This window comes from Protomyctophum bolini, assembly GCF_963924005.1.
Source record: "Protomyctophum bolini genome assembly, chromosome: 13".
NCBI lineage: Eukaryota > Metazoa > Chordata > Actinopteri > Myctophiformes > Myctophidae > Protomyctophum > Protomyctophum bolini.
The window spans coordinates 23,741,403-23,885,581 of NC_137874.1; the positions used below are offsets into that span (position 1 = coordinate 23,741,403).

At 41.5% G+C, this 144,179-nt stretch overlaps 5 protein-coding genes across 7 annotated transcripts; 4 read left to right on the forward strand and 1 right to left on the reverse strand.

Moving 5' to 3' along the window:
- Nucleotides 1-6,482: 6,482 nt before the first annotated feature.
- camkk1a (calcium/calmodulin-dependent protein kinase kinase 1, alpha a) lies at nucleotides 6,483-59,357 on the forward strand. Of its 2 annotated transcripts, XM_080780149.1 has the most exons (17): nucleotides 6,483-6,811; nucleotides 23,783-24,114; nucleotides 31,875-31,922; nucleotides 32,688-32,741; nucleotides 35,192-35,243; nucleotides 35,880-36,016; nucleotides 37,366-37,402; nucleotides 37,919-37,940; nucleotides 38,880-38,968; nucleotides 40,474-40,673; nucleotides 43,688-43,741; nucleotides 43,965-44,038; nucleotides 48,161-48,248; nucleotides 49,101-49,229; nucleotides 50,582-50,688; nucleotides 54,581-54,628; nucleotides 55,336-59,357. In XM_080780149.1, exons 2-17 carry the CDS (start codon nucleotides 23,851-23,853, stop codon nucleotides 55,403-55,405), a joined length of 1,473 nt encoding a protein of 490 aa, XP_080636275.1. In that variant the 5' UTR covers nucleotides 6,483-6,811; nucleotides 23,783-23,850; the 3' UTR covers nucleotides 55,406-59,357. The 2 variants fall into 2 exon arrangements, with proteins under 2 accessions (XP_080636275.1, XP_080636276.1); XM_080780150.1 differs by lacking the exon at nucleotides 54,581-54,628.
- A 646-nt stretch (nucleotides 59,358-60,003) lies between these two features.
- On the reverse strand, nucleotides 60,004-77,460 carry p2rx1 (purinergic receptor P2X, ligand-gated ion channel, 1). 2 transcript variants are annotated; one of them, XM_080780883.1, is made up of 13 exons: nucleotides 77,160-77,460; nucleotides 70,503-70,653; nucleotides 68,029-68,100; nucleotides 67,645-67,702; nucleotides 66,187-66,274; nucleotides 65,968-66,048; nucleotides 64,244-64,385; nucleotides 63,609-63,754; nucleotides 63,325-63,415; nucleotides 63,110-63,175; nucleotides 62,891-62,992; nucleotides 60,261-60,305; nucleotides 60,004-60,094 (listed from the first exon to the last, which is right to left on the reverse strand). In XM_080780883.1, exons 1-13 carry the CDS (start codon nucleotides 77,294-77,296, stop codon nucleotides 60,089-60,091), a joined length of 1,185 nt encoding a protein of 394 aa, XP_080637009.1. In that variant the 5' UTR covers nucleotides 77,297-77,460; the 3' UTR covers nucleotides 60,004-60,088. The 2 variants fall into 2 exon arrangements, with proteins under 2 accessions (XP_080637009.1, XP_080637008.1); XM_080780882.1 differs by having other exon boundaries at nucleotides 67,633-67,702.
- Nucleotides 77,461-82,112: 4,652 nt separating this feature from the next.
- dhx33 (DEAH (Asp-Glu-Ala-His) box polypeptide 33) lies at nucleotides 82,113-89,382 on the forward strand. Its single transcript, XM_080780008.1, has 12 exons — nucleotides 82,113-82,455; nucleotides 83,276-83,436; nucleotides 83,604-83,831; nucleotides 83,966-84,136; nucleotides 85,129-85,314; nucleotides 86,149-86,260; nucleotides 86,615-86,774; nucleotides 86,957-87,045; nucleotides 87,143-87,270; nucleotides 88,104-88,307; nucleotides 88,427-88,513; nucleotides 88,600-89,382. Exons 1-12 carry the CDS (start codon nucleotides 82,239-82,241, stop codon nucleotides 88,906-88,908), a joined length of 2,052 nt encoding a protein of 683 aa, XP_080636134.1. The 5' UTR covers nucleotides 82,113-82,238; the 3' UTR covers nucleotides 88,909-89,382.
- A 1,527-nt stretch (nucleotides 89,383-90,909) lies between these two features.
- Nucleotides 90,910-96,544, forward strand: c1qbp (complement component 1, q subcomponent binding protein). The gene is made up of 6 exons (XM_080779847.1): nucleotides 90,910-91,353; nucleotides 92,189-92,339; nucleotides 92,441-92,531; nucleotides 94,643-94,738; nucleotides 94,998-95,123; nucleotides 96,094-96,544. Exons 1-6 carry the CDS (start codon nucleotides 91,095-91,097, stop codon nucleotides 96,241-96,243), a joined length of 873 nt encoding a protein of 290 aa, XP_080635973.1. The 5' UTR covers nucleotides 90,910-91,094; the 3' UTR covers nucleotides 96,244-96,544.
- Nucleotides 96,545-97,456: 912 nt separating this feature from the next.
- Nucleotides 97,457-118,411, forward strand: mlxipl (MLX interacting protein like; the record flags this gene model as incomplete). Its single annotated transcript, XM_080780189.1, is given in 17 exon segments — nucleotides 97,457-97,821; nucleotides 99,229-99,335; nucleotides 100,747-100,829; nucleotides 101,068-101,157; nucleotides 101,474-101,491; nucleotides 101,494-101,541; nucleotides 107,382-107,547; nucleotides 108,777-108,857; nucleotides 111,165-111,313; nucleotides 111,768-112,389; nucleotides 113,069-113,236; nucleotides 113,700-113,821; nucleotides 114,676-114,798; nucleotides 115,602-115,729; nucleotides 115,967-116,090; nucleotides 117,577-117,706; nucleotides 118,242-118,411. Coding segments are annotated over 17 exon segments (2,694 nt in total).
- Nucleotides 118,412-144,179: the final 25,768 nt, after the last annotated feature.

The following is a 144,179-nucleotide window of genomic DNA, read 5'->3' on the forward strand; positions in this document are numbered from 1 at the left end:
ACTTTTATATTGATTTAACTGTAATAGAAAGTTCCCAAACTTCCCATCTCCCAGTCACGGAGCTGCAACAAAAAGCAACTGGTCGTTTCTGACCAGTGTTGCCAAATAAGCGATTAGTAAGTAATGTCATTTAATTTATCAGCGATTTTGGGATTATTTTTGTAGATTGAATAAATATTGGGCCTCCTTTGCTCTTGCCATGACAATGTTTGAGAACCACTGCTCTAAAACAATAGTAGACAAAGTTTGAGCCACAAACACATTGCTCTCTCTCTCTCTCTCTCTCTCTCTCTCTCTTCTCCTTTTGTATAAATTAAATAGGCCTATTCATGATTCTGCTTATAGAGAAGTAGCCTATGTTCGTTTGTTTTATGGACTTGAGAGCTACTTTCAAAACGACCAGCATACCCACCAAATAAAACTATCATCCCATTGCTGAAAATAGTGACAAAATGTAATTGAGGGGCCTTTCATTTAGGCTACATATAAGACAAACGCACATGGAATGGGAAATAGAGGGGGGAAAATGCAAATCGTAGGCTTTTATTTTTGTTGGTATTTGACTTTGCTACTGATGATTGTAAGCAACAACAAGTATTGCATTGTGTGTTTGAGCTGACAGGCCCTTTTTGATGTCAATCACTCAAGTCATCTCAGGTCATCTAAAGCGGAAGATGCAAAAATCGTTTATTATATTAAAATGATATATATTTTTACTGCCATGTCATGTGGTCTACCTGCAAAGCCTTTGGAGATCGTGATCTACCATTTGGGCACCACTTAACGTCACATCAGGGGTTTTTGTCGGCCAGCGCCAACAATGCTCCCCGAAAGCATAATCGCAGCAAATACCGGGCAGTGTGTATGAGCCTTAACATGTTGACTACACTACACTACACATAATAACTAATAACCCGTTTTCAGCTTAAAGCAATTATCTTTCATTGAAGCAACTCCTTAGCATTGTTTTCATACCATGGATGTGATAAGATAATGTATCAAACATAAGGGAAATATTAAATAGTATCGGGTGTACCAGTTTGGCCTTTTATTTTTTTTCAATGGGGCAATACATTGATTAAACAAACGTTTGATTGATTGCGTTGTACAATGTTATACAACCCTAAACTACTTTTAGAATACACTACACAATACAATACAATTTCAGAACATATAATATTGGCCAATATGTCAAATATGTAAATATTACATATCGCATTGAATGGAAGCGGACCATTTGTAACACATGTTACAAATGACCCGCTTTTGCAAGTTTTCTTTGCAGTTGCTTACAGACCAGAATGAACGTGAATTCCGTCTAAACACGATGCAAACTAATGAAGAACATAAGCATGAACACATCCATGTGGATTTTTATTCACCAACACCAAAGACAAAAATTGTAGCACACACAGGGCTGTATTTTGCGTGTCTTAAGTACCAGGTCTTATTCCCTAACTTGAGTAAACTAAAGACCTGGAGGCGTGATCAATACTCTTTGGCCACTCAGAATAGCCAAATGGCATTGATCACGCCTCCAGGTCTTTAGTTTACTCAAGTTAGGGAATAAGACCTGGTACTTAAGACACGCAAAATACAGGCCATATACTCCAGGTGTAAAATTATACGCATTTTGAAGGTAAACACTTCAAACTTCCTGGCCACGTAGAGTACGTTGCTGTACACATACTGACGCGATGGCGTCATGGTGGCGTTGACCAATCAAGATATAACGTCCATGTTACAACCGTGAAGCGTTACAACCTTGCCGGCTCTCCCCTACATTTGTTACTAACATTAGGTTGTGGCGAAGTAGAAACGTGGCCAGCAGATACTGTGTTTTGGACAAACAGGCTAGGTATTGGTGTTGATTTGGGTCAACTGGACAAACAGCGTGGTGTTGTTTTGTGTCTGTGTTTGTGTTGGAGCGCCTCAGTGTGGCCGTACAGGTCATGTGCAACCTCTTCCACAGAGAGATGGAGACACTAAATCTCAGCTGGACAAACATGTTTGCATGCATGCATCGCTGCCTTGCATGCTGTGTGCTACTGTTGAGTCTGTCACTTACTTTGACTGATTTATGGCATTGTCTTTCTGTTAAAATCCAACTATGTTAATTTAAGAACTCTGGGCATATAGGTCATTGTTTATTCACTGTGCACACGTGTAGCCTATTGTATGTCAGACTGTATGTCTGTCCCACAGTCACAATCCTTTAGTAATTAGGCTGTGGAAATATTCAGGACAAAACAATGGTACATTTCCAATAACCCATCCGTTACTACATGTGGAGTCAACTCCCGCCATTTATTTCTTCCCATAGTGCGTGGCGAAGTAGCTCTGGGATGAGTGCGCGCGAAGCGCGCACGAAATTCTAGTGATATACATGGAAATGGTTTAAATTAAGAGCTTTGATCAAGTCAGTAACTTAGTATAATGATGGATATCCACTGAGGATTGATGTCTATCAAATAATTGATATATAAAATAAATACAATTGTATTTTCACTAAAAAATAATAAATCGCTAATAAAGTATACGTAAGCTTGCAGACCTAAAATGAAAAACATCATAGCCTACTTGTCTATCTATATGAAACAGATTATGTGCCCTAACCTCTGTTAAAAATGTAAGGCTAATTTTGGTTATAGTATGTACATGCAGAGTTGGATACACACTGACTGAATGGATGATAGATTTATTTAATACTGTATTAAGCAGAAATGTAAACAGCACGATCGAGGTGCAGTCACATGAAATGATAACACAAAAAGTCTTGAGGGCTAAATAAACACCAATGATTAGTTTGCATCATGTGGGGTTACAATTAAATTCAACAGTTAAAGGATTTCTAGTTATAAAACAAAACGGACTCCCTGCCGTTTATTTAAAAAAATAAATCAGATAAACAAAGGCAAACAGCAGCCGCAGTAGCATTAGCATTGATACTTACAAGTTACACGCACATCCAAACAAGACATTTAAGGCAATTCAAAAATGGTAGTATAAGTAGTATAAAAGACGGATACCATTATCAAGACAAAAAGATGGTAAAACTGAAAACAGTATTAATGTTAACTTTACCTTTTGGAATGAAACGATATTGTCCTCTTAAAGTCTGTAAAATTGCATGTATCCCTATGGGCGAAATATGCCGCTCCCCTTCAAAGCCAAACCCGGACGTGAACCGGAAGTTGTGGAACGTCATCGTGAATAGGCTCTTATTGGTCTCATGAGCAAATTTAGAACTTCCTGTCTGAGAGCTAGCAGATTTAAGACATCCGGTTGCTTTCAGAATAAAATAAGGTTATTTAATTCGTTAAATAAATAATTTTTACATTACATTATTAGTATTATTATTACATTACAGTTATTGTAAAGACACACATTATGTTTCTGTGTAAAAATAAGTAATTAAATAACATAAAAAAGTTATCTAAATGGATAAATGCTATTCACTGGAGTGCATGGACTTTATAAAGTGGACACTGGACAAAAGACGGCTCCGCGAGGCAACTATCTGGACATACCCACACGTTCGGGGAGATGTCCTCTACCACACCCCAGTCTCCGCTAAGCGGGAGAGGAGTAAAATTCACAGCAGCAGAGCTTCTACTGGGGTCAATGCAAAGAAATGTACCGTTTCCGGACCCAGAATGGACACTGGACAAAAGACGGCTCCGCGAGGCAACTATCTGGACATACCCACGCGTTCGGGGAGATGTCCTCTACCACACCCCAGTCTCCGCTAAGCGGGAGAGGTGTAAAATTCACAGCAGCAGAGCTTCTACTGGGGTCAATGCAAAGAAATGTACCGTTTCCGGACCCAGAATGGACACTGGACAAAAGACGGCTCCGCGAGGCAACTATCTGGACATACCCACGCGTTCGGGGAGATGTCCTCTACCACACCCCAGTCTCCGCTAAGCGGGAGAGGTGTAAAATTCACAGCAGCAGAGCTTCTACTGGGGTCAATGCAAAGAAATGTACCGTTTCCGGACCCAGAATGGACACTGGACAAAAGACGGCTCCGCGAGGCAACTATCTGGACATACCCACGCGTTCGGGGAGATGTCCTCTACCACACCCCACTCTCCGCTAAGCGGGAGAGGTGTAAAATTCACAGCAGCAGCCCTTCTACTGGGGTCAATGCAAAAAAAATTACCGTTTCCGGACCCAGAATGGACACTGGACAAAAGACGGCTCCGCGAGGTAACTATCTGGACATACCCACGCGTTCGGGGAGATGTCCTCTACCACACCCCAGTCTCCGCTAAGCGGGAGAGGTGTAAAATTCACAGCAGCAGCCCTTCTACTGGGGTCAATGCAAAGAAATGTACCGTTTCCGGACCCAGAATGGACACTGGACAAAGAGGCCTCCGCGAGGCAACTATCTGGACATACCCACGTGTTCAGGGAGATGTCCTCTACCACACCCCACTCTCCGATAAGCGGGAGAGGTGTAAAATTCACAGCTGGAGCCCTTCTACTGGGGTCAATGCAAAAAAATGTACCGTTTCCGGACCCAGAATGGACACTGGACAAAGAGGCCTCCGCGAGGCAACTATCTGGACATACCCACGTGTTCAGGGAGATGTCCTCTACCACACCCACTCTCCGCTAAGCGGGAGAGGTGTAAAATTCACAGCTGGAGCCCTTCTACTGGGGTCAATGCAAAAAAAAATACCGTTTCCGGACCCAGAATGGACACTGGACAAAGAGGCCTCCGCGAGGCAACTATCTGGACATACCCACGTGTTCAGGGAGATGTCCTCTACCACACCCCACTCTCCGCTAAGCGGGAGAGGTGTAAAATTCACAGCTGGAGCCCTTCTACTGGGGTCAATGCAAAAAATTGCTCTGCATGCAATTGCAAAGTAATACTAATTATTTTGGTAATTACTGGTGTTTGAACACTAATGTCTGCATGAATGACAATGGTAATGTTAGATGGGCCATTAACACTAATAGTTTATTTTTACAGTGATGTGTTTATACATTCCTGTTCTGTTGTCCTGTCCTGTACTACTCCAAGCCATCTTTCTGGCTAGATATAGATGAGGTGACGATCGATCGTTATATATATAAAGTGGCCCTCTCCAAGCATTACATTTATAAAAGAATAAAAGAATACAGACAAGGCTTTGAAAGTTAGAAATGGCATACAATTTGTCTTAATGTGGACTGAGAAGCTACTTTAATAGTTTAGTAGTCACAGATTTGATCAATTTACTGCATGTGTGTGCGCATCTGTGTTAATACAGCAAACATTATTCAATCTCCCTGAACACGTGGGTATGTCCAGATAGTTGCCTCGCGGAGCCGTCTTTTGTCCAGTGTCCATTCTGGGTCCGGAAACGGTACATTTCTTTGCATTGACCCCAGTAGAAGGGCTCCAGCTGTGAATTTTACACCTCTCCCGCTTAGCGGAGACTGGGGTGTGGTACAGGACATCTCCCTGAACACGTGGGTATGTCCAGATAGTTGCCTCGCGGAGCCGTCTTTTGTCCAGTGTCCATTCTGGGTCCGGAAACGGTACATTTCTTTGCATTGACCCCAGTAGAAGGGCTGCTGCTGTGAATTTTACACCTCTCCCGCTTAGCGGAGAGTGGGGTGTGGTAGAGGACATCTCCCCGAACGCGTGGGTATGTCCAGATAGTTGCCTCGCGGAGCCGTCTTTTGCCCAGTGTCCACTTTATAAAGTCCATGCACTCCAGTGATGAGCATTTATCCATTTAGATAACTTTATTATTATTATTATTATTATTTAATTACTTATTTTTTACACAGAAACATAATGTGTGTCTTCTAGCATCATATAGCATCATTTAAATGCTTAATTTGTAGTTTTAATGTGCAAATGAAACTTTTTTTCATACTCTAGAGGGTAGTCTTATTTTGAAGAGATCGTCCACCGGAAGTCTTAAATCTGTTCATTAGATCTGTTCACTAGACGCTGCCGTGAATGGCTCTTATTGTTGTAACCGCGGCGCTAAGTACAAACAAGGAAAATTATGGTAATTTTCAAGCCATGTTCATAATATTGTGCAGTAGTAGGCTATAGCCGTAGCCTACTGTAAGTTAACGTTTTATAGTCGATATTATAGTCAATATTAAATATTTATTGATTGATTGATTGAAGTATGTATTAATAGATTGGAGAATTACAGTACATTTCAAGTACAACTCAATACAAAATTGCTGCCTCACTGTCGTTTACGTTTACCCTAGCCTGGCGGGGCCAGACTCATCAGTCAAAGCCATGCAGGCTACGTTTACCTGCCTGTGTGTGCGCCTGCCTGCCTGCTGCTGCATCGTAAAGGCTACACTGTGTAGCTGCAGTAGTACAGTACAGTTACAGTAGGCTACACTGTAGCGTCCCTGCGCTTCGTTGTCAATAGAAGAAAGGAAAGGGGAGTTAACCATAGGAGAGTGAACCAGTAAACTGCTTGTGCTGGCTGAGGCTGTGAGTCTGCTGTGTTTTCCGGAAGAGAGGGTGTGAAACATGGGACAATTTTCAACGTTGCAGCAGCCGAGACTGTGGGGAAGCGTGTCTGTCTGTGGATGATGCGAGTGTTTTAGAAACAGTTTACAAGCGCTGACTGTGTCCCACTCACCACATGTACTGTACTGTTTGAGTGTGCCGGTGTAGCACAGTGAGCTGGCTGGCCGAGCCCGTGTGCACTGCCAGTGTGTGTGTGTGTGTGTGTGTGCAGCTTTATTTATTTCTAAAACTGGACGCGCCTCGCGGATCCCGCTGTGGAAAGCGGTGGCTCAAAACCTCAAATAGTGTACGCAAGACCACTTTTTGGTGAGTAAAACTTTTATGTGATTATTTCAATGCCCGTTTTAATGTATAATGTATTTGTCATGCCAGTGTATATCTGTGTTGTGGGAAAACCACGCGCCTGTGGATTGCATTGCACTCCACAATGTGGCTTTGCTTTAATTAATTTATAGCAGGCGCACAATACCACTGCATACAATACTGCATTTCGGGGTGTGCGGGGCAAGCGCTCACAGCCTCACAGAGTTGTCTGCGTGGATTCGAACCACCATAGGGAACCACACTGAAATACAGTAGGCTATGTGCACTGAGCATATACTGTACATATGCAATGCACACAACAATGTGTAATTGACCTGCTTCGCACACCTGCCATAATGGTATTCGCCTCCCATTATCCATACGCAAAATATTGTAGTGTAATACACTTTTTTTTATAAAGATTTTGGAAAGATTTTTAAAAGACATTAGATTAGTCTTTTTTTAAATCTTGTGTGTGGGAAGCTTTAAACCACACACGGCTGACATTGTGTGTAACACACCTGTCAAGTGTCAATATCATATTGACAGATGTGTTGCGACCATATTGACTGGAGCTGGCTGCTGGTTTAAATTTGCATAATCTCATCCAGTAAAAGGAACTATTTAATTTGAGATTAATAGTGACCAGTATTACATATTACTCCTTAAAAAGTAATAATATTATATTACTTGGAATCAAGTACAACCCAATCTGTTTAGTCAGCTTCTTTTAGAACGGAATCAAATTGTTTTGAATAATAATAATAATAAGAGTCACCAATCAGCCAAAAAGGCTATAAAAGCAGCAATCTCTCTTGATGAATGAAATGTTTTCAAACAGTAGCCAACAAATCCTGAGTAATATGTAATAATGGTATATTTTCGGCAGAGTAATACCGTACACTACTCGTTGCTGGGTAAAGTATTAATATTACAGTGATACATATATTAATAGTAACTCATTACTAACACTGTCTCTCAATAATGATTCAAGATTATGTTGAATTCACTAAAAGCATATAGCTGTATTGTTACATTTTATTTAACCTTTATTTAAGAAGTAAAAACACATTGAGACAAAGTCTCTTTATCTTTTTTTCGTAGTAGAGATCATCTGAATGAGAATGCAATAAATGGTGTTTCAACAATAGTGTTGTCCAATCAAATATCCATCCATTTCCCAGGGATGTGCACAACCTATTGAGCAACCTTGAGTATAATGATTCCCACAATTCATTATTGGAACTGCAGTTTAATCACAGACCAATATTTGCAGTTTTTCAGTTCTAATATTTTAAATCTGTGCTATGATTTCTAAATGCACTAGCCAGAGTAAACAATATGATCAGATGAGATGGGCTCTGTAGAATACAAAGTAGGCTTACCAGTGGAGAAGCACACAGAATGAACCAAAGCTGTTTTGGCTTGGACTTGGAATGCATACCAATTATGCAAAATATAGCAGTTTTATGGCTATTGCCTAATGCAATAGGCAACATCTTATGATCTTTGCATGCTGAAAATATAGGATAGCAGCTCTGAATTGATTGATTGAATACTTTATTAACAGTTTGCAAAAAAAAGCATGTAAGAGTATTGGCTCTAAGTTAGCAAGGCATCACATCAGTAACATGTGAGCTTGTAGAGTAGCAGCTATGTTCGGCAACATTGTACCACAAAGTATAAATCAGGCAATCAAATATAAATGATCTGGCTGCACATTCCATTTCCTTCTGGCCGATATCTGAGTTCTATGACTCTTCTGTCTATGGCTTTCCTCTAGAAACGGGCCTGTTGGGGTCGTGCTCAATTTTGTTTGTTTGTTATTGAGTTTGCCGCAGTATTCTCTCAATACAAGGGAATAAAGCAGTTATTTACCCCTCCCTTGAGAGAAGAATACCAGTTCCTGTTAAAACGGGTCAATCATTTACATTTGTGCTCATGTTTATTTTCCACACACTATGGTTTCTTCAACAGGTAAAATGCATATCTTTTTGTTATCAGGCAGATATTTATTTTGTCTTCCTATTATGAAAAGGATGTACTACTGATACAGTAGAATACAACATACTATGCTCTACATAAAATATTCATAACACACAGGTATTTCTGTTTCATGGGATGCATATTGAGTGTTCCCAAAATAACTAAGTGTCATGCAGACTGGCACCACCATGGCCCGCCAGCGAGCGGTCCACGGACCCCCAGGTTGGAGAACCAGGCTACTCTAGCCAGGTACTCTTCTCCAGGTTGGAGAACCAGGCTACTCTAGCCGACTGTGGGGGAGATGACAAAACCTCCAAAGCACCGTTGTAGTGTAACAAATTGACAATTCTTCATTTGCACCATGAGCCGCTGTATGACCCAGCTATTCAAAAAGAGGACATGGCAACAGCTCCTGCCTCTTTGAGCCCTTGTGGGAAGGGATTAGAATTAGGTTATGGGCGCGTGTGTGTGTGTACGTGTGTGTGTGTACTGTGTACTGTGTACGTGTGTGTGTGTGTGTGTGTGTGTGTGTGTGTGTCATTCGACAAACCCACACTCATGCAGTGCAGTTCAACAGAAAGATAGTTTTGACTAAAGACAGACAGATGATCATTAGTTTTGAATTAACCAGTTCAAAACTCTATATACAGTACTGCGTTGACCCAGGTCCCACAGAGCTCTATACCTGATATCTCTCTTCTCTGAAACTAGCCAATCTGGGGCGACCGCTAGCCGCAAGGTTAGGCGCAAGGCGCACATGTGCGTGCGCATCTATCACATCAAAATCACTACAATGTAATTTAACAAACATAATAAAATGCCAACTTACAAATTTGCACTCAAAGACGTGGCGGGCGGATGTGGTGGCAGCACCTAGGCAGTCAGCTACCGTGTTTGCAGGAGAGGGATGGTGTTCTTTGTCACTGCACTAGTGACTCCAACAGGTTGGTCAAGGGCACCTGTCAGCAGGGGTATTGAACTATGAGGAACAGGATGTTCCTCTGCATGCACCACTACAGCATAGAGATGCTCTGATAATCGTCCAGCGATCGGTAGTGATAAGTGATTTAAGTGTGTCATGCAGTCTGCAAGCGTAAGACACAGTTTTAGGCTCTCTACCAGAAACAAAAGCAAGCTTGCCTTGCTTTTATTTGGTGTCCCACAGTCATTTAATGTTGCAGTGCCAAATGTGTGACTCAGCTAGTAGTCTATAATTTCCTGGAAAGTTGTAGCTATGTTTATGGAGTAACACAGACAGGCAAGGTTCAGCTGAGTCATCCTTAGTGTCTGTTAGCAGGATGTTGTGTGCACTATAGACAGGTTTGGTTTAAGTACAGTATGTGGTTATATGTACAGTACATGTCTTAGGTTAGAATCATACAAGTCACCCTGATGGCTCACAGCCGTCTTGCATCTTTGTCTTCCGTCTTTCCTGTCATTCTTTATTGTATCTATTTCACAGTTTAAAGGAGAATTGTTAACTCTGGTCTCTGCTGCTCACCAACTCCCAAATTATATTCCAGCTCTTACCTTCACTTATGCATTACATGTAGATATTATGGTCTCTCCATCTGTCCATGGTTTTCACCCTTTAAATTATGCATGGATATAATAAGGGAGATGGCTGCTACCAAGATGTGTGCATAGAGTGCACTTTAGGCATGCCATGCAAAAATCCAAGTCTTAAAATAAGATCAAACTTGCATTTGACAGTGTATAATAACAACATAGATTTCTTCCTGAAAGCATCATGCTACATTGGTAAGTGAAATTCTTCTCAGTAAAACAAGATTTGATGACATCAATTAATTACCAGCTGCTGCCTTATATCCCAAGGCTGAGAGGTTGGCTAGAGGCAAAAATCACACCCGTGTGACTGTGAAGTGAGTGGTGCAACTCCGTGTGGGGGTTTCCGGGAGGGGGGGGGGGGGCGGGGAGAGTTCCAGACTCCCAGGAACGCGGCCGGGCCGGTTCCGGTGTGCTGCCCCGCGTCCAAAATGGTTGAGAAATTGCGGTGGTCCCTCTACTGTACCCTCTACTGTACTGTACTGTCACTGTACTGGCACACCCGAAAGCATCATATATATACAGTTAATATGTGTGTGTTTCTGTGTGTGTTAGGTTGCGCACAGGTGGTGAAAAACAACCATGTTTTCGTGCTCATACCCAGCTACCCAGCCACCCACCCACACACATAGCTCCGTAAGGGAGTGGTTGCATCACTCAAAAAGTGTGTGGTTGCCAATCAGGACGATAGGTAGGTCAGTCACGGGCGACTGTGGCTCAGGAGGTAGAGCAGGTCGTCCAATGATCCATAGGTCAGCGGTTCGAATCCCGGCTCCTCCTGTCTACATGCTTTTTGTTCAAAACTTTGAAAGCCAATGTTAGCCAATTAGGATGGAATATGAAATAACGGACAGATCGGTCTTGAGCACATTTGCGGGATTTTTGGACAAAATCTGGAGGAGTAATATTAAAAATATGTTTTACAAAAGTCGGCCTCCTGATGGCGCTATAACAGGCCGTTCTGGAAAGTTTGAGGCAGAGGTTCATCGTTGGCATCTAGGGAGTGTGTGTGCAAAGTTTGGCATCAATCGGGTTAACGGTGCCGGAGATTAGCTGTACACAGACGGACAGACACACACGGACGGACGGAGTGCAAAACATACTCTCTCCCCATGCCTTCGGCCTGGTGGAGACTAAGGCCCAATCCCAATTCGTTTTTTTAACCCTAGCCCTCAGCCCTTGCCCCTTCCCCTTGTCCCTACATAATGAGTGTCAAGGGGTAGGGAGATAAATCATCCCCCTAGGAATTGGAACGTCCCTAAATATTGAACGTCCCTTGTAGATATTGATATACAACCTGTTCTCAGAAAATAGCTCATCTGCAAGCTCACTACAGGCCAGTGGTCCCCAAACTTTGATGGCATTTCTGTCTCTAGGACCCCCAATTTATATTGTAATATGAATGTTAATTAACTCTGAGTGTACAAACTATCATTTAGCCCATAACCCACTTTGGAAACTACTTTCCATTTGATTTAAGCTGTAGAGATGGAACGTAAATATAACATTGCTGTGGTTATGATGAAATAAATATATTGTAGTTTTGTCTCATGTTGGTAGCCCACCATGCAGGCATGCAGAATGTAATTCAGCTAGATATAGCTCATTCTGACACCTGCTCAACAGTTGTACCTGATTCATTGATTATTGTATTAGCAGTTTGTATAGCATGGGTACAGATATAGGGTTAGAAAAAGGAAACAATTTACAGTATAGAAAGAAGGGCCTGTGGTCACTGGTCATTGTTTTTAATATCATTAAGAACAGAGTAATTTTCTATCAATGAAAATGCCATCGTGATTCATCTCCATCCAATGTACAGTCTGCACAGCAGCTTGCAATCTGTTTCCATAGCTGGTTTGCCTGGGGAAAAAAACAACAAGATTGCTAATTAGTTATGTAAGTTTTGCAACTTGTGGGGATAACATTGGTCATGATAAAACCATAGCTATCACTGCAGCGAGTAGCCAACGTTATGCAGCGACAGCGTTATGTAGGTACAGTAGGCTATTTCACGGCTTTTAAGAGCTCCAAAACTGCAGAATGTTGACATATCGTGGTCAGGGAGGTCGGACTGATGCCTGCTAATAAGCTAGCTTGCTTCCGAGTTGTATCACCGGGGCACCGGCGATAAATAAAAAAGAATAAAGCGCCGATGCGGCGCCAAATTAATGGGTAACGTTGTATGAATGCAACGCCGTATCATATCGTTAGTTCACGTGAGGTAACGTTAACCTTTGCTAGAGATTGCGATATTTTTGGCGATGCAGATTGTTAATACATTCAAATAATATTGGTTATTATAATATTTTTCCATAATAAAGGACATAAAAGGCTTCTTACCTCGTCCGCCTTTCAGCCCTCAGTGATGTTGCTCCGTTTTAAGTCCCGTCGAGACATCCCTTCAAACGAAGGGGATTCTACCCCTCGCCCTCGCCCTCTGCCCTACCCCTAGCTCCACAGACAATTGAGATAACCCTTCCCCATCACGTGAACGCGCATAAGCAAGGGCAAGGGCTAAGGGCCAGGACGAAGGGAGGAATTGGGATTGGGTCTAAAAATGTAAAAGGACCCTAACTGTGTGGTGGAACCATCAGCAGGCCAGTGAGTTCATTCATTTGTGGTAGTGCTCTGGGTTCAGCTGTGAGATTAACTTTATGTTTAAGATAAGATAAAAACAAAGTTTAGTCTTCCTTGAAATGGAAATTGTGTCGTCTCAGCATAGTAAATAATAGATAAAATCTACAATAGTAAGATAATGTTATAATCTGACATTTAAGAATCTGGTAGTGGGTAATAATAAAACTAAAAGCACAATTTCTATCGACTCCCTGTGTTTCAGATAAGAGGTGGGCTGTGGAAAGTAGACAGTTAAGAATCCTGCCTTCCGATGACATTATCTGTGGCAATTTCATCATGCTAACTTTCCATTTCATTAGCTTGTTATCCCCACCGGTGATGTCATTGGTAGGAAAGACCAATTGCCTGAACTCTACATAGCCTACCTCTAAGATGCAGAGCGAGTAGACAGAAATGGTAAGTAAGTAAATAGCCATGTGACCCATATGTCAGGAGTCTTATCTCCTGACATTGTACAGTACAGAGTACATATCCCCCAGTCATGATGTACAAGTGAAGCCCAACACACACCGGCTCCGTCCGACGCGGCGCGACGCGTTGCCGCACGGCGCCGCCTGGAAAATAGAACTGGTTCTATCGGCGCGCCAGGCGACGCGGCGGACGGAGCCGGTGTGCGATAGGTTAATTGAAAATAATGGAGGCGCCTGTTTGACGCGCGGCGGTCGCAGATGGTGTGTGATGGGCTTAAGTACACTCCCTGGACATGACTAGTATGTCGCAGCCCCAATCTTTGATGCTGGGGAGGCACTATTATTATAGTCTTTGGTATGACTCCCGGGAATTGAACCCCGACCTCTCAATCACACGGTGCATTAGTGAGGACCAATTATATGAAGAGAAGGTTGAAAATGGGTGCTCTTGCATTCTTCCTCGAGTAGATGATTTTAGGCATTTGTAAGATGCTTGTATTTCTCAGAAATGTTATTTGGATTAGTCCCAAAGCACTTAAAGACAGAGTAATCAGGTTGCTGAGCATTTGTCAAACAAGTACTTAAGTGATCTGCCTTTGCTCTGCTCTGTTTATTGGACCGATAGTGTTATCAAACGATAAGAGCACTGGCCGGCAATGACTCCACTCAGAGGAAAACCACAGTTTGACTGAAGCAGTCGTAATAGTCCTTTCCATTTGAACCTATCCTAATTATCAACACACACAAACCCGGCATAGCAACTACTCCACAATGTTGTCCTGTTAAGAAACCATTATTATTATTATTACCAGTAAGACGCCTGAGGTCGCGGCCACGCATCTGCCTCGTTGACGGCAGATTGCTGGGCGAATGCTGGCGCTTTGACATGGGACCAACATGGAATGAAATGATGAGGTCAGATCAACATATGGATGTCAGAACAGGTCAGCTCCATACAGTATATGGAGATCTAAGGGTGGTAGCGCGGACATTATCTTGAGTGTACAGGGTTTGATGAGGGCCCAGGTAGGGCCGGGCCTTAAATTTCAAGCCTCTTTTCGACGGCTGCTGGGCACGGCTGCACTAATAACTTTGGGGCAGGCCCGTCTAGAGTTTGAAATTTGAATGGACAGGTATAAGTCAAAAGGGAGACATCGAAGAGGAAGGATGGATGGGGAAGGATCAACACATGGAATATGTCAGAACAGGTTCTGACATATATCCATATATGGAGATCTAAGGGATGACATCAGGGATCTCCATACAGTATATGGACTTAACTGCGTCAGCAGGTCGCATTTACTATGACATCAGGGACTCCACATCTCCATCCCTGATGATGTCACGAGACCTGGGCACCATATATGGTGCCTGACACACCAACTGACGGGAAATGCACGATTCCATAGATAACTGCGACCTTCGGTCGCTATTATTATTACAATTGTATTGTAGTATTTTTGTAAAATTGCTTGATGGATGGGGAAATGGCTACAATGTTTTGGATAATAATATTAACCCTTTAAATAATGGAGAAGAAATGATGGCAGGGTACAGCAGCTGACCCATTAAGTTGTTTAAATGAATTGCCAAGTTTCAGGATTACATAATTGCGAAACCTAAAATCACTATTTTCGATTACTGCTAAATTGTGCCAATGCATTGTCCAGCCCTACTGATCTGCACTCCCATTTGATTCCTGTTTTTGTGGCACAAGCTGTGCGTCCTCCACAGTATGTAAGCTCAACAGATGGCTGGCCAGTGGGTTTGTGGTATAATTCCATCATTCTGCTCTACAGTACCTGTCACTCTGTGCCGGTGGAGCTTGTCCATTTGTTGTCCAAACGAAAAACCCGGCTTAGACTGACATTCCTTTTGCGGTTTTCCATCTAAAAAACAGGATCTCAAGAGGCTCTCGGCCTCTCACATATGTTTTTGACAGTTGTTTGCGTGTAGGCGAGGAGCAGTGAAATGGTATTGACACCCTGAGCGGCAAGGACGGAGTTCTCCGTTCAATCAATTAGTAACGCCCAGCGCTCATGTTGTTCAGAAGACTTGTAGAATGCCACTTCCTGTTGGTGATGTCACTAAAGGGCCAGTTAATTATTGTTATGGAGAGGAGAATTACTTGTGTAACGGGGATGAGTGTGATTCTATTTATTCAAAAACTAAACATGACCAGCAATAAAGCACCGATAGATTTATGTGAATGGCATAATTTATGGAATTTGTAGATTTTTATATCTCATATCTCAAGTCCAATTTCATCGAAGGCCATTAGGGGACATGGAAAAATTGACAATAGGGGGTGTCCATTGAAAGAAAGCAAGATAATTTCTGATATGAAAATAAAATCTATGTAATTTTACACAATATTAAAGGGAACATTTAAATTGATGAAAAAACATACTGTGACTGTAGCCCACCACACACCGGCTGCGTCCCCCGCGCGGCGCCGCGCGGCGCGCACAGCCGCCTCCATTATTTTCAATGAACCTAACGCACACCGGCTCCGTCCGCCGCGCGGAGCCGCGCCGCGCCGCCCGGCGCGCCGATAGAACACAGTTCTATTTTCAGGCGGCGCCGCGCAGCAACGCGCCGCACACGGTGTGTGGTGGGCTTCAATCGATAAAATACACCTTAAAAGGTCAGAGGGACTGCAAATCCTACCGGTTTCGTGGAATGACTCAATTAAGTCTGTGTTGCAATGTGCCATATATATGTGGCCAACTCACAGATGTGCCAGCCGACTGTGTAAACACATGTCTGTTGTGATGCATACTGACAGATGGTGTTGATTTCTATGACAGATTCAAGAGCAGTCTTGTATCGGTATATGAGCAGTGTTTGATGTTGATGCCAAGGGGGACTGGTATGTGTTGCGGCACGTAGTGTAGATGCACATAAATGAAGATGCAGCATATTGTTTACTCATCTTATCCGATCCCAAATTATCCCAAATTAAAGTGCCTCTCGGGGCACAGGTCTCCACCAGACGCTCTTAATCTCGAGCGACCTACAGTAAGTGTTTAAGTTCAGCAGAAATTGGCCTCATATATGGACGAGCAAATCGACATTTTTGTCCTGCACAAATATTACATTCCCATTGACAATGAATGGAGAATTTACATCATATGTGGACGAGCAAATCTGCATTTTTGTCCTAGCACAAACATTAAATTCTCATTGACAATGAATGGAGACATGTTACGTCATGATGATGTACGATGATGAGAGCGCCCCTCACTTCACACTTTTTTTCCCCCTTTTTTTTAAACATATGTTTATTGATTTTCTTTACAGCACAATAAGTAATTTCAAAACAATTATTGACATATATGTTCCCCCCCACATCCCCATGGCAGCACAAATACAAACAAAATCTTATCAGGAAATGTTTTGACAACAATAAATACAGAACAAAAAATAATAATAATGACAAAAAAAAAAAAAAACACATTACATACAGTTAAACAAATGCACAATGTCAACACAGTAGAGTTAGTCACAACTGCACAATTTTACAACTGTAACGTTTAGAAGAGAGTCTATGTGAGATACATGAAGGCAAAGGGAAGCTATGGATGTCTCTACATTTGCAAGTCATTGCACGTAATAAGTATGTTAAATACTTAGGAAGTTCAATATCAGTAATGCTCTTGGCTTACTGGACTGAACATTGTGTCACTGTGAACATTGTGTCACTGTGTAAGTATGAATCACCTGCAGACTGCAGAGCCATGTCTAATGTGCTACTTACAGTAAGCATCACTTCCGGTCTATTCTACAGTATGGCTCTGGAGTGGACCACTAATTAACAGAAATGCCACACAGCATGCTTTATTAAACAGCAATGTGGCCTACAAGGGAAGTTCATTTGTGTACATAACTCCAGTTAGCTGCTGTAGGGCAGGCGGGTTCAGCTCAGTCCACACAGTCTGCATGATGTCTACTGGATCATCAAGAACAGAGAGGGGACTCTGCCTCTTCTTAACCTATTAAAAAACTAGGTAAGCAATAAGTGTGTGTGTGTGTGTGTGTGTGTGTGTGTGTGTGTGTGTGTGTGTGTGTGTGTGTGTGTGTGTGTGTGTGTGTGTGTCTGTGTGACTGTGTGACTGTGTGACTGTGTGACTGTGAATATAGGGCATATTTTCACATGCAGGTTATTTGTTAAAGTTGGGGTTTGGTTTTCATTTTAAGGTGCAGGCACTTGTAAAAAGAACCACCGCTCATCCGCTGAAAAAACTTAAGAGAGGTGCTGGTCTGCTGGAGCCACAAAGGGAACATGAGAAAAATAAATGGAAGCTCCGCACACTCAGATCTGCGCACAATCGATGTATTTATTTAGCAAGCTTTCGGTCTACTGACCTTCTTCAGGCACTTCAAAGCAGGGAAATGTTGCATTGATCGAAGCAGCAGCCAGGAAGTGTTGAGGTGCCACAGGCTGTCAGGCAAAAGACAAGTTTCAGTCAAGAGGGAAAAACATTCATGTGCATGCCGGAAGCACTGCCTTTAGTCTTTTTGATAAATTCCTAGAGGAGTGTGAAAAACAATAAGCTGGACTGGCACCAATTTGCACTAGTGAACTGTTTCAACTGAACATATTCTCAACAGACAGACAAGCTGCTTCCACAGAACACGATACAGCCAGGGGAATATCTTTGCTTAATGCACCAGTGCAAAGAGTGAGGTACTTTAATGCAGCTGAAAGCCTCCATTATCTAATATCTAACATAAGTGTTAAAGAAGTGGAATTACATAATTCAAATGTGGATTGAGTCTTTGTTTACATGGTAAAAAAACAGTTGCACACTATTTTTTTTTAAAGGGCAATAGACTGAGAGAGTCATGGCAAGCCCAATTATGTGTTCCATCTGTTCTACAAGGATTATGCCAACGGATACCCACACCCCCCACTCCCATAGCCCTCTACCTTTGCCTGACAAAGAACAACAGAATGTGCCCACCAGTAACATCACCCATTCTTTGGGACCGTTTTTACTACAGCCATTGATAGGACCATGTGCACAACTTTAAAGCAGTCATGGTAAGGTGTGTGCACTCTGTGCAGTGGTTTAGGGGGGTTAGCTGAGGGAAGGGGGTCAGGTCAAAAGGCCGGCTGTAGGGTTGTCCCGATCACGTGATCGTAAATTGGTGCCAATCATGTAATTTTCAAATGATTGGAATCTGATCGAGAGCAAAAAAATCGGGACATCCCTATATCAATATTATATCCATATCATGACAATAGGCTGGAATCTGGATATTGTCTGTGAATCGGTATCAGCAGACATCCCTACCTCACTAAAGCCACCAAACGGGGATAGAGATCCCTGGGCTTTTGTGCTAGTGAGAGGGACTTAACGGGCACAACAGATGTGCGTGTATGTGGAGGAGAGAGGCGTTGGGGGGAAAAACACCAGCCTCCTGCTTTCTTTTAGCAACAGATTAATCCTCCACAAACTCACTCACCTCTCTCCCTATCCCTGTTTCACTTCCTCCTGATCCCAGGGCTAACCCCTTCTAAAAATAGACTCAACTAGTCGCTCGAGCCGGTCATTCCGTTGGACAGTGTGAGTAGAGTTGGGTGGAGCGGTAATGCCCCATGCACCAGTTCCAACCATATCTCATCACATACATACAGTACAGAATGTCACTCTTCTATGAGGGAAAACTGGAGATGTGTTTACATCTTGGCTAGAGGGGGTGATTCTGGTACAGCCATGTCTCACTGGCTTCTTTGTCAGGGTGACATTTTTGGGATTCTTGCAAGGTCAGCTACTGTATGCTGAAGCGCCAGATGATTTCTTGTTGTGAGTAGAGCAAAAATTACTCTGGCTCTTCTAACTCGTCTGTTTATGCTCTTCTGGTCTGTGGTTATTATTGCCTGGGGCAACCAGTCTCGCAGAGGCTAGCTCTGGATTAGTCTTGGATTGATTGTCCCAGGGGCTGTTTCAGTTCAGTGGGACTGATGGCTGCAAAATTGTTGTTTTTCCCTGATCATCGCTAGATTGGTGTGTTTACGGGGAATGGATCTGTTTAACAGGTTTATTAGGATAGTCTTTGTATCTAGTCTCACAGTTACCAGGCTAATCTTGTTGATTCAGTTAAAGGGTTCCACTAGGGATTAGTCTGGGTCACTGACACTGTTGTTTACTGTCTAGCAGGTGAACCAATCGGAACGAGTCTGCCTCTACAAAGTCCTGCTATACTGTTTTTACTTTTCTAATTTAATCAGTCTTTAATGGTTTATTTTCTCCGCCAGAATGAAGGTGTGGCGAGATTATGCTTTCATCTGCTGGAGTGCAGTTAAAACTACCATTCACTTGCATTGAACTCATTTTCCCAGAAACCCTTGCAGCCCAGAGCACGGGTCGATTTCCGGTTTCGTCATCATAACGGGGAATGAATCTGTTTAACAGGTTTATTAGGATAGTTTTTGCAGAAGTGGCCCGTTTTGAAATCGCCTGATTGCCGTTACTTTGCACGTACATTCCCACTAGGCCAAGGAAGAAATGCCACTGCATTTTTTTAATCAGCCTGGTGGCTCTTGAATTGTAATCATTATTTTTCAATTATGGTTTTATTCAAATGCAATCAAAGGCCACAGCTTATAATGAAAGCATTGGGATTTGCGAGGCTGCAGCTGCCCCATGCGCAATCAGACCGGTGCAAAAATAAATAAAAGCCTACTGCAAGTAGCAGCCTGGTTCTTTTTTAATGCCAGGAGTACTACCGGTATTTGGAAAAATATGGTATTACATAATCAGCAGAGCTACATTTTAACTTGATTTGATGATTGAGATGGAGACTCACAGAAAATAAGAGGGATGGATTTCGCTTGACAGTGTAGGAGGAATGTTAGAGGTGGGGGTGGGCGATATGGAAAAATATAATATCTTATATTCTTATTCTTTTTCAAGCAGTAGCCTATCTTTTTCATGTTGGTTTTTATGGTTATTTTTCAAGTTACTTAACAGTACAACCACCTACAAGGTAACAAAAACTAAAAGAAAAAGGAGTAACAGACCATTTAGACCAAAATACTTATTACTTTTGGCGAACAAAACTGCCGTACTTCAACAGGAGCTGAATTCACACACACGTGCTCGTCCAATCATGCTCCTCAGTGATGATGATCATAGGCTGGATCTGGAATATTGCAGTCAATCACACCTGTCAGTCAGTCCGTCCGTCAGTCACGCCTCGTGACACGCTCCATATATGGCCAATACAGAATTCATTCCATATGTTGATCTGACCTCATCAAACACTGTACACTCAAGACACTGCCCCAGCGGTCACCCTTAGATCTCCATACAGTATGGGGAGCTGACCTGTTCTGACATTGGCATAGGGAAGACAATTTGAGGCAAAACTGGAGGTGAAAGTGATTCTCAAGTCTAATGGGTGCATCTGTATTCTGTTGACCCAATGCACCCTATTTTACTGTAATTGGCAGGCACTGCTTTCTGTCTAAATGGAGGAAAATATGGCATATGATTAGAATTATTTATGAAAGGAGCTCAGGCTTTCTTTCTTTCTTTCTTTCAGTTGGTTTCAGCAGGTTTCAGTTGTTGCCAAACTGTTGAACTGTTGTAGATGGCTCATTTTGAACCTTTACAGGTTTAATTCATAACTTAATTTATAACTCATTGCAAATGTGCAGGGACTCCATAGTTATTATAGAGATATATGGCTGTTACCGTGGCAAAAAAGGGGGTAGTGGGTCATTGTTTTAATAAAAAACTAAACGAAAAACAACGGTAAGTATACCTGAACCTGAAAATATGAGTTTTTCTGTTTTTTCTGCACTTAAAAAAAGGATAAAAGAAATCTCACACAGGTATTGCATCATGCTACAAAACAGCCTAACAGTTCTGGACAACCAGAGAGAATATGATTTGTCAACCTCATGGAAGCATATATTGAATTGCATAATTCTGCTTTGTGTGCGCGTCAAACCCACACACTCATTCAGTTTTTTTTCAGTTTCAGTTTTTTTTTGGAAGGAGGACATACATTCATACATTGCACACAGATTCCAACATTTTTCATTTTCATTTTCATTTTTTCTTTTCTTTTTATATGTTTTTTATAGTGTCCATAGGTCCTGTCCGTTCCGAAAAAGGGTTAGGGAGAAGCCATAGGCTTGTCGGGCCCTACCCCTGGAGTCCATTTGTGCACGTGTAGCAGACCGTGCCTGCTTACACAGTGCATACATACATTCATGTTGTCCTTATGTATGTACATTCATCTACACACATTCATATATACATATATATGTACATATATACATATTACATACACACATTTATATACTAATAACAACTGTAAATAATAATGACAGTAGCAACAATAACAACAATAATGGTATAATATATAACACACATGCAGCATATAATATTATATTATATATACATAATATGTGGTGTGGTTTACCAATAGTGGTCTACCAATAATATGTAATAACTTAATACTATAATATTAGTACTATAATACTAATAATATTAATAACTTATATATTTCATAATGTATGGTATACTATAGTAATAAGAATATATAAGTATATAGTACAGTCCGTCATAGTTCCCCTTTTGTAATGCCATTAGTGCTCTTCGCTTCTGTATTTATCGAAGATAGTTTTTTTTACTCTAGTTTTGAATTGGTTTATGTTTCCACAGTGCTTTAGTTCATCCTCCAGCTCATTCCACAGTGTGACTCCGTAAGAGGAGATGCTCCTTGTTTTTAAGTTTCAGCCAGTTCAACAAACATAGTTATGACTAAAGACAGACAGACAGATGATCACTACGGTAGTTTTCAATTTCCCAGTTAAAACGTACTGTACTGTGTTGACCTGGGTCTCATTGGGCTCTACTTGATCCTTTTTCCGCATGGTTTCCGCTATCGGTGTATGAATGTGTGTGAATGTAAAGTGCTTTGGATAAACGCGCTATATTAAGTGCTATATTAAGTGCTGCCTCTGTTACATTTCATTGGGCCTAAAGGGAGGCAAGCCAAACTGCCTTGTGCTTGTAGTACTTGTCTCTTTTGTGTTGTGTTAATGACATGTGTTGTGTGTATGTGGAGCTGTGGACATCACCTGTAATGTTTCTGTGTTGTGTAGTAGGTAATGAGACAATACATTAAAAGTTTTTAATTATTTTTGTGGAAAGACCTCCCACTGACTGAGAATGAGCCAGTGTAGTACATGGAACAAAATTAGTTTGACCCCCCTCCCTTCAACAAAGTGGAACGCACAATATTATTTTGGAATATAAAACATTGACTTTGTCTTAATAGAGGACTTCTTGCATGCATCCTGCCACATTTCAAGAATAGCATACGGTGGCCCATTTACTGGAACCCACCCCCCCCACCCCCCGACATTGTCCTCAAATGAATCGTACATTAATTTATAGTGCTTTTTATCCAAGGCGCTTTGCATAGATTGTGCATTACATTCACACACACATTCACACACTGATGGCGAAGTAAGCCACGCAAGGCACAAACCTGCACATCGAGAGCAATTAGGGCCGATTCATACTCCTCTACAGAGCCAAACCGACTTTTATTCGGCTCTAAAATAGGAGTATGAATCGGCCCTTAGGGGTTCGGAGTCTTGCTCAAGGACATTTCAACTTTAGTCTAGAGCCCGGGATCGAACTGGGAACCTCACGGTTCCCTTCCATCTGTTCTACCGCCAATGATATGGTTGTGTTCAAATGTGTTGTTTCTTTTGTATGTTGTCTTGGTGCAAGTTGGTGGATGTATTGACTAAAACCTCTATTCTCATCATCATTCTCATGTACTGTAAGTGGATATTTCAAACGCTGCTTTATGTCCATCTATTACATTACTACTACATCTGTTCTCTCATCTACAGCAGTGGTCAGGGGTAGGAAACTGGAGAGGCCGGGTATAGTTCCACACTCACTCCAGAGGGCCACATTCCAGATACTGTTGTTTGTTGTAGCAAAGATAGCAGAACTACATTGTAGATCTACTATTTTTTCTATATTAGATTTTTGTTTCTTTTTTTCTTTTCTTACAATTTAGGCATTTCGCAGATTGGGTCTGCAGTTCTGATTGCAATGGAAGTGCATTCCATAGTTTCTTGAATTGGAATCCTGAAAAGTAACATTACATTTTTTACTTATGTTAACTATGAATTTAATACTAGTCATTAAGCTACTAATATAGGCTGAAGTAATTTAAGTGAGTCGTGTTTGCGTGATTGGAATTGGATTGGAACAGCGGAAATAAGGTCACATGCAAATGTGAAATAGCATCGTACTGTACACATTTATGGGAGTGCAGATTCTTATTTATTTATTAGCTCACATCCACTCCTGTGTTGTCTTTTCAGCTGGGGGGGTGAGACGTTAGACATCGCTACCTCAAGCTGGCAAGTGCTTCTCCTCTCCCCCGTCCTCCATGGCTATGCACAGTGACCTTGGCTACAGGTCAGACCCTGATGCCTACGACCATGATGCAGACGAACAGGCCAATGTCCTCACGGACATTATGGCGGCCGTAACGACCAGGGAGACGGGGGACTCTGCCAATGGGGTGAAGAAGGCCCATCCGGCACGCCCCCAACACTCCGGGAGGAAGTTGTCATTGCAGGAGAAAGGCTCCCCTCGCGTGGCTCGCACGCCCACCGTGGAGTCCAAACGTGTATCCATATCAGATACTCAGGTGAGTTTTTTATTCCACAGTTTGGAATCTCAGTTAAGGAGAGAACCTCAAAGCTTGAATGCCATACCTGTGCCAGACTAGTACTCTGCAAACTCCTCTCAGCAGAATCTGTGTCTCCCCACATGAACAGGCAACTGTGATTCCTGCGTATTGAGTTATTCGTTCCTCTCATGTCTATCCATGTGTAGAAGTAAACCAAAATCGGCTTGCTGTAGTTGATAATTGGTTTTCCTTATCTTTCCGTATTTATCCTAATCCCAGCAGTACTAGTTATAACTAGAGGTCTCATGAATGGCTTTGCCTGGTCTGGTGAGCACTATTCCACTGGACAGAGAATAATGAAAATGAGGTGGGGGTCAGCCAAGGTGTGTGGGCAACGGTTCATGAATTGTGTCCTTCTCGCCTTTCAAACACAAGGTCATGGGTTCGACCCCGGCACCGCCAACTCAGCGTATGAGTAGCATGGCTTGGGTGCAGCAAGTCATGCGGCAATTACTGGGAGCTGATGGTAGGTGTTGCAGTCCACCTCAGCAATCCATCTCCCAGAAGTTTAGTGCATTGTGAAACGGTTATAGACTCATGCACTCTGCCTGATACCGCCATTAAGCCTCTCAGACCTACTTACTTAACAAAACAAAAAAAAACTTAATTTATTCACTTAGTCTGTGTTCACTGTTCACACACAGACTGAGTGAATCCATGACGATCTTTAAGATCAGCATTTTACAGTCTGCTGTTGGAGGCTTTCCACTGTCAATTCCTGCATGAAAGCTGATTTGCAGGTCTGTCCCTGATCTGTGGAGATAGAACTCATGACAGTTTCTTGTATTTTCCCACTCCCGCAGGGCAGTGGGGACACGGTTTGACAGACTGGGAGGGAGAACAGTATGCCATGTTGGCACAGACAAGACTTCTGAGTGAGATTTCAAGACGGTGAATACAGATAGGACATTTTCCCAGACAGAGTAATGAGGGAACGAGTGCAGTTGACAGTTTATCCCTTTTCCTTATTATTTAATCAAATGTGTCCTGCTCTGCATTCTGAACAGGTAAAACCTTGGAGGTAGCTTACAGGTGTCAGCTATGTAGGAATGAGAGAGAAGGATCTGACCTCCATCACTGTTGATATTTCAATAATATCATGACATGTTGAGAGGTTGCTATTGTAGGTTCTTTCCCTCGGTTTTTAATCACTCTTAAGGCAGCTCCAGACAGCACAAATAGTCGGCTGGCGGCCAGTTTGAAAGCACTGTGAGCTTGTCGGCAGGAGACTCCCGACGACAAGCTCCCGTCGCTTGCCGTCTATATCGCCTTCCCGATGCGTCGGAAGCCGTTGATGAAGAACCGAGCACATTTGGTCAGTACCGATCTCAGAAGCCGATGCTATCCATGTTGTAGTAATGAGGGGGTAATTACTCCACTGTAGAGTGGATCTCTAGTCTGCTTGTCATGTTTCAGTGCTGACTACTCGTGTAGTGTGAATTTACCATAATCTCAATCTCAACTCTCAATTCATATACCAATTGATCAACTCCAAAGCAAAGCTAGCTCATTTGTGTTTGGTTGTGGATGCAGAAACTCTGTGTTGCCTGATTCTGTGAGTGAAACAAGCGACCAGGTCTATGAAAACAAGCCCAAAAGAAGCAACCAGTTTCACCACTTGAGCCCTATTACATCAGCTTTTTTTTTAAAAGAATCGTGAAAGCCCAAATAAGCAACTACACTTCGGAAATAAGCCCAAACTAAAGCAACGTGCAACCATGAATATTAAGATATGTTACAGGATATGTTAACTAGCCCAAAGTCGCTTATAACAAGCAGAACTGGCAACACTAAAAAAGCTCCAGGCTAATTTGCATTGGGAAAAATAATGTTTCGTCGGCCGACTGGTTTGTGCTGATTGCGAATGCAATCAGCGATTACTATGTAACCCAGGCAGAACTGTCTCTGTGTCACGCTGTGACACTACCCGCCCGCCACCAGAGGGCGGAGCTGTATGTCACACAAAAAATACACACACACACACAGTAGAAAACTTGAAAAAAAGAAAAAAAGGAAACCTTAAAAAGAGAAGTACGTAATTAATTCTAATTGTTGTTATTGCAATTTACGAGCTGCGTTCAAAGTGTCCTTGAGCAAGACACAATACCCCTAACTACTCCTGATGAGTAGGTGCCTTACATGGTTGCCTCTGCAACCGATTTGGATAATGCAGGGTGCTATAGAAAGGCAGAACATTATCGTTGTTTGCATGCTATGTCCTTTTCTCTGAACTCATATTGGTCTAAGGTCACATCTAATCAATACCAATTACCTAAGTCTTAAGAGGTCGATGTATGCACAGCTAAATTGAATTACCCAAAATCGATATCTACAGGGTTTCTTAGTAAGGAATCAAAATGACAAATAAGACTTATATTTACCATATCGGTAGCCTGGAACAGACCTACCGGTATGCTTTCTAATGGCATAGGCAGCTCTCAGCAGGATCCGCCGGCAGAAACTAGACGCACCTGCAGCAGATGAGCATGATTAATTATAGAGACGGAGAGAGAGAGAGGTGTGTGCGGGCGGGCATGCGTGTGTGTGTCAATTGAATATTCCTGCAGACCATCAGTAATTGGCAGATAGAGAGAGACCCTTTCACGCTACTGTATCCCAGAGTAATCTAGTAAGATAGTTCCAATATTTGGAACTATAGCCCATAGGCACCTGCTTTGCGATGAGATCAAAGCGTGTCACCACTCTCTTACTATTCCACTCGGCTGTATCCCACAATTAAATGGGTTTTTGCCCAGACTTTTTTTCTTCTTCCTGGAAATAAAATCGTCTGGGTTTCCGAGGCTACCATATCAGCAACATAAAGAAGCCATGTAGGCTATAGCTCTTGTTAACATAGTTGGGAATTATGAAGGTATTAAGCAGTCAAGTGTTCAGCACTAGTTGACTACTTTGTTCACCGAGTCCTGTTTTAAATTATTTTATTTTATTCCACTATTTTGCAGAGACGGCACATAGGTACAGTTACCAGTAATGTTATGCCCCTGCTCCCTAAAACCCCAATTTCCACCCACAGAAACAAGAAAAAAGTCAAAGAAGGAAAAAAAAAGTTTTTCACTTCTGACATGCTGTATGTGCATACTATAGCATAAACACTAAAAGCTGACCTAGCATAACGCAGAACTCACAAATCCACCATGGAGCTATTATAAAGCCTGCACTATGGTGAGGTTGTTTTGAGGTCTCCAAGGAAGATTAAACAGTGTGTGCACCGATCGCTCAGTCACGCCTTTCCACCTCAGGCTGACAAAACAAAAACAAGTTAGAGAAATGATGTGTACTGTAGTGTGTACTGTCAGCTGCCTGCTTGGCTTAATCAGTAAATCCTAATGTATTTTGCTTTCCAGTGGAAATTCATTATTTCCCAGGGCAGTATAATGTCCAATTATAACAGCTAGTGTAAGGTATTATATAACAAATGTTTCACTGAGTGGATATTAGTCTCGTCCCTCTCAATGTTAGATTTTTTTCTGCAATGTCCCGCCCTATAACTAGAACTGTCCCTACTGTATACTAGAAAAGGAAAAATGTATAGCGCCGCACACTTGTAGCTGCCAATGCCAAAAGTGTATTGTGGACGGACAGAAATACTGCCTTCTTCAGTGTATACAAGAACAATGGTCTGAGACTCTGAGTGACATTAAATACCAGGATGACACCTATTGCCAATCGGCGGGAAGTGACAATCAATTTGCCCTGTGCTGGTGGAAAACTACTGGGTTGAACAGAACTTGAGATAACGCAGTGGTGAGCACTGAGAATGACGTCTCTTTTTATTCACTTTAGTCTGAGGAAGGGCGAGAGTCCGAAACGTCACACAGGTTGCACTCAGGTGCAATACAAAATCCTAAAACTGGAGCCTACAGTGTGCGAGCGTTCTCTTTTTAGTTCTCAGGGTGTTTACTTTTCATCACTGTTGGCATGATTTTGTACACTCTTGCAGTATATTGCACTCAAAAACCCATGTAGGATATTTCACAAGAGCATGACACGTTGTAGTTGCAGGAATGTCTTACTACTGTAAGACATACTACTACTACTGTAGGCTCAGGTTGGATTGTCACAGCACATTATTCTACTGCAAATAATTATTCTCAAACTTTTTCATGTCTTGACTTAGGCCATGGACACCATTTGAAAAGATGTTGTGCCAGGGACCCCCAGTAGAGAACGTTTTGTACAGATACTTACATACAGATACAGATGGCTCAAGGTCAAGTTTATTTGCATGTTACAGCAGGTAAAAAAAATCTCTATCTTCTAAAAACACCGTAAATATACAAAAAACAAGAACAGACCATTACATACATAGTCACATACTGGGCCCTGGCTGGTTATAGCCTGGTTCCAGACGAATCTGGTTGGCTCGTCACCACTTCGGCCGTGAAGTTCTCCCATAATTGAGAGGGGCCAAATTGAATCTGCCTGGGGCAATATGCATTGCAAAGGCAGATGAAGACTGGCTATGTGAGGCTAATGTTTTGCACCCCCTCCGTGTGCCTATTATTTATTTTTTATATTACTCCTTAAATTTCACATGATCTCATGTGATCTGTTAGATTTTTCATAAGATTGACAACTTGTTTGTAGGAGTGGCCCATTTTGAATAAAGGAACACTGAGGAACAAATACCACCCTTTTAGCATTGCCAACGACTCTTCATATTCCATCAACATTGCTGGCCCACAGTAACCTAACTGACCTGGCGGAGACCTGTGCTACGAGGAGCACTTTTTCTAGTTTTCTATATGCATGTGTGGCGACGTGCACGTCTGAGCGAGGATTTGTGAGCAAGCGTTGCAAGGACAAGTGTGATACATTTCTGCTTGTCCGTCCTTCATCCATTAACCTGACAGAGTATTGACTGCAGTGCAGAATTTAATGAGCATGTGCCAGCAGCCTCCCAATCCACACTTTCTCCTTCTGTTTTATCCCATAAGTGGTTACACATCTCATCATTTGACTTCATCTTAATCTTGAACTGGTTAAACATTTCCTCATTTAACTTAAGTTTTTCTTTCTTTGCTCAGTTTTCCTCCATTTTCTTTCTTCATTTTGCCAGCAAGGACAATCTAGCTCAATTCTACTGCTGTAGTGTCTCACCTGATTTACCCTTCTCCTTCCCCCTCTCTCCCTGTGCCACGCTTTCAGCCTACTTCACATGGGTCGGTGTGCATAATTCACCATTACACTGTGCTCAGACCTTCAGCAGCTCTACCAAAAGTACTGCACAAGCCCTGCCAAATGTTATGCAACCATACTGTATCACAGCGTATACGCTGTAATGGCTTTCCTGGTTTTGAATTGATTGCCTGGCATTTGGCCTCAGCACAGCAGCAATGCACGCCTCTTTTGATGCTTTTAGAGCAGCGCTTGGGCTCCTGTGTTCCTATAAACACATTCGCAGCTCCAGTAGAAAGCCCAAGGCACCGCTGTGGCTCCCCACACAGCCGGCTTCAGCCACTGTAATGAGGGAACCATCTTCCTATGCTTCAACTCTATTCCTTTTCTGTCTTGTTCGCTGTTTCTGTCCCTCAATGTCTCGTGTGACATCACGTGTGAATATATTACCTCCGACAAGCAGCTTGCGTTTTTGCCCCCATTTTTCCAAGATGTAGTGCGAGGGTTCTCCCCAACACAATTGCTGTACAAAATGTCGCTAACATGCTTTTACTCTTTTAAACAATCATTTTTACCAGCTGCTGGAAGCAGGCTGGGCTATTTTCTATCGGGTTGGTAGTGGCAACTTATCATTGAAGTGGCAACTTATCATTTCATTAGCTGCCGTAGTCACCCATCTTTCTGATTGGCTAACTGACACTCTCAGCCAATGGGATAGTATTGCAGCCAGCAAGTTAGGCAACCAGACGCCTTTTAAGGTGTTGGGTGAAAGCAACCCTCAACGGCTTCTGACAGACATATGGAAGGGGATGGGGGAGGGGCTTCCCTCCCCCATCACCCAACTTCTCCCCTACTGGGCGGGGTTTTTCCTTTTCTTTTACATGACTTGGGCGTGTTATAATGAAGTAGACCAGTGGTTCCCAAAGTGGGGTCCGGGGACCCCCAGGGGTACTTGAGGGAGTTCCAGGGGGGACCCAGCTAAATGATCATTTGGAACCAAATGGACCCTTATGGGTCTGTACCTCTCAGAGTTAAATTAGCATTGATTTTACAATATAAATTGTGGATCCCAGAGATATAAATGCTATTAAATGGGGGTCCATAGACTAATGCATGTCAAACTGGGGGGTCCTTGAAATTAAACGGGTTGAGAATCACTAGCCGTAAAAATCTTCTGTTATGGTGGTCCCTGGCATCTCTTTTCAAATGGGGGTCCGCGGGGCAAATTGGAGTCAATTTGGAGGTCCTTGACATGAAAAAGTTTGGGAACCACTGCAGAAATGTATCCCAGCAGCCAGCTTGTAGCATGCCTCGTTGCGCAATAGACTTTCAGACCATACGTGCTCACCCACGTGCACACTTTTAGCCTCTACCTCTCTGCCAGCAAGTTGCAACAACAACCCGCTAGTTATTTCACCAAGGGATTCTTACTGTTAGTCAACTTTCAAGTACAACACGTTGTGTGTGTGTGTGTGTGTGTGTGTGTGTGTGTGTGTGTGTGTGTGTGTGTGTGTGTGTGTGTGTGTGTGTGTGTGTGTGTGTGTGTGTGTGTGTGTGTGTGTGTGTGTGGCCGATCTACAAGCTCACAACGTGTTGCAGAGGCGAGTCAGGTGACACGTTCTGAGCTTGCAAAACAGCATGGCTCCTTGTTGCAATATAAACAGTAAGGGCCCATTCATACTGCTACTGTGTGTGTGTGTGTGTCGTTCAAACCACGATGCGCTGTTTTGTGTGTTTATAGAAGTTGTTGACGATTCTAGTGAGGAGATTGAAAATATAAAGACCTACAGTTATATGTTACCTTATATAGTAACAGACACATGGCCAACAACTCTTACATACATCTAGCCTACTAAAGATTACTAAAGAGATTTAGAGTTTCAACTGGACAGGGCTACGTGGATGAGTGAGCACACAACATCACAGCACGCACCACGGCAGAGACAGATTACATTAATTTGGTGGACTCAGGTTTACTATGCTTTTAGCAGTACTTTTGGCTTTGTGCAGTGCTTTAATTTGTTTCCACACACACACACAAATACACAGATATTTACATTTCATAGCTGGTAATTATTTGATCAATTATTGTTTTCTTTTGCTTTCTCTCAATGCGGAGGAGCTACCAAAATGCTTTTGTTCTGGCTTTACCATCTGCTCATATCTGTGAAATACTGTACCACCGCGCCCCCTCATATCCCCTCTCACCTTTCTGTTCTCTTGGGGTCCGCTCAGCTCTGCCATGCTGGCTGGCTGGGGTCTGCAGCAGTGGTTGCTATGGAGCTGCAAATCGTCCATTTAAACTGTAGCACTCTAATGGATTTGGAGACTGTTAACATCACAGGCTTCATCATTGCTTACATCTGATATAAGACTTGGCAAGAAATCTTCCCAGTGTTCACAGACACTGGGAACGTTTCTTTCCATTGGCCAAGGCAGCATATCTGGCTTTGTTTGAATGATGATTGATCATTATCGTAGTGATGTAGATGATGATGGTTATGATGATATAATGATTATGGTGGTGAGGATTGATGCTGCCATACTTTTGTTACAATATTCTCCTTTCTGTCTTATAGGATTGTATCCAGTTGAACCAGTACAAACTGAAATGTGAAATTGGAAAGGTGAGTCTCTTAAGTGGTCTTGTGTCACTAATCAACTTTGTAATACAAATTTGCAAACATTTGACTCAACATGGTCATAGATTTTTTTTAAATCTATATATTTTTATTTTATTTTTTCTCCATCCCTTAAATTGTTATTGGTGTACATTGACTGAGGTCAACCAATTCAATATTTCTATAGTCGTGTACCACTGTACCCTGCTTGCACTTTCTAGCTTGACGGCATGATATAAAGTTACTGTAATAAATCACAATTCATTCATGAACATTCAACCCAGAGTAATGTAGTAAGAGAGTGGCGACATGCTTTGATCTCGCCGCAAAGCAGGTGCCTATGGGCTATAGTTCCAAACATTGAAACTATCCCATTAAAATAGAATGAGCTCTTACGCATTCCATTGTTACAAAGTGAGTCAACGCTAGTGTCGCACTGTCGCCACTCTCTTACTAGATTACTCTGATTCAACCATCGTTTTTTGCAAATCTGTGTATCCATAGTGATGTCACTCAACATCAAAATCACGCTTGTAACATATTGTAGACACACTTCTTTAGCGCTTATTCTGGTGATGTCCAATGCGTCTAATGGTCTTTAACTATTCTTTTATTCTACAGAAAGAAATTGAAAATTATTGTATAGCTTCATCCTTAATTTCACACTTTTTATTTTATGTTGTGTTATAACATTATTAACATTATATTATGTTTAATTATACGATACATCCATGAGTCAATTGATTAAGCCGGGTCTCCAATTTGTTATAGGGCTCCTATGGTGTGGTCAAACTTGCCTACAATGAAGACGATGACCAACATTATGTAAGTTACTGTTTAGTGTTTTTGAGCGGTGCCTCTTTATGCAAAGAGCTTTCCATACTGTGTAAGACATAAAAAGTTTTTTTTTGAGGGGCACTAGAAACGGCTATAGTGTAGATTCTGTCTGAACACAAACATTAAATGCCATTGACAATGAATGGAGAATTTACGTCATCTGTGCCAATAAGGGACCACTATTATTGGTGCCGTAACTGGTGACATAACTAAAGTATGTTTCAAGGTCGGTATAAGGTTTTATTGGATGATGTACGATGATAAGAGCGCCCCTCACTTCACACAGGTGTGATTTTATTTATGTCTACAGGAAAAAAGCCATTCCACAGTGTGGCCTTAGTGGGCAGCACTGTGCCCTTTGACACGGATGGAAAATGTTCTTTCTCTCTCTGATTTGAGTCGCTCTTTTGTCTGGAAAATGGCCGTCCGTAAAGGCTGAGAAAGATTGCACAGCACTCCAGCCTGGCTTAAGTAGACACACAGGAAATAAGGAAAGATGGAATGAAAGACAGAGAGGAACAGGCATGATGAAATGAAACATGTGAGGATAATTCTATTTTGTGGCATTTGGAATTGGATTGACACAGTATTGATTGGATTTGGCATCTGTGTCTGCCGCATGAGGACAACCTGTGCATTCACCCAGTGCATAACACACACACTCACACACACACACACACACACACACACACACACACACACACACCAGAGCCGGCTGCAGGATGAAATGACTGAGGGGTCAATAGAGATTTTAGAGGGGGGAATTTTTTTTCTTCATAATGTGTCAAATCAAATCAAACAGGCAGTGCCAGTTCTAGGACTCTAGGATTTAAATTTGCAATGAAAATGCTTTAATCTGGTGCACTTTGAGATAAAAAATTAAGAGGCTAGATCAAGACAACAAGACAACATATTAGATTATCATCTTTACTGTGCTAATATTGCCAACATCAGCAGGGGAGAACAGTACAAAGTACAAAACAAAACATTGGATAGGGCATGGCTGGGCAACTTTGATGATGATAATGAGGGCCACTATATTTCACACTCACTCCAGAGGGCCACAATGCATATAGGTAGTCAAAAATTGCTTAAAAATGCATCACACTGCGACACATTTTGAACTTGTAGATCTGCTTTTTTTTGCTATTTTTGAATTGGAATCCTGAAAAGTAACATTTTTTATTTAATTTCAAATACATTTATATGTTATGTTAACTTTATAATGATTATGAACTTAAATGCAAATGTATACATTGGACATGAAAAAGACTAGTACTAGTCATTATTAAGCTACTAGTACTAGTCATTATTAAGCTACTAATTATTAGTAATTAAAGCAGGTCATGGGCCACACGCATTTTGCGTCTGTGCTCAGAGAATACATTCTTCAGCGTGTCCACAATATTCCACAGCCCACTTTGCCACTCTCTCTGACCCACTGCAGCAATAGCACCCCCCTCCCAATGGCAGAGGATTTCAGACACATACATTCAGTTACATGACAGTTGATCTGATGATGTGTTGAAATTCCTGTGCCTGGGGAATGTCGTATTTCCCGTTCTTTCCAGATGGGAGATGATGGGAAAATCGAGCGAACGTTTTTAACTCAAATCTTGGGGTTCTGCAGCCAGATACAGATAATTCTGGGGGTCCTTGACGTGAAAAAGGTTGAGCACCGCTGACATACTGTAGAAACATTTAGGATTTAGAAGACTTTTTTTTTTTTAATCGACCTGGTCTAAATGGGTAGGTACTTAGTTACTTTCCACCACTGTCGTTTCATTGGCAGCCATAGGAGGCTCAAGTCATTCTAATTTGTGATTTGGTTAGTTCAGCTCAGACCAAAGTACCATTGGAGCATGAGAATTGGTCACTTTCAGAAGGCCAATCATTGTACTCTCTTGCAGTCAAGTATTGAATTACTGCCTCTCCGAATCAGCTGTTGGAAAGTGACCAGAGAGGTTGGGTCAGGACATGGGCACGACTGGTCCTCGTCTGTGAAGCTGAACAGATGCATGCACTAGACTAGAGTATATGGATGAAAGCAGGAATAGCAACAATATTGCCTCTGTCACCTCTTGCTCTCTATGCACTGGTCGGTGCTGAGAAATGCGCTCTCTTGTGAGATCAAATGAATGAGTCATACAGTACTTATCACATTCTATAGCCGCATTTTAATATACAGTAAGCATATGCAATATAATGGTTTAAATACAAGCCTGGTCTGTAGTATGTCAATGCCAAATTATACTCAAACTAAACTCATTGGCTTAAATGGTTTTTTTTGTTTGTTTTTTTTTCAAACTTTTTGGAAAAGAGACACCTCTATTTACTTTGTTATGACTTTTTTTCAATGTTTTAAGCTGCTGTAGTAAGCAAACATAATATAAACACCTCCATGACTTACTAATAATCCCCCCCCCCCCCTTCCACAGGCCATGAAGCTGGTGTCCAAGAAGAGGTTAATGAAGCAATGTGGTTTCCCACGTATGTCTTTTCTATTCTATTATTTTGATGGTATGACTAATTACTTGGAGCAATATAAGAGGACAGGTGAGGTGACATGGTGCGGTTCTGTTAGTTACTGTATGACGTGGCCACGAGACCCTGATCTCATTGGCACAAGATCTGGTAGAGCCCTACATTAAAATGGGGTTCCTGCCAGTCCCGGTGCAATAGTTCACATGAGGAGAGGGCATTTAAAAAGAAAAATAATCTTTGGGTGGAAATAGGCGGTCAAAAGCACAATCAAATAAACCGGATGTAGTGGTGCGCTTTTGAAGCATGGAGGAACACAGCATGGAGTCAAAAAGAGTATCAAAACAGGAGATTACAAAGGAAAAAGAAAGCAAGGCAGGTCTGATATAAAGTTATGAACGCTTTTATCGTATGGTTAAATGTAGAGGAGAATGTAATTTTGAAATCCAACGGGAGCGGGACTAAAAAAACAGCAGGGCTCTACCATCAAGTTACTAGTGGCCACAAGATCAGGATTCCGCTGCCAGGTTTTTGTGTTGTGAGTGACCATGACGTAACTCACTGAACCATGCCAGGTCACCGCCCCTCTTCCACAATGACCAAAACAGGGACGTTATCATGTTGTTTCTGTGTGGTGCTTTTCAGGTCGCCCACCCCCGAGAGGACCCAAAGCAGCCCTGCAGGGAGAACAGCCCAAAGCCTTAGCACCGCTTGAAAGGATCTACCAAGAGATTGCCATTCTAAAAAAACTGGACCATCTAAACATAGTTAAACTTGTGGAGGTTGGTGTTTTTGTTTGTTTGTTCATTTGTTTCTGTCTTCAAGAGGAAACCCAGAAAATTAAACACTTTTTATTTTATTTATTTTTTGATTATATTTTTTAGAAATGATACCACTTATTATTTCTTGTATATGATTTCAAAAGCCAGCAAATCCACCATTAGATTATCCACTGTAGATGCAGTTGATTTACCCTTTCTTCAACATGACTCACATGTGTGACTCAAACAGACAATAGCACCCTCAGCATCTCACTGCACCCTTTTAACCACTTCAATCCTTCTATACTTCACTGACCAGTGTCTACTCTACAGGGTACTTTGCTCGCCCCATGTATCTTCACCGAAAATACAATATCTCCAAGGTCACAACGCGTCGCAAATGAATGTAGATGTATTGTAGATCAGCTATTTTTGCTGAATGTTTGCCTGTTTTTTGCAGAATATTCACCTAGTATGACATGCCCAGAATAGGGACTGTAGGGTTCATGTGGAGATGTGGCTGACAGGGTTGGCCTTACATGATCTGCTGGAGAAAATAGTAAAAGGTTTCTTGCTGAGCTGTGGCAATTCCCTGACCTGTTCAGGTTGGCTTAGCTACTGCAGATCTAAGCCTGATTCATGCTTCGGCGACACAGTGCAACAAAAACAACTTATTTTCAAATGTAAAAAAAGAGTTGACATGTCAGCTAAACCATGAATTAGGCTTCAGGTTTGTAAGATGAAAGCTGACCTGCAGTGCAGACAGACTTGGAGCCCACTGCTCCCCGGTGACAGCATCAAAGAGCTCCTCAGTCTTTCTTGGCCAGATGGCGGGGGCAGCAGCAGCTCAGCACAGGTAGGCAGTCAGTGGGAAGGCCTGGCTGGTTAACATGCTGAGTGAGCTAGGACAAATGGGTTTTAAGTAAGAGTGGAGTCGTTTTTCTGCTCCGCTGCACCCACCACACACACACACACACACACACACACACACACACCTTTTTGAACCCAGGCAATGGACAGATCTGCTCATGCTGGGATGAAAAGGATAAAGCATATGGGGATAATGTGTCACAGATATTTGGGAACCGACTTCTCCTCTTTTTTCAGTATTTGCCCCAAATTCAATAAAATACTCCTACACTCTTGAGTTCAGATGTTGAACCTATAAAACTATGACATGTCCTGATCTTCAGAAGATTTAATACACAGTAGTAGTCGTCGGTGGATTTGACAAGGTATAAACACAGAATTAACACCACCAGTAAAATAAATGAAGAGCCCTGTTAATGCTAAAGCAGATCCACACTAACATTTACTTGTAACCTGTAGGCTCTCTGTTGAAATGCCTTCATCGTTTTGACTTGTTGCAGGTGTTGGATGACCCTGCAGAGGACAACCTTCACATGGGTATGCACACCATTATGCTCTCTCTTTTATATTCTTTGTATATTATTCTTGTCTCTCCCTCTTGCTGTCTCTTTATCTCTCCGTCTATCTCTTTCGCCAAAGGCATACACTCATAACTCAGTAATGCAGATGATCTTTCAGCCTTGAGTCTACACCACCTCAAGGCTCATGCCGTATGCATACAGAATCCTTCCATCAGCAATGCCAGGTCAATGTTGACGGCACAGTTAACGCTAATTTACATTATGAAAGTAATTTACACTATGAATGTAGAAAAGTATCAACACTTTTTTTTCACTTTTAGGTTGTTTCATGTTTAGGTTTTTGTCGTGCGATGCAACCGTGGGACACCGCTGCTAGTGTGAGATGCCAAACATCTGCCTCAAGCTAATAGCTTTGTAGTATTTACCTAAGTCTCATCAAGTGGTTTGAATGTGCTGCTAATGTGTGCCAACAAATATATAAAGGACGTGGACTTATCTATTGCTCTCTCTCTCTCTCTCTCTCTCTACACAGTGTTCGAGCTAATGCACCACGGGTGCGTATAACTCATATCCTATTTCTTTCTTTCTTTTCTATAAATGCTTATCCCCGCCATCCTTTACCTACGACGCCACCAGTATGCCTACCACGCCCCCTGCTGTGGTCTCGATCGTTACTGGGAGCTGCGACATGGCTTCCTTTTCAGCTTCGTCTCAGACTCCCAATAGCTTCATTATGTGCTTATGTTTTCATTTACCGCCTTCACCTGTGGAACCGCTCCAAGTCACCAGGGAAACTCGCTGTGACGTGAGGGCTACCAGCTTACTAAGTACATTCAAGAGGATGAAAGCCAGAGCCGTTCTTCTCGTAAATTAGGGCTGCGACTATCAATTCATTAGCATTATTGTTCTAGCAATTATTTAACCATTTTTCTATCGATTTCTTTGTCCGTGAATTGAGAAGCACTTTTTTGATCTTTCGTTTTCAATGAAAAGATGCTAAAGACATTTGATTAGATTTTTGAGGGCCTATGCACAGCTTTGTGTGTATGAGCACGGAATGTGCTAATCTGATTGGCTGTGCACGGAATCTGATGTATGATGATAAGAGTGCCCCTCACTTCACATGAGTGTGTTTTTTTTTAAATAATCAACTTAATCGTTTTCTATGATTAAGTCCTGTTTTATACTTTGTCGTACAACACTAACTATGTTGGTTTCACTAAATACTTCAAATATATTTCAAGTAGATACCGGATAGAATGGATATTTGTTACTTTTGGGGGCAAAGAACAAGTGGCATCATTTCAGTTCACAGATTGGACACAGATGTTCTTTGGCATTAAATGGCCACTGTACTATATGTGAGGTGTGGGGGGGAACTGTATTTCAATTGAATTCTGGTTCGATAATGCCGGTGATGGTGATAAGCTCTTTATTTGGATATTATCTGTACTGTGCTTGGTTTTTATCAAATACATTTTATGTATTTTCAGCCCTGTGATGGAGGTACCCACAGACAGTCCTTTCTCAGAGGAGCAGTCCAGGCTCTACTTCAGAGACATCATACTTGGCATTGAATATTGTAAGTATAACATTTGGGTGCCATGCGCAGCATGTACAGTATCTATCAGAATCCATGTGCATAATAGAACACTAGTAAAATGGTTATTGTCTCTCCATGGCCATGCCCTAGAGGCCTGGCCTGTGTCATACATCTAATCAGTAAAAGGGCTTCTCTTTGGATCTGCCCTCATTTTACTGAAATAGATCCATTTCACACACAGGGCCATGAGTTCAGTCACTCACTAGTGTAGATCAATAACAACTCTCAGAGGTTTAGGATGCGCCCAATTGACCTTGGTCAGTTCAATTTATGAAAGTTTAACAATGTATAATTTAAACCAGTGCTTTTTTAGTTACCCCCGTAAGTCGGAGAGTGTACAAATGTGTACACTCTCCGACTTGCATCCTACGTTCAGACTGGCAGATACAAACGTTGCAAAGATACAAAGCACATTTGTAGCTTTGTGTCTTTGTAGCTGAAGTTGAAACCAGATCAATTTTTCTGTAGCTGTTCTTGTGGAGGAAAATCGAGATTCACATTTGAGCTATATGAGACATATATTTCCTATATATCTACACACAGTATACAGTATATGCACATACTGTATATGAACCTGAATATGGCATATTGTGTATGCAGTATGTATATCTGCATATACTTGCCATATATATTGGCCTATATGTTCATATATTTAAAATAACACCATAGCACCACCATTAGCCTTTTCATGTCACGCACCCCGTAGGACCTAGATGTCAGGCGATGCACGCGCCACAGGGGATGCACGCGCCACAGGGGATGCACGCGCCACAGGGGATGTACGCGCCACAGTTTGGGAATCCCTGCAGTGTACAAGGGCAATTTAGAATAGCTGCTGGTGTAGCCTATAGAGAGCCTCAGTCCCGCCCCCTCGATAGACCCGGAAAATAATTCCCCGTTCATTTTCCTCATAGACTTTTCAAAAAGTATTTATTTAAAGACGTTTACGCCGCGGACAAAGCCAACTCTTGTCGTGACAAATCATGACAATAAACACAATGTTTTGGGCCGAACAAATAATTAGAAAGAAGAAAAAAACAAAAATGTTGTTGTTTTTCTTCTTTGTAATTATTTTTGGTTTGGTTTGTCACGACTCGAGTTGGCTTCGTACGACGCTTAAAAGGTCTTTAAATGGCCCAGGCGGTGGCGTAACCGTCTGGGCACCTGACTGGTAATCCAGTCGCAGTGTGCCGCGGGTTCGACTCCCGAGCCTGACACGGCCTTTACTGCATGTCATCCCCCCATCTGTCTCCCGTTTCCTGTCAGCCTACTGTCTGTCCCTTCAAAAAACCAATAAAAGGCGTAAGCCGCAAAAAATATCTTAAAAAAAAAAGGGTCTTTAAATAAATGCTTTTTGAAATGTCTATGGGAAAAATGCATTGGGAATTATTTCCTGGACCTGGTGTCGTCATGAAAGGGGGCGGGACTGCGACACTATTCTAAGAAGTATATGACACTCTCTCTCTGTCTCATCTTTTTCTCAGTGCATTACCAGAAGATAGTGCACCGGGACATCAAGCCCTCTAACCTGTTACTGGCGGACGATGGCCACGTGAAGATCGCAGACTTTGGTGTTAGCAACATGTTTGAGGGCAGTGATGCCCTGCTCTCCAGTACTGCTGGCACTCCTGCATTCATGGCTCCAGAAGCCCTTTGTGACAAACGGCAAAGCTTCAGTGGGAAAGTGAGTTTTTCTTTTTAAATTATTATTATTTTTCTCCCCTTGAGCACAAAATATCCTGCCCTCAATGATTATTATTACTAATAATACATGTTAACAAAACCATGGCCATGGCCATGATCCACCAGTCTAGCAAACGACAGTAATATGCCAGCTGATTTGCGTGCATGTATATGTTTCTGTAATGGAGAGCTTTAGACCACATTGCTAAAATAAGCTACAGTACGTGCCGTTTTAGGAACAATTGTGCTTTGACCGCACCCACCTCCACATTTCTGTCATCCTCTGATCCTTTTTTTCTTTCTTTTTTCCTTTTTTAATTAATTCTGAAGTATTCGATGGTAATCACCATATAGGCTGATTGATTGATTTAGCATCCCTATCCTGGCGGTGAACATTCGCCGGAAATAGACGATCTTGTGAGCTTGTAGATGGGTTATTTTCCGCAAAGACAAGTCAGTGTAAAGAGAAAAAAGGAGGGGGCCTAGTATAGACCCCAGGGGTACTCCACTCCAGTCAATAACGTATAGGGTTAGTATGGATTTGGCCATGGAAAGCCCCTGCATGTCCAGACATTTCTGACCAGGTGTTTGATTTGTGGGCAGAACCCATCAGGACCTACTGTCTGTGAGTATGTTCAGGTTGAGGCAGTGGACCTCACAGTTGTTAAGGAGCTACTATTACACTGATTAGTAGTCTGTTCTTCACATGTTGCGAGCTTGTAGATCAACTGTAGATGGCACGAAGTATTTAGGACTTAAGTCACTATGGTACAGTACCATGTGTGTACAGTGTGAAACAAGGACAAATTATTATGTCATGTGTGTGACTGGGATACCGTGTTGTAATTTAATGCACAGACCCTTTCCGAAGCTCCTTTATTTGTAAATCTGTGTATATATATCCTCTATCGAATTGCTTAATTACACCAACAGAGCAGGCAGAGCCTGACAGAGTGGGCACAGCGAATGCTGTGAACGCGTGCACACACACACACACACACACACACACACACACACACAAAGACACAGATTATGTGACAAATCGCTTTGTCTTTTTTTGGTGGTGGGTGGTGCAAGCTGGTCCGTTGGACACCACAAAAACAAAGAGGCTGTATATTCAATATTAATCAATAACAACTACGTGATCTATTTATCGGCTACAATGAATAGTTTGTTTTAGAAACGAGTTGTGGCAGTCTTGTCTGTCTGTTCCCAGCACCGGCCAGCGAAATCCGCCTTTGTCCACTCTGAGGAGCGCTGTGGCTCGCTTACATGCCCGCTCTCAGCATGGGAATCATCGGCTGTCAATCAGCCCAATCATCAAAAGGTTGCCGGAATCCAGTGACCTCAAGACTTCTGAATGTAGGACTGGTATCCCAGTTAATAGGACAGGCTAGGCGTCTATGGCTCTTTTTTCCACTTATTTTTATATTAAAAAGAAAAAAAGGATTTCAAGGACAGTAAAAAGCATTCATGGGATCAGTCAAGTGGTAGACACAGTGGTGTCATGGTGGGTTTTTTTACTGGTACCACAGCGTTTTAATGATGTCACGTGCATGTGCGCATCACGGCATGCACACAGAACAGCTGATATAGCCTAAGCCTATATTGTTAAATAGTGTATGAGAGTTTTAGACGCAAACACAAAAGTAGACTTAAAATAGTCTTTACTGCACACTAGTGAAACTAAAAAGTTTGCTTTGGACGAATGAATCTGTTGGAGGAGGAGGCATTCTTCTTGTGTGCAGAACACCTCACAGCAGCAGTAGTAGCCTCCTGGTGCTATAGCCTACTGCTGTAAGTGTGTATGCTTACTGTATAGGGCTGTTTACCTGAGCACACATAGCCTATACTATAGGCTACGTGCGCTTAGGTAAACAGTTAAAGCTGTCCTGTTGTTATGCAAAGTAGTAGTCATTTGATTCGGCACAGTACTCGACAAGGTGTGAAAATAGGGGCTGCGTCTTGGAAAGTCTGGTGACGCGAGGTTGATTTGGTGCGTCTTCTCTTGAATCTAGGGGGACGCGTTCTAGCGTGCACGCACATGCACCATACCGTTCTGTCCCTGCGCGTGCACATCAAAACATTACTGGTACCACGGCGTGGTACTGCGTTGCAGTGCGTTCTACGAGCATGACACCACTGAGTAGACGGCAAATGGCACCACCTGTCCTGTTCCATTTACCGTCCTGCTCCTGTCCACTAAAATTACTTTGCTGTCTGCCTGAACCCATGTCAATGCAGCATACGAAAGAATAACTGTACAAAACACACAGAAAACAAAAGACAAAACATTACAAGGAAAAAGAAAACAAGGCTGCATTTTTCAGATATTACAGATTAATTGAAAGTTTACTATGAAAATCTGCATTTCCTGTCAGTCGTGCGTTCGGTCACAGCTCCATATATGGTCACGCCTTGTGACATCACGCCTCCATATATGATCATATATGATGGAGGGAGAGATCCCACTTTCTGTGTCTCTTTAGTAGATTGAACAGGTCCAAGCCACTGTCGTCAAGCCTTATCCATCACACCATAGAGACAGATTGCTTGCTACTGTGAGAGCGTGTGAGAGAGTGACAATGAGACTGATGGATGGCCTCAGCGGCAGCCTAGTATGGCTATCTGAAACCAAATCTATCTCTTATAGGGATTAGGAGAACTCCCCCAAAAACGACTAGGCAGTCCGAATTGATTTATGTGATGGGACACGTTTGTGTGTTTACGGAGTTGTGAAATTCCATCCGTGTATGGTCAGCTTCATCCTGTGATTACATTACATGCTGCTTCCACTGCATTGTGTCCTTATGTGCCCTGTCTATGTACTGTTGTTGTTGTTGTTGTTGCTTTTTTTTGTATTTCTTTGTGTACAGCACTTTGTTTCAACCTTGTTGTATAAAAATGTGCTTTATAAATAAAGTGGATTGGATTGGATTGGATGTCTATGGTTTGTGTCTGGAATCTGGATTTACAATTTATCTGTCATGTAACCTCCACTGGTATTTCTTTCAGGCGCTGGACATATGGGCAATGGGAGTGACGCTTTACTGCTTTGTCTTTGGAAAGGCAAGTCAGCACTTTCTCTGACTATCAATTTGTCCATCTTTTTTAGGTTGTCTTCAACTGATGGTTGTTGTTTTATAATAACACCATTTGTCAGCCTTGATAGAATATCAATAAGGCCACCCCTTTCTATGATTTATTTTTATGATTATAATGCTAAAGTCCTTACATAGTCAGTGTTAGACTTTTTGTAATATTCACTCTTTTTCCTTCTTCCTGCATGCAGTGTCCATTCATTGATGACTACATCCTAGCTTTGCACAACATGATAAGGAGCAATTGTGTGGAATTCCCAGAAGAGTAAGTCTAAAGCTTTATCATTTCTTTCCTTTGTTTAGATAGATGGGTAGAATCTTATTGATCCCAAGGGAAATTCATTCGCCCTATTCTTTCCTCCACTTCCCCCCTAGATGTACCCACAGTACCATCAAAGAAATCCTATCTGGTCTCAATGTCTCGCATTTGCTTAAGCTGCAAACTTCACCCATGTTGTGCTGCCATTAGAAGTACTTGGGACATGATTTTCTTTGTTTTTGTCCTGTTGTATACACCAGGCAGGTAAAACATACATAAAAATCACACTTGTGTGAAGTGATCGGTGCCTTTCACAATGATGATGACTGATGATGTTAACAACATGATGTCTATTGTCCAATCATATGAGCACATTCCGTGCTCAAATGACAGACAGACACACAAAGCTGTGCATAGGAGCGGCTGCACCACTCAAAAACTACACAAAAATCCAGTCAGATAATGTTAGGAGAACAAGAACTAATGAGTTGACAGAGAGAAGGGATCATGATGATGGTCCTCAGTTAAATTTATTTTGTACTGGCCAGTTTCAACTCCCCTCTAAGTAAGAGGAACAGACATAGTGAGAAGTTTAAATCAAGTTCTACAGTAAGAGAAAAACATGTTTTTGCATCCATAGAGAGAACTGAAGATATATTGAACATTATTTCCTAATCAAATCCAAAATGAGATTTTTACAATAGTAATAGTAGTATCGGTAGTAATAGTATTTTCACTTTCAACACACTAATTGACAACCAAATGAAGAAGCTCCTGTGTTGTTGACTTTTTTTTTTTTTAAAAGGAAAAATATAAGCATTTGGTTCAATTTACTGGTAAGTGTACTGTTAACACTTTCAGCACCACCTGCTGTTCATTTGAAATACTGCAGGGAGCCAGCTATGGACCGATTCAGTAACGGGTCTCATAGTCGCAGCCTACGTATTTCCTGTAGGCGGAGACGACACATCTGCGGTTTCCCCGCACCAAGCTTCTACTACAGTGAATGGAAAAGTGATGATGTTAGTCTGCCTCAAACATTACTCTTTTACCTGCTTTTTACTAACACTAACATTACAAAGATGCCCAGAACATCGGGATGAACCTGTGTAGTTTATGGCTGCTCCAACAGTAGTGGCAACATTAAAAAAAAGAAAAAACGGAATGTCAAAATATCTACCGCGGTGGCTGAGACCAGAGCCATTGATTAATGGTTGAGACAAAGCAGTGAAAGGTCCTGAAAGATACATAACGCCAGTCTTGCCCAATACCCAATCTTTCTGTTTTAGGAACACAAGACTGCTTATACCTCATACTTTAATGCTTAGTATTACTACTGTTGGAGCAGCCATAAACTACACGGGTTCATCCCGATGTTCTGGGCATCTTTGTAATGTTAGTGTTAGTAAAAAGCGGGTAAAAGAGTAACGTTTGAGGCAGACTAACATCAGTCACTTTTCCATTCACTGTAGTAGAAGCTTGGTCTTACTGTACTTTTACTACACTACGTTTATTTGAAAATTTTAGTTACTAGATTATTAATAGATTATTATTCAAAAACATACATTATCCACTTCGGCCAAATATATATTTTGGCCATTTGAAATGATCCGATCTACAAGCTCACAATGTGTCGCGATGCGACACATTGTGAGCTTGTAGATCTGCTATTTTCAAAAGATTTTGATACATTTTGAACTTGTGATATGGGACATTCTGCGTTATACTGCATAGTACTTTCTACTTTTAAGTATATTTTGATGCCAATACTGTAGTAGTTTTACCCAAGTACATTTTGATTAACGTACTTTTACTTCTAACGTATGTGCTGGGGTTGGTTGTCATGTTGCTAATGATGAAGTGTCTCGCCCTAGTCACAGTGTGATACTGGTAGTGAGAGAGCTGGCAGCACACTGCTTCCAGAGCAAAACCCCCTATTAGAACCTCTCTATTTACAAATCAATATAATGATCTATTACCTTTACCTTGTCCTCTATGGCCGTATTCACACATGCAAGACACTGTGTTCTGCCTCCCTCCCCCCCCCCCCCCCCCCCCCCCCATCAAACAAGACTGTCTTGTCAAACCCTATGTGACTTCCATTGGAAATGAATTGGAGCAGCCATTAAACACAAGACAAGACACCAGACAGACACAAAAAAAGACGGTATCAGCCCCAGTCCGATATTGACTTGTTTTACCGATATCCCGATATTGTCCAACTCCTAATTTTCGATACCGACATCAACCAATACCGATATATGCAGGCTTTTTCCAGTGTTGGAAAAAGTACTCAAAATATTTACTTGGGTAAAAGTATAAATACTGGAAATACTCCGTTATAAGTAAATGCAACATGTACTTGAGTAAAAGTACAAAAGTACTCATTATGCAGAATGTCTCATTTCAAGTTTTATGTTGCCAAAATTGGCACACACACTCCCTAGATGCCAAGATGAACCTTTGCCCCAAAATTTCCAAAATGGCCTGTTATAGCGCCACCAGGAGGCCAACTTAAAAAAAAATTATATTACTGCCAGATTCTGTCCAAAAATCCCGCAAATCGTTACACACTATCTCTATAGTCATGCGTTCAAGATGGATCTGTCCTATATTTCACATTCCATTCTAATTGGCTAACATTGGCATTGAAATCTTTCACAGACTTTCCTACTAGGCTGAGGAATATATCCCACCCTTTTCACATTGGCCTATTATAGCGCCACCAGGAGGCCACAACCTGACCTGGCCTGCTGGAGACAGTTTTTCTAGTTTCAAATGTGACTTGAGTCACATTCAGAGGTGGTTTCAAATCCGATTTAAATCCGATCTGAGGACATCTGTCTGAATGCAACGACCAGATGAAGTGACCTGAGTCACATATCAAACTATCCAAAACGTCACTTGCAGCACGACCCAATAGCTACTGACGTGAGGTCATTACAGAGCATGAGTATATTCAAGTAAACAAACGAGAGAGAGAGAAAAACAACCAAACGAGAGCAAAAGAAAGAAAACAACAGAAAAGATGGAAAACAATAGTGCAACACACGTTTGTTTTATAGGAATAATGTCACTTCATTATGTCAGCACAACAGCGGAGTGGACAGACAGTGAAATTGTTATTGGAATTCTGAAGGTGGGGAGACGGTTAAATGCAAACCGGGTAGGATGTGAAATTATGTCAGACTTTGGCACTCCTCCTGTCACTTTGGGGGATGCCTCCGTACAATCTAAACTTCTCGAAAATGTACAGAAACGAGGCCGTTTATGAGGATATTTCTCTCTGAATGGTAGAGAATGGCTACACGCGGTCCTATCTGCAATGTCAGATTGTTGTTGGTTACCACGGTAGTCGATGCAGGGCAGCTTTGGGTTGAGTTGTTAAAATCAGTCTGAATGCACAGATCGGATCTGGTCACTTTCAAACGACCGGGCCAAAAGATCGGATTTGAGAAAAAGAATCGGATTTGAATCGGATTTGACTTGATGTGACTGCAGTCTAAATCGGGCTTTAAGTTACTGCATGAAGGTTCAAGCTCATTTTTCTCCAAAAGCCCATATGGAATATTAAGGATTACTGTGATTATGGTATGCTCGCATTTCATACCACACACACCATACAGTAAGAACTCCTGTAACTTAAGAAAAAAAACGATACCGATATTTTATAATATAATATCGGACATCCCTAAGCCCTAGTGTGGGTCACAGTTGAAGCATCCGTTTAGATGGCTGCACAGCTGTTTATGCTACCGATATCATCACATTCAATGGGGATTTCTATACCGCTGCTGTTATGGCGCATAGTCATATTTTGTACCATGCCATGTCTTTGTCTGTGGACAATGCAACCATATTAATTTTAGTTATAACTATAAGCTCTAGAAAACTGTAACTTTAAGTGATTTCACATTCTCATATTCAGTGAATTCTTAACACTGTATTTGATACTTTAGCTCGCTATATTTCATAATATAACATGACTTGTTTTTGCTTTACAATCTCCATAAGATCAGATCTAAAAAAAAAAGAAAAAGGTGGGCATTCTTTGTTAACAATTGCAACAGGCCCATTTCCCCTCCACAGCTAAATCTGAACATTGCCAATGTGTTCCCCTCCTCCCAGACCAAAGATCAGCGAGGAGCTGAGCACTCTGATCTTACGGATGCTAGATAAGGACCCAGACACCAGGATCACTATCCCAGAGATAAAGGTATAGACACTCCCAGGCCCAAATACACAATGAGTATCAGTCATCAGAACTAGGGTTATCCCTAGTATCAATATTATATCCATAGGTAAGACTGGATATTGTCTGTGATTTTGGATATTGTACTATAAGTGTTCTAATAAAAATATAAATAACGGATTGGGAAAAATTGTTATCGGCAGATACACAAAATCAAATGTTCGGAATCGGATCGGGAGCAAAAAAATGACATCTTTAATAAGAGTGCATTAATTAGATGTTTGGTGTTGACATAAGTACTCTAGGTGGTTTACAGTGGAACTCATTAACAACGCTGTTTTGGCATGACTGAACTGTCCCTTTAGAGCAGAAAGCTAATCTGGTTCTCTGTTGGAGGACAAGTGAAGGATGCTCCCTAGTCTCTTTGTTGTTTCCATGACACGATGTGATCAGCGAATTTCCCTCTCTCCAAACACTGTTTATGAAGGAATGCTGTAATTAGGTTGTCAAGCGTGTGCACGCACGTGCGCACATACACACCGGGTGTTATGCACAATGCACGTATTGTGTCATTGGCCCCATTGATATACGGCATCGTGACCGACAATACAAAGCACATTATACTAGCAATTATATCAAGCAAGCATGCACATCAATTTCCACAAATGGCATCATGGAAAATGTGATCCAGTCAATAGTCATCGATACAGTTAGAGTTTACACGTTTACATCCAATGGCAATAATTATCCTTATGCTTAATTTATAGTTAGGAAAATATATCTACAAGCTTGGTGTCCCGAGAGCTTCATAGTCACGTGTGTGTGTGTGTGTGTGTGTGTGTGTGTGTGTGTGTGTGTGTGTGTGTGTGTGTATAGTTGGACCCGTGGGTGACCCTGGAAGGTACTGAACCGTTGCCTTTAGAGGAGGAACACTGTTCTATGGTGGAGGTGACTGAGGAGGAGGTGATGAACTCGGTCAAGTTCGTCCCCAGCCTCTCAGCAGTGGTAAGACCCCCTCAGGAGTCAGGACGTTCACAACCAACTGCCTGTTGGAATATCTAGCACAGTACAGTGGTTCTCAAACATTTAGCCCGTGACCCAAAACAGAAATTAGACATTCTCCCGTTACCCAAACAAATGAAAAAACTTTTCACTACTTATTTTCTTCTAATTTATGATTGATACATTTGATTAAATTAGATTGTTGATTAGATTGTTCTTTTGTGAAGTTATGATTACTGAACCCCTGGTCTAGCACACTCTCCCTCCCTGTGACCCCCATGAAGACTACATCACTTCGGTCTGTATATTTTTAAGCCATTCAAATTTATCTTTGTTTGACAAATGAAATTAGGAAAACAGCCTGTTTTCTAAATCCTGTTTAGAAATTGTTATGATGATGTCAGCGGATTAGGCTTGTAGATCCTCTGTTTTCTGCGTGTCATTTTAAAGCAAAATGATTTGCCGTGGTGGACTGTATTGCCCCTACTACTCGCCCCCATTTTGCAGCGTAATCTTAATTCTTTCTCTGCCGCTAGCTGTTAGCATAACACCATGACACCATCCGTGTTCACTTTAAGACAAGGAGTTTGCCTGCCCCCCCCCCCCGCCCCATACACACACTTTAGTATCATTACCATTAGCACACACTGTTTACCTCTCGCCAGAAACATTTACACGTCGGGAGCGACATGTAGTATACGTTGGGGTATACGTTGTGCTGTGTCCAAGCCAAGGCAGACCAACGGTAAGTCAAACCCTAACCCTATACGCTGGGGTATACGTTGTGCTGTGTCCAAGCCAAGGCAGACCAACGGTAAGTCAAACCCTAACCCATGTAGTATACGTTGTGCTGTGTCCAAGCCAAGGCAGACCAACGGTAAGTCAAACCCTAACCCTATACGTTGGGGTATACGTTGTGCTGTGTCCAAGCCAAGGCAGACCAACGGTAAGTCAAACCCTAACCCTATACGTTGGGGTATACGTTGTGCTGTGTCCAAGCCAAGGCAGACCAACGGTAAGTCAAAATTCCAAGACACACCTGTCCCGATGTGACGTGTTGTGATCTTGTAGATCAGCAATTTATTTTGAAATTTTGTTTAAAAAAGAAAATAATTGGAATACTCCTTTTCATCCCGTGGCCATTATTTTATCCTGACTTGTCAGTGTGTTTAATCTAAGCCTCTGGAATTTGCTTGTAGTGCTAGAAGTTTCCAATGTATATAATAATTTTGCCAGTATTTATGCATAAGCATTGAGCAATGCTGTCATTGCTCTCTAACTCTGTGTGTGCGTGCGCGTGCACATGAACACGCACTACTGGCAAGTGTCAACTGGTCCACATGATCATATTTCAGATCCTGGTTAAGGCGATGTTGAGGAAGCGCTCCTTCAGTAACCCGTTTGAGTGTCCCAGCAGGAGGGAGGAGAGGTCCATGTCAGCACCTGGCAACCTGCTCATACCGTGAGTACACAGTAAATACACACTAGTTAAACCTGGCAACCTGCTCATACCGTGAGTACACAGTAAATACACACTAGTTAAACAACCTGTGACGGACTCAATGTCTACACCCCCACTGTTTACCTCAATCCTGAAGACCGAAGTCACCTCCCAAATGCACACACACACACACACACACACGAACACAGAGTGTTATGTTGTCTTTTTCAATTGTGGTATTTTCATATTTTGCAGTCTGACGTTGGTGCTAGTTAACACATTGTCTGCTGCTGAATTTTTTTAATAGCCATCTATTGTCTGCTGGTGACATGTGTGTATATAAATACATTTCATATAGGCTACTGTAGCATAATATGTGTTGGATATGAAACGGTTTAGCAAAAAAAACTACGGCGCTACTACTACTTGTTAAAGGAGAATTACGGACTAGAAGGCTTTCTTACCTTTATTTGTAGTTGTTACGTCCCCACCAAAGAGGTCCAGGTGTTATTTTGTGCAAAAGCCCATTATTGGCTATTTCCCCTACGATAAGCCCTCAATGGCCTCAATTAAATTAAATTTAGTTGAATGGGGTGAATGGGGTGTTGTGCTAATTCACTTATTTCCATCGCTCAAAAATAAAATAAAATGTATATATCCTCTCTTCATAATTTAAATAGTATCCCAGCGGCACACTTTACTACTTATTTTGGGCTTTTGCACAAAATAACACATGGACCTCTTTGGTGGGGACGTAACAACTACAAATAAAGGCAAGAAAGCCGTCTAGTCTAGTTCATGTTTTAGGTTGTTATTAGAGAAAGTAAAAATGAATTTGCTGCTTTCTTTCGTTTTAGCGATTTTAGCTATTTTTGACAGGGGGCGGGGGCATTCTAACAAGTGGCTAAATATTGAGCCTACTATACAGTATATGGCACCCCCCTAGTATTCACATTCAGTACATCCCGTGATATTTTGTGGCCAGATGTAATTTCCTGGGGTCTAGTAGGACAATAAAGAAATCGCCATAACATCTTGTAAAAAAAAAACATAATTAGCCCTATGTTCGAATGCCCCCTGTCAAAAATAGCTAAAAAGAATTAACACTCATCTTTTACTTACTCTAATAACAACCTAACACATGAACCTTGGTTGAAAAAAAAGACTCTCCCCATTGCCCCTGGTAGCATCCATTTTTAAAGCAGGAACTGCTGCTGTCTGTTGCCATAGCACCATAACTCATAAGTCTCGTACCGTGTGCTGTAGCGCTTATAGGTCTTACATAAGTGTTTCTGTGTGGGCTTTCAAGGCTACTAGAATGAGACCGATGCACCGCAGTGCTTTTGCCACCAGCTTCTGTCGAGGGTTGACAGCTTTTACAGTTTGACTGTAAAAGCTGTCGGGATTAAATAATCGGGAGGAGGAACGCTACCGCACCGCACCACCACCGCCATTTCCCAGAACCCTTTGCATGCCAGTGCGGCGGATGTTTTTCCGATCACGTCATAAAAATGCGTCTTAAAACTTAATTAAAACGCGAATTAAACAATGAAATCATAACTCGTGTAACTCGTGTTGGGGAGGGAAAGTGTTTTAAAGGGCGAAGAGCATTGGTGGAAAAAGTAGCAATCCTGCAATATGGAAATACGGAATTCAATATATGCTTGAGTAAAAGCACAAAAGCATCAAATGCCATCAAAATGTACTTAAAGTACCAAAAGTAAAAGTACTCATTATGCAGAATGTCCTGTTTCAAGTTTTCAAATGTACAAAAATCTTTTGAAAATGGCAGATCTACAAGCTCACATCAGATCTACAAGCTCTATTGTAGATCTTCACTTGTAGATTTTCAAATGGCCAAAATATATAGGGCTGAAGTGGAAGTGTTTACAGTGTGTTAGCACAAGTGCTAATTGTCACCACCTGTCCACAGGAGACTTTTCTAAAAGTACAGTAACAATTACCCAATTACAATACCCATTACATTAACCTACAATACAATGTTTTGTAATAATAATCTAAATCTAATTAAATGTACTAATGTGGTGGAGTAGAAGTACAATGTTTGGATCCAAGATGTAGTGGACTAGAAGTAAGAGTATTGTAAATTTGAAATACTCAAGTAAAGGAAATTGTACAGCATCTCCCATGCCATTTATACCAATCCAACCCAGGGAAAATTGGAGCATGTACAATGCAGTGCAGTGTTATGACATTGGAAGATAATCTGTATTATGGCTGTCTCACTGCTTGTGTATTGTGGGGGCCGGTGGTAGTGGAGGGTACTGTACACATTACACGTGAATACACATATTTGCCCAGCGTCTACACACAAAGCATATACTAGCAACACATTCATATACAAAGTGTGTGTGTGTGTGTGTGTGTGTGTGTGTGTGTGTGTGTGTGTGTGTGTGTGTGTGTGTGTGTGTGTGCCTGCGTTGAGTGAGCATGCATGGATGGTCCACTTCAACAGATAACATTATTTTTTAGAGACAAATGATCAGAAATGGCTATTCATGAATAGACACGGCACCAGTGGTGGAAAGTACTCAAATGTTTTGCTTAATTAAAAGTATCAATACTGCAACGTAGAACTGGAAGTCCAGTATTCAAAATGTACTCAAGTAAAAGTACAAAAGTATCTATCAAAATGTACTAAAAAGTTAAAGTACTCATATTGCAGAAAGTCCCATTTTACAAGTTAAAAATATACATAAAATTCCCATACCCGAAGGCAGGGTTGGCGAAAGGGCCTTTCTGTGTGGAGTTTGCATGTTCTCCCCGTGTCCCCTAGGGTAGGTACCCTCACAAAAACATGCAGTAATCCTGGTCTCTAAACTGCCTCCCCCTGGCCAGCCGGGGCGCCTGATGGAGGGGAAAGGAACTGGTTGGAATAACGTGTTCCTTTCACGCGCTACGTCCAACCAGGGAAACTCCCCCCTGTCAGGTGTAAAGGAGCAACTTGGACACTCAAGCATGAAGGAAGCATGAGTTAAGTCCGTTGCTCTCCCCAGGTTGGCGGAGGGTGTGTAGAGCCCAGGATCACAGTAGATGATTGACACAGGGGTGAAAAATGGGTTACAAAATCGTGGGATAAAAAATATGTTAATAAAAAAAATATATATATATACATAAAAAATATTTTGAAAATAGCCAATCTACAAGTTTGTAGATTGGCTATTTTCAAATGGATGAAATGTATATAGCCTTGAAATGGTTAATGTATGTTTTGTAATGAAAATTAAAATCTCCAAAGTAACTAGTAACTTACATCAAAATTGTACTTAATTAAGTACAGTTCTTGAGTAAATGTACTTACCGGTAGTTACTTTCCACCACTGCACGGCACACATATTGATAAGCGCTTTACTTTTAGCCTATGATTTATTTCATCCTAACCTAAATATACAGGAAAATATTAATTGATATGTATGTATGTATCCCCTAAATTTCTTAAATGAGGCTTTCTGGGGAGCCTGTGTTGGAGCCAAGCTCCCTGTGGCAATCCTGTATTTCAAACCCTGGGTTTACTCCTTTGCCTCTGCCCCATGGCTTTCAGAGCTAGAGGACAATGGTTTCTGAGGTTTTGCTGTGGAGAACTACTGCCCCCTGCTGACAAAGGAAGGACTAAGCCAGAGATCAATTAATACTCTAGTCTAGCTTCTAGCAGTAAAGCACTCTGTGTAGTGTACAGGCATACAGTAGATAGAACCAGGAGCCATTTATAGACAGTACATTTCATACCTCAACGCAGTTCAACAAAGCCAATGAGCTGGTCACCGATCGGGGGTGCAGCTGTTCGGATGCGTGGCACACAAACCCCTCAAATCTCCTCTGGCCTCCGTAGGTGACCTTTGCCCTCTGACACCTGTGACATTTTCGGGTTGTTGTTTGTTTCATCCTGCTGCAGGGATTCGTGGCCCCTCCGTTCCTCTTTAAAACTTCACCCCTCACTAAGGTAACAAGTGCAATGTGGTCTGGCACACCGTCTGTCCAAATCTACCACCCCTTATACCCCTCAGCCACTGTTTGTCCCTCTCATGGGTAGTATGGGGAAGAGCCTGTTCTCCATCTACCATCCTGAGATCCTGGTCATCTCTGTGCTGCTGACATTTAACGTTGCGTTAAATGGGCCAAAGTGTTGTGGCGTTTTCCCACCATTCATTCATTCAGTACAACTCAGAGCTTACAGTATGTGAGGAAAACAAACGTTTGCTTGTGTGTTCCCTGTTGTTTTCTGCTGTGAATATGTACTTTCAGACCGGGCATCGATTAACGCAGACGTTGGCGCCTGGATCAGTGACATGTCTGCTCCAGGTCTGCTCATGGGGGGTGCGACAACGCAAGCGTAAAAAAAAGCTCAGAAGAAGCCTCTTGACTTCTCCGCTTGTACAGAAAAGAATGCAGGTCTCATTGAAAACGAATTACTAGGCGCGTTAATCGCTGCTCATCTGAAAGGACCTTTTGACTCAATAATGCTGATAACTTAATCCATGCAGGAAAAGCAATGGTGAATAATATATATATATATTTTTTACTTAACTTTCAGAGCGAGCAGCTTTCCAGCTCGAATCCATAATGCAGAAGCAATCATATACGGATCATATACTGTTCAAACAGCTTTTTTTACTGACTAATCTATCTCTCTTTCCTCCCATCTTTCAGGAAGGGAAGCTTTGGAGATGGAGGTAGAGAAGCAGAACTGGAGGACCTGCATGAAGATGAGCCCTCTTGAGTCCAATCCGACTGGCTTCTATTGACGCCCACTTCTTCTCCACATCCATTTGCTCAAAGACAGTATGGCTCAATAACAAAAAAAAACACCTTACATTCCATTCAACTTTGAAATGCACTTTGGGCTCATCTTTCTATGCGCTGCACAGACATTCAACTTTTAAAATCCTATATATTGCAGATGGTTGCCCTTCAGGCTTGCTATTCGCTTTCTCTGTCTTTTCCTATCTAAAGCAGATGATCCTTCCTTGACCAAGGACATTCCTCAATTCCTTACTTCTGTCTCTCAGGTCTCTTGGCACCTCAATGACCAATTTATATATCCGCTTCCTTAAATCAACCGCTGCACTATTTATTGGTGGGCCCGGCACCACTCAGTGCTAGAAGTGTACCAAACGTTGACATATCACATGCATGGTGAAGATCTGCCTCTACACACAGGCACACCTCACAGGGATCTTTTAGAGATCATTGCATGCATGAAAATGTAACTCTACCGCACCAGACTCATTGAAATAAGTCAAACCACAGGGCTTTTCTGTCTACACTGATGCATTGTTTTAATACTGTACATGTATACTGTAATAGTAGATGTGTTTGTGTGCTGTTGGGGGCTGATTATCTGCCTCTTATCTGTTTTCCTGTGTCTGTGCCATCTGTAACTTCTCTTTTTGGAACCAGCCAGTTAATATTGATGAAGTCGTCCCTGTGTTCTCGTTTGGTCATCCTAGGGAAAAACTAGGGTTTGATTCCTGCGTGGTTGCGGTGAACACAATTGGCCATGTTTGCGAGTGGGAAGCCAGCAGGCGAGTGATTTCTATGTCACTGCACTAGCGACACTTACAGGTTGGTAGGGGCCTCTGTTCAGTAGGTGTTGGCTGTTATTGGGGTAATACCGTCCCTGATGTACAGTATGTATGTGTGTATACTGTACATGATGTAATCCTGCCATTAATACATTCACCATCATCAAGCGGGTGCTTTCTGTCTTCATTAATAGACAATCTGTCCCGGTATCAGCCAATGACGCCGGGACAGATTGTCTATTAATGAAGAGAGGCTGAGCGGCACATTTCTTCTATGATGTTATGCACTGCAGTCAAAAAGGATCATTAAATGTGGTGATTATGAACACCACAAACTCTCTATTCACTTGAGCACCATCCCGTGTGGCTGGCTAGAATCGATGAGTTTGGTGCTTTGCTTTTCCACCATTCGTGTCATTGTCACTGCCCCTAAAGACTCATCTATACTTTGTCACACGACAGTTTGAAATGCATCATTGTTGTACTACACAATAGTATAAATGAGCCTTTATTCCTGGGTTTACTATTGCTGGATCAATTGAGAGAAAGGGACTGGTAATGTTTAAGAGGAAAGCATAATGCAGACTTATAAATTGTACTCTGTGGAATTTCCCTTTCACATAATAGTAAAGTCACTATACTGTATGTTCAAGTCATTCACTTAGTTTGTATTCAGTACAATATTAACTGGAACACCTGAATACTACATGTTTAAATGACTAAATGATTTGTTTTCTGTGCATGCTAAAAAAGGGAACCAATTTAAGACACATTTGTGCACAGTAAGAGATGGGGTGTGTGTGACTACTGCTTCTAGCTACCTACAGTAGTCATTACCTGCATGCATTATCTTAGCCAATTCAGCTTTTCCCAGAATATGCAATTTCTAAGTAGTTGGTCTTAGTTATGATTTACACAGTTCTTGACTTTGATGATCGAAGCTTGACTTTTGCATTCCTCCAGTCTTCTCTGGACTTGAGAGGGGAACTTTGTGTCAACTTGTCATAATTTGTCAGCTGACTCAGCTTGCAGGAAAACCTTTACCAAAGGGCTGCTTGAAGCACCTATGTCAAAGTATGTGTTCAGATATATACATTCTTCTCGCATAAGAAAAATTACTGAACACCTCACAGAGCATGTTAGAATCTTGTTAACGGTATGGTTTGTAGGCCTACTGCAAATGTTAATGTAAGAAGCGCAATATTGTTGTCAGATACATTAATACAGTACTTCAACCCTTATCATAGAGCACTCATATTTCTCATTTTCTTTGTTTTATTATTACTGTAAAGACACGTCTCAACATTAGATCTGGTTAATTCCTGAAGTAAGAACACAGTGTTGTTCACCTGTACAATATATATATAGCCTATGTATGCCATTCCAATCCCCAATGGTTGTGGTTTCATACAGTTTTGTTCTGTTATAATTTCATATGGCAGACTATTAATACTTGGTTTTAGATTAGTTTTATATTCCCGCATCAAACTTCAAAGCGCTGCAACAAAATTACACTGACTTCTATTTGACTGACTTATCGCCTCTTCCCAGAACTGTATCATTTTAAACGTCATACAATTGGGGCACATTTTCACTGCGGAAATTATTTCCTTCTTATTAAATTCAAGAAATATAGGCCAGTTACCATATCCCATACATTACAATTAGGAATTATCACTTAATTTGCACACTCCCTCCTGTCGTACACATGGCACACTGGCCCTGTGGCAAGGAATGTTCCAGTAACTTCCAAAAGAGCCACTGCCTTCTACAACACTGGTTCCCAAACTGGGGGGTTGGGACCCCCAGGAGGTTCGCCAAAATATTGTTTTCCCACTGAACAGTAATAGTCCGGCAGCCAACAGGCTTTAAAAAAAATCAAAGCGGGAAATGTGGTATATAGTTTTGCTACTTAATTATTTTTGCGCCGGGTCGCGTATGGTGGCACCTGTAACTGGGATTTATTTGAACAGCTAGCCGCAATAAAAGAGTTAAAGCATGATGAAAATTTGTAAATTTTACCTCATATAGGGTGTAAATGGTAAGGTCTCACATAACCCCCTATAAAAATTATAAAAATTAATTTATCAATGCTAACAGCCGATCAGCAGGTCATGAATGTATATAGACAATAATTTAAGGCCAATAAAAATAAATAAATAAACTATATACCAAATTTCCCACTCCACGCCCCCGTCTGCCGGACTATAAACAAACCAACAATAAACATGCAGAATAAGTGTATATACACATTTCTAAAGTCACAATTTAAAAACAATTCGCTTTTTAATACCAAATTGGCCAAATTGTCAGATATTACATAAGAAACTAGATAAAGTGCCCCTCGGGGCACAGGTATCCACCAGGCCAGAGTCATTTTGTTGGTGGCACTATAACAGGCCAATGTGAAAAGGGTGGGATATATTCCTCAGTCTAGTAGGACAGTCCGTGAAAGATTTCACCTACTACAGCTACTGCAGTGCTTAACCACATAAACCGTAGTGTTCTGGGCATGTTGAACTAGGCAAACATTCAGGCAGAAATAGTTTTGGTGTAGAGCGAATAAAGGAGGAGACAATTTATCGACCCCTGGCTGTGGGACCTTAGTCGACAAAGTGGTACGTACTTTGTCGGGGGGTGTGTGTGTGTGTATACAGTATATGTATATGTATATGTATATGTATATATATACACACACTCACTCATACTCACTCGCGCGCGCGCGCGCACACACACACACACACACACACACACGTAGGTGGTAAGTGATTAAAAACACTGAATCATTCATCAACACACAGTAGATACTTGTTTCCATGTATGCATTGAAAGAGGATTTATGTAAGGGAATGTGTGTACATAATGTTAAGCCATGCATTGCTGCTATGTGTTAATGTAACCAGATACCTGTGTTGAAGATGTCTTTTGTCACTGTGTTTTTGGATGTCTGTAATGTGTCATATGTCTCTGAATGTATACACTGTCCTAAGTTGACTCCTACATACAAAAGAAAGAAAAGCATGTCACCCCTACAGTATATGGAATGCATTTGTTACAATGTAAATATGTACTAAAGTGATAAAAATGCTATTTTTTGCATGCTTTTTGTACACGTAGACATAAAGACAATAAAACAAATATCAGTTACTTGATATTCAGTCACTGCTTTTGTCTACCCATTGTATGCTAAAGATGTCATGTGATTACAACCATCCGACATTGAAAGAAAGAAAATTACTGTACAATTTTTATTAATTTCACTTGTCAATCACAAACTGTAAAATGGGGAATGCATCAAATGATTTCATGATCTGCTCTGATTGTCGCCTAGTGCAGTGTGGTTATCAACCTGTCTGTCATGATTTTTTTGGGATGACAGTGAAGTGACAATTTAAGGACTTTTTAGACCTTTTTAATACCTTAAAAAAAGAACGAAAAGAGACCATTTCTGCATCAAAAAACAATATAAGCAGTCACAAGTAAAAAAGCGTGGAAGAGACGACAAAGGACACCGGCTACAGTTTCAAGAAAACAAAACACTACTTTGAGCTACCTACAAAAAAGGAACACACAACTGAGCTAAATAAAAACAAATCTGTGGCTCTACATACGATGACAATAGAGTCGGTCACCAAGGGTGACGTCGTGAATGTGATGACGGTCCTTTTTATTTGTTCTTGTACAAAGATGTAGATGGCGAGTGTTGAAGACTGAAGTCAAATCCTGTAAAATTGGCGGACATGATGTGAATGTATATTATTTTAACTTGTGTGTGTGTGTGTGTGTGTGTGTGTGTGTGTGTTAATCTATTAATGCTAATCCAGGTTCTCAGTGCAGAGTATAGTCACAGCAGCATGGCTCATGGGTCGATCCTTCCTTCACTCCTATACAGAATACACATAGACAGCAGGTAAGATAATCACCACACTAAATGTCATTATTACCGACTACCGGTATATCAATTCAAATGCACTCTAGGACAATGTAGCTAAATGCCAACGTGAAGAATAGTTAAATGACAGGGAAAGTGGAATGACATTAGCCACTTACCTGGGATCCGTCCTTCTCTGTGATACACATGTCTGAACTTTGTTCCTGCAAAGAGCCGCAATGTTAGACTCCCTCACATATCCCATCCCCACGTGTACCTTTTCCCAATCATTACATAATTTCTTAATTAAAAAAACAAAACATAAGTTTATAGATTTTTCTTTACAACATAGTAATTTCAAAGCAATTATTCACATATATTCCCCCCCCCCCCCACATCCCCATGGCAGCACAAATAGAAAACAAAATCTTCGAAGAAACATCAGGAAATGTCCATAAATACAGAACAAAAGAAAACACATTACATATAGTTATATCATTACATAATTTCTGATCATGGGATCAAAATCTGATTGTCATCAGATAGTGAGTGAGAGAGAGATATATTAAGGATATAGGAGGCCTACTCTGGTTTCTGGGGCTATACCGTATATCAGTGGTTCCCAAACATTTCAGACCCAAAAGAGAGAATTATTTTCAAGTTTTTATTCGTATTTAAAAAAATAGAAACGGTGCCATAGATGCCCTCATTGAACACATTGGCTTTGTGTTGCCCTGTATTCACATCAACGGTGTCCAAACCATGTGGGATGGGGAGGGTTTCTGTAAGAGTACAAGCCAGGGCTGTGTTGCCTTGGAACTATGAATGACTTAGTAGAGTTTGGCATTATCTACAGTACAATACGTATACTGAACATGGTGTTCTTTTCAAAGGCACCAGACGACATTTATCTGATCTCGTTGGTGTTGGTAGTGTGTGTTGTATTGTAGATGTTGTGCAGACGCTGACTTGCATTCCTTGTGACGCACATACGCGGTTGTGTCACTAATCATATCTATCTTGTGCATGTCTGCTTCTCTGTAGCTGTACCACAGTCTTATCCTGACCCTTATGGGTCAATTTTTTTGGAGTTTGCATGTTCTCCACGTGTCCCCTAGGGTAGGTACCCTCACAAAATACATGCAGTCCTGGTCTCTATACTACTGCAGTGCCTCCCCCTGGCCAGCCGGCGCCTGATGGAGGGGAAAGGAACTGGTTGGAATAACTTCTTCCTTCCACGTGCTACATCCAACCGGGGAAACTCCCCCCTGTCAGGTGAAAATAATCGTCTTGGACTACTCATGCACTGAAGGAAGTAGGAGGTCAGTCCGTTACACTCCCCAGGTTGGCAGGATTACATTAGATAATTGACACTGGCTGACAAAATGGAGTTACAAAATCATGGGATCAAAATATAGCACAAATATAACACTATTTGACTGTACACTAGTGGTTCCCTAACTTTTTAGCCTGTGACCCAAACTAGTGATACAAAAAGCAGATCTACAAGTTCACAATGCATCACTTCACGCAGCGTTGTGAACTTGTAGATCGGCTATTTTCACTACTACTTAGACACTAGTTTTCTAATTTAGAGTATTTCTCAGATTTCTTTGTTTAATTTTTTTATGAAATTACTCAATAAATCATTGAGTTTGTTTTAAATTTTTGCTTTTTTGGGGGAATGTTTTTTGAAAACGTTTTGATAATAAATGATAATCTTCAGGGGGGGAGGAAGTGGGGGGGATAGTGTGTACCGCCACATGCGTTACGCCCCCCTAGTGAGACCCTTCACTGTCGGGTGAAAAGAAGATGGTGGCTTGACGGCTATCTTCACCCTCCCAAATACTTATTGTGGGGGTTGGCAGAGATTTAGTACTCGTAAAGAGGCTGGGGAATTGGGAATTGGCTTTACTAAATTGGGACTTGAAGGGGAGAAAATGTTTTTTTTCTTGTCTGGGAGGGGCATGTTTTGCTCAACTACATAGTCTTTTCATTATTTGTCTGCCCTGAGATCTCTGAGATTTATATTATTGAAAAAATATTTTGAGGGGGCGGTTGGTAGTGCTGTCGCCTCACAGCTAGAAGGTCCTGGGTTCGATTCCCGCTCGGGACGCTGTGGGTGCTGGCGGCGTGTTTCCTCCTCCGTGTCATCAGTGCCCATACCCGAAGGCGGGGTTGGCGAAAGGGCCTTTCTGTGTGGAGTTTCCATGTTCTCCCCGTGTCCCCTAGGGTAGGTACCCTCACAAAAAACATGCAGTAATCCTGGTCACTAAACTGCCTCCCCCTGGCCAGCCGGGGCGCCTGGCCTGATGGAGGGGAAAGGAACTGGTTGGAATAACGTGTTCCTTCTACGCTCTATGTCCAACCAGGGAAACTCCCCCCTGTCAGGTGTAAAGGAGCAACTTGGACACTCAGGCATGAAGGAAGCATGAGTTCAAGTCCGTTGCTCTCCCCTTGTCCCCCATATATGGGGACTATAGGTTGGAGGAGGGTGTCTAGAGCCCAGGATCACATTAGATGATTGACACGGGTGAAAAATGGGTTACAAAATCGTGGGATAAAAAATATATTTAAAAAAATAAAAATATTTTGAAAAGAAAAGATAATGACACAAAACAAAATGGAGGAAACAGAAAATAAAGGGACCCATAAAAATGCGTCCGTGACCCACAAATGGGTCCCGACCCACTGTTTGGGAACCAGTTTGTGTATGGCTGTACTTCAATAGCCTACTGTTCTGCCGCCATCTTGTCTTTTAACAGGGCGTTTTACCTGAAATCTCTTGTACAACATACGTACAGCTCACCTGCGTACTGGTGTGCGTGTCCGTGTATTTGAATTTCATCTTTTGGTAAAATTCTCTTTTTGGTAGCAAATTTAGTAGCACCAAGTCACAAACCACAGTTGCCTGCGAAGAAAATCACAGGCAATGACTTTCATGTTCATTCACGGTGGAAAACATTAGCTATATCATAGAAAACTGTAACTCACATTGGCATTACAGTTTGTTCATGTTGAAACTCACCACGCCAAATATGCCCACCCCAGAGCCTATAGCTGTCAGTGTTGGGATGATATCAAATTTCCGTGCCTATAAAGAGCAGCAAGATGTTAAAATGTTCTAATGTCTATAGGCCTAAAGGCTGATTAGAAATGTACTTGGAGAGATGCGTCATAATTATGTAATAAAACGCACGCAGGCACACTTTTCAAGTCCAACATGTATGTAATGGTGCTTACCAGTGATTGCACAATGATATCTATCCTGATGCCAAACACTTTCATTAGGGTTCTTTTCTCCACCTTGTCCTCCAAGAAAGGCTTTGCAAACCTACAGTACCAATAGAAGCAGCACAACATGGTATAAAATTTGGTTTTACAACAGTATCAAATAAATGGGGGGTGGTGGGAATTATATTGGTAAAACGGCACAGAACTCCAACAAGGCTGTTCTGAAATTGTCAATAATGGAATATAAATTAAGACCTGTCAAATCAAGACAAAATTAAGTTAGTGCATTTTACCTGAAGTTGTATCCAATTGATGCTCTGGCTTTGTCCATCTCTTCAGGGTTTCCGTAGAGACCGTGGAAGGTGTACTTGGGTTTACATTTAGTGACATCCAGGTCCAGGTTACATGTCCAGTCAACCACAATGCCAATGGCCCCTCCCTGACCACACACACACACACACACACAAATGGTAGCGTCAGCCAGGGCGGCAACTATCCATGTTTTTTACTATTCCCATTACTCAAATTATCAAGAACCCCTTTTTAATGAAATACGATCTGTTTATATTTTTTATATAGGCCTATCAATGAATCGACATGGGAATCAAATGTATAATCGACTCAAGCAATTACCGGTAGTCTCATTAACCTAATAAGTATACTTGTCAAACAACCGTGTTGTACAAAAATAACATCGCCCCTTTTTACTGTTTTTCTGAAATTGATTATCGATAATCTTTCATAATCGATTTGTTCGATTGACTGTTGCGCCCCTATTGTCAGCTCCCACTCATCAACATCCAAACAAAATAAAAATGTTCCAGGTGTAGATGTAATACTGATTTAAATCAAGTGGAACAATGCTCATTCACTTGCACGTCATTCACAGTCATTCATAAACAACACATCCTATATGCAGCGCACTTACCACTTTGGCTATTGTGGTGAAATTAAAGCCTGAATACTTCACTATGTCTCCCAGGCTGAATATGGGACACAGTGGATCCTTCTTTGGTTCATAGACACATTTGCCAATGTACTTGGCATCAATATTTTCCACCAAGTTACTCCTGAAAAGAGAATTAGTCGTGGTTGTTATCGTTAATGGGGAATGAGGACATAATGCTATATTGCATTAAACTCTGCCATTTAGTACAGTGCTTTTATTGCCTATAGTCAGTTCTAAGCACCTCCTATTCCATACATCCTATGTCAACTTGGCATGTGACGCCTTATGAGCTTATAGAGCTGCTATTTCCGCTATTCGCCATATATCTTTGTGGTATTTAAGTGGTTAAATGCATTGATGGTCATATATGGTCTTATCCAGAACAGCTTTTTTATTTAGATTAGTGTATGTGTTTCACCACATATGTCTTGGAATTCGGTCCTGGAAAACATTAACTGGGGAATATATAGATTGTGTGACTGGCTCCAGTCATGTTCTGGTGTATTTATTTACCGTAAGTGGACTGTAAGTCTACTTAAGTGTAAAATATTTCAGTAGCATCTTCCTAATGTTGATTTCCTGCCTAAACTGTTGTATATGTTACACCCGTTTTTTCCACCGTGGGAGGCCATGGACGTCCCTTTGAGTCCGGGCCCCCCCAAACGAGACGGAATGTGTGGCGATTGCTGGCCATCAGCCTTCCGTTCGCCGTCGTTTTTTTAACCGGGCCGTTTCCCCGGCCTCGTCCCTTCTCGTTCGGCACTTGTTTCCCTTTTTTCTTAACCATTACTACCTGCTCAGTGCTATATTGTGTGAAAAATATGTTATGTATTAATGTACAAGATGTAAGCATAAAGAACAACCTTGAACCTTTTCACAAATATCACCTTGAATGAGCCTCTCCATCTACTCCCTTGATAGAGTGACTAGCCATAGTATATCAAGGAGAGAAACTTCAATAGTGCAGAAAGAATTGGAAACAAAAAAAAGACTTTGATTGTAGCTTAAAATACATTATTCTAACACAGTGGTTCCCAAATTATTTAGCGCGAGACCCAAAAGAGAGATTACACGTTTGCTGGGACCTAAACTAGTGAAAAAATCGCACAACTCGTCGCCTCACGTTTCACTACAAATTTTTTTAATGGAATTTCTAAGATTTGTTTGTTTGTATTCAAATGTATAACATTATTTTATTATTGTTATAATGGGATTTTACTCGTGTCTTGACTCGTGACCCACAATCATACCGGTGGACTGACATTTAATATTGAATATGATTGTTATGTCAATTATTTGTTTTTCCATTTGATTCTGGGCATTTCAGCATTGTATGAAAATCCACTTTCAGAGATAACTTTATTGAGATAGATAATCCCACACAGTAAATTTCATTGTGCGATTATTTTGTCAAAGTTATGCTATTGTTGCATTTGAATGGATTTTATATGGCTTTGAATTCAGTATACTGATTGGCATTTCTACTCTTATTCTTAGTCTACAATTTAAGGTAAAAAAAACAGCTTGTGCGGAACTCTCCATTAATTAGCGGCTGCCCTGGAAATGAAATATTTGTACTTCCGCTTCGAACAAATCAGCTTTTGGGCTCTTCAAGATAAGACCTCACGGCTGAAAGGCATGGCGTGACAGACCCAAACTTGAACTTAACCTCGGCAGAGAAGGTGATACAAAGAGTCTGTTACCTTGTAACTTTAAATAACGGGAAAGTGATAGAATTTTTGATGAACAGCGTGTAGTTTTCTGCAGACATCAAACGAGGAGGACTGGAGAGAATGGAATAACAAAGAGAGCTCCATAAAAACACATATACATGTATAATACCGTATATTAACTGTGTATACTGTATGCAGTCTCGTTATATTTTACGATGAGCAAAGCCCAAAACAAAATCGTGTACATACTCTGGTATGGTGTGGTCGTCTTCCACAGGACACCATGCTATCACCTCACAGGTCTGTGTCTCATTCACACAGACCCCGGTCATTTGCCCTTGGGGATACAGAGGAGAGACGTGATTGAGTGGCAATCTTTAATAAAGACTTGAGCACGAACAGAGTTAACAGCATAACACATGTGCCGGGGAGCACAGAGAAAGTTGTCTTTCACAGCAAAGCCTTATCAAACGTTCTTTTTGGTCTTATCTTCAATTAGTGTGCAGACACGGAAGGAAATTGGTTCAGTGCGCTGGAAGCAAGTGCAGAAACAGCACTTCCATTTATCTCTGATTTCAAAGTATAATTTCCTCCATGTGATTAGCATTTCTGTTATCACCGTCTCCCATTGTGTGTCGGAGTGTGAACGTCATAGATGGAGATCCACGGGGTGTTTTTTATTTAATTTTTTTACTCGGCTTGAATCTTTTTTGACCTTTTAACTGGGGTCTACTAGTGCTTGTATAGCTTAGGGGTGGTGCCTCTGTTTAGATGTATGTAGGGTTAGTGACTGACTGCTTCAACAAGAATGCAGGCGCCTCAAGGTAAACATGACTCACTGTTGTGACACAGACAGATCTAAAGCATCAGCCAATATAAGTTTGATTGAAGCTGATGTTTATTGTAGAGATGTGGAAATACTAGGGACAGCGGGGATGCTGTACAGTACATAACTTCAAAGGGCTGCGATAATGGTCATTGTCCTATAAAGAATATATTCGTAGTAATTTGTGTGTTCAAGCCTCTCTATACTTGCTATCTGCATACACCTGTCATTATGCATACATGGGTGTCTACCTGCCAGGGCCAGGCTTGACTTCTGCCAACTTTGCAAGCTAGGGGATAAGCTATACTCAAATTGTGTGTGATTGGTTGCTACGACAAAAAATACTAAAACCAAGGCTGTTGATCCTAATCTCCCCCTTTTTAGCTGGAGCAGAATAGCGTAAATGTTATTCTTTGCCTATTTGCAATTAGTCAGGGCTATGGGAGCTAGATGCGGGCTAGTGTGTTTTTGCTTCTGCTGTTCATGTCAGCTATGGTTACCAGTTACCACATAACCACAACCCTCTGTAAATATACTCCTCGAAAACACAACGTTGTTTTCACTTCATTGACACAAGGGGGACGATGATAGACCTGTCATTATAGAAGGCCACACTAATGGGAACGTGTGTCAAGTTTATTTTGTCCTTCTGATTACAACAAAACCACCCCCCCTAAAAACAAAACAGAATAATAACCAGTAGGTTATGCTCATTGCTCAATTGATAGCAGAATCAATGAAAGGTGGCAGAGGTTTCTCGTGGTATGAGAAGCTTTGTGGTGGGTCAGTGTGGTTAGGTAAGAGAAGTTTGGCTAAAGAGGACAGACGGTTAGTCAGTGAGGACACACTGTCACGCCGTCAGGATTTACCATGCCCCGTACGTTTGTATTTCCCCTCATCACAGTCTGCGTCTGAACTGCAGCCATGCTTGCCCGGGAGCTGCAAGACACAAGGATGTGTGGTCAGTCTGTGTATAAATGTGCTTCTGAACCAGCGGATTCAAACATTGACATTATAAAATAGATTTGCATCAAAGGAATCCTCATGCAAACCACCTTAAATGATTAGCATCAATACAGCATACAGAGTTACAGACCTCAGGCCAAATGCCCAGTTATGGAAACAGATTCAAGATGATAAGACACCACATTGAATGTTGTTTTGCTTTATATGGAAATAATTTCCAAGTGAATATGCTAGTGAAAAACAGCAAAGGAAAAAGGGGAGTGCATTAAGGTACATGGAGTATGTTCACAATACTGTACCTCTGGACATTTTCCCATCTTCTGTCCTTCAGTTATAATGTAGTTTGTCATCACCACAAAAGAGGCATCTCCCTGCGATGTTTGGAATGAGAGCAGGATAGAATAATTAGGTGTTTGCAGCTATATGAGAGTCTCCTAATAAATAAATAAAACTAACAGTGGTTCTCAAAATATCAAAATCTAACCACTCAGTCAAACCACTTCCTTTAACATTTTACTTTATATACATTGGCCAATTGAAAATAGATTATCAACAAACTCACACATCACAGTGCGATGATCAAAACATCTAGAATAAAAGTGGAAATAAAAAAAGGAATATCTTTGAAAATGTTTAACACAAATCTTGTATGGCAGTCCCTGGCCCAAAATACATTTTGGGGAAACAGTCAGAGGGCCGTGTTGACTCATGTGTCTGATGTCGTAATCGGAATGTAAGTGAAAAAATAAAACAAAACGGCACACATTTGTGCAAGGACAAACTAATAATTTGACCAGTTTATCTTCTTTATCATTGGGTTTGGGATGCAATGACATCACTACACTTAAAGGTATGAATTCCTCTTCAAAATAGTTTATCCTAATATGGAATATAATAATGATGATTACCACCAGTCACAGTTCCAGCGGAAATTATCTGTAGACTAGTCTAGACTGGCTATTGTAGCATGGGAATAAAATGAGGGGAGCTTGCTTTTAGGACTGCTTCATTTAGTACAAATTAGCTGGTACTATTCTTTCAGGCCTTGTAAATATAAACAAAACTTAGTTTTCCTCAAAGGCAGGATGTGAAACCTTTCCCCGGTACTACAGTAGGTGGCAAACACAGGCCGAGTCCAATTCTTCTGGTTGCACTTACTGATGTGTCTCATGTGGGTATAGATGTTAACCTGTATGCACTGAAAACTATTTGACCCGTAAGAGCCCTCTGTCAGCCATCTTTTCAAGATGTTGGGATGTGAGGTCACATGTAATTTAAGAGGTTAGCGTTAGACCCAGGTGAGGGTCCCTTAAAGTGATTTCTCTGATGCAAGTAACAACATTTTGTAAAGGTCACCATGGAAACAAGACACCAGCAGATTCCTCCTGGGTCATGTTGACCATAAGGGCCCATATGACAGACGCGTTTTTGCAGAAGAGCTTTTCTGCCTGTGACTCTGTCACAGTGAGTAACGCTATGACTTTGAATGCCTGTGTCCTTTTCTGCACAAAGGAACAGCTGATGTTTGTACTATGGTATACAGTATTATGTCAACATTCGTCTCCCTCACATGCTCTTGCACAACACGCGTGACACAATTCGATGGAAGTGTAGAGATGAGACACTAAAGCTACCCCTCCCTATAACTGCTAGAGAACTCCTCAGGGAGCTTTATCTTTGAAAGATTATTCTTTATTGTTATGTTGTGTTAACACCGTCTTGCGGACTTTATCACACTTTTCTGCTTGTAACAGTGTGGGTAGTGACACATAATCCTTAATACTTGAGAGGCTGATGGTGTTCAATGGAAATTGTTCTGACAAAAGCCTTATTCGCACGGGACTATTAAATGGAGACCTCTGGTCATTTTTTATAACTGTGGAGGTTGTATGTTGTCTTAATCCCGTGTATCAGCCCTGTCTGTCTCCTCTCACAACAGCATGTACGGTATAATCCTCATTTACCTAAACCATTTGGTATATTGTACACTTTCAGAGTTGAGTATTTTACTGTGTGAACAATTCCTGAAATCCATCAGAATTATTTTTTATGCATGGCAGTACTAGGGAAATTGTCTCTCTTACACCAGACTCAATACAAAAGCCTTCATCAATCATTTCCAGGGGATAATGTCAATTAGAGTAAAATACAATGTGAAAATCAGGGAGAATTTCTAAATTACATGAGATCACGTGTAATATTAGTCCTGTGTGAATTAGATCAAAGTTTACGACCTTACATTCAAGTGATTTAATCTTGTTTGTTAGTGGTCTACCCATCTGTACAACCAGTTCTGAATTACACAGGTGCACTCACGCACACTTCAAAGAAAACACAGCAATCTTTGTGTCTTTTTTATATTATTTCTCTACAGTCAACAAGACGTTTTAAGCAAACAAAGAAGTATGTTTGTCCACTGTGTTTGCTTAACTTTATGCAGGATGCACGCTATAAGTTGTGGGAAGTGTCTTACCGCCAGCTATTATAAATCTTTGGAGACTTTACTGATTTCATGCGCTCCAGTCAGCACAATATTAGTAATCAGTTTAAGGCCATTGTGACACACTTAGGGAAATATCATAAAAAATGTATTTGGTGACTGACTTGAAGCTTGAGGCTCTAAAGAAGTTCGACCTTGCTTGAAAGCCAAAGTTAAGACTTTGTGACGTTCATTCACTCTGACAGTTTTCTTCCTGCTCACATAGACATGCACGTCTCCACATTTGACCTTAGTATGGGACGGGTCCTCGTCCTCCTCCCAGCAATCACCAACCTGTTCAGGGAAGACGTAGTCTGCCACATCCCAGACTCTCTCTCTCTCATGTCCTTTCTCGCTGGTGTAGCCTACACCTTTCATCTTTGTGAAAACAGAACTGATTGCTGTGTCAGTGGACTGGTAGCCTTTCTCATAGATGAACACCCACCTGTACGGGAACACGATGAGACGCAGAAACTGAATGTGCACTTATAACAAATTTCAAATTTGGTTGACACATAGAAAGCATAATGCTACAACAGGTTAAAAAAAAGACCTTAAAGCGTAATACATGGGACATTGAAATCATAGTATTACCCTCAGTGCCTTTTTGTGCAAATTAGGGACTATCGGTCATTGGACGATGCAAAAATGCTGATCCACGCCTTTGTTTTCTCTCGGCTTGATTACTGCAATGCCCTTTTTTCTGGCCTGCCAAAGAAAACAACTTACAACTTGTCTAAAATGCGGCAGCCAGAGTTTTAACTAAAACTATTAAGATGAGAGAACATACGGTATTACTCCAGTTTTAGCTTCACTGCATTGACTCCCGGTTGTTTTTAGGATAGATTTTGTCTCGCACCTTCCTACCTATCTGACTGCCTGCCTGGATATGTCTCAAACCGCCACCTCCCTAAGAAGGGATCTACATTTCAAACACTCTGAAGACCATGTGCATAACTGTTAGTGGAATGAAGCTTTGGAATAGTTTACCGTGGAGTGAAGCTTTGGAATAGTTCACACCAATGCTGTGCATTGATGTGCAGGTGTATACCACCGCTCAAAAATGGCACGATGAAGCAGCTTTCTGCTTCTACGGGCCGACAGCGTGGTACAAACTCCCACTATACCTTTGACCTCTGTAGACATTTTTAAAGCACAGCTCAAGACCTACTCTTGCTTTTAGTTGAGCTTTTAAAATCATTGTTATTCATGTCCTCGCTGTATTGCATTACTGCTATTATTTTAATGTTTTTGAATGCCTTTGCTATTCTTTTTTCTTCTATTGCTCTGTAAAGCACTTTGAGCTACATTTCTTGTCATGAAAGTTGTATTATTGCGACCGCAAATCGCACTTACTATGCAAACGTGCAGTAACGCTATACAGGCTCCCGTCACATCACGCTCAACACATCACGCTCTTCATGTAATGCTGCACACACGCAACACATGGGCGACACGTGTTTTGCCACTACACACACACACACACGCCCGCAGAAGCCTGCAAAGCCACCGCCCACTCCAGAAAGTGTGAGCTACTCAGCTCCGGAGAAACAGCGGAGCGCATTAAACCAGGAAATGTCGCATCACCAGAGGCGGACTTACCATTGGGCTAGGGTGGGCTACGGCCCGAGGGCCCCCGACAGAGAGCCCCCGGGCTGTAGCCCACCCTCAGCCCACCCTGAGATTTATGTTTAGTTATTGTACATTTAAAATTATGGTTAAAACATTGAGAGCTTCTGCTCAGACAGTGACGCTGTGTTGTGGGGTAGCTGTGGAAACCCCTGCCAATGTCGCTGTGCATGGCAGCCTGCATGCTGCCAGGGGTGAACCCCCGGGTTGTAGCCCACCCTCAGCCCACCCTGACATTTATGTTTAGTTATTGTACATTTAGAATTATGGTTAAAACATTGAGGGCTTCTGCTCAGACAGTGACACTGTGTTGTGGGTTAGCTGTGGAAACCCCTGCCAATGCATGCTGGTGAACCCCCCCCCCCCTACTCCGCCACCAAAATGAACGGAAAATAAACTAATAAACACAGTGGTACGATTTCAGTTCACAACGAACACATGATTCACTCATGACTTGTTTCAGCATCTTGTTTCAACATTTCATCATGCTCAATTATCAACCGTAAAGTAAATAATGAATGAATGTCTATTGTAGTGTAATTGTGGCGGTCGCTTATTTAAAACAAAAGCCACCATATTAGCATTTGAATACCTGTTCTGAGAACACCCCTACCACCTGTAAAGGTGTGACTACGTGATAAAACCACAGTCATGGGGGAGGGAAGCTCAGGGGTTCTATTTTGTGTTCCTATTTTCTTCAGGGGTGCTCCAGCTCCCAGGCACCCCCGTAGTTGTTGCCGCTGCCTCAAGCAGCACATTTTCACAGGACCACATGATGCGAGTAATAACAGAGATTGTAGTTACAGTATAGAATCTCTGGTGGCGAACCGACTCGTCATTTACAGCTCTAAATATGTGTGAAATGGGAACCATATCAGTATATAGTAGGCCTATTATAATGTTTTTGCCTTCATTCATTTTTGTTTAAACTTTAAAGGGATAGTTCACCCGCAATTGGGGTTTTTTTATCGATTACTCACCCCATGGAGAATTCATGGATATGTTTCGCATTCCTAGGCCAATAATTTGATGACCAGCAATGGTTCCCTGGCCTATTGACACACAAAGAGTCTCCTTTGTGTCATTTTGGGGGTGAACTATCCCTTAAGACTTAAGTTGTAACCATTTTGTGTAGTGTTGACAGACAGAAATCATGCCTGTGTGCTGTCTAGGTCAGGAGATGACCCTGAACTCCTGATCAGGAACTATAAGTACTGGTACTAGGATGACAGCTGGTGTGCATGACTTATATTTGTCTACACTGCAAACAAAAGACTATCGATATTGTTATGTGATACGTTTGTACGTGACTTTGTTATGGTCCAAAGGTAAAGTATGACAGGAGACGCAGTTAGGGCCGATTCATACTCCTATTTTTTTTTACTGCTGTTTCGACGCTGTAGTGCCGAAATGAATTCGGCTCATCAGAAATTTTCAGTAGCACCGAAGAGACGACTTTAGGACAGTACCCGCCCCCCCGAACCTCAAATGACGTCAAATTGTAGGCTCTACAGCGCTACTGGATACTCTACTGGATACACTAATGATTAATCAGATAGATTTGGCAATCAAGGAGAAATAATAAAATGTAAAAGCTGAGTTCACAACTATTATAAAGAAAACCCCATGATTGTGAAATGAATTAAGGATTTTACAACACTTCCAGCAAGCCAAGTAAGATCGCTATCTGATTCCACATACAGAGGGAGGATTTGTAATCTTCTTTAGGATTTTTCTGCCCAAGAACAGAAAAGGAGGAAGGCTGGTAAAACAAAGTTCTTTGGTCCAAAATTGGAGAAAAGCATCAACAATACAAAATAAATGAATACAAGGTTCAAAAGGTTACAACAAAATGTTTGGGGACCGCTGGTAGAACTTTTGGGGTTATGAATGAATAAGCCCATGTCTGACAAAGTGGAAACTTAATTACAGTGACATATAGACCGCGTCACTGTTAAGGCTCATACATAGTCTGGATTTTCGGTGGTTAGGTGACCACCGAACTACAACATGACGTCACGAGCCGCGGAGAAGAGCAAACCACCGCCACTGCTCCAGCCCTTCTCTCTGTTTTTACTCACCACCGCGCAACGTTATTTCAGCTCGCCACCGGAGCGGTGGTCACCTCACCACCGAAAATCCAGACTATGAATAGGCCTTTACCAGTAAGACGCCTGAGGGCGAGAAGCGACCTCGAAGCGAGCGCTGGCGCTTTGGCATGGCGGATCAGATCAACATGGAATGTCTGTACTGGCCATATAAGAAGCATGTCTTGAGTGTACAGGGCTTGATGAGGGCCCAGGTAAGGCCGGACCTTAATTTTCGGGCCTGTTGCCCGGCTGCCGGGTGCGGCTGCAATAATAACTTTGGGGCAGGTCCGTCTAGAGTTTGAATGTCTGCTGAGAACTTACTGGTCATATAAGGACCATGTCTTGAGAGTACATGGCTTGATGAAGCCAGATCAACATATGGAATGTCAGAACAGGTCAGCTCCATACAGTATATGGAGATTCTGACATATATCCATATGGAGAACTGAGGTCAGATGTAGACTTGCTGGCCAATATTGATGGCACGTGATGTCACAATGACCTGGGGGCTCGTGGTCACACAGAGGCTCAAGCTCAGGGGCCGCTGGGCCCGACAGGCCAATCCTCCCCTTTAACACTGATTGTCCAGTGTAGCCTATTGGTTGGTTGGTTGTAACTTTGCAACCAGTTACAGCAGTCTGAATTGACCCGTTGCAGGTCGTGCAGTTTGAGGATTCTGTTGCACGTGATTGCAACTTAAGAAGGCAGCGACATGCTACAAATTAATGCATTCACCCACCCATCTCACGTATCCACCAAAAGTTCCTTTATTGATAATAAGACACCATCAAACTCTTTTGATGTTCGGGTAGGGTTGACCGCACCTCGCTCTGGTTCCAAACGTGCCATTGGAGGGGTGGATGATGGAGAGTAAAAACAGCTACCTCACGACTTATCATCTCTGCTCAGTGATGTCATTTTGTAGAAATCCACCCACCCAGTTTAACCGGCCTTAAGTGGTTGCAGTTGCAACTTTTTGCATTGTCAATCATTGGTGTGGTCTGGGTTTAACAGATTATCAACGCGAGAATACCTGCAGTGACTGTCGCAGGCTCGCAGCGGCGAGTGCTCTGAATGATCCTGTTGCAGGTCGGCGGCACATGCCGGCTAATTGATATTAAACGTATCCAATCGCAAACAAAAAGTTGCAACATTATATGGAAAACCTCTGCTCTGGCCCCGTCTGTTTATCACTTTTCTTGCCATGGAAATGGCATTTGGTCGCAGCTTGGTGTCTGGATGTAGAATGTACAAATGCAAACCGTTGTAAGCTGTTTCAAATTATTGGAACGACTGGCAACAGAATCCCTAAACTGCGCTGACCTGCAACAGGTGTTGCATGCGCTGACCTGCAACAGGTGTTGCAACTGGTTGCAAGTTGCAACTCGTTGCATTGCGAATCATTGTGGACTTCACAAGCTTAGTCCAAACTTTGTTTGGTTATGTAATAAAGGTAATAAATATACTCTCTTATACTCTCTTATGTCTAATTCCAAAGGATATTCTAGAAATGTATTTAGCCATAGGTTTTAGGCACATTTTAGGTATATTTGACTTCAATAGCTTAATCAATTACTGGTTGTCTGGTTTTGGAAACAATAACTATGAATGTGTTTGTTGACCAAATCAGACACAAAAGTACTACTACTACTGCTGCTACATTATATTACTACTCCTACTAATAAATAATAATAATAATAATAAAACATTGAAATAAAAGTAATTGTCAGGCAGGATTAGCATAAGTTAGATTGTTTCACTTTGAATCTGCTTGCTTGCATGTTTTCTGTCTGCTCCTGTGCTCTGACAGGAAGGCTGTCAGAGCCTGCTGGCTGCTGAAGAGCAGAACCCCAGACAGTCTCTTCTAATCAGCATCCCTCCACGATGCCCATCAATGTCTCCTATCTTGTGATGTGAGTAGATGATGAGATGGAGGAAGGGAGGAAAATTGGAAGAACATTGGAGGGAGGTTTTTTTTCCATGACTTCCAAATCTTGTTCCCTATATCCCTGATATTTAAAAAACATATAAATCCTTTTGTACTTGTTTGCATTTGTGCAAGCTACAGTAAACCCACATTACCATGTCGGCTAACTGAAGGCTATCGAGGTTAACCACTTGAGTTGTGTCCCATATCCTATACTTGTACGATGAATAGTAAATATAGCCAATCTACAAGCTCACAATGTGTCACATTGTAAGGAGTTTTGTGCTTGTAGATCCTTTCTTTTTTTAAATCACCTGTATGACATGCCCTAAATTGGGACTCCAGGCTGATCGTGGTTAAAGGAATGAATAAATTATAACCACAAACGAAAACAACAAACCACAAACGAAAAACAAAACGAGGGCCATGTAAATTCAGATTAGTGTAAATCAATAGCCTGGCTGTTACAATTTAATAATAATACATTTTATTTATAAGACGCCTTTCAGGGCACTCAAGGTCGCCGTACAGTTTAAAAGGAAAACAAAACTAGGACACAGCTTTTTTTGGTACAATGGCCTCCACCATATGCCACCAGAATGTATTACCATATATTATGGTAATAATACCTCTGTTTTTAAATGTTTGTTGTATTTGATTGTTATCTGTGATAGCATGTGTCTAAGTATATATTCATCACTACAATCCTCTTCTGCCTACAGGTGCAACCTCAGATTACACACATGCACGCACATTACACATGTACAACAATGAATCATCTTCCAGAGAACATGCATTTAGAGGCTGACGTGGGTAGTTTTGTAGGAATGCTGTAACCTCGCCTCACCAGGCTTTCCACAGGAATGCTGTATTCTTGCCTTGACTTGAATTTAGGAGTAAGAAATGCATTGCATCATTTGCATCCGTGCTTTGGGCAATATTAGTTATGTGGGGTCTTTCTCCAGTCCTTAGTGCTCCTGGCCTGTTTGCAGCATGCACAGCCATTGTTTGTGGCCTATTTACATAGCAATTTATAGGATTGACTTAATTTTGTATTGAGAAAATGAAAATTTGGAAATATGTTTCATATTAGTTATAGTATATTTACTCCAATGCACCAAATACGAGTCAAATTCCTTATGTGCAAAAATACCTGCCAAAACAAAGAATAAAGATTCTGACCCTGATTCTGTCATTTTTGCATGATGAAACTCGCACAGACTCTGCAGGCACACCAGCCAATAATGTACCTCAGTGGCTCTCCCTGTTGTCCCCTCAAACAACTCAGTTAAAGGGAGATCTTACCCGATGATGTAAGCCAGGACCCCCAGCTGTATCAGTCGGCATACTACTCCCACTCTCCTGTTCCTCACCAGCACCTGGCGTGGGGTCTCATACTCGAAGAAGAAGTCCGAAAGGGCGTTGCTGATGTGACTCTTCATCTTGTGCCGGCTGATCCAGAGAGAGGAGGGTCTCTCCCCTCCACTTGTGTCGATACAACCACCTGATACCTCTTCTCTCCAACTATCTGGATATGTGCTTCTCGCTCCCTGACTCCCACTAATGCCAGAGGTCCACTGCCTCCACCCATAAGTAACAGCTGACACACTTCAGCAGTTAGTCTTGAAGTGTTAGGATCCTTCCCTCCCTCCCATACTTTCACTTCCTCTCTCTCCCTCCCTCTCTCTCCTTCCCTACTCTCTCTCCTTCCCTCCCCTCCCCTCCCCTCTCTCACATGAACGAGTCACAGAGTCCCCTTCACTGTCGCTCCTGGACTTGCACATCCTATTAATCAATTGTGTTTTCTGACCCTGTACTCTTATCTTTGACTCTTCGTCTGCTCTCTGTTTTTCCCCCTTATTATCTTTCCCAACTACTCCCTCTGTCCTTATCTCTTCTTTGAATGTTCAATTGTATGAATTGTATGATTTTTGTTTTTAATTTTGCACCAAATAGTGACTTATACACCAATTCACTCAATTCAGTGACTGTCACATGAATTATGAACCTCATTCAAATAAGACTTCCCCTTGACACACTCTTCCTGTGTGGAATGCAAAGATAGCGACAGACCACATAAGCTTAACAAAAATATACAAATATGTCACAGTTTTTTATTTTTTTGGCCTATACTCTCCTAGCTGTCATCCAATGCAGACATTAAGCCTCCTTACAGTATGTCTTATTGTTAATGTGTGAGTTTGTGTGGGGTGGCACAGACTGATGTTTTTCCTTATTTCTATTAACATCCTACCTTCTCTTGTAGTGCTGTGCTGTATTCTTTGATATATCTACACAATACACAGTATAACACTGAGTGTTAATTTAAGACAAAAGTTAACACCAGGTTTTACTGTGTGGGATTCACTTCCGTAAATCAGAATAACACAGACAAATGATAAACTAGAAAAAGTGCTCCTCAGAGCAGCACAAGTCTCCACCAGGTCAGGAACGTTTGTTGTGCGTTTGCATTGTTTGAGTGATTATAGAAGTAGCAGTTAATAGACAATAGACAATAGGGCACTGTTAAAAGGGTGGCATTTAATTGTTCCTTAAGGAAATGTGCAATGCACAGCAATTGGATGCTGTATGAGAAATCTGAAAGACCCATTTCGTTCAGTGACTATATGCTGTGTATCAATTTGAGTGATGTTTGGACAACATCTGCAGGCCCATGTGAACAGAAGGAACATACAGTGGCGGAATTCACCATGTGGAACTGACAGTCTCTGGAAACGGGTGGTGTCATTGTAGTGTGGATATTCATTGAGGCAGTTGTGTAGCATTACCCTGTGGCCTGTGCCATGTCCCTGACACCAAAGGGTATGTTAGTGTAGATTGGAATGATGGTGGGGTCAGAATAGTCATTTTGTTAAATGGTGCATTTATATAGAGCCTCTATCCAAGGCGCTTTACAGAAAATGTGCATTACATTCACCCATTCACACACCAATGCCGGAGGAAACCATGCAAGGCACTAACCTGCACATGGGGAACAATTTGGGGTTCAGAGTCTTGCTCAAGGAGATAAGGACATAAACTAACTCTGGGGAGCCCGGGTTCGAACTGGGAACCTTGTGGTTGCCAACCCGTCAAATGTTGTGAGCACACACCAACCAACTCCATTTATTTGTGTCCTGTTGGCATTTGTATATATTTTCTTAACATAAGTCACCTTTATTAGAATGCATTCAGCAGTAGTGGACAAAGTACTCACAACAACTGAGTCAAAGTATCTAGATACTCCTGGTCAAATCAACTACAAGTGAAAGTTGCTCTGTCAAATTTATGTAGGCTACTAGAACAATTGCTTTAAAAAAGTGTTTGTGCATGCTTTAATGCAGGGGTTTTCAACAGGTGGTCCATGGACCACTGGTGGTCTGTGAAGGTATTGCATGTGGTCACCATGAATTTAGTGTAGGATTTTTTATTTTATTGAGTGGTGCAACCACTCCTATAGACAGCTATGTGTGTCCCTGTGTCTGAACACGAAAATAGCTTTTGACTGGTTTTCACAACCAAATGTCACTGTTGCGCAGCCTAACGCACACACTGACACACACTCACACACACACACACACACACACACACACACACACACACACACACACACACACACACACACACACACACACACACACACACACACACACACACACACACACACAGACTGTATATATCAGGGGTGCCCAACCTTTTTTGACTTGAGAGCTACTTTCAAAATGACCAGCTCAACAAGATCTACCCACCTGTTTAATAGTTTAAATATGTACCTGAGGGTGCATTAGAATAGCAGCGCTGGCATTACATAATAAGACAAATGCACTTGGAATGGGAAATAGAGGGGGAGAAATGGAATAGGTTGAAAACAAAATGTTGCATTGTGGATTTGAGCTGACAGGCGCTTTTTGATGTTAATCAATCAAGTCTCAATTGGCAGATTCCAAGAATTGTCTTTTATATATTTAATTGAAATGTGATCTACCTGCACAGCCTTTGTGTTCTACTGGTAGATCGCAATCTACCTTTTGGGCACCCCTGGTATATATGATGATTTGGGGTGTGGTTGGAGAATATAAATATTCTCTATGTTCATATACAATGAATTCCCTTTATTTTTTCACTTTAACATGTTGTTCTCAAATTCCAATGCTACTAACTGATAAGTCTCTAGGGAGCGCGCACTGACCAAGGAGACAAGGTCAGGAGGCCCTTTGAGAGGTACGAGCGCAGATGCTGAGTGTAAATAATTCTGCCCAGCAACCCCTTGGTTTCTCAGGGTCTACCTTATCAGGGTCGCGACTTTTACTACATCTATCAATGGGCCAGTCAAGCTACTGGTTTCAGCCAGAACTTCAATGGCTCATTGCCCAGTTGTTGCCAGTATCTCTAACATGTCATGTTAAGACCCATGTTTTTCCCCCACTTGACTAGTTGAGAGACCGTGAACTCAATGACCTGGTGAACTATGATGACCATCCATGTAGTCATTGAAGGTCAAGAAATTCAACAGAAAAAGGGAGTTAGAATCTCAAGAGAAGGAATTGCACCGGATTGTCTGGTTGAGTCATTATTATTAGAAAATTATTAGTAATCAATGGACCATTGGTTGAGAAACAGTGGGATGTATACACATGGGATGCATAGTAAGTGTTACAAAAGCACTCATCCATACCGTCCATATCCCCACCCAACACAACAGTGGTTTCTAAGTCAGGGTGGTGGTCCCTCATTCACAATCAGTTGAAAACCCCTGCTTTAATGTCTTGAAAACAACTGCTTGTAGATCAGCTAATGTCACTGAGGTATTTGAATTAGTGTGGTTAACTCATAATAATCATACCTTTTCCCTCATTAGAAGTGTAGTGGAGTCAAAAGTACAATATTATTTATCTTTGAAATAGAAAGTCAAGTATCAAAAAATACAAGTAAAGTACAGATACTCAAAAGATTTACTTAAGTACAGTACTCAAATGTACTTAGTTACTATCCACCAGATGGTATTGTCTATTAATTGTTTGCATAGCCTGAAATGTTTAGGCTATTGAAGATGCATTTTCTGAATTTTCAAATGGCTGGTTGGCCATATTTGGAGTGTAGAGATTTTGGAGCCAAACAAAAGCCAAACAAATCACCACTCATTTGTTTTCTGTCTTCAGGAAGCAGGGACTTCTGGTTTCTCATTTCTGAGTAATGTTAATACTGAGACAGTATGCAAACTGGAATTTATAGAATTTTAGATTAATTGGCTAAACAGAATATCAATACCCAAACTAAATGGATGGATTATAATAATTCCAATTCAGCAGGAGGCAAATTGCATAATTACCCAATATCAATTATAGCCTATTTAGTTTTTAAACGGTCTAAATAAATACGAAACATGCTGGACAGGTTTATCATGTAGGTTGATGTATGTCCACCAACAACATTTTAAATGCATCTCATTCTCTGAGTCATTCTGCAACTCTCCCTTAAAGCTGATTAGAAGGTTCTTTCCTCCAACAGATCAATGTCTACCGTAGCCTATATCATCCACAGCAGCACTTGTAAACTACATTCAGAATGAGAAAGACTAGCAGAATCTGAAGTAATAGCCTTGGATCAAGACTATCATAGATGTATTTTTTTCAAAATCGATAAAAACAAATCTATGATAGTCTTGATCCAAGGCTAGAACAGAAGTAACCACAAAAAGTCAAATGTATGCTCCAACTGCATGTGAACTGGGAGCTGACCTGACATGACATGCACTTAGACAGCTGTACAGCTGGACAGCTGTTGCTTGCTGCATTGTGTCGCTCTTGTCGCCCCCTGATGGCAGCACTTGAAGCTCAGTTTTACTGCAGTAGGCACAATATAGTTTCCTCTTTGATAGCAGATTGTACAGATAATGTACAATATATATAAAACGAAATTGTATAAATTATATAATATATGTCAAATTATATATATATTTTTAAATAAATTATACAATTTATAATTATATAAAATGTGTGTTTTCTTATTTGAAATTGATTTTAGATTGTGATATTGCAAAGATACAGTCTACCATTCATTGTCAGTGGAAGCCAGCGACATGAAGATGCAAAGATGCATCCGACGTTTGTGCAAAAGCTACAACAGCTACAAATACACTAGTATAGCAGCTTTGCATCTTTTGCATGCCTGCCCGTGTCTGGGCCGCGGGGGGCTGGGCCGTGTGAACGCAGCATTACGTCGAATACATGCGCCGACTTTTTACCACGTGGGAAGGATTTTGCGGACGTAAACAACTGCATCGCTGCCATAAAGAATTTGTTTCTTATCTGTGCTGCTTATTATGATTGATTAAGTAGAAGAAGCGCCGACGTTCCGTTTAACATACGCGTGTTTTTCTAGACCATGCCCCACGACCCCGATCCTCCTCCGGCTAAAAGGTTTAAGCCGGGGTCCGCTTTTTTCCGTCACGACAAGAACAGTAAGCCTGGAATGCTGCTGCCTAGAAAGGGAAATGGATCCACCACTTCCATAGAAATCCAGCGAAAAAACCTCCCAATCCACCAGGCAAAGTCCCAGCTGTTGAACCAACTCCGACAGCTTCACAATGCTGTCCTAATAGGTAACGTAACGTATCAAATTCTAACTTAACTCAAGAACTACATCCACGGTCCACCACTGTGTGTTATTTTGCAGGCGATACCCTTTTAAGCTAATTTACGGGTTATTTTGTTTTAACAATAGTGTCGAATCCACATTTTATTTTGTTTCATTACAGACGATTGAGTGGAATTAAATCATAGCCCCAATACGTTCCCTCAGTCCCTACGCTCATTCTGTACAGAATGTGACATTTTAGTTGAAATTAAAAGTTAAAGCTCTGTTAGTAGCCATCAGAGTGTTTATTGTTCAGTATCAACATGGTGTGCATTTTCATGTGGGACACCGCTTTCATACATCAGGAGAAAGAACAGCTTCAATTTGATAGTTTTCCAAATGTCTGTGTCTGCTATTTTCTCACCCCCAATTCCACTTGTTTATCCTGTATCCTATGACTCTATGAGTGAGGTCTACTCTCTTCTGATTGGATGAAAATGGTATCTCAACATGAAAATGTATGTTCCGTTTACTAAAGAGTCAGTTGGGTGAAGAGATCTCACTCTGTAATTGATTACAAACATTCTCTATGATTACTACAGGAGTATAGAGCTATTCTCATGTGTGTATGACATTTGTTTTTGATTTTGTGTGCACAAAATGTGAAAAGAGCATTCATTGTTGCATCACTACAATCCCTTTAATCTCCCTTTGACACACACACACACACACACACACACACACACACACACACACACACACACACACACACACACACATGTGCGCACACAAACTAAATCTTGCATCCGAACTGTTGGAACTTTTATCTTTCTATTTTACATCAGGTGAAACTGGCTCTGGAAAGACCACTCAGGTCCCGCAGTATGTGTATGAAGCTGGCATCGGGAGACAGGGCATTATTGCTATCACTCAGCCCCGTCGTGTGGCTGCAATCTCACTGGCAGGGAGGGTGGCAGAGGAGAAGAGGACTCAGCTTGGAAAGCTGGTGTGTAGACCAGACCTCTGTATTACTATTCACACATTTGAAGTACAGGTTCTGTTCGTGCAAAAGCATGGAAATTTAAAACGGATTGAGCATGATTTTGTCACTAGACTTGAGATCTTGTCAGATATGACAAATCCACAGTAAATCAATAACCTTCTTCTCTTCAGGTTGGCTACACAGTGCGTTTTGAGGACGTCACCTCTTCTGAGACAAAGATCAAGTTCATGACAGATGGCATGCTTCTGCGTGAAGCCATTGGGGACCCCTTGCTGCTGCGCTATACAGTGGTGGTCCTCGATGAAGCCCATGAGCGCACTGTGCACACGGACGTCCTTTTTGGTGTAGTAAAGGCTGCTCAGCGCAAGCGTAGAGAACTTAATAAGTTCCCTTTGAAGGTAGGAGACCTGAACATTTGTGTAAACTTTGATTATAGTTGTTCGCCTGCGCTTATTCGTTTTTGACTGGGGTAAGTGGGTAACAGCCCACAAATCCTATAAAAAATGTTTTTTGTTCCATGTAAACACTACAGGTCATAGTGATGTCAGCCACCATGGATGTGGATTTGTTCTCTGAATACTTCAATAAGTCTCCTGTGTTGTACCTGGAGGGGAGGCAGCATCCCATTCAGATCTACTACACCAAGCAGCCTCAGTCAGACTACCTCCAGGCTGCACTGGTCTCTGTGTTCCAGATCCACCAGGTAAGCTAAGCTAGTAAGCTTCAACCTGTAATCAAAGTAAAGAACAACATTTCACTGAAGTTCACTTATAATAATTTAATATTATCTTCTTTTAAATGCAAATGCTAGACAAACAGTTTGAAGTGTTTTATAATATGAAATATTATGGGGTTGAAAGAGGAGCACTACAATTAAGACAAAATATTACTTTAGGTTACTGACACCTGGTCTATAATCGTATACAATATTGGAATCCTTTTGGCTAAAATAATCAGAGAATTGTCTAATATGTTGGCTTGTTATAAACAATATTGCTTTCATAATTAGTGTGGTTGCACTATTGTTATTGTAAATGAGCGATACTTTGCCGCGCTACTCCTCCCACAGTTTTTTCCACACACACACACTCGAGCCATATGTCAAATCGACCGGCTTTATTGGGAATCGTGTGCTTCTGATAAGAGATCGGTTGTATAGTTTAATTGATATTAATTAATTAGTTCTCCATAGACTTATAATGGGAAGATCGAAGACTAAATAAGGCTCCAATTTAAGTATTACGGAAGACCGTAAGCGCCATATTTACAAGACTTGGGGGGCGTTCATAATAATTATGAAAATGAATTGAAGAGATCAGTCGGCGCTATAACAGCCCACTTTATGTTTTTCCCTATAACTCTTGAACCGTAAGTCGTAAAATCAAAATGTATTTTTCCGTGGATTCCTTGGGCCTAACCCATCTCCCCATATAGGCCACGCCCATTTCCTTCTGGATAGATTTTTTTTCAAAACACACTTTTTTCTCCTCCTACAGATTTAGTCTATTATTTATTACTTTAGTCAGTGATTCATTCAAAACCAGTTGAAAATACAGTGGTATCATTAATTGTCTTAAAACAGACTTTTTGTCAGTGACTGCTCTGCTCTACGGAAAAACATCACAGCAGGTTTATGCAACCAATCTATAATAATAATAATCTATAGCAACGGTGTCTGTTGGGGTCTGCGTGCAGGAAGCGCCTTCGTCTCATGACATCTTAGTCTTCATGACGGGCCAGGAGGAGATCGAGGCTCTTGCCAGAACATGCAGGGACATTGCCAAGCACCTGCCTGACAGCTGCGGCCCCATGATGGTTATCCCATTATATGCCTCTCTGCCCCCGGCACAGCAGCTCAGGGTCTTCCAGTCTACACCTAAGGTAACGGTGAAACTTGAGGCTCGATTTTTACTTGCTTATGGGTCCCACACACACACAACACAAAATAGACGATCTACGGGCTCACAATGCATTGTAGTGGGCCATGTTGTGAGGTTATCGATCATAATGCAGATTTGCTGATAGCATTGTGTAATGGGGCTTTAAAACGGTAAAGAACATTTTGGATATGTAAATAATACTGTTTTTATTAGGCATTTTTTGTATGACAGTTTCAGAATATTATCGACAATGATAAGTAATTCAGTAAAATAAAAATGAAAAAAATAACAGGCAATGTAAATGTTCCACATACAATACTTAATAAAAATGACATATAAGTGTGATAAACATGAAAAAACAAAAAAAACAGTTAAACAATGACAAGTGTGAACAGACAAACAAAACGGACAACAGGACAGACACTCTCGCTCTCAAACTTCCAACATGTTGTTGTAAATTTAGTGAATTACAGACATTCTTTTTTAAATAAGAAAAAACACTCAGTTCCTTTTTTTACTTTTCTTTCTATCCAATTTTCTATTGTGATATCTATTCTGTAGGAGGGGTTAGCGTGCACCTATTGAAATATTCAATGAAGGGTTGCCATGTCTGGTAGAATCTATCTTCACTCCCTCTCAATTCAAACTTAATCTTTTCCAATTGTAAGTAGTGCATAACATCTCTCATAAGTGAAGTGTGAGTCGGAACCTGTGCTTGTTTCCAATTCATATGTAAAATTCTTAATATTGTCTTGCATACTAACGGTAAGTTTACATTTATCTATAGAATATTAATGAATGATGCCTTTTTTGTACATTTTTTGCTCTTTTACAGGGCTGTAGGAAGGTTATCCTCTCGACCAATGTTGCAGAGACATCGATCACAATCTCTGGCATCAAATATGTCATAGATACCGGGATGGTGAAAGCAAAACACTTCAATCCTGGTTAGATAATTTTCTATTCACTTCACAGTTCACACCTTTTTTGCCCAAGCTTTACATTAACTTTGTAACCACATGCCTAACTCCAACAGTGACCTAATATGGTTGACCCCTCTCAATAAACCAGGGGAGCTATCTTAAGTAAGACATAAAGCATGATGAGGTGGTCTCATGGGAAATTATACCATATAATGTGATTAATGTCCTATTTCGATTCTATTGTCAATACTTTTTTTTAAAGAATTGTCAAATGTTTGAATGTATATTATGAAATTATCAAATGGTGTGTATATAATATATGTGGTGCTGTTGTCAGTTTGCTCTAAATGGATTGTGCATGTTCTACGTGGCTTCCAGACAGTGGCTTGGAGGTGCTAGCGGTGCAGCGGGTGTCCAAAGCTCAGGCATGGCAGCGAGCGGGCAGGGCTGGCAGAGAGGACTCGGGCTGCTGCTACCGGCTCTACACAGAGGCAGAGTTTGACAACCTCACACCTATGACTGTGCCAGAGATCCAGAGGTAAAGTTGTTGTCGTAGGACCACGCTATCTCTTACAGTATGTGCTGCCTTCATATGGCTTTTTAGAGGAATCTGATTCTCTTAAATGGTTGCTTCATTTAGACCAACATAATTGAAATCTCTGCTGCTCTGTTCTCTTTTTCTGTGTGTACAATCTGTACATGTGTGTTCATATTCTGCAGATGCAATTTATCCAGTGTGATGCTACAACTAATGGCCTTGGGGGTTCCAGATGTGATGAATTTTGATTTTATGTCCAAGCCTTCCCCCGGTAAGGTGTTATCTATTATAAATCAACATAAGTCTTCAAATGGATAATAAATCTAATTGTGGGGGTAACTTATAATTGGTATCGTTATTGATCTCAGAGGCCATCCGCTCTGCTGTGGAACAGTTGGAACTGCTGGGAGCTGTGGTAAGGAAGGAGGAACGGGTTTCCCTCACTGCATTGGGCAAGAAAATGGCTAGCTTCCCTCTAGAGCCTAGATTTTCCAAGGTAATTACAGTATATACATTTATTTACATCAAAAGTACACCAACTAATATATATGTGCTAATGCTCTTTGGTCATTGTATGTCAGACTTGAAACATTATTCTTCCTTAGGCCCAAACCGCATCAATGATTCCTCCTTGCAACCAAACGGTTACGAGTAGTTGCATGTAGTTGCATGCAACCATTATCTCCAATAGCAGTTGCAAGGATCGAGTTGCATTGGTGTGACATGTCCTCAAAACTGTTTTGTTGCAAGGAATAAGAGAAGTCGCTTCACTTGGGCCAACATCTTGGAAATGCGGTACAAGACAAAACTCCTAGCGCTTCAAAAGGAGCCATCTATATAAAAAGTTCTGACATTCATATTATCATTTACATTTCATATTTATGAACACTGGCGACTAGTAACACACTAAACACAGTAACAAATGAGTTCAAAGTACACCATTTTAGAATGACATCATTTCCCCACTTAATGATGCTTATACACAATTACACATGCCCCTCATGAAATGATGAGATTAACAGAATTTGCAATTTGTTATTCCTGCAGTATAGTCTGAACAATTAATGAATGCGCAATAACGGCTTTATTTATTTATTTGGTCGGGACATTGCACATTAATGAACACAAGACAGGTGTAATACACATGAGCAAGTATACATAACAACATAAGTAATCATTATGATATAAACTGAACTAAAATACAAAACTAGTTCAGTCGGCACTGGGACATTCAACTTTTATATAGTTGTGTGTAGTACAGTACATGCATCAAACTATGATTTTGAAAACTTCTGAATACTTATCCATCTTATTCTCTTTGTTCCTCAGACGATACTGGTGTCCCCGGACTTCTCCTGTTCCGAGGAGATATTGAGCATTGTGTCTCTGCTGTCAGTGGACACAGTGCTGTACAACCCCCCAGCCCGTCGCGAAGAGGTCCTTGCTGTACGGAGGCGATTTGCCTCCAGTGAAGGAGATCACATGACACTCCTCAACATATACAGAGCTTTTAAAAAAGTCAGCAGCAACAAGGTAATGACTTGTGCAATAGTACAATAATGTGTATCACCTAAACAAAAAGACAGTTTGGAAATATTGTCTGTCTTATCAATGTCATGCAACACTAGTTCTTTTTATGCTTCTTGCTACAGGAGTGGTGTCGGGAGAATTTTGTCAACAGCAGGAACATGAGTCTAGTGAGAGAGGTTCGAGCCCAGCTCAGAGACATCTGCCTTAAGGTACATCACCACAAATCTATTACGTTATGTGTTACTCAAACACTGATTTACAGCAGTTCACTTATTTTCTTCTTTGGGTTTCGTAGCTGAATCTGAAGCTTGAGTCATGTGGGACAGATTCCGGAAATGTCCGCCGCTGCTTGGCACACGGGATGTTTGTCAATGCTGCAGAGCTCCAACCTGACGGCAGCTACATCGCCCTTGACACGCACCAGCCCGTGTCCATCCACCCATCCTCTGTTCTCTTCCAGGCCAAGCCAGCATACGTAGTCTTCAATGAACTGCTGCACACGTCCCGTTGCTACATGCGAGACCTTTGCTTGGTGGATGCTGATTGGCTGATGGATGCAGCACCAGAGTACTTTTGCCGCAAACTCCGACCTACCAAAAGCTAACCGATACAGAAACAGGACTACTGTGGCGTAAATCTCCGCCAAGAGAAATGCCTCTCTTGAGCCAGTGAAAATAAATCCTGAAGAATAATGTAAAGACGTATTTTGTCTCAGCACTCTCTTCTAAGCTGTATGACAATACAGAAACTGTTGTGTGCCAGAGCAAAACAACATATCACTGGATGTTTACAGTCGTAGATTTGAATGGTTTTCCAATTTTCACTACCTCCGAATTGACAAGCAGCTGGCATGTGTTGCCTGAGCAGAAATGTTCATTAACTGGGCCTCACATGCTCTAATTTCTCTGGACTCTAATTCACATTTAAAACATGCACTGTCTGTCTTCCCTGTTGCCACATACTGTAACACTCAGTATGTTCTACTTCAGGTTTCACAATATTTTCTTTTCTTTCCTATGTTCTACAATTTGCATGTTTTGAATCCCAATGATTACTTAAATGGGGCATTACATTTCCCCCAAAATGTTATGGTATTGTCTGGACTTATTTAATTATCTGATCATAATTTGAAGACTTTAGCAGAGTATTTGGAGGCCATTCTATGACTCAGCCTGCCATATCAGTCAGTGCATGAAGGCAAGTCTGTGTTGGCAGTACTGTGACATCGTCTGTATATGGTCAAAAAACAGATGCGACCTTGCACATACAGAATCCTTGATTTCTAGAAAGATGGATGAAAGGTTGGCATGGCTGTGGAGTTTGTAACCTACTTGGTCTCGCTCAACTGAGCATAATGTGCTCCCATGGAGAAAAAAAATGCAATGTTTCCTTTCCAATAATATGAATAGAGGCGATTTGTGTCTTAACTGATATATACGTATTACAGATCATTATCAACTGTTCAAATTCAAATTTGATATGGGATATATAATGGTGTCCATTATAACATTTATTCTAGAAAGATATAAGGATAGGATATATATGTTAACATGTAACGCAAGTAAAGGTATTCCGATATTACTCATTGAATGTTTGTTCAGTAACTAGTACTGAAGTACAAAGAAAATGCATTTTCAGGTCGTGATACCATATCCAATCGGGAGAGAGAACTCTCAGTATACAGGTTATCCAATCGGGGGAGAGAACTCTCAGTATACAGGTTATCCAATCGGGAGAGAGAACTCTCACTATACAGTATACAAAATTGGAACTGGAATGCTATAAAATTGAAGCTGATGAATGGGTACTCTCTCATGATTGGCTGAAATTGAAGAAGCAGGGAGAGCCCTGGCTGTTACTGAACAAACTAGCAAATGTAGCAATGATTACTAGCAGGATATAGTGCTTTTACAAAAATGTTTTTTTTTAACAAATCACTTGCTATACCTTTACAATTATATAATTTCATATTTTCCACATAATTTCATATCACCACTTCATCACATGCATGTGAAAAACAGTAGTATGCCTTAACAACATTCACTTCACATTAAATACAATCCTAATTAATAATAATCATATTACAATTATCATCATGGGTACTAGCTGTGAGTGGGGAGTGTTGGCTGATGAATGAATATCAACATCCTAATACATCCTGATACTGGGGGGTAAAATTATGACAGGCAATACCTGCTGTCAAAATATGACCCCCCCAGTCAAAAAACACTTTGTTTGAAATAGACTTGCATCACTCACTTCACATGGGTGGGTGTGATTTTTACATTATAATATGGACTCCTACGGCAGCACGCACTGTACCTCTGCTTCGTCACAAGATGGGGCACTTTCCTTACATAACTAGCTCCATAGACCCGCTAGCATGCCTGGGCCATAGAGTTAAGACATAGTTACGACATTGAGGCGGCTGCAGCCTGGAGAAGCTGGGCCGTTCCCTGCTATGGTTGCCTGAGTCCGAGAGCCGCCATTGGACTATATAGAGATATATTATAGGCCTACCGTACATATAACTTATAAGAAAGGATATGTCTATGATTGGACTGGCCCCATGAAGTGAATGGAGTTGTCGTAACTCTTCTATTAGATGGCTCGGGCGGCTCTGGACCTACAGTTTCCGGTTGAAGGGTCATAGTTTGGAGAGGTCGTTCCGTGTCCTTCCTTCCACACGTGTGTTGACGGCGAGCAAGACGCCGGTTACCCGACTCACTGTTCTCGTTAACTTCATATACATACTTTCTCTAATTAACTGGACTTGTTGTTATTGTTACAATGCTAAAGTCTCTTGTTCGCGCGGTGGGAACGGCTGTTCGAGTCTCTGCAGCTACGACGTCAACGGCCCGGTCTCTTCCACTCTCAAGCAGCCCGGCTCTATGCGCTCCCAGCTCGGCCACAACTCGGCCGTTCACCCGGTCCCTGTGGATGATGAGCAGTGGTAACGGAGCTTCTTCGGGCTTCAGACCCAAACTGTTCAGCTCTAAGATACTGAGACCGTCGGTGTCGTGTGGATGCGGGAGTCTACACACAGAAGGTAAACGTTTCTTGTCACCTTGCACAACGAGCAACGACCTGTTTAGTTTGCTAGTAGTAGCCAGGTGTGTGTGTGTGTGTGTGTGTGTGAGAGAGAGAGAGAGAGAGAGAGTACATTCTTAAATTTGGATGGTGCAATCATGAACATGTAAGCCAAATGCCGGAATATGCATGTGTAAGCTTAGCCCTGAAATGAGCCCCTCTCTGAACCCCCTGGGTCAGCCCAATCCGAACCGGACCGGGCTGGTCTCCAAAATGTCATAGCCCTACAAGCAGAACCCAATGGTACTGAAGTTTCTGACATTTTGTAGAGCGAAATCCAAATTTCATAAAAGCTTTTATGGAGGGTTCCGAGAGGGGCTAAAAATGTCAGAAACGTCAGTAGCATTGGGTTCTGCTTGTAGGGCTACCCTGAAATATGACTGTCAAGTATGAGCGTCATGTGAACCATGGCTAGTGTAGGCTACCCAATGTCTTAACTCTAGTTGTTGCATACTGTAACTGTCTGAATGTCAAAGTGGAGAATAGAAATGTGTGAAGTAGTGAGTTAACAAGGTGAAAGTGAAATAGTCTACACTTTTGTATATAAGTGAAAGACATTGAAATAATTACATTTTCATATTATTCATGGAAAAATCAGGGAGACTGCAGTTACAGTTGTTTCTCATCGCATTCTCTTATTAGGCATTAGGATTAATGCCCATTTATGGTTATTAAAAAAGAATATATTTTTTCTTAACCCCATACATCGTTTTATTCCCAAACCAAAACAAATGTGTAAGATATAGACTTGATTTTGACAGTCTTGTGATCTGTTTGTCTTGTAAAAAATATAGGAGACAAAGCATTCAGTGATTTCTTGTCTGATGAAATCAAAGAGGAGAAGAAGATCCAGAAGAACAAAACGCTTCCAAAGATGTCTGGAGGATGGGAGCTGAAGATGAATGGCACAGAAGCCAAACTCACTAGGTTCATTTCTGGAGACGAGTAAGTTTATGACTATCCCCCCCCCCCCCCCCAGCCTACGAATTAAACTGCTCATTCAGCAAATAATGTGTTACGGTTCAACACTGTTGTTCATTTTGCAGAGTCACTATCACCTTCAACGTCAATAACAGTGTTCCTCCTAACTTTGAGGAGGAGGCTGATCAAGGACAGCAGAAGTCTGCAGAGAACGAGGTGAGTAGGTTAGAACAGAGGTTCCCAACCACCGGTCCCTGTCCCACTGGTACGCGAGAAGGGAATCCCAAGTTTTCCCGACCGTCACCAGGATTTTCCAAACAGCGGTAAAAAGTTGACTCTGTCCAGTTGAATGAAAATACAAAGGATTCGTCAGGGACGCACGCGTCATTGACTGGTTTATACTTTATGAACTGCTTAGAGTCTGTGTTACTTCCGTGTTGCGTAGCATAACAGTGACGTCACCTTCGAATCCTTTTTATCTTTACCATTAGCATGTGTTCAGAGTAGCCCTAGAACGGCTCTTGTTGTTACATACAGTATGTACAGTATTTCACATACAGAGCCATAGAACAGTTTCTATCAGTTCGGGTTCAAAATGTGCGCCATAAATGTGATAAATTGCTCCGTTTGTACTCACCCATTAAATAATTCCAAAGACGTGGTGTGAAAAATGGTCCTCTAGTTTTATATCCATGTGAAAGTTCTGGCACAAAACGCGTATTTAGTGAATTATCTCCACTTTTTCAAGAGATGCACACGGACGCCTTTCTCTCCGGGCGAGGGGGGGGGCCGGAGTGATAGTTGAACCTTCCTGTTGTTTACCGCAGACGTCATCACCAATTGACCAGGGAAACACAAAAGTTTGCGGTCACACAATTGGCAGGTGCTTTGCGATAGGTGCTGGGTAATTAATCACACCACCTGCCAATTGTGTGACCGCAAACTTTTGTGTTTCCCTGGTCAATTGGTGATGACGTCTGCGGTAAACAACAGGAAGGTTCAACTATCACTCCGGCCCTTCCCTCGCCCGGAGAGAAAGGCGTCCGTGTGCATCTCTTGAAAAAGTGGAGATAATTCACTAAATACGCGTTTTGTGCCAGAACTTTCACATGGATATAAAACTAGAGGACCATATTTCACTCCACGTCTTTGGAATTATTTAATGGGTGAGTACAAACGGAGCATTTATCACATTTATGGCGCACATTTTCATATCTACAAGGAAACGATGGAAGCTATCTATGCCTTATGATACATGAAAATTTACGAAGTATAATTAAATGATCACAGGCATTCTAGGTCTAGTGTTCAGAGCAGCAGCAGAACAATAACAAGCTGCAGCCTATTATGTCACACTCACACTAATGAAACAAAACACTACATGGTACGGGATTAAGTCTATAGTTTTCTATGAGCCCCTAGTAAACAAGGGGGGGAAATGGCGTTCGACTAAAACACTTCTTTATTGAAAACTACGGACAAATACATTGCACAAGCACTCCGGCAGCCTCTCTAACATTTGGGGCAAAAATGTAAGGCAACCGTATATTTAGCAGTATATTCTGTCCAACATCATCAGGGGTAAAGGGGTTTAAGACTAGTAGATTGAAAATGTCAACATCAATGAAATACATCTACAAGAGAGTCTAAATCTTAGGCTACTCTGAAGGTAGGTCCACCCATAGATATTAAAAAAATAGATGCCTCATTGGCCGCTCCAGTTCGTTGGAGCGATATGAGTCGATGGGAGGGCGGGAGAATTTACACTGGGAGAGGAAGTACGCTGGAACAGTGGAAGGCACGCTACGTCACGCTGCCACTCAAGTGATTACTGGCCACTCGCAGCGCATCTTTTCCGGGACTTACAGACCCAAACATGCGCTCTGTGACGCACGCTCATGCTTCCCTTGAGCACATACGCTCCAGAGCCGAAATGTCTATGGGTCCACCCACCGCAAGGCTACAGATCCTAGAGCCTGTGGGGACCATAACCGTGACAACAGAGCAGATCCTATAGCCTACTGCTTAGTAGTACTAAGCAGCAGACTTTCTGAGTTACTGCGCAGTGTGCATGCGTTGCCACAGGCTATGGGCTCTGTTGTCACCTTTACGCTAGAGGACTACAGAAGTCCATCTTAAATTTGGGGAATGTGAAAAATGGTGTGGGAGAAAAATGCAGATTAGACGGAATGGCTGACAGACAGAGGTTGTTCATTTATATACTTAGATAATGTTAAGCATAATGCTTTCTCATGACATCAGGTTTAGCCAGCCACAACAGAAGTGTAAATTCCTTTTTTCTTTTCTTTTTTTTCTTCCACTTACAGCCAGAACTTGTGTCATCACCAAACTTTGTTGTTGAAGTAATAAAACAGCAACAGAAACATTCCCTAGTGTTTGACTGCCATTACCCTGAAGATGAGGTAAGCTTTCTCCATATGAATTCTGTTAAACATGAACAATTTATGATATTTATCATTGTCAAAAAAATGTTACTGTTAAGGTCTCCACACACCGGGTGCAAATCGGATGCGAATTCGGATTTTTAGCTGCGTTTCTCCCATCGGTTTTCTGAAAAACGCGGCCGGTGTGCAACCACCTTAACTCCCCCCCCCCCCCCATGGAAGGTACATTTCCTAATGAATAATGTAATAATGAATAATAATGAATGTGTTTTTCTAGGTCGGGCATGGTGATGGTGAAGAAGAGAGTGACATCTTTGCCATTCGTGAGGTCAGTTTCCAGCCTGAGGGAGATGCTGACTGGAAGGAGACCAGCTATACACTCAACACAGACTCTCTGGACTGGGTAAGTACTTGCATTCAGTGAACCACACTGCTGATATAGAGAATATTCAATTATGAATTTCAGAAATTCCCAATGACATTATTACTAAATCTGGTTTGCCTTGATGTTCCTTGGAGACTTTCCTATAGTGCAGTGCACAGCCACGCACACAGATGTAACTGAGGGAGCAATGGCCTCCTGTTGCCATTAGCTAAATTAAATTGAGAGTCAACCGACCAAGGTTACTGGCTGCTTGTAGGATAGCCTATTGCAAACATATTTAAGAAAGATTATCATGTCAATGTGTTCTGGTGTCAATCTAGTGCATGGTCTGTTACTGAGATCTCATTGTCATACAAATTAATTCCTCAACACATTTCTGTGTTGCTTGCTACTGCTACCTACTCACTCACCTGCCAGCGAGGAGCCCCCACCAGGAAATAAACATTTCCTGCTAATAGACGCCGTCCCAGTCGTATGAATATGTGCATCAACAAAACTCACCCTCCCTGCCGCGAGTGACTAATTCCTGTGCCAGTTGCCGTGGGCTCTCTCGCGCCTCCCCGCTCAACGTGACAGACTGTAACAAATATGAATGACTGACTATTGTAAACGATACAGAGACATCTCCCCAACAATTTCGCAGACACGGTTTGTTTATTTTTGGACCACAATTCTTATGAGACTATTTAAGATGACCCCATGTTATTCTACATAGAGAGAAACTTCAGGGGAGTGATTGCATCAGGACTTTGGCTTCATACTAATAGTAAACGCTTTACAAACGCATCAACCAGCACTGGACCTATATCTATATTATTATTATTTAGCGCTGCCGCTTGTTGTGTTGTGCCGCTTCAGCGTTGCCTGGCTCAACTGCCTGTCATGCTGCAGATTCATTTTCTTCTCTCTGCTCGCAGCTCGTGCTGTCATCCTGTCGAACGGGTTTGTAGCTGTGTTTGCTGATCAGTGTATGGGGGGTGTTTTTCAGGCCCTGTACGACCACCTAATGGACTTCTTAGCTGACCGCGGGGTTGACAACACGTTTGCTGATGAACTAATTGAGCTCAGCACTGCTATTGAACATCAGGAGTATATCGGCTTCCTGGAACAACTCGGTACCTTCGTCAAATGCAACTAATGTATACACACCATGGCTGTTCGGGATATTTAAAAAAATGTCAGAGCACTTTCTGAATAGCATATGTTTGCGTCTCGTAAGAACATTGGCTTACAATATGTTTGTATTAGTTTATTTGTTTTGCTGTGACGTATATTTTTTGATGGCTGTGTGTCTGAATGTGATTACGGTATGTGAAGAGACCCGTACAATTTGAGAGAGATTCCATGTTATGCCAGCTCAGTATATACTGTATTTGTGAACTTCAACAACCCAAACAATAATTGTTCTTTTTCCAATAAAGTTATTTCATATTCATCAATGGGATATTGATGTTTTTTTTTTTTTCATTTTTAAAAACAAATACAAGTACTTTTGAATTCATTAAATTTCTAGGAAGGGGGAAAAAAGCAGATATAGGCAATCTACAAGCTCAGTCTTGTGAGCTTGTACATTGACTATTCTCACTTGATGTTTTGAGCTTTTTTTTGTTATGCACATGGCTTAAAGTTCTCAGTCCTAGGGACTGATTTCAGTCCTGAGGATCTCATAGGGGTCGTTTAATGAGATCAGTGCAGATTTGCAAAAAAACATTTTCAGTCTTGGGATTGTTTTTGGCTTCAAGCCCTGTATGCAGCTAAGCATTGATCAAATTTTTATTTGAGTACTTCCAACAAGGAACAAGCTATGTATTAACCAAAAAAGCATGGTCATTGGTCCTACATAATTAATTTAAAAATAAATTAAAAGCAAGTGCTTCTCTATGGCAGTACCTTAATTCATGTAGCCTACAAATTTGACAGCAACTTTCACTTATAGTTGAGTAATATTTGAGTAGCCTACTACCACGGGGCCATTCGGCCTGTCTAGTTACTAGTACATAGGAATAGTAGTAGCCTTATTAGCCTATAGCTATCTCCTTGCACAATAGTCTATTGTCAATCTCTACACTACACAACCTTGAACTGGGGTTGAACTGATGTAGGGCTGTAGTCTGTAGTTAGTAGAAGTGTAGATAAGGTGTAACCTAGGCTACTGTAAGTCCCGGGCCTACTCCCTTCTCAGTTACCGCCCGCTCACAGATGAAAGCCATACTAGAAGACGTGCTGCAGCAGGGAACCAGTCTGGGTCTTCAATTCGCTCTGGATAATCGTGACATCATTTGATACGAAATTAAATTCCACCCTGGGATTTTTAAACTGGGAGAAAGTTCACCGACCAATAGTCAACTGAAATGGCAATGATCGCAGCGGCAAGTACGTCTACAGCATCAGGGTTGTCTGGACAAGCAAATATACAGAACCAAGTCCCCTATTCAGAGTCGGACACGGAACCAGAGGAAGAACACGCAGCGACAGTCGGTACCGGGCCACCCTTGGGCTCCTTGCGGCGCTGCCAGATCATTCACAGCGGCCACTTTATGGTGTCCTCTCCCCACAGCGATTCCACACCGCGCCGAAGAAAAAGAGTGGGATATGATTTTGATACAGTGAACAGGACTTGGTGCCAAACATACACGTTTGGTCCGTATAGTTCTGGAAGTTTGAGCATTGATCCTACACTTACGCGGTTATTTGAGTGTATGTCACTGGCCTACAGGTACGTATGTTGCAACGATTTGTCAAATCAAAACTTTATGATGTACTTCCCTATAAAATGGCCATTCATCATAATAATCGTCATATTAATAATAATAATCGCCGATTATTATTTTTATTAGCCTATTTTTATTTATTATTAAAGCAATTAGGTTTACTTGTTTTTGTGTCTGCTTGTGCAACATCTCTGAAAACTGACAGAAAGATGGACTTTGCTTCCAGTTGGCATGATGATTAGCCTGACTTGCAGTTGCAGAAAACAGTTTTGACATTAAAGGCCACCAAACCAAATGGTAGCCTACAACACAACTCTGTTTCAACTGCCTGAATCTTAACATGTCGATATGTTCAAAGTAGTTTAATATTTTCTATTTCTAAACGGAATTGCTGCCCAAAACACCTGTTTGTCTTTTCAAGCCTGTATCCTCATCATCTTATAGTCTATTACTACTGCTGCTGCTACTACTAATAATAATATAATTATATGTAGTGGAGTAGAACTTAGAAGTATAAAGTATAGAAAATTGGAAATACTCCAGTAAAGTAATAGTACCTCAAAATTGTACTTGTAAACTACTTGAGTACATGTATGTGGTTACTTTTACACCACTGCTAATGACCACCCACAAAATGATTATCATTAACCTTACTAAGTAAAGTACAAATACCTCAAAATTGTACGTAACTACTTAGTTACTTTCCACCACTGATATTATTATTATTATTATGGCAGTATTTTACTGGTATATCTCTTAAGATAAACATCCTTGAGAAAACACAGTAGCTTTGGAATGTTGCATAGGCTACTATGAAATTAATGCTACTTCTGCCAGATTACCACCTTGTCTTTTGTAGTTTACTGACAGTTGCATAATCAGTGGCAACATAGGCTATTGCACCTCTTCTCTAAACCATTACATTACATTAACAGTAGGCCTATTTTGATCAGAGTTGAGCAGATGAGCCTGTCAAACAGTATTTTTGCACAACATTGTTTTTCATTAACCAGTCGGGTGTTTATTCGTTTTTCCCCACTTCAATCAATCAGTCACATGTTCATGTAGTGGCCCTTCTTTGTTGCACAATGTGTAGGAGTCTAGAAAATGCATTAAACTCACTCCATTAAAAGCATCTTTAAAATGTTTCACCTGGCTTCCTAGCAACTCAATGAGTACCTAGCATAAGGAGAGCTTTTCTCACATTATGTGTGCAGAGACCATGAAGGGGCAAAGTAGCCAAAACAGCTTGGCAGTGTAATGTTGAACAAGGTGACTGGACACAATTAGTCAAAATAAGTAGGCCTACAGGTTTTCAGCATAGGTAATGCAAACATCCTTCCAGTACTGTCATCAGATGTTTTTAAATATCAATTGATCAGTCTCTAATTCCTCTGTTAACTTGCTTTCAGTGGTAAGATTGCCTCCCCAAAGTGGAAGTCTTTCAAAGGCCTGCGGTTGCTGTGGAGAGATAAGATCCGTCTTAACAATGCAATCTGGAGAGCTTGGTTCATTCAGTGTGAGTCCATCACCCCTCCTCACTGATACACGCTACATGTCCTCAGAAAGCTCAAGACTGATTACACACAAGGATCACAATTTCAAACAAACAAACAAACCAGTGTTTCCCTAACAATTTATATCCCAGTCCCATTCTTATGGGTTGCGAGACTCACAAGTAAAAATCCTTTTGCCCATTTTTCTCCACAATTCAGTCTTTAGGCCAATTAATTCCTCCACACATTTCTGTGTTGTCACTATGCTATTCTATTGTATCCTACTGACTCACCTACCCGTTTATATGATGTTTTGTCATCAATTGTTTCGATGAATTGAGTACAGGACCCCAGTGCTTAATTAGTTTGTATTATCTTTTTTAACACAACCAACGGCCAGTAACCAGCCCGCACGTCAGAACACAATAGAGTAGTTTTTGTACGTCTTTAAATGTTCTGATGAATTGAAAATGGAGGATCCTGATGTAAACAAGTCTTAGTGCTTTTTCTGGTTTTATACTCGTAGCAGTCAGATTTTGTATTGACCTGTGTAGCCTACTTTCGTTTGAACTGTACCCATTCTACAAACTGTGAATACAATTTACAATCAATCAATCAATTTCAATCAAAAAACATTTGCAGCAGCAGTTTCCACAGGGACACGCTGGCTGTAAGAACACATAGGCATTTGCAGTTCAGTTGGCACAGCGGCTCAACTGAGAATACTACAGTATAACATTAGATACTATATAAAATACAGTATAACAAGTTATGGTGGCCCATCATCAGAACAGTACGCAATGCTAAATACCTGCGAGTTGTTTTTGTTGTCCTTTTCCTCCTCCGATGACAACTCAATAAACTCATCAACGCTACTACTATTTCATTCTGTATTAGTCTTTTTATCACCACGCCAATTATCACCCTCTTCAAAATAATTATAATTGTCATATATGCCATTGCTGAATGGTTAGAGTCCATCTGGGAAGCCAAAGGTCCTAGGTTCGATTCCAGGACTCAGCATATCTCGAAGTGTCCCTGAGCAAGACACTTAACCCCTAACTGCTCACTGAGCACTCGAGAACCAACCGCTGTCTATTTTCGCTATTAAATAGTGCTTGAGTGGTTAATTCATAATCTCTTTTTTGTAAGTTTTAGTCCTGGGGAGACACCAAATGTATCTTCTGTGTTTCAGCTGAAAAAGTTAGGAAACTGAAGGTTATGTAATAACCGTGGTTATTTAAGCAGCATTTGCGATGAATATGCATTTGGAGATCATCTCTGATTGGATTAGCAATTGGCATCAGAGATGCTCTCTAAATGCGTATTCTGAGCAAATAGCTGATTAGAATAACTAAAGAAATAAACAGATAATTTCTACATTCAGAACATGAAGATGATCAATTGAGTGTTATTATACTATATGTGCTTCAGATGTGGAGAAGAGAAAGAACGCAACATGTGGTTTTGTCACCCCACTGTATGGCTCGGAGTCTGATGCACATCGCAAACCTGAAGTGAGTCTCCTCTCCTTTGATCTAAGGAAAGTGTATTTTAATTGAATGTGAACAATACAGCTGAACTTCCCCAAAGTAAAACGAAAAACATTGAGGGTAAAGCTTACCTGCAAAGTATTGTATTTTTGCTTTTACACTATAAGCAAATGTAAGTTTGCAAGTTGTCCATTATTAATATACTATATGGTTTTTAACTGAAGTCAGTCATGCCTTTTGTATTTCTGTTTCCTGTTAAAAGGCAATTGTGTTAGAGGGCAGCTACTGGAAGCGCAGGATTGAAGTGGTAATCAAGGAATATCACAAGTGGAGGATTTACTACAAGAAAAGGGTGAGTGCATGTTTGAGTTTCCTGATACATAATGAATATAAAATAGTTAAAGCTGGAGAGACGTGGAGACTCCTGTTTTTCAGTCTATGCTGTTACTGAAGAAACACTCTATAGCAATGAGTACTATCACAATATAGAGCTTTTTAACACTTATTTTAACCAAAGAAAATCACTTACCCTACCTTTAATTTCATTTTTTGGTAAAGAGGATCCAGTTTGTAAAAGTGTTACCATTTTGGCAATCCATGAGTATAGTGATTCATCTATCTCCTGTGTATTTTATTTATTTTATGTATATGCTTAGGCTATGATGAATAATATATATTCATTGTTTCTTTGTATCTCCAGAAAAATAAGGATGACCTCTTTTCCATACTACATCAGGTAATGGAAACATTAAACCAATGTATGTTTAATGCTTTGCCCATTGTATGTTGAAAAGATCTTGCTGTTTACCCTAAGCTCTGCATCGTGTGTGTGTGTGTGTGTGTGTGTGTGTGTGTGTGTGTGTGTGTGTGTGTGTGTGTGTGTGTGTGTGTGTGTGTGTGTGTGTGTGTGTTTGGGCATGGCGTGCATGCGTGCGTGCATGCATCTTTGTACTAAATGAGACTGAGAGATTGACCCAGTAGTGTTTAGAAGAAACGTGCGAAACAACTTGCGTCATTGACTGACATTTGTAGGCTCACATTGATGATTGCTATCCTCCACAATACCTCTAACCTCTACTCAGACTTTAGCTTTGTTGAATTCAAATGGCTTCCAAATTTAATCATTTAATCAAATCCGACCTACTTCTCAGGATGCTTTTGAGAACAAGGTTTTGATGTGGACAATTTAACCCGGACATCACACATGGGCAAAAACAAACGAATCATCACAAAATAAAAGAGAGGTTTAGAGAAATGGGAGAGAGGAAAACAGGTCCCCCAGGGGAAACACCTCACTGACGACAGTGCTCACATGACTCCTTATGGGTGATTTATACTTCTATACAATCACAATTCCTTATCTTAGTCTTTAATGGCACATCATCGCAGGTCTTCATCTGTTACAGTCTAAATCTTACCGTAGTTTAATTGTGTTCGCCTTGGAGGTCCCGAGTTGTCATGAGGTCAAAATTGAGAAGATAATATTTGACTGTCTGGCTGGAGTCCAGACTGATTGTGCATTTATATAGTCTGCTACCTGAGCGGGGTTCAAAGGAACACAAGCCAGCAGATAGTAACAGGTTAAAGATCACTAAGCTATTGAGACTTGCAGTACAATGCTATGATGTACAGTAGCCATCAGCATTGACCTAAAACCGTTATTGTCTCCACCAGGCCGAAGGCATGGGGAGAGAGTATGTTTTGCACTCCGTCCTTGTGTGTGTCTGTTCAATCAATCAATCAATCAATCAATCAATCAAACTTTATTCATATAGACAAAACAACAAAAGCTGATCAAAGTGCTGTACAGGTTAAAAACAAACAGAACAGCGCCCATCAGCGCACAGACAAATAATCATAAAACTCAGATTGCAATTAAAAGTGCAATTAAAAGCCAAGGAAAAAGGTGGGTTTTCAATAAGGATCTGAACTCCTCAATGGACTGGGCAGATCGGATAGGGAAAGGTAGGTTGTTCCAGAGCGGGGGGGCGGCTGAGGCAAAGGCACGGTCGCCCCTGGTCCTTTTGGGTTGTTTCGAGTATAGTTAGTAGTGACTGCTCAGCTGACCTCAGAGCCCTGGCTGGAATGTAAGGCTGCAGAAACTCGGTGAGGTATATCGGGGCTAGCTCGTTTAGGGATTTATAGGCAAATAAAAGGACCTCAAGAATAACTCTAACATTGAAGTGAGGCCAAAACAGGACTGATATTATTATGTTCGTGTCTCCTTGTGCCAGTGAGAAGGCGCGCTGCTGAGTTCTGGACCAGCTGCAGGCGCCTGAGGGATGACTGGTCTAGGCCGATGTACAGGGAATTGCAGTAGTCTAATCTTGAGGAAAGGAAGGCATGAATGGCTATTTCTAATTATTGGCGGGGGAGATAGGGCTTGACTTTGGTGAGTAATCCGAGTTGAAAGTAGCTAGCTTTAACGACGGAACTGATATGTTTGTCTATTTTAAATGAGCTGTCAAAGACTACGCCAAGGTTTTGGCGTAGTCAAAGTGGGGCACTTTATCTAGTTGTTATTGAAACACTATTTGACATTTTTGTACATATACCACAGAGGATCTTACCATGTGATAAGATCTTAATTGTTTAATTCATCACTGTGTATCTGTGTATCATGCAGTACACCTGTATGGAAGCAGATGCATTGGTTGTTTCTGTGTTTCTGTCTGGCATGTATTGTGTTTTTCTATTGCAACATCCTGACCCTGTCAAATGGAGCTACTAGACACAATGAAAAGAGGTCTCTATCTCCTTGTACATCAAGATGTTTGTAGGAGCCAAACAGGGTTTATATTTGTCAGAAAAGAAGAAGCGCTTTGTACGTCCTTTTATGTAGAAAACTGCAGACAGGTGCTCTTTGGAGAGGGTTTCAATAATACAGCACAGGAGTTATTTCAAAGTTCTATACCTTTGAGTAAAGATCAATGTGGAAGGAGGTAAGAAGGTGGCGAACTTTACATTGACCCTGGTGAAGGCCCATGCAGGCCGAACGCGTTGGTCGTTTTTTTAACCCTTGTTTTTAAAATCTAAAGAAATAAAGGATTTTTCTACCTCAACTGCACAGAGCTGCCTTGGATCCTCTTTAAAGCTCGCCACCTTCTAACCTCCTTCTACATTGATCTTTACTCAAAGCCAAAGGTATAGAACTTTTAAAGAACTCATGTGCAGGGTTTATATTTGTATTTGTGCACTAGATTTGGATTATTAATATGTGATGGGTGAAGGCACTGCATTGCCACTCAATTGGTGGAAGTTGCCTTGTAGTAGAGGAGCATAGGGAGAGAGAATGGTGCTTTTGCACTAATTTGTCTAAAAGCGACAAATTTTGCACAGATGTAGCCCAGGACATGCTAATGATTTAGGTAGGGCGCCCAAGTCAAGGACCTTCGGGGTCGCAAATCCATATGAACCATTGATCATATATAAGGCAAAAGTTTCTAAATTTCATTATGCTTTAAGTAGCATGTGACGTGTCAAACTAGGGGTTTCATGATTCTGAATCCATTCCAAGCATTAGTTTTGCATGAAAAAACGGCCTCATCACAAATGTGATGAGGTGAGGTCAGAATGGCCGAATTTAGCCCGAATAGTGTTTTTCATGCAAACTAATGCTTGGAATGGATTCAGAATCATGAAACCCCCCTAGTTTGACACGTCACATGCTATATATAAATTAAATCTATTATACAGTAGGTTGTCAATGGTGGCCATATGGATTTGGCACTAAAGGTCGCCGAGGGATTGCTATCAGCTGCAATAATGTTAATCAGTATCTAACCACAAACCAGGTTAATTGAACATAGCAGAAGCATAAACAATGGGACTAAACATGATGGGATCTTTGATTGAAAACTGAAGCTTATAACAAAAATAAATAAAAATGTTTTCAGCTGAAACATTTGCTGTGTGTAAATGTAATGTACAGGCTAGTACATCGGAAGTGACCACATGGGAGTAGTATTTTTATGATTATTCTTTTCACAACATGTGTCTCCGTCTCTAGTCTATACATGTGTCGTGTGAAGGCTGTAATGTGAGGGTTTTCTGCTGGTCCACACGTGAGTGTGATTGCCAGAATTAGGTCGAGGACAAAGGTCTGCTGCTCTTATTGAAATGGTGAGACATGAAAATAAAGAAATGAACAAAGCCAACATAATGATGCCTGGTAGGTGACTAGTGTTTTTTTAACAATATGGTAAACTGCTTTTTCAATATGTAACAACCGCATGCACGCGCGGTCGCGCGCGTGTGCACACACACACACACACACACACACACACACACACACACACACACACACACACACACACACACACACACACACACACACACACACACACACACACACAGACACACACACACACACACACACACACACAGACACACACACACAGACAGACAGACAGACAGACAGACACACATTTTCAATTCATTACTACTCCACACCATTTTCCCTAAGAGAGAGTGTAGATAAAATGAAAACGGTTTCCGGCTCAGTTTAGGCTTCCCTATAAATGTAGCTTGTGACTCATCTCTCATCTCATATCTTAAAGACAAGATGAGGTGAAGTAAAGCACCCCAGACACATGGGAACAGCTGGGCCTGGATCCACATTTTCTGTGAGTGTTTTTATTAGATTTTCTTTGGAAAACCTTGGATGCCATGCACTGGCTACAACAAGCTTTTGACTGACTGGTCTTAGCGAGAAATATCACAGGATTTGGGAAGAGAGAGACCTTTTTGTCATTTTGAAGCTACTCCGACACTGCAAGTGTTGTTGTTTTTTTGTTTTTGTTTTTAAAGAATTTATGTTGTCCTTGATATTGATTATGTCATTGGTAAGTGGATACAATATTTTAGCATGTATCAAATATTGTATTTAGACTGTAGATTGTACATAGCCTATATTTATCCAGATACTCAATATTGGAGATACTTGACAAACCATAAACACAAATATCCATTTGTATATTGTTGATAGACTATACATAATTATTAATTAATATACTCGGTGTCGATAGACTGTAGGCCTACATATACAGTATATCCACCTGTGTACTCATCCACAGCAGCTCAGTATTTTATTTGATCTTTATTTGTATTTGTATTCTTATTAGGGGCCAAGCCGAAGGGAAGAAGGCCCCTATTGTTTTTATACCGTCTTTTCTACTTTCACAACGTTTTGCAGTTCTGGCAGTTCTGTGCTGTCGCTTTCCACGAAATTCAGCAATATGGTAGACTATGTAGAGGGTCATGGGACATGGTCAAGAACTGAAGCTCACAGTCAATCGTCAAAGGACCTCTGACCTTTAGATCTCCCAATTACACGATTGTATGAATTATATGATCCACTCTAGCCACTCCATTGTACAGTATGTCCATTCATTTGTGTGGAAGAATTTGGACCCTGCTAATGCATGGTTGGCTGCGGGAGTACAAACAATCCCTTCAGCCAATCAGCGTAATCAACAAAAAAATGTGACGTACTTTATTGCTTTTATGGCTTGGCCCCATCTTATTGTTGCCTTGCAGCATATTTCATCTTGGATTGGTTTATGACTCTCACTCTTACCTGTACCTCTCCCATTTTTCATTCTCACTGATGTTGCTACTGAGGATTTATAAAGGTTTATCTTATCTTATATACTTCCTGATTGAACATTCTTATCTTACGGTGTACGTTGTGTACATTGTATTACGTATTACTTTAGTTTTTCAGGATAGAGTTGTTAACCTGATTAAGAGGTGATAACTGAGAAGGGCTAAACCTTTTCTCCTCCTCCTCCTCGCACCTCTCAGCTGTTGGGCTACAGACATTTAGCGCACCGCAGCCCATTTAAGAGTCTGCAGCTGACTGGCAAAACCATGGTTGTGCTGTGTCTGCTGTGTTCAAGCTGGGGCCCAGCGAGCAATACCCGTTTGTCTTACTCTCTACCATGCACTAGTCTAAGCTAACGACTTTACTCTCGCTGCCCCACTGCCTTGTGGGTAAGTCCGGGAAGACAAAGGCTAAGGGTGTGCCCCTGACATAAAGGTTTTGGAAGACAATGGCTAGGGTTAGAAGGGATACGCGAGAGAGGCAAGGTTGAGATGTTCTGGACATGTTCAGAGAAGGGATGAGTTGTATATTGGGAGAAGGATGCTGAAGATGGAACTGTGAGGCAAGAGGAGAATAAGAAGGCCAAAGAGGAGGTTTATGGATGCGGCGAGAGAGGACATGCAGGTGACAGGAGTCACAGATGAAGATGTCGAAAACAGAACCAGATAGAACCTGATGATCAGCTGTGGCGACCCCTGAGGGGAATTAGCTGAAAGAAGAAGAGTTGTTAAAATCTTATTAAAAAGGTTCCAAACGTCAGCAAATGTTCAAATTACATGGCACTATTTGGGCATCAATCCCAAATGAAATTGATTCATACTGTAGTTGGCACTTGGGACTTTTCATCCATTGCTATCCCCTGCAGCAATTTCTAATAGGCCTTCTAATTGTATGGATCAGCGATTAATTTGGTGTGTCAAATAAATTGGTCCAGTCAATGTTTGAAAAATCCCCTTGCTTGTGTATTGTAGGGTTGGGCTGAGCTGGAGAAATGGTCCAATCAGATGTACAATGATCCTGAAGCTGTGCCAGCAGAAGCTCACATGTTTGACCTGGACTGCTTCCTGTCTGACATCTCTGATACCCTGTTCACCATGACCCAGAAGCCATGCCCCTGGAACAGTGACCGCCACAACAGTGAGTGTCTGTCTGCCTTTTATGGAGATGCCCTGTTGTCATCAGTATATTCCCATATTCTGCACATGACATACCATGTCCTCCACGATACGGCAAGTTTGAAGTTGATCGGTCGGATAGTTCTCCAGGTGTGCAAGCGTCTGACACACATGCAGACATTTATGCTATAGAGCTTCACTTCTGGTCCCTCCCGAGGACCAGAAGTCAATTCCCCGTTCGTTTTCCTCATAGACTTTTCAAAAAGTATAGACGTTTACACCGCGGACAAAGCCAACTGGAGTTGTGATGACAAATGACAGTAAACACAATGTTTTGGGCCGATCAAATAATTTGAAACAAGAAAAACATGGCAGGATACAACACTTTTTGTTTACCGTAGTTTTTCTTCTTGCAAATTATTTGATCAGCGAAAAACATTCTGTTTATTGTCATGATGGCTTTGGCTTTGTCCGTGGCGTCTTAAAATAAATACTTTTTGAAAAGTCTGAAAAATGTCCATATATGGAGACCTGTTTAGCTGTTCTGACATTCCATATGTTGATCTGACCTCACCAAACCCAGTACACTCAAGACACGCTCAATATATGGTGTGAAAATGAGACCTTTTCAGGAAAAGGTCTCAATTTTCGAAATAAATAAACTCCAGCAATTATGATTGTTGGAGTTTGAATACAACAGCTTGAATACAACATTTGATGGATCTATTTATCTAAAGACGCTGTTCAACAAAATGCAAAAGATACATTATCAGTGATGCTAGGGTGCATTTTGCATCCCAAAACGCAGATTATTGTTAATGGAACCATCCGTGGACCTTTCTGGGAGTCCCATGGACGCACTACTGTACTCAGCACTGTACTGTAATTTGGTGCTATTTAATTTACTTTATTTTTACTTTACTTTGCACTGTTGTTTGCATTAACGCTTTGCAATTGTCAGATTTAGAATTGTGTTTATTCCTTATGACTTATCTCCTGCTGTTATAGACTGCTGGTGTCTACGACGCATTGTAAGCTTGAACATCTGTTACAGTATGTTATGTGTGAGACATGATATGCAAGTACTATAAATCAGTACTTAAATGGTCATGTGACTGAGTCTATAAGAACCCATCCCACCAAAATAAGGAAATTCACATGATGAAAGCTGAGCTTTTTCTGAAACACACACCAAAACATACATTCACGTTGATGTGCTCATGTCTTATGTTGTGTCTTTTCCCTCCCCAGCCTACATGAGCAATGCTGATATGATCCAGCCAGGCCTGCCACCTCTACAGCCTAACCTGGATGATTTTATGGATATACCAGGTACCTCACCCTTTGTCTGTCTGTCTGTTTACCGTTGAGTCTCAGAGTGGATCTTTCTCCTACTGCTACAGAATGACGGATGGAGCTCGAAACCCGATACCTGAAAAATCCTGATAACACGCTTACCGTATTTAGTACCCGGTATCAATAAGCTTAAATCAGAAGAAGAGGCGATCAAGAAATAAATCGAATCACCCACGCTGGCACAAACATGTCGGTCTAACATGTTGGTCTAAAAGTGTATTGATACCTGCCAACCAGTGCTGCCCGGGCAAACAAAATTACGCTTTTTAAGCCCAAAACACACCAGTTGCAACTGTAACTCAAGGAGTAGAACAACTGGTGTAGTTTGGGCTTAACGTGACGGCACACACATTAACCTGTTAACTGTTGCTTCAATATTATTTTATTTAAGGAAAAAATATTTTAACTTTTGTCATCTGCATTCATTTTAGATTAGCAACTCAATCACCTACAACTTGCCAATAAAAAGGATACTGGTTCTGTTCAGAATTTATTGTCGTCTCCCGCCTTGCCACATAATTATAGAAAATGCTCGATAGTGGGCTCAATAAGACTCCGGCTCAATAAGCTTGATCGATAAGGTGCTCATTATCAATAATAAATGAACGCGCTCCATCTCTATTTATGACACCGTTTTGTTCTGTGATCCAAGTGGGCTGATCAGATAGTGAGACCTAATCTGGTAAATGACAGAAAGTCTTTTGACCCACTGGAGATGATAGAATCCTGATAAGAGCTTGTGATATGTGCAGCTGCCTTATCAGTATTGTATAGAAAGTCCCCAGTAACCTTTGGTTCTCCATTTTATTCCTATGGTGTGGGCATGGTATGTTACATCCTATGTTATAGCCTCTTAACTATTTTTCATTGTTCACGTGTGAAACCTTTTGGGGGAACTTAAAGGGCCACTTCGCCCATTTTGCAACCAGAGCTTATTTTAATGATGTTTAGGACACAAGAAACACTTTCCTGGGGTTTTTATGTGTGTAATATGTTTTTTATATATTTTAGTCATGAACACCGTGTTCATGACCAAAGTCCTTTCTGGACTAAAAAGTCACACCTCCATGCAGCCTCCCCTCTCTCCACAAGGAGGGGCAGTGCACTAAAGCATTATGGACATTGTAGGAATTCAGCAATCCAGTCAAACCCTAGTCAAACACACAGACTTCATTATATTTCTGGCCATAGGGTGCAAATTTCAAATTGGGCTGTTATTTACTACAAATAATATTAACATTGAGTGACTGCAGTTCCTTCCAGTGGTGAAATGTCCCTTTAATGGTGTAGCTGATGGTTTCTGGGTGGGTGACAGTCCTTTGTGTTGTTGTTGTGTCTGCAGTAACCCAATGGGCTCCCAGGAGTCAGTGGGGGGGGGGGTCAAAGGCTGAGCTGTGTCAGTAGAATGCGGAAATGAAAGAGGATGTGGTTCACCATGAGTCTGAAACTGGGTACCACGTACCACAGATGTTGTGGCTAACTTCTTTAAGATGAGAGGAGAACTGACCTGTTCTACGGACGGTTAGCTAGTAAGCTAATTAATAGAACCAATAACAAATATAACAAAGATGTTTTGGGCAGTATCATATTCAATATACTGTATGCCTGCTACTGCAGCTGCAGCTAAACTGGGAGTAGCACACACATTGTCTAACATACTATGACACGCACACAGTCATTAGTGTTTTTTAGTGCTCAGAATGGGATAAAGTACGATGTTGGGAACGTAATAAAACATGAATTCAACGTAACGCTATGCATAATATGATAATAATAGTCCAATCGGCAGTTCACAGCCGCGAGCGAGACTGGCGCGGCAATGGAGGACAATGCTGCTTCTTCTCTGTTTATGTTGCGCATTTCACTGGCACTGGCCTCACGTTACCGCCTATTGGTAATGTGAGGGAATGTGTTAATAATGGAAAGTCTTCAAGTCACATATGCAACTGATCATGCATCTAACACTGGATTCCATGATATCTCATGCTCAAGTTCTCTTCCCAAGAATTTCTATTGGAATTCAGAGATAGAGGCTTGGCTTAATGGCTTTGCTTTGCTGCAGTTGTACAGCTAGTTAATTCATAGTTATTTATTAACACGTGTCACACAGTAAACAACACCTGCACACACACATATACTGTATGTATATACGTGTGTATATATATATATATATATATATATATATATATATATATATATATATATATATATATATATATATATGTATATATATATATAAAATACTTGGGGGTCTGTAAATAACTGTTAATCTGTCTGTTTCAGATATATTCATGAACTATCGAAGCCAGCCATTGGAGCAGGCTTTTCTTTCAGACTGTTACTTTGCAAGCTCATCCAGTGAAGCATTTGCACCAGAGTTGTCCCATGTGGTAAACACTCCAGAGGTTCTCATTGACACCCAATTAGCTCAGGTAGGCATACTATTGACAGCTGCCTTTCATTTTATCCTGTACAAATATATAGTACTTTAGCTCAGATAATAGCCTACACTTTTCTAAAGCAATTAATCCTGTTTAACCACGTAAGTAATTCAGTTTCAGCTGAATTGTCATGATGAGTGCTTGGGGGAGCTGTTGGGGGTTAAGTGTCTTCGACATGCGTACGTACTGGGGGGCGAAATGGTGACTACAGCTGCCTCAAGCTCTATATAGTTTGGCGTACGACAAATTATGAAAGTAAACAAGCTTGTAGAAACTATACTGCAAGCTACTATATTAGTTTTTTTTAGAATTTAGAAATTAGTTTTTATTTTCGCCTATAATGAAATTCAGTTTAGGTTGAAAGTGGTTAAACCATAAGAAAACAAGCTTCTTTTCAATTACAAATAAAAAACAAACAATAAGAAGACACATCTCTCTTTTCCAGCCTAACTTATCTGGCACTTTAACTCATCCCTCCTCATCTGATGTCCAGCCAGTCCAGTCCAGGCCAACCCAAGACTGCAGCGAGTACGGCACAGCCAGCATAATATCGGGGGTCATGTCCTATGGCCATCAATCTTACCACGAACCACCTGTTTCTATGGCAATTACCAGCGTGCAACAGCCTGTTGCCTCTGAAAGTAGTTCGTTCATGTATCCACCGCCGTGTCATAAGTATGGCTATTATGTGACGACAGCCAGCACTGTGCCCTCCACCGTCATCACCCACACGGCCTCCAGCATGGGCAGCCTGGGGCCTGTGGCCCAGGCCCATGGCTACCCTACCAAAGAGGACATGTACCCACATCCACAGACACCCTGCCATTCTCAGAGTTACCCGTCTGCGGTCTCCGACCCAGCACGTGGTACCTCGCCATCTGTCGGCATGGCCGAGTGCTTCTCAGTCCCCCAGCAGGTCGCCGTTGCTGGAGCGAGGCCGAAGCACAAGCAAAATATGGCAGGGATGAAGATGGTACGACCCACCGTGGCTTTGCCTCGGCCTCCCCCCACCACACCTCCACAGACCAGCTGCCTCGCCAAACTGCTGTCCTCCGCTGCTCAAGAAAGTCAGTACATTTTTTCCCTCTTCTTTAATTGTCTCCATCATAACGGCTATATTTGTTATTTGGAGAAGATGTTTTTACAAACCTATATAGCCTATAATGCTATGCCCAAAATAGGGATGCCAGGTTAAGTCTGCCTGTGGTTCTGTACATATAAGGTTTCTGCTCCGACAGAGACGATATGTTTGTTACATCACAAATATTATAACAACTGAATGGGTTGTTTGCAGGGAAACCCATGCTGGGATTTGAACCACCTTTAGGAACAGCCAATGGACAGAGATCATCATCTCCAAGCTCCCCAGTAAGTCCCAACTCATCACTAAAATTACTGGGGCATTAACCTTGCAGAAAATATCCCAGAAATCAAATGTCCTTAAGTTAATATGTCCTTCAATTTGTCTGCACGTATTTATTACTTACTTACTTACTTAACTTCTTTCTTTGCATGTTTTCTTCGCATTTCTTTTGAAAAAATTATACCTCCTTATATAACAATAAGACCTGATCAAAATAAATCACGGCACAATCACGGAAAATAATCACGGCACAAATACATTGTAACACTCATGATTAGATGAGATGAGAGACTAAAGGATTTCTGTTGTTCAATAGTCGGGTAGCAGCATGCACGTCCAAGCAACTACATCTCAGCTGCAACATGGAATCGAGTGGCCGTCAGGGATCTCACTGTTGACACCACTACAGAGCCAGACCTCAGTCCTCAGTCGCAATACACCCAGCACCAGCACCTCAAGAGTCTCAGCAGTGTCTGCCCTCTTAATTCCCAAGAGTGAGAAATTATCCCCGGTACAAATCTACGGCACTGATAGGAAGATCAGCTTCTCAGGTAAGATTTAATTTTTCTACCGGCACAGGGGGATGAACCCTCCTTTAAATGGATGAACCTAACCACTGTCGTGTTCTTTTGTAGTTACCAACTTTGTCATCAAAGTTTTATAATGTTAATTTTACAATAAAGCATACAAAATACACATGACTTACACAAGAAAAAACAAACAAAACAAAACACAACTAGCAAAACCCCAATGGACAACACCCAACACATTCTGTTGTTGACAATAGTGATTCTATCATCTGTAATGTATTACCAATACCAATTACAAATTGTTAATGCAACCATCCTTTAATATACAAATAAAAGTAGTCGTTTTTCCCGCTATTTTTGAATATGTTCATCTAGTTGCCCAATGTAAGGAATCCAGGATTAATGTGGAGTATTGTCCCTTACATAGATCTAATAATGAATATCATGTTTCCCCCTAGAAATGCTGTGTCCTTTTCTTTTATAGCTAGTTTTTCAGGGAATCCAGACCAACATCCAGACCAACCAACAAATCCTATAGACAAAGCATCCAACCCGGAGTCCCCGCTGTCTTTATTCTCTGGGCATGGTAGAATAGAGTCCAACAAGGTAAATATATGTTACAATCACTGATGATGTCATGAGACCTGGGCACCATATATGGGGGCTTTCCCCATGTATGGGGATTTTGAGTGATACACTGACTGACAAAAGTCATAGTAAATGTGACCTGCGGTCGCAAAAAGTGTATTAAATACTTTATGGTTCCCACAGATATGACCAAATTAAATAGTTATTAGCGTATACCCTATATATCCTTTTTGCAGGATACCTGTGAGTAAGGTCGCATTCACACCTCTAATTCGGTAGACTCGATGAGAATGGGCGTAGAAGTTGCATCAAGTTTTGCATATTTAATTTGCTTCGTTTGCCTTCACACTGCGCTGTCATCCGCAGCAATTGGAAACGCAGCAGGGACCTTTATCAATGTGTTCAATTCATAAACTACACAGTGAAATCTATGGTGTTCAAATTATATGTATATACTGAAGCCCTATATTTTGATGAGGGCTTCAGTCTCCTCATTCGACCACGTCTATCCACGGTAACGGGACATCTTTGCGCTGCCTAAAATATGCCTTCTCCGTCTCCAAATGTATTTCCTCATCATTCATCCGCCACATTGTTTGCTTACTTTCCTTTATTTGATGCGGGTTGCATTTACACCTGCAGTGAATCGAAGTCAGGTGCACTTGGAAGCGAAGTGAAACCCTTGTTTTTGGCGAAGTAGAATGCGGTTCTTTGATCCGCATCAGATTTCAATTGAGCATTCACACCTGCCAAACGAAGCGCACTTTCCGACAATACGCAGCAGGATTCGTTTTAATCGCAGTAAAGCATTCAGTGAATGCGACATAAGAAACAGATCTCACTGTGATGTCTAAAAACTGTGCTTTCTGTAGCAGGTAGAGACCAGGCGGATAACTCACATCTCAGCTGAGCAGAAGAGGCGGTTCAACATCAAACTGGGTTTTGATACGCTACACAACTTGGTGACAACCCTTAGCTCTCAGCCAAGCATAAAGGTATTACTTTTAGGGAATGTGACAGACCCTTTGTCAATGTCAAGTCCCGCCTGCGGTCCCGCCCCTCTTTGTGGTTGCTGATGCTTGGTTGGATGAAAATCCTCTCTCTCCATCCACTGCCATTGAAACTTGTTTATTTTTAGTTACCTTGTATTGATATTTAATGTATGTATTCAATTCTTAACTTGGCCTCAGTAACAAGGAACATATCAGGTGCTGTATATTGTAGTGAATGGGCACAATAAATAATAGTCTAAACAATATGGATGCCAACAGTTATGATATGATATGATATAGTACTTTATTGTCAGTTCGCACTGAAATTTGTCTTGCAGCCTTGTATGCAACACATATACACACATTTGACATAACACAAAAACAGTGGCCAAAAACCTGATTAAGCCTCAAAGTCGACTGATGGACAAAAGACTTCTTCAGTCTGACCTTATTGTACACCCCATCTAAATGATTGATAGTGAAGCTTAACTAATGCAGAGCAAAGCACCAAGCTGGGGGGCACCAAACACCTGGGCAAATGGGAAAAAGACTGGACTTTTGCAAGTAACTTTGCCGAAATAGTGTCCGAAGTACGGTCTGCTGAGCCGGTGCTGAAATGTGTCGGCATCATCCCTCGTCCCCCACTGGGGCAGTGAAAATGTTCAGCAAATGTACCATTTGGGTCCAGTTGCAACGCTATTGGAGTTATAGGTGTCCGTGGCCTTAATCATGCATATCAAAATGGGGGTCTTTGAAATTAAAAACATTTGGAACCACTGTGCTAATCGCTCTGTTTACTGGCACAGATCAGCAAGGCCACCACGTTGCACAAGACAGCTGAGTACATCAGTAAGATGCAGCAGGAGAGGGCCCAGCTTCACGAGGAGACTCAGAGACTCAGAGAGGAGATACAGCTTCTCAACTCTGCCATCAAGTGAGTGAGACAAGTACTGCCATTTGTTGACTAGTCTAGGGTTCATGCCATTTACTCTAATTTTGCAATCGTATGTTACTAAGAGCTAAATGTCTGCATTGTAAATTGTTAAGGTAGGGTAGGTATCTGAGGGGGAAAATGAGTAGTAACGTAGCCATGATCTAATTTATATGTCATTGTATTTAGTTGAATTAGGAGTAGGTTATTCATCCAATATCAAATGTCTTGTGTATACAGTGTGTGCCAGCAGCAGCTGCCTGCCACCGGTGTGCCAATCACACGCCAGCGCTTTGACAGTATGAGGGAGAAGTTTCGAGTGTATGTTCGGGCACAAACCCTGCAAAACTGGAAGTTCTGGATTGTATCCTCACCTGTTATAGGACACGTGCATTCAGCCAGGGATCCAAACATATTTAAAACCTGTAAATTCATGTGTAACGTTCATGTGTAACGTTTTCAAATGTTTAGAGAACTTCTCTAAACACTATTCAGCACCATTTTTATTTGTCTGTGTGTCTGCCCCTGACACTCGCAGCAAAAGGATGTAGTGATCGGAAATGTATATATAAATAAATTATGTATTTTACCATTTCTGATAACGTATCCAAAATATCCTCGGGTGCCAGGACCCCCCATCATAAGTGTTGCCAAAAATACTACTAAATTGTTTCACAGTATGACTGTATGCATTTATGACCTAGCCTTAGTAGCCTAGCCTGTGAAATCTTGATATTTTCCCATGTCTGTGCTTAAGAAGGTTCTGTTCAAAATGCAGGTACCTTTATTTATTGAAACATGCATCACATTTCAGTGATATCATTCTAGCATGTGCTTGACAAGGTCCCTAATAGGGTAAATGTAAGTTTTATAAATGATTTCCTGCAGTAACATTTGACATAGAATCTTGCCTTATATCATTAGTTAAATTAGCTTTTTCTTTTTTTCCCCTATTGGTGTAATTGGACAGATAAGAGCCATTTTATCGACTCAATTCTAAACTCACACTAAACTCATAGAGGTTTCATAACAGTCAAATCTATGAGATGCATGATAGCCTGAGGGCATCCACATCGTTGACGGCAGACTGCTGGGCGAGCGCTGGCGCTTTGGCATAGGTGACCCCCCATGCCAAAGAGCCAGCACTCGACCAACATGAAAATAATTCTGTACTGGCCATATAAGGAGCATGTCTTTTTTGATGAGGTCGGATCAACATATGGAATGTCAAAACAGGTCGGCTCCATACAGTATATGGAGATCTAAGGGTGGTAGCGGGGACATTCTCTTGAGTGTACAGGTAGGCCTAGGTAGGGCCGGGCCTTAATTTGTGGGCCTGTTGAGAACTAGTTTTCGCCGGCTGCACCAATAACTTTGGGGTAGGCCCGTCTAGAGTTTGAATGGACAGTCAAAAGGGAGACATCGAAGAGGAAGGATGGATGGGGAAGGATATGTAATGTCAGAACAGGTTCTGACATATATCCATATATGGAGATCTAAGGGTTTGAGGTCAGATGTAGAGTTGCTAGCCAATATTGATGACGTCAGGAATCTCCATATATGGGCTTAACTGCGACAGCAGATCGTATTTACTATGACTTCAGTGATATCCATCCCTGATGATGTCACGTGATGTCACGATGACCTGGGCACCATGTATGTGGGAGGATGTCACATGATGTCACGATGACCTGGGAACCATATAAGCCTATTGGGGCTTGCCTGGGGGGACCAACCAACCAACCAACACACACTCACTGACGGGAAATGCTAGATTCATTCCATAGTTAACTGCGACCTGTGGTCGCAAAAATTCTATGATTCAAGTTGCTTTCCTCAACCATTGTCAGTTCAGTATAATCATTGAGCCCTTGTTCGAGTCCTATAATGGGATGGTGTCTACGGCGAGTGTGGAAGACCTGTGTCGATCCACACTATCATGGCTAGAACAACATTGTTCCCTGCCTTCTCTTAGACCCAGTAAGTCTGCTTGTGTTTTAGAAACTACACATTGTTGTAATGCATTTTATCTGCCTTTACACAGTGGTGGAAAGTAACATACATTTACTATATACACGTTTGAGGTATTTTCTTTTACTTCACTTGAATATTTTCAATTTAGAGCACTTTTACTTTTACTACTATTTGAAAACTTTAGTTAGGCCTACTAGTTACTTTGTAGATTTTGATTATTATTACAAAACATACATTAACCACTTAAGTTCAGCCCTATGTACATACATTTTGACCATTTGAAAATAGCCGATCTACAAGCTCACAATGCGTCGCAGATCAACTTTTACTTGTGGTACTTTAAGTACATGTACCAATACTTTTGTACTTTTGCTCAAGTACATTTTGAATTCTGGACTTTCACTTGTATTGTAGTATTTCTACATTGCAGTATTGGTACGTTTACTTCAAGTACAAAATGTGAGTACTTTTTCCCCACCACTGCCTTTGCACATAATCGCTAACACCTGTGCACTGTCTCTGTTTGTGCGTGCCCCCTCAGTGGTTCTGAGTTCACTCCGTCTCCTGAGCACATCCACCGCCATTCTGACAGACCCCAACCTCCTGCCAGAGCAGGCCACCTTGGCTGTCACTCAGGGCAACCCTGCTGCTGCTGCTGTCTTGGAACACTCCCTGCAGCTCACGTCTCGGGACAGCACACAGCCCATGTAACCGTGAAGGACACACTTTTATGGAACACTTATAACGCCACCTCACCTCTTTATACAGAAACTGATGCTCACCCGCAGAGAAGACCTGCTCACTTATTAATGGATAACCCTTTTTGCAATTTCTAATGCTGCACAACCTATAAGCGCTTAATAATCAATCTTATATTTTAACTTTGTTTCCGAAAAGCAGAACGTCAGGTATATTGTTAAAAGATATCTATCAATCCATGCTGTCCATTGTTTGTGTGTGTGTGTGTGTGTGTGTGTGTGTGTGTGTGTGTGTGTGTGTGTGTGTGTGTGTGTGTGTGTGTGTGTGTGTGTGTGTGTGTGTGTGTGTGTGTGTGTGTGTGTGTGTGCATTTTAATATTGAGCAAGACAAGAGACAAATCTATAAACGGATGTATTGTTAAATTCTGCCACCCCCCTCGCCCTTTTCAATCATCATTGTCTTTAAATTGCACTAGATGGCGCTACACAAGTGGTATCTTCTTTGTCACAAAATTATGCCATTTTTGTCGATAGGATGTAGGAGCCCCTCCAATCCAGCAGGGGGTACTGCGCAGTCAGTGTTTTTTAGTTTTTTGTTGTTTTTTTAACAAAGCTCCTTTGTGTTGCCATGTCTGCGTATTGTAAGCGATTTGGGGCTTATGGATGCATAAAGCTGCCAAAATTCAAATGAAATGGCAAATACAAAAAGTCAATTGAAATAAGAGAAATGCTTTTTCATTTTCAGGTCATTAACGCATTTCTTGAAACAAAAATAAATCTAAAATGCAGTAGCATTTACATTATTATTTATTTATTTAGCGAATGCAAAGTCCTTAAGCCAAACGGTTGCCTCCTGGTCTGCTGTGTGGAGGGTAATTAATCCTCCTTCCAGTCTTTGGAGAGGACACACTTCTATGATGTGCTTCATAGTTTGCTCCTCACCACACGCACACATTATTATTATTTATGCTCATTCTATGACACAATTAAAATGATAAATAAAAGATAATTTGATAAAAATAAAAAAAATGCCCTAATTAAAATGAAAATGCAATTTTGAAAATTCAAATGGAATGGCAAATACGAAAAGTCAATTAAAATAAGATAAATGCTTTGTTAGTTGCATGTTGCGGATTTTGGGTCTTGTTTAAGTGTGGTTGCTTATTTGGGCTTGTTTCCATGTCCAGGAAGGACCCCCACAACATTGACATATTCAAAAAATATTCCACATTTGTCCGTTTTTTTTCCAAGATTCTTTTTTTAAATAGCCGATTTACAAGCTTGTAGATCAAATAGCCCAGTAGCCCTAGTCGCTTCTTTTTGGACTCATTAGTTTCTCGAGACAGACTGTTGACTCCTTCAAGAAAAGAGATCACTGTTTTTCCTTTACTTTTTGACGATGGGTTCTCAGATTGATTTTGATAGACCTGTGTTGCTTATTTCTCTCTCACAATCTGGCAACTGCTCCTTTGGTGCGCTGTCCAATTCAGCACCACAGGCAGCACACACACACACGGAGGAGAGACAGAAGGCACCATACTAGTACTACAACATCAGTACCACTCGCTGTCCTCCAAAAAATACAGAACCGTCACCGTGGACGGACGGACAGACAGCCGCCGTCACGACGCCACCAACACGCCCAAAAGAAACACTGGAACAGGTAAGAGTTTCTCCATGATGGTTGGTTTGTTTGTTCCGTGGTGCAAATAGGATCAAGTTGACCAAGCGCGTGCCAGGAGCAGAGATAATCTCTCATCGCTCCCTTCCTGGTGGTTCTATAAACAAACACTGACTTGAATTTCATGTATTGTTGCGTTTGTTTGTGTGTTTTTGTGCTTGAGTTACTTGAAACGTGGTGTAGTTTTAGTTTCTAGAGATACAGGCAGACAGTGGATTCAAACCGTACCGTACGGTAGTACAAAGACCGTTGTTTTGTGATTGTGCATGAATCGTCTCCGCTTTGCAGATGTCCGTCCGTGGTTTTGTTGATTTCCGCTGCCAGCAGCCAGTCAGCGTAAACGGTAAAACCTTCAGGGAAGACCGCGACCAGGGACGTATTTCAACGAATAAAACGTTATATATTGTAAACAAATCTGTGCGGTAGAATAATGTGTTCATGCGATACAATTAGTACACCTCAATATTCTGCAGTATGGTTGGAAGGAGGAGGTGATCTAGCTCCTCCCTACTCGTAGAAATGTATTGTAGACCCTTGTGTCGGGTAGGACAGTAAAGGACACCTACCGGGTGACGAGTAGTACTACCTAAAGCCCATAAGTACCATATCCATATCCGGTAAAGAAGGGATTCCCTGTGGCAGTGGTTTTCAACCTTTTTCATGTCGAGGTCCATTATGACCTCTCAGACCCAGAACTTAGAATATTTGTTGTCGTACGTTGGATAGGATTCTTGTCCACAATTCCATGCAGTATTGATGTTGGTACCATTAGGAGAGATATCACCGGCAATCGTTGATCAACATAACAATTCTACATTCTGTAATTGTGTGAACTTCTTGTAAATTTAGCAATGCAGTTGTTTAACAATAATGTAACTTAAGAGCGTAAAATGAAGCCAAATGGTTTACACTCTCAAGATGTAAAGATCTATAAGGGTCAATTTGGTTACCAACTCTCCTTGATTTAGCTGGGGACCACCTGGAACCCCCTCAAGGACCACTGGTTGAAAACCACTGCCACAGGGCCGGGTACACGCAGGGTTAAAATCCCAGCTGGACAATGTGACACAAAATAGATCTACATTTGTACACTCGGATTTACAGACAGAGATATTAAGTGATGGTTTTACTGTGTAGCTGCATGCAGCGAGACTGGATTTCTCATTGTTGCCATAATTGTGGCTGCTTTGTAATATGCTATGGAGAAGAAGGGGAAAAAAGACCCTTTGTGAGTGTACTGTATAATTCTCTTGTTATATCATGCACAGCAAGAAAGAGCTTTTTATTTTCATGTTAATTCACTGGACTTATTCTCAGTTTATACTCTGTCCGCAGTATTGCTAGCATTTGGAACATACCTGTTTATGCTGTTGCCTTTATAATTGATATAATAATTGGTAAACCGTCATTTGCTTTGTGTCATTTTTATCTGAATTGTTGTGTCACACGTGTAGGTCTTTTCTGCTGTGCCCGTAGGGTAAACACAGAAGGCCAATTTCATATGATGGACCGACCATAATAGGCACAATTTCACCTACTGTAAATTGCTTGTGGTATTTCTTGGTATTGCTGACTTTTAAACAAGGCAATCCTGTTATTCCCATTCCCACACTGTGCCTACATGATGACGGAAGGAAGCGATCCACTTTATTTTTCAGTTCTAGGAATGCCCAGTTCTGATTGGCCAGTAGCCGCTGTGAGTGACGGTTCTCGTTTTTGCAACCCTAAACCTAACCTCAAACACATCTGCCATCTCCTGCATTCTTTACAGTAGCATTGCTCTTTGGTGAGCAGTGACTCCACCCCCCATCACAGCTCACTATGGTTCACTGTCCCTCCTCAACACACTCATCCTTCTAGCAAACACACACCAGGCCCCCTCCTCCTGTCCTATTTCCTTCATGCCCATCCTCGCTCTCCTGAAGGACAATCCAAAATGTGTCCTAAAATGGTAGAGCACAGCAGGGTATCTGCTCAAATTCAAGGAGAGTCCTTACAAACAGATTCTCTGATCTGTCTGAAACAGTATTCTCACGTTCGACTTGAAATTGCAAACTGCAGTTAAACAGGAGGGGGTTGTATCAACTGCTGAAGTGTGCAAGGATGTTGGGGTTGGCCAGTATGACGTGATATCATTGTAGTTATTGGGCAAATAACTATGAAATTAAAAGAGTCAACAATTTACACAACAGTAATGTGAAGTAAAGATTTAATTTAATTATTTAGCGCTAATGAGAATAAATAATGGGGATGTGGTATTGGAAAATTATTTGGCCTTACTTTAGAAAATTATATAAGAATATGTCTAGTATTTCAATACTGAAATCGATTGTTGATTGTTTTTAATGGCTGTCAAGAAGAATGAAACTGCTCAAACATTGTCTGCTTGAAAGAAATCTACCGGTATTATCTTTTTTTAATTACCTACCAATACATCTCTCATGTGTGTGTGTGTGTGTAAATCAGCAATAGAAAGGAGTTTTGCCTCATTTTTCTTCTGTGTTATATTTTGCTGTGAACCCGCATGCTCTACATGGACGATGATCCGTACTGATTTTGGTGACCTTGAAACAGTGGCTCTCAATCTTCCGTTGTGATCGTATCTATGCTCATTTTGGAAAATGTTTGAAATTGTTATTTATTTTTTCAAAATGGAAAGTATTATGGAGATTACAGTATGTAACAGGCCAACCCGTATTCTCTTTCTGAGAAAGCAAGCCTGGCATCCAAGGTTAGCATAGGCATTTATCCATAACTCCATTTCATAGTTTATACTATAAACTATGAAATATAAACAACAGCTTACTATTAAGATAGTAAGATAGTAAGCTGGCCTGCATTTCATCATTTGTTTAAAATTGGCATGCCAACAGCCACTTTTCTAATCTTACTGGATTGGCAGTTGGCTTTTACTTATTTTTAAAGGTTATTTTCATGCATTGCTGCTTTATTAGAGTGCACCGTGGACAGGGAAGCTAGGACCTGTCACCTGACATGTGACGCATATACTGAGCAAGATTCAAACCCATAATGTTGTAATTTAGTCTATGCCTATAGTCTGTTGTATGTATAGCCTAAAATCCAACCAGATAGTTTTATAGTAAATGATGTGTTGTTGAATAGAAGACGCTCCCACATCAGACCATTCCTCTGGCAGTGACACTTTAATTGCAAACTAAACTTGATTAATCCCCCTCTATGCTGTGTTTCATCGAAGTCATGTTGTTCTGTAGTGCTGATTATTGATGAACATCAATGGATGGCTGTCACTTGGAGTTGTTTGCATGGGACTGACTATACAGTAGAATGTAAACATTTATCATTAATATCTCTGCAGTTGGAGAATATGTATTCATCCCTGTCTGGGTGTGTGTCCATGTGTGTCCATGTGTGTCTGTGTACAGCTCCGACAGCTACTAGCATCACACTTTGCATGTACACTCCCAGTAGGCCAAGTAATCATGTGTTTTAGCCTATATCTCTTGTGTAGGTCATACAATCAAACGTTTTGCCCTGGATTCCTTGGATCATCACGAAACTCCTATTACCGCTGCCTATTGCGCATAACTAGGCAAGTGATTATTATTATTTATTTATTTACAAATTAGGTACAGTTTGTCTTTAATTGGCTTAAAAAATGTGTGAGAGGGGTCTGTTTCTTACAAAGAAACGGCACGTGAAAGTAACATCCAATCAACAGCGTGTATGTGTTTGGAGTGTTTGTCTGTACTTCTGTACATCCCCAACCTTTCACCTTCCCTGAACTGTGTAGCTCTCCTGTATCTGTGAACTGCTGGGGATGAGGTTGTATAACAATATTCACCTTTATAACTAGATCGGGTCTTCTAGCTCAATATACTGTAGGAACTGACAATGACACTAAGATTAGATATGCGGTGTGCCCCTTGAGAGTCCCATTCTCCTCTCACAAACTACTCCCAAATCATCCTTGACCGTCAAAAGTTGATTAGGTTTAGGAGACTATAAATGAGCAACTTTGCATTCAAGGTCAGCCTCCCTGTGAGGGAGGGACTTATGCAACTCAGAAAAGATCAAGAAGAAGCCTAATTCATCTTTTGATCAAAGGGAGTTACAGCCCCACATTCCCTCTCATCAAGCAGTGGTGGGGGAAAAACCCAGATAAAATCTAGAACAAGGACCGGAACGGAATAATTCAATTTTAAATAGCCTGTTTTTGTCCTCCTTTTTTCCTACTACTACTCAATGAAATGCTGGCCTTGTTGAGCAAGGCAGTTTTTCTATCAAGTCAGGACAGTGCATAGGTCAGTGGTTCCCAAATGTTTTCATGTCAAGTACCCAGGTGCAGGTCTTTTTTCCGACAGCATATTGAACCGAAACCTCAATCCTAACCTAACCCTAACCGCAAGCACGGGAGCAGCGCATGTCGGACCATCGCTTTTTCGCATCGCAGCGAATGTCCCCCCGCTGCGGATCGGATTGTTAAGTACAGATTGTTAAGTACAGACTACAGAGTACAGTACAGTACCCCCAAATTGACACTTGGCATGCCTGAGGCCCCCATTTGAAAAGACATGCCAGGGACCCCCATAAGAGAAGATTTTTTACGGCTCTAGCAGTGATTCTCAACCATTTTAATTTCAAGAACCCTCAGTTTGATATGCAATAGGCTACGGACCCCCATTTCTGTCTGTAAAATCAATGTTAATTTAACTCTGAGTGTACAAATAACCGGTCCATTTGGTTCTATTTGTACACTCCCAGAGTTACAGACCCATAAGGGCCCATTTGGTTCCAAACTATCATTTAGCTGGGGACTGCCTCAAGGACCCCTGGGGGTCCCCGGACCCCACTTTGAGAACCACTGGCATAGGTATCTGGAAAAAATGTGTACAGTAGGTGTAAAGATTCCTGATGAAAACATGAGAACTGCCTGTAATGTTGTAATGAAGTGCCTATAGTATGTTGTTTGTATACAACTACCATTATAATATCCAAACAGATCATTTTATATCTGCTTTATATTATCGTTGGAGATCAGAAGATGCTCCCACATCAGGGCAGCAGTGATACCAAATGAAGCAACAAAAGCCTTTACATCCAAGTTGTTGTTGACGACACTTTATTGCAAACTAAACTTGATTAAGACGTTGCAATTGCAAACAAAATAGTTTAAAATCACAGCTCAGATCCCCCTCTATACTGTGTTTCATCATGTAGTGCTGAATATTGATGAACATCAATGGCTACCCTGGCCAGCCGGGGCACCTGATGTAGGTCAATGGAACTGGTTGGAATAACGTGTTCCTTCTACACGCTACGTCCAATTGGGGAAACTCCTCCCTGTCAGGTGGAAAGAAGCGAGTCCAGAATTACATTATTGACGCTGAGTGTGTGCGCTTGTACTCACTAGTGTCCTCTGGGGATCCCTTTCCACTAGTCCACTGACTTAGATGTGCTTTGAAGTTCCCTCACTGGAGAGATGGGGGGTGCATGTACTGTCTGCATAAGGGTGTGTGTGCGTGTAGTGGGGGTGTGTGTGTGTGTGTGTGTGTGTGTGTGTGTGTGTGTGTGTAGTGGGGGTGGGTGGCAGCAGGGGATCAGTGATGGAATACATTTGAAAATAAAGGGTTACCTTTCATACTGTCCTCACAATTCATGCCTCAGACCATTTAAATGTATCATTTATAAATGAACAAAAGCGAAATACAATGTCATACGCCATTTTAATCTTGTGTTGTTAAGTTAGCAGTTGGTTACTGTGAATAGCCTGGCTAATAAGCCAGGCCGAATCAGCCGTTGGCAAAAAGAAATGTGCCTGTGTGATTTGAGTCTGGCTTATTAGCCAGGCTATACTGTGAAGACATACAGAGGGAGAGAGTCAGACACAGGGATAGACAGACAGTATGAGTGGTGTTGTGTACAGACAGACAGACAGACACAATGCAGGAGACAGACAGACAGACAGACAGCAGGATTGGTGTGTCAGGGTTTTTCACCATAAGCTGCTCATGTAGCTCATCTCAGTCCACCCCACCGCTGAATAATGGAAGGGAGTAGTGTCCGGTTCCATCAGGTTGTGTGTGTGTGTGTGTGTGTCAGTCTTTGGACTGACTGAGTGAGAGAGTGTGTGTGGGTGAGTGAGAAGAATGGTGAGACGTGATGAGAACAGCTGCTGTGCCCAACACACCGTCAACAGAAAGCCATCTGCTGGGATGCTGACTGTAGAGACCTCCCCCCTCCCACACACACACTCCTATTGTCTCTGAAACACACTTAACCACTTAAACCTTCTATTGTTTAAGTTTCCAAACAGTGGGCTGACACACACACACACACACACACACACACACACACACACACACACACACAATTATAATTATATAAAAGTGTGTGTGTGTGTGTGTGTGTGTGTGTGTGTGTGTGTGTGTGTGTGTGTGTGTGTGTATATATATGTATATATATTAAAATAATATATACATTTCTAAGTAGTAGTAGTAGTAGTAGTAGTGAAAATAGCCGATCCACAAGCTCACTACGTGACACGAAGCAGTGCGTTGTGTGCTTGTAGATCTGCTATTTTCAACTAGTTTGGGTCCCGGGCAAAGTAAACGTCTAATCTCTTTAGGGTCTCGACCTGAAAAGTTTGGGAACCACTGGTTTTAAGTCATATGGAGCTGAGTTGCAACTGTACTGTACTTTTTCACTTCACCAAGTCTCTTTGGTGATATACAAGCTCACAAATGTTTGGCAAATGTCCCCCCCCCCCAGAATAGGGATGCTGGGGTTAAACATACTATATTGCATTCAGTTGCCCAATGGAATCAGATGTTGAAAAATAAATAAAAATTATATATATATATATATATATATATATATATATATATCTGCCAAGGTTTCTGCAAATACAGCCCAATTACCTTCCTGCTGTGAGACCCCAGAAACCAATGGCAAACTATGTTTTGATTAACAACTTGTATTTACCGGTAAGCCTTAAGTAACCAAACAACCCGAGGTCATATTTTAGCTCAGAGATGTGTGTGTGTGTGTGTGTGTGTGTGTGTGTGTGTGTGTGTGTGTGTGTGTGTGTGTGTGTGTGTGTGTGTGTGTGTGTGTGTGTGTGTGTGTGTGTGTGTGTGTGTGTGTGTGTGTGTGTGTGTGTGTGTGTGTGTGTGTGTGTGTGTGTGTGTGTGTGTGTGTGTGTGTGTGTGTGTGTGTGTGTGTGTGTGTGAGCAGCCCTTAAACACAGGATACAGTAACATACACTGATATAGTGTGTGGGGATTTAATGTTGATTTCTTTGTTGAGTTAAGATCTGTCATATATTTCACTTTGACACGAGGGCAACATTAGTCATGCTAATCAAATTGTATCTTTGGAGTAGACTGTGAATCCAAGAGAGAGGTTGACAGAGAAAGATTGCAGAGAGTCAGTCCTCCTCCGTTCAGAGCTTCAATGGAGCTGAGCAAGTGATCTGGAGAGGACAAGAGCATCCACTATAAAATCCTGAGTGTTCATTTAACTCTGAGTGTACAGAACAGATGGAACCAAATGTGTACACTCTCCAAGTTACAGAACCGTAAAGTGTCCATTTGTGCACTCTTGTAGTTAACGTGTTGGGGGAAAACATTGGATGCGACTCGGGGAGATTGTCTCGCACAGGGTAACAACACGCAGAAGCTGTTGTCTCGTCTGTCAACATTAACAACAGGATGTAACGTGAGCAAATTGCTGTAATCCCCCTGATGTGAGGTTTATGTGCATGGTCTATTTAAATAATGAGAGCGTTAATGGCATTTATTTGCACGTTAACATGTTTGAATAAACATCTTTATCTTAATTGCTCAGAGTAAATGCCATTTTGAAAAGGTATGTTCAAGTGTGTGTGTGTGTGTGTGTGTGTGCGTGTGTGTGCGCGTTTGCGCACGTATGTGTGTCTGGCTCATCGTGGTTGAAACCAAGATGGATGTATTTAGCAGGAAATGACAAAATACAAGAGCAGAGATGAACTGGATGGTAAAATTCCCTTTTTATATCTCAGAGAGATGGGGTGGGGTGGGGTTGGGGGCATGGTGAGGAATAAATTAATGTAGGAGACAGTGCCACAGGGAGTTAAAAAGATGAATGCTTCTACTGACCGTTTCCATCCCCTCCCCCCTCCCCCCAGCCCAGTATATTGTGGGAATTCATATCAGGCTGCAGTCTTCTCCGTGCCTTTCCAATATTTAGACTGGCACACGGAGGCCAGACTTCAATCAGTCTGGTTCCTTTGTGAGAGCATGGACTGGCGTGGTGGTGGTGGGGGGGGGATCTGCTCTAGATACAATCCCCTGGCATGAACAATTTCGATAACGTAGGAAAGCTGGCCCTGTTGCAAGGGCCAATGCTAAGCCAATGACATTGATAGAGAAATTGAACAGGTGCTTGGTTTGAGTTCAGCCAGTGTTCCCTTCTGTGTGTGTGGAGGTCAAAGAAAGCTATGCCCCAGTACAAATCATAGCTCACTATTCTGATCCCTGTCAGGGAGATTTGCACAGCTGTTGTGGGGGTGGAGTGAATCAATCAAGCAAGTATGATTATTCATATGTGCGTGTGTGCGTGCGTGTGCGCCCGCCCGCCCGCCCGCCCGCCCGCCCGTGTTCTCTCATGTCAGTTTAGATCTAAATTATGCATGATTATGCTGCTGAAATGCTAATCTTGATTATCTTACTTGACATTGTGATATGATTACTACATGAGTTTTAGTCCCTATAACGTGGAGCAACATTAATATATATTTTCCTTTTATATATTTTGTCCATCTTTTATCTTATGTCAACATTTTTTATATTGAACTAGGCTTTAGATAAGATTAGATAATAATAATATTGCATTGTTTATGATGATTTATTAATTGTGGAAACTAAAATCATGACATCATTTTACACAGTTAATTGTGCAGCCCTGGCCTGAAGTCATGGCTGCAAGTCCCATTTGGTGTGTCAGTGTCTGCTCCATACGTTCAAATTGATCCATTAAAGACTGGAACAACCTTATAGCTTTTAACAATTATGTTATACTTTAACTATTGAATTTATTTTTTGAAAGATCGTGAAAATTCATTGAATATATATTCTTTCACAGTGAACATTTTTTAACTAAAATCTTTGCTTCTTGGGAGTCCCTGGAACAAATCTTTTCAGATGGGGGTCGGTGGCCAATTATACATATCATTTTCGGGGTCCTTGACATGAAGTAGTTTGAGAACCACTGATATAGAAACATGCCTCAGTCCTAAATGGGTTAATTGGATGTTGTCGCTGTTGGGCGGAAACCTTGTATCTCCATCGTTAATGTTTTTTTTTAATGTATTTTCATAAATAAGTGAACTATCTTATACTTTTTCGTCTTACAGTGTTGCACAAAAGTAGCAAAACATGCTGATCTACATGTAACCGATCTAAATGCACGCACAATGCATCACCTTTTCACAGTTTTTGAAAGATATAGAACATCTTTAGTCTATAATTTCAAGCCCGTAAATAGCAAATGGTGCCTTTTATCCAAAGCGCTTTACAAAGTTCCCATTCACATTTCAGACACACATTTTTATTTTCTTACATTTTTTATCCCACGATTTTGTAACCGCTTTGTTTCACCCAGAGTCAATTATCTAATAGGCGCTACACTCCCTCTGCCAACCTGGGGAGAGCAACGGACTGACCTCATAGTGCATAATCGGAGTCCATAATTCACACACACATTAACACACCGTCGGCAGGGGCAACAAGCAGCTCATCGGGAGCAGAGGGGTTCAGTGTCTTAAGTAAGGACACTTTGACGATCCCTGGCTGCCCTGGGTAACTCCCAGGGGGAGCCAGCAGGGCAGCTAGGGAGTGAACCGGGAGCCTTCTGGTTCCCAAGCAGCCACTCTGCCTTTTCGCCCATCGCTGTTTTTGGATTTTATAAATATTTTAACCAGTGAAAAGTAAAAAGAAAAAACGAAAAGAAGAAGGGAAAAGAGCTGACTAAATAATAACTACTTTGGATCCATTGGACCTCATTCATTTATTTATTTCATTTCCTGAATACTGAGTAACAAGTTTTCTGCCCGACAGCAACAATACCAATTCAAGGGTTCAAGGTTGTACTTTATTGTTACATCTTGTGTACAGTTACATAAGCGTAAAGCTTCTTTCATATATCTGATTGGATGCCTGGATCCTTCATCCTTTGTCTGACTACAGAGAAATTATGCATGACCTCTTATCCTCAGTCATGTTCAAAGCCCTAATTAAATGTGCACTTGGACTTGACATATTTACAGCCCCTTTCAATTATTATTTTTTATTAAGGGGGTGTTAAGAATCTCACAGTTAAAGGGCTTTGGGGAACTGTAGTTTTATTGTTGGGGGAACAATACAATTTGCCCCTAATTATTACAGGGAAGTCCATGGAGTGTAACATTCAGAATGTATGCATCGGTGCCTAAGCCCTGTTACATTCAGCTTTTTCTTTTTTCTTTTATATCCCTCATATTCAGTTGCAAATATATTTCTCATGAAAATAATACCCACTCTCTCTCTCACACAAACGCACGCACGTGCGCGCGCGCGCGTGCACACACACACACACACACACACACACACACACACACAGAAAATACGCACCAAACACAGCAATGGCAAGTGCTGTGTTGTTTGTGATTTCTGTAGCTTTTAACCCACAGTTACAGTCTCAAAGTGCTTAATTAACAGGCCCACATTGTTGTTGTTCGTTTTTATTTTATTTTTTGAGAGGTCCTATGACACTTTTTTTAGGTCTTTTCAATTGGGTTTTAAAATATTTTAACTTAATGGTCAGTGCACTAACTTGTTGAACACACAGGCAACCTACAGGGTGACATTTAATCAAGGAAACAAAAACAGAAAATGTCATTGCTAGCTCTACTCCTCCGCCAAGTGCTTTGATGTCTGGCATATAGTAACTAGTCTCTCTTGAGAGAGAGATTACAAGTAAAGGACATTGATATAGCGGCTAGTGAATTATTTAGAAGCTGTATCAGACCATGTCTGCTAGACACAGTCCCACACAGGGATTTCAAACCCTGATATTTGACTGATATGGATGTATAGGCAGAGAGATAAGATGGCATGCCCACCAAGGCGTCTATCTTCCACTTAATCAACCCTCTCAGTCTGCAGGCAGCACTTGAGAATCTCCAGACACTTTTTTAAGGGGGTGAGCCGTATGGGAGATAGGTAGCTCTGACAATATCGGGCTTTTTGGAATACTAGTTCTAATCTAGTGTCTCATAGAAAAGCATAAATATGACTTGGTTGATAAAACGTTTATTTCCATTTAAAATATCTATACCTTTTGTGAAGGTTAAGTTGGGAGGGAGAGATGTGCTGTTACTGAAAGAGTTGGAATAGGCGGTTATTTTCTGGATTCATTCTTGATAAATCAGCTCAACAGTCAACAGTAGGCATGGCATAAGAAGACATTGCTTTTATCAACAGAGAACATTCAACTGAGATCAGATACTGTCAATGCCTTTTATGTCCCCAAACCGATGTCAGAATTCTGATACATCGGACATAAACAATTCCTCCGGATTTGTAGAGTGAGAGCATTGGCAGCATCAGGCACTCTACAGTCCACGACAACATGAAAAGGAAGCTTAATTTGCTGCCCTTTGTTGGATTCCCCAAAATAAGAAAAGAGCCTCATATGAGTAACCTTTTTTTCCTGCGTGTGTAATGTGTATGTCTGTCTGTTTGGAGTACGAACAGCTGTACCGCTGGGTGACCTAAAGTGGCACTGTTGAGCAGCCTAAAGGGCCATTCACACTGAGCACTAGCGGTGTTGCTGAGCAGCCTGCACCTCTCAGTTCACACAGGTGTGATTTTGTTTTCTTCTCCAGAGATAGTGAAACTAGCCACTGTCAGTAGCTTACAAGGTCAGGTAAATGTAGGACAATAAGCTCACTATCTAGCTCAGGTTGTTTTCATACAGTTTCAGCCTCTCAGGGTTCATGAATACAGATGCTTTAAAGTAGCTTAAAGCAATACTATGTCAAAAGTTTAATTAACCTTTTTTAAATTGAGAATTTATAAGATTTTTCAATGTTTGATTTTCTTTTGAATTAACGACAGGACCATGCTTCAGTGGTGGGTGTCACAAACGTATCATGCCCATATATGGAGAGTGGGAGACCCCTTTAAACGTGATTATTTCTCTGATGTATTGCAATCAATAAGTATCAACCACATTTTTTAACACAAACATTGAAGATAAAGTGAATTCCCATTTGTATATCAAGACAATTTTGGTGGTGTTGGTGGTGCAGCTAACCTCGGAGCTCAGCTAAGCCAAACAACATACAGTAGGAATGCAAACAGCAGAGAGCTGCTGAGCATTCATATTGTCCCCGGGCGGCTGCCGATTTATTTTCCGGGGGAGAATGTTTGGCTTTATTGCTCCCTATGGATCTCTGCTGGGAAAATTACAAAAAAGCTGTTTTAGGCGGAGGTGGAGGTATAAGGTGAGATGCAGTTCAGGCTCTGACCTCCTCTTCCGAGGCTGCTGCTTCACCCTCGTTAAGTCACAGGGCCGTGATAGCAGACAGGAACTGTGGAAAGACAAAATGAAGATTAAGTGGGACATTTTATTTGTGTTCAAGTGAGAGCATGTCGCTGGCAAAATGGAGCTACAATTTACCAGTATTACCACCAAGGCCTGCTTATATTACCAATCTGATAAAAGAGACACACTGACAGCCTTTGTGTCTGTAAGCCTCTCGGTGCCTATAAAATATCTTTTGTTGACTTTCACTTTAAAGGGCTGTCATTTCGAAGTCTCGCTTTCTCGCAGTAAGCAGTTGCTGGTTTGGTAGCTTCCTTAAATCAGCAATGAAGCAGCTCTTTTATGATGCTGTGCAGTGCTGTTATTGGATGATAATTGTTTAGTAGTGAGGAGAATGTGTTACTCTTATCTGCCTCTCCCTGACTTCAAGGGCTGCAGTTGGAGTGAAGGAAGCAAACATACTCTTCCTTGGGGATGGATGAGAGACAGTTTTCTTTCGTAATATACTTTATTATCTAACTGGTGCGGTGGAACCCCCATTGTTGCTAGTATTGCAATAATGCTTTTCTACTTCATGCACAAAACCGTATAGGGTAAAAATACCTACTGACCATTTGAAAAGCTGGAAATCTCATTTTCCACTTGAGTTCAGCTTCATGGTCTTCCAAGAGTAATCCTAAAAATTTAAGCTTATTTCCAATTCAAATGTCTGAATGTGAAAGTAAACCACAAATATTATTGCACTGTTTATCTCTTACTATTTTCACATAGGCCTACAACCTCCTGAAAGTGAATGCCATTGATTGTTGCCTGCATTTGTACGATATGAATATTTTTATATCAGTGACAAATGACCGTTGCGCTGACAATGAACATAAATCTTACATGCAGTTTTCATGCAGTTAGCGAAATATTAATTAGACATACATTATTTTACAGATGCAACTGTACCCATCTGCTCTTTGAATAATTTAAATGCTTTTTAATAGTATGAGGTATAAAGTACAGCAGCCTTGTGTTCATACAACAGAAAGATTGGGTATTGGTAGACTGTACGTTATGTATCTTTCAGGACCTTTCACTGCTTCGTCTCAACCATTACTCTATGGCTCTGGTCTCAGCCACCGCAGTGTATTTCTTGACATTCCATTTCTCTCCAAAGTTGAATGTTGCCACTACTGTTGGAGCAGCCATAAACTACACGGGTTCATCCTGATGTTCTGGGCATCTTTGTAAAGTTAGTGTTAGTAAAAAGCAGGTAAAAGAGTAATGTTTGAGCAGACTAATTTCCCATTCAATGTAGTAGAAGAGCCGACTGTTTACACCGCAGCTATGTTGTCTCCACCTACAGGAAATACGTTACCTGCGACCATGGGACCTGTCTCGGAATATGTCTTTACTTTATAGCCAGACCCATGAGCAATATTTGTGCCAAGTGTGGAAGCAGTTGTGGACTAAGTATTGGTCTGTTGTGGGACCTGAGACAACCCGCACGCACACACATAGTACACCAATTCTACAATTCTAAATGTAAGATGGCAGCTTTTGCCCTCCATTCATAGCAGCACCTTGGACAAAGTGTGAAATCTGACCTTTATCCGCCAAGCAGAAGTAAGTGGCCCTTGGCCACCAGTGTTGCATGGGGGTCCATTGTGTCCCTCCTTCAATGGGAAGTGTCTTGAGTGTCAACAGGCTAGAACTCTAACATGGACGAGATGCATGGCAGGAAGCTAGTTGTGCACTACCATGCCGTGGTACAAAAAAATGTGACGTGCACGTGCCAGAAGCCAGAAGGGAGAAGAGTTTAGGACGTGTGGAACGTTGTCCCGGCGTTTTTAGTGAAGGTACTTCCAGCTTCCCTGCGTTGGCTGATCCGAGTGCGTGGGAGGGTTTGTAGGGTTCAATCAGACTAGCAAGATATACCTTTTGTTGCTTTAAATGCCAGCATCAGAGTTTTGTATTCTGTGCAGGCAGCGACCGGGAGCCAATGGAGGGAGTGGAGAAGGGGGAGACAAATAGCAGTTCTGTCATCTGTGTAATGTGATTGTAATGTGTATACATGTACCGGTATGTATTTATTATGAAGAGGGCTACGCTAGGCGATTCACTTGTGACAGCATCGCACTGGCATTTCAGACTCTGGGACTCTGGGACTACGGGCTGCTGCTCGGGCCTCGTACACACATGTCGGACGAACATGTGACAAATCAAAGTGTTTTGTCAAACCACGTGACTTCCATTGGAAAAGCATTGAGCCTGAGCGGCCATGAAACACAGACAGAACAGATCATGTCCGTCCGGCATGTGTGTACGAGGCCCGAGCAGCAGCCCGTAGTCCCACACTGCACGCAGGCAGTACAGTAGAGAGAACAGTGAACGGTGTGAGACTTGCTTGCTAGTTGCTACCGCTGGTTTACCTCTGGTTTGCGCATCAAACAAGCTTCTAACCAGTTAACTTGCCAAGTTGCCATATGCTAAAATGTTTTATCCGATTTATCAATCGGATCACACGATATCTGAAGGGTCAGGTTTTCGTCACGTTGCACTGAGCTATCTCGTTGTTAACCCAGCTGGCTGCGATGAATAAAACCTATTTTAACCAAAGTGATCCATGGTGATATAACTTAAAACGCTACCCGTAACAAGCAACTTCACTTCAGAGGAAACTAAAGGGAGGGAGCTGCAGCTGCTATTTACTCACCAGTCACCACCACCACTGTCTGGAATTAGAATGATGGAAATGAAACAGCCTTTTCTAACGTGAGTTACATACATCCTTTATTTCTATACGTCCGTTGATTTCCGTTCTCACTTTCACACTGAACCACGGTGCCGCCATTTAGTGGCGTTTTTTTTTTCTTTCTTTTTTTTGTCGAGCCTTTGTCGGGCTTCGGGCATAACATTATGGTTATTCGAGCCGGGCCTAAATTTTTGGGCCCGTTGAGAACTTTAGGCAGGACAGAGGCTGGCTTTCACTGATGGTTTCCCATCTTTCTTTCTTTCTTTCTTTCTTTCTTTCTTTCTTTCTTTCTCCTCTGTATTCTCTCCCGGCTCCCAGCCCCACCCCATTGATTAACCCTGTGGTGTAGAGCAGATCCTTATTGCTGGGGCTTATAGGAGTTGGCTGTCGGGGGAAATGTCACGCCTGCTGCCTTTCCCATTAGGGAGAAACAGTCACGCCCGCTTCCATGGGGGCATGCTGCTAAAGTTCTGGAGAATGATGAACCCTATAGGGCCTTTTTACATAGAATCACAGAGCCTGACCATGAGGTGTCCAGAACAACACAAGTTATTTAGTTCAGGGGTGGGAAACTTTGACGATGGACAGGGCCACTATAGTTCCACACTCACTCCAGAGGGCCACATTGCATATTCGTAGCAAAATTAGACGATCTACAAGCTTGTTTTGTCGCACTGCGAACCGTTTTGAGCTTGTAGATCAGATATTTGAGCTATTATTTGAATTGAAATCCTGAATATGTTTTTACAATTTTTGAATTGTAATCCTGAAAAGTTATATATATTTTTTAATTTCAAATGCTTTTGAAATGCCTTTAATTAGTTATGACTAGGCCTAAATACAAATATATTGGACAAAAGTATACTACACGATGATGAAGCTATTTATTTATTTAGGCTGAAGTAATTAAAGCGGGTCATGTTTGCCTCAAATTGCATGATTGGAATTGTAACATATCCGTTGTGCATATCTGGTCCACATGTGTTTTGAGGATTTGGATATGACCAATAATGTACCAGTATTCCGTTAACCTGAGGGCCACATTAAGTGAAGGTGGGGGCCGCATGTACTGTATGGTTGCCAGTTGCCCATGTATGATTTAGTGTTTAGTCCATCCAGTGGGCTTTGGGCAGTCTGCTTAAAACCAACCTGCAGGCAGGCGGTCTATTCATAACTAAGAATTATTGTTATTAATTATTGTTATCATTATATAACACTACAAATTGTATTAGCTATTGTGAGAGATAGAGAGACGATTAGGAATAAGCGATTGAAAGCAAGAGAAATACCTTTTGCTCCAGTTATCAAGTGCAATTCAGTGCTACAGTATAATGTTTAAATATTGACTAGGCTAGGCTGTTGCCAATTCAAGTGGCCTTTCAAAAACTCCAAAGAATGTCGTCCATGCAGGGTGGCATAGCAACCAGCAAAGGAGCAAAAGCTGCCTGGATTGAGTGAAGATGACATGAATACACCATACAATGTACTCTCGAAATGTCAAGCTTCCTGACACTTTCTCCGACTCAGGTGAAGAATCAGGAACTCTTTCCCTACGTATACCAGTCGGTATGCTACGTTCAGCCCAACGTTTCATTTTTGATACAACACCTATATTAAACTGGTCTCATCCACTCTGTCTTGAGTGCACAGAATGGAGGTCCTCCTCCCCATAACATTTCTTTTTCAGCAGTGTGCGGTGCTCCAGACGTCACAACTGCATGAGCAGGTCAATTTCCTAAGTGAGCCGAGAAACCAGAAGAGACCGAGGTTCGCTGGGGACTTTAGCCAGAGTGCCTGCCTGCCTGGCAGGAAACAGATGGCTACAGTCGGGGGAGGGGTGCACAGACTCGCACACGACGCAGCCTGGCCAGAGGATATTAGAGCAAGCCTGGATACACTCATCCGTTTGTCCACCACTTCCCCTGGGATTAATAAGCCTGCCATGGTAGCTAGCTGCCCACATGGGAGAGTGTGGACAGGCAAGGTACTCTGATGTTAATGTGCTCCAAGAGAGCAATTCTACCGCAGCTGGATTGCCATTTTGTCCTATCATCCTGCCTCCTCTTTTGATAATTTTCCAATTGCTTATTATTACTTTTTAATGTCCAGATGTCACAGTTCTGACTGTGTTTTTTTATTTTTTTTATTTAACACAACACACAACAGAGAGCAAAGAAAGGCATTCATATAAAGGTGAATGTTGTGACTTTCCCATAGAGAGTACTTAGAGAACACAGGTGTTCCATTGACCAGGACATTTTTATACAGTCACCCGGGTGGGTTGGAAGAAATACTTTTCCATTTATTTTTCTCACCTGCCATCTACACTACAGTGAGATGTACCGTAGGGTGACTTTCCCCCCACTCATAACCTTGAGTGAAATAGATTTCAAACAAAGGCTGTTGCAATGCTGCTTAGTGGTGCCGGTATTGACCTTCTGGTCTATTGGACCTGGTGACATTTTTCTCATCATGCACCTCTGGTGCAGCCAAGGGCTCTGACTGACCTTTGAGGCGCCAAGCAATAGCTGTCTGAGCATGACCTGACCTTTTATTATGAGTCCTTTGGCTGTGTGGACACTAAAGTTCTCAATCTCTGCCCGAACCCAACCTGGCCCGATCGGTACCGACCCGACGTTATCGGTCCGAGTCGGGCCCCACAAATATGCTAATTAGTCGGGCCGGCCGAGCCTCGGGCTGGGTGATTTTTTTATTTTGTATTAATTATTTTTAAGAGTGTTATTATAATAAAAAATAGCAGTTCTGTTATTTGTGTAATGTGATTGTAATGTGTAATTGTGTATATATGTATTTATTATGAAGAGGGCTGCGCTAAGTGATTCACTTGTGACAGGAGGACTGGAGGCGGGGGCGCATCGCACTGGCATTTCAGACTCGGGGGGGCCTTGTACACACATATCGGACAAACATGTGACAAATCAAAGTTTTTCGTCAAACCACGTGACTTCCATTGGAAAAGCATTGAGCCTGAGGTGGCCATGAAACACAGACAGAACAGATCATGTCCGTCCGGCATGTGTGTACGAGGCCCGAGCAGCAGCCCGTAGTCCCACACTGCACGCAGGCAGTACAGTAGAGAGAACAGTGAACAGTGTGAGACTTGCTTGCTAGTTGCTACCGCTGGTTTACCTCTGGTTTGCGCATCAAACAAGCTTCTAACCAGTTAACTTGCCAAGTGGCCATATGCTAAAATGTTTTATAAGATCAATCGGATCACACGATAGCTGAAGGGTCAAGTTTTCGTCACGTTGCACTGAGCTATCTCGTTGTTAAACCAGCTGGCTGCGATGAATACAACCTAATCATTAATTAACGTCACCAAAGTGATCCATGGTGATATAACTTAAAACGCTACCCGTAACAAGCAACTTCACTTCAGAGGAAACTAAAGGGAGGGAGCTGCAGCTGCTATTTACTCACCACCACTGTCTGGAATTAGAATGATGGAAATGAAACAGCCTATTCTAACGTGAGTTACATACATCCTTTATTTCGATAAGTCTGTTGATCTCCGTTCTCACTTTCACACTGAACCACAGCGTTTTCTTTTTCTTTTTTTTTGTCTGGCTTTTTCCGTGCTTCAGGCTTAACATTTTGGTTATTTTTAGTTACCCTACCCAGTTAGGGTAGGGTCGGGCCTACATTTTTGGGCCCGTTGAGAACTTTAGTGGACACCCCCCCCCCCCCCCCCCCCGCCACCCACCTTCACGTTCATTCCGCTGAGTCCTGTATAGACGCCATCTCCCATCCTTAACTTCCGCCTCTCCCCGAGTTGACAAGCCAGGGTCACTGCTGTCTTCGGGTCCCCAGAGTGTTGCCTACTCTGCCTCTGAGAGGGTTGGGTTGCAGCAGGAGCAGAGTGTCATCCATTCCTGACGGCAACAGATACTGTAGAATGTAGATCGTTACACTCCAGTAGGCCACCGACTCTTCCCTAATGTGGATGTCAGTCCTGTGTGTGTGTGTGTGTGTGTGTGTGTGTGTGTGTGTGTGTGTGTGTGTGTGTGTGTGTGTGTGTGTGTGTGTGTGTGTGTGTGTGTGTGTGTGTGTGTGTGTGTGTGTGTGTGTGTGTGTGTGTGTGTGTGTGTGTGTGTGTGTGTGTGTGTGTGCGTGTGTGGCGCCACCAATTTCCGACAACACCCGTGGCAGTGTTTCTGTCCCTCGATTTTGTTAGCCCCACATTAGTCTTGCATAGCCAGACAACTATTTCACAATCTCCGAATGCTATATATATGCTATCTGGAACTACACCTCCTGAAATCAGAATAATCTGTTGGTCATTTCTGTTCACAAAAGTATATTTTAAAATTATCTTTTGAGCTTTTTTTTTATTTCCATTTCACACACACACACACACACACACACACACACACACACACACACACACACATACATTTTAATTATTTTATTTGGATCTGCACAAGAGGCGTAATACAATAGACCCAAACACTGATCAGAATTAGGTTATACTGCTGCACATGCTTAACACACAGAGGGAAAAGTATCTTGTATCTTGTAGTGAATTGACATGCGTGTCATTGTGATCAAACCAGTCTATTTTTACAGTGCTGTGTTTATACATTCTTGTTGTCCTGTCCTGTACTACACACACACACACACACACACACACACACACACACACACACACACACACACACACACACACACACACACACACACACACACACAATTGAGTACTTTTTTATGCTATGGAGCTTTACAGACAAGCATGTCTGGTATAGTTTCTGTGAAGCCAGTGCAGTGTGGCCTGGTGGGGTTTCCCACTGCATAGCGTAGTCGTATATATATTGCCCCATGACAGATGGCCGGTGGAGATGTGAAATCTGAGCAGGCACGGAAGACATGTGGGTGTGCGTAGGTCACTAGTGTGACAATTGACGATATGCACACGGCTTCCATCTTGCCAGCAAGATGCTAACTACAGTAGGTGCAACTTCCCATTGACAGCTCATTCTATATGCATGGAGGCTTCAGATTGAGATGTGCAGGGAGGAGGGTAATACAAAGGAAAGGCGTGACTCTCTTATTCCTCGTTGGACTTGAGGGAAATCTGCTGCGGAGTTGCTGTACACGAGTCACTGTGTTGTGCAATTGGGCATAGTACAGTGTGCAAGGAACTGATGACAGATGGCCATTGTCACCCAGTCACAGGAACATGTCTGTTGGATTGTTTTCTTCCCTCTCCCCTTGGTTTCATCATCTAAAGTAGGACAGTGTTATTGGGACCTGTATCGATTTCTTCAATTAACACTCAGGATCTTTCCACATGCTTTTGGCTTTTATCACAACATAATATGTTGTAAAAATCAGAAGCACATGGAAAGATCCTGAGCCACATATTATGTGGCTTCCTCACCTCAGGCTTGGGTGAGATCAGAGAAGATAAGAGAAGATAAAAGTAACCAGGTTATTGACTAATTTCTCCATCAATCAATGTACTAAATCTTACTTTCTCTCTCAATGTCTCTGACTGACATTCCATCGTGCCCTAGTTATCTTTCAATCTTCTGCTGTTTTCCCTCTAGGCTAGGCTCTCAATGTCAATGCAAATGTCAATATCTGTGGCAGATTACTTTTCTTTACATCCACCTATGGCTCCTATTTGTTCCGTAGCTTTCAACTACCCTGTGTAAGGCTGTTTGCTATGAGCAGCAAGCTTTTCAAGCTCCAATTCTAAACAAGATATCTCAAAACCTATTCTATATGAAACATGCTGAGTGCAATCGTGGTCCCCAGGCGATGGACTCTAACAATTTCAGTGCCTGATTTTATACTTGGTTGAGCATTGTGTACACATACACACTACAGTAGGAACCGAATACCTTCTCGCATGTGAACCTGTCGATGAAAGGAAAGGAGTAAATCAGTGAATGGAACCTGCAGTGTATAGCCTCAGACAATGTTCAGCAATCTAGAAAACACTGTGGCACCACACACTCCATCTCCCACTTACACAGAATATGCAGAATATTTACACGCAATGACAGTGCGCAGGTGAGGTGCAGCGATCAAAATGACGACTGTGGCAATTGCGTACCACGCATTGATGACACACTCACTCACCACGGCTGAAGTGACGGTATCCAGAGAACTCGCCAGTTTACCAACAGCGATTTAGTGCATTTTAGTTTTACTTCACCTTTGAATTGAGAGAGAGAGAGAGAGAGAGAGAGAGAGAGGATAGTTGTTTAAAGTTAACACTAGATGAAGTAGGAATGGTAAAAGTTTAAACACCAAAGTACCGAAACAATGTAATTAATTAGTAAACAATATCCTGAAATGGTAGGCCTACTTGTCATTGGTATTCACATTTCACATTTTATCATTATCTAGCTGACATTTAATTGTACAAAATAATTTGATCACTTTGGAAATGAACTATAACATCTGTGAGTTTGACATACTACACTGATGAAGACAGCATGTTAGCATAACGATGAAGACATTGATGAAGAATTTTCGCCGCGGCGACTTGATAAACTGGCGAATTCTCCGGTATCCGAAGTCTTAATTAGTTTTAGTTTATTTGAACATCTTCACAGAACAGAATCAAGTACAAAGTTTACATCAGCAAAGAAAAAAAGAAACAGCCCAGAAGGTGATCAAAAGGCATAGGCAGTGCCCATCCTTCTCACAGCACAGCATTTGATATACTCAGCATAGTTATCAGTACCAATAAATTCCAATAAAAAAATGGCAAAAAATAATCAAGGATTTCAATTCAAATAATAGCAAAAATATCTGATCTACTCTAAAAATATCTAACACTACTATGCAATGTGGCTCTCTGGAGTGACTGTGGAAAGTTGCCCACCCCTGCATTAGAGTGAGTGCATTGTTGTGTTTCATCATTGCTCTACTATAGCGCTATATCTCCCAGGCTCTGCTACATTTATTTTTCTTCACTCTCCTCTAATTAGCAGAATAATGGAGGATCAGCTTATTAGAAAGCGAGGGCTACAAGCTCCTTGCACACCGTCGTGTAGATGTCGCTCCAGATGTCATTGCTGTCACCGCAGCCTTGCGCTGGCATACCGAGCATCTTCCCATATGGAGCCTATAGTATAGTAGCCTACCTCTTCTTGGTTTCCTGGCCTGTCACGCAGTTGTCCAATTAGCCAGCTCTCTCGGCCACAGCGAGACCCACTTTCACACTCCCTGTCTGTGAAGGCCTTAGCTTAGAAACCTTAGAGTCTAAGGCTTCGACCTATGTTGTGGGAAAAATTCATGGTAACAAGAAAAACGTATTTGTATCATATCTTTTTATGTATGGGAAATGTTCTACTCCACTTGATGGATCACATTAAACAAGAACTGTGAAGTATTTCATAAATCTGATTCAGTAATTGCATTGTAGTGTTGTTCATTTAGACAAATTAGTAAATAATCCCACAATTAGATTAGCCCTACAGTGATGGATGATAACTATTAACTAGAGAATCATCGAGGAGGTTAAAAGGAACAACCTGACTGCCATGTTGTGTTTTATCGACTTCAAAAAGGCACAGAGGCACAATGATGAAGATCCTTAAGGCCTACGGTGTCCCTCACAACTTACAATTGCAATAGAGACCATGTATGCAGGAACAAGGGCCAAGGTGTTGACTCCAGATGGCAAGAGTGAGGAGTTTAACATCTTGGCTGGGGTACTGCAAGGCCACACCCTAGCCCCCTTCCTCTTCGTCATAGTCCCGGACTATGCGTTAAGGAAGGCTATCAATGGACGAGAGCAGGACCTTGGCCTCACCATAACACCAAGGAGGTCGAGGCGACACCCAACAGTAGTCCTGACAGACTTCGACTATGCAGACGACATCAGCCTGCTCTCTGACCACGTGGAACAAGCTCAGGAGCTCCTGACCAGAGTGGAATCAGAGTGTGCCAAGGTCACCTATAACATCCCATCAGAGCATCCACCTCTGACAATTAGCTTCTTCTACACAACGGTAGAGTCTGTTCTACTATACAGCAGTGAATGCTGGACCCTGAAGCCAACCCTGCAGAAGTCTCTCGATGGGTGCTACACCAGAATGCTGTGTGCAGCACTCAACATCAGAAAGAGCACACATGTTACCAACACAAATCTGTATGATGGAATGCCAAGGGTGAGCCAGAAAATAGCAGCCAGGAGAATGAGACTAGCAGGACACTGCCAAAGACACCAACGAGCTGGCCAGATATATGGAGAACCGGGATGACTGGAAGCAACGATGGAGGGCTCGTCTGAGGACGACTTAGAGAGACTATCAATATATTGCCCAGCCCTACTTTAGCGCCATATGGCAGCTGAAAGTTCACTACAAAATTGACATACCAGTTCATGGGGTATATCAGTAACATTTAAAATCCAGTAGCATCACTGAGAGCATTTAAGCTATTCCCTGAAAGCACATTATATTACCCAGAATTGGTCCTCTGAATTGAACCCATCCTAAGAAGTTCTACTGAACAGGATTATGCCCTTGGCTCTCTCACTCTGAGCAGAGTGTCCTATGGTGGTGTGTGAATTTACATAATTGGGGGAGTGTAGGATTAAAATAATCCATCCTGAGCGAGGTTGATCTTAATACTGAATTAATCTTCATATATCCACAGATATGATTAAATGGTATCATTACATGAATGGAGTGACTATAAAGTGAAGAAAGAAACCATGGAAATGAAAACATTTTGATCATATCTAGAGTTATTTATGGATTCATATCTTTTTGTGACTACATGGGATTTTGATGTGTTACGGCTGGATATTTTCATGGAGACTTTATAACAAAA

Excerpts from the sequence above, each read along its gene's own strand:
- camkk1a (XM_080780149.1), top strand. The coding sequence starts at position 23,851 with ATGGCTATGCACAGTGACCTTGGCTACAGGTCAGACCCTGATGCCTAC. Across the intron at positions 31,923-32,687 it reads TGAAATGTGAAATTGGAAAG|GGCTCCTATGGTGTGGTCAA; the intron begins GTGAGTCTCTTA and ends AATTTGTTATAG. Across the intron at positions 36,017-37,365 it reads ACATAGTTAAACTTGTGGAG|GTGTTGGATGACCCTGCAGA; the intron begins GTTGGTGTTTTT and ends GACTTGTTGCAG.
- dhx33 (XM_080780008.1), top strand. The coding sequence starts at position 82,239 with ATGCCCCACGACCCCGATCCTCCTCCGGCTAAAAGGTTTAAGCCGGGG. Across the intron at positions 84,137-85,128 it reads CTGTGTTCCAGATCCACCAG|GAAGCGCCTTCGTCTCATGA; the intron begins GTAAGCTAAGCT and ends GTCTGCGTGCAG. Across the intron at positions 88,514-88,599 it reads TCAGAGACATCTGCCTTAAG|CTGAATCTGAAGCTTGAGTC; the intron begins GTACATCACCAC and ends TGGGTTTCGTAG.
- c1qbp (XM_080779847.1), top strand. The coding sequence starts at position 91,095 with ATGCTAAAGTCTCTTGTTCGCGCGGTGGGAACGGCTGTTCGAGTCTCT. Across the intron at positions 92,532-94,642 it reads AGAAGTCTGCAGAGAACGAG|CCAGAACTTGTGTCATCACC; the intron begins GTGAGTAGGTTA and ends TTCCACTTACAG. Across the intron at positions 95,124-96,093 it reads ACACAGACTCTCTGGACTGG|GCCCTGTACGACCACCTAAT; the intron begins GTAAGTACTTGC and ends GGTGTTTTTCAG.
- p2rx1 (XM_080780882.1), bottom strand. The coding sequence starts at position 77,296 with ATGAAGAGTCACATCAGCAACGCCCTTTCGGACTTCTTCTTCGAGTAT. Across the intron at positions 66,049-66,186 it reads GACGACCACACCATACCAGA|TCCTCCTCGTTTGATGTCTG; the intron begins GTATGTACACGA and ends CATTCTCTCCAG. Across the intron at positions 63,416-63,608 it reads TCAATTGGATACAACTTCAG|GTTTGCAAAGCCTTTCTTGG; the intron begins GTAAAATGCACT and ends TTGGTACTGTAG.